Below are 144,179 nucleotides of genomic sequence, written 5' to 3' on the forward strand. Positions count from 1 at the left end.
CTCCACAAGAAGAAATCACCCAACCCCATCAAAAAATGGGGTGAGGAAATGAACAGAAACTTTCGCAAAGAAGAAATTCGAATGGCAAAAAGGCACATGAGAAAATGCTCTACATCACTAATCATCAGAGAGATGCAGATCAAAACCACAATGAGATATCACTTCACACCACAGAGACTGGCCCACATCCACAAGAACAAAAGCAACCGGTGCTGGCGCGGATGTGGCGAGAAAGGGACACTCCTTCACTGCTGGTGGGAATGCCGGTTGGTCCAACCCTTTTGGAAAACAGTATGGACGACTCTCAAAAAATTAGAATTTGATCTGCCATTTGACCCAGCTATAGCACTCCTGGGAATATATCCCAGAGAGGCAAAAAGGTATAGTCGAAGTGACATCTGCAATTGTTTGTTCATTGCAGCACTCTTTACAATAGCCAGAATCTGGAAAAAACCTGAGTGCCCAAGAACAGATGACTGGTTAAAGAAACTTTGGTACATTTACACAATGGAGTACTATGTAGCTGTTAGAAAAGATGAAGTTATGAAATTTACATACAAGTGGTAGTACATGGAAAGTATCATGTTAAGCGAAATGAGTCAGAAAGAGCGGGATAGACACAGAAATATTGCATTCATCTGGGGAACATAAAGCAACAAAAAGGGAGAGTGACACACAGGAATGGCTGAGATTAGTACCAGGAATTTTGCTCCATGAATGGAAGGCCAGCCACAGGCTCTAGGTGAAAAGTAAGCTCAGATAGAGAAGAGAGTACCAAATGAAGGGTGTTGTGAGGGCCCTCCCAGGGTGGGAGAAGCATGCTAAAAGTAGTCGATAGACCAAACATGATTGCCACTCAAAGCCTCTCTTGCAAAACACAGTACCCAAAAGAAGAGAGAGAGAACAAGGGGGAATACCCTGCCACAGAGGCAGGATGGGACGGGGGGGGGATGAGGGTGGGGGGGATGCTGGGACCCATGGGGATGGATGACGGGCACTGGTGGAGGTATGGGGACTTGATCATTGTATAACTGAAACCCAAGCACAAAATTTGTAAGCCTATAACTGTACCTCATGGTTTTTCACTAATAAAAAAAAGAAAAAAAATATCACCAAAGTATTTCTATAGCTCCTTTGCCGAAGAAGTATTTCTGAACCAATACTTCCCTGTGCAATAGTGGTGCTGTGCTGATTATTCTACATTTGTTCCTACTCATGATAAATTATTTCTCTTTCACTTCCAGCTCTGAGTTGCAGAAAACTAGTCTCCTCAAAACACACTGCACACCCACCTACATCCTTTGACTTTCAATAGGGGTTGGACAATGGCAGGAGTGTAAATAAATCTGAGGATAGATTTTTTAAAAAAGCTATAAAATATTCTAATTAATCATTTATTTTTAATATATCACTAATACCACTACCTACACAGTTTTGTAATATAAGCTTAATTCGTTAAAAAGAAACTTCTACTGGTTACTCAAGTAATTTATGCTTTCTAAAGACTAAGAAAAAAATCAAGCTCTTTGAAAACCTCAGTGTGAAGATGATAATAATAGATTTTATTTTACCCTCTAATAACTATTGTAAACATTTTGATCTCAAGCCAGAAAACAATTCATATAGTGACAGTGATGATAGAAGAGACATCTGATTTAAAATGCACTACCATAACCCACTATAGCAGTCTTAGACGAATTGATTGGTAGTATAACTTTAGTGAAGCTTCAGAAAAGTTCTAAGATTTCCTCTTTATCCCCCAGGCTGTGCTGTTCTCCTCCACACCCCAGGTCAATTTATCTGCCGGTACTCGAACACAGGACTTAGATTTCTCCCTGAATACCCCCCAGACATCCTATCGGATCCTGGGAGAAAAGCAGCCCTGAGTCTCTGCCTGTTCCTCTTCATCCCCCAAGCTGTAATGATCTCTCTGTCACCCAGTCTTTACCCACCCCACACACCAGGTTTCCGAGGGGGAGTGGTCACTTGAAAAGTGGGCGTGGCTTCTACAGAAGTGGGCGTGGCCTAATTGTCAGCACCCAATGCTCATGTGGCCGCAGGCAATTTACCTATACCAAGAAACCTAGTCCCCAAACCTACACACAAACTTGAAGAAACAACACAAATCCCCACCACGTGGGGACGACGATAAAAAGACCACAGAAGCGTCACTAGGTGCTACTCATCTGAAGAACCGCTCTGAGAAAGAATTCAGATATGAAGTTATAAAGATGTTCAATGCACTCAATGAAACAGTCAGACAGATATCCAGTAAAATGACAGAAAAAAATCATTGCATGACCGGCAAAAATGAGAGCAGAAATGTCACCAATGAAAGAGTCCACAGATGAAATTAAAAAACTCAGTCTGTGCCCTCAACAATAGGATGACTATAGGTTAAAACAGACTCTGTGAGCTAGAAGATAAGGTGCACCAAGCAAACAGGCAGCAAAAAACAATAGCAAGAGACCTCAATATAGTTCTACAGAGAATCAGAGTCCTAGGAGATGATTCCAGAGGAAAAACATTAGAATCATGGGAGTACCAGAGTGTCAGGGAAAAAAATCCCAATTAAAAAACCATGGTTACCTAGAAAGCCGTTTTTCTCACCTGATCTGCACGGGACAGGCAAGAGGCCCAGCTCTGGGCAACAAAGCTGAACATCTCCAATTCTTAACAGGTACAGCCCGCCCCCAAGGGCGTGGGACCCTCTCTGGGCATGCGCAGCTAGATCCAGCTCCTAGAAAGCTGTTTTTCTCCCCTGATCTGCGCGGGACGGGCACGGAGGCACAGCTCTGGGCAACAAAGCTGAACGGCTCCTCATTCCAAGCAGGAGACGTTCCCAACTCCTCGCCCAGTGCCAGGGACTCTTTCTGGAGCCGCGGCCACTAATGCAGCCGCGAAATATTTTCCCACTGTGTATGCCATAAGAACCATAAGCTACCATCTTAGATGGAAACTTCTCTAGTTTAGCTCAGCCACTAGAAACACAGTAGCCAATAACTCATAAGCCTATCTTAACTCACACTGCATATCAAGCAGAATAGTAACAGTGAACGTGAAGGACTAAACCACACCTCTCACAATGGTAAAGCAACGCAAAAGCCCACCAAACTTTATTATTGAAGAGTAGCCCAGATGACACCAACAGTACTGTAGTGTTAGACAACCTCTCTGACAAGGAATTCAGAAGGGAGCTACTTAGGATGCTTAGGGAATTAAAAGAAACAATGGAAAGCAATACCAATAGAAGACAAGAGGATTTGAAGGCAGAAATGAGAAAAATGCAATCAGAAATGTCAGACCTGAAAAATCTCATAGGCGAGTTGAAAAACTCAGGGGAAGGCCTCAGCAGCAGAGTAAGAGCTGCTGAGAACAGAATCAGTGAGCTCGAAGATGAAGTTCAGAGACTCTCCCGAAAAGAGCAGAAAATGGAAAAGAGACTCACAATTCGAGAAGAGATGGCAAGAGAAAACCGTGATGAAGCCAAGAGGGTATCATAAGAATTATTGGAGTCCCAGAGGTACAGGAAGAAAACCTTGATGAAGAAGAAACTGTCAAAGACATCATTGCTACAACATTGCCAGAGCTGAAGAAAACTTGTGACCACATTCAGGAGGCCCGAAGGGTACCAGCTAGAAGAAATCCGAATAGAAATACCCCAAGACACATTCTGAGCAAAATAACCAAAACCTTTGAAAAAGACAAAATTCTGAAAGCAGCAAGATCGAAGAAAGAAATCTCTTACAAAGGAGCATCCTTAAAATTCACAGCTGATTTTTCTGATGAAACCCTCAGGGCCCGAAAACAGTGGTGGGACATAGTGAAAAAACTCAATGAAATAAATGCCTTCCCAAAAGTACTTTTCCCAGCAAGACTCTCATTCATAATAGAAGGAACAACACACAATTTCACAGACAAACAACAGCTCAGGAACTTCATAGACTCAAAACCATCGTTACAAGAACAACTAAATGGGCTACTTTAAGGAAAGAAAGGCCCCTCACATACATCAAATTTTAACAGAACAATGGGACAAAATCCCATAACAATAATCTCTCTCATTGTCAATGGGTTAAACGCACCAATTAAAAGACATAGAGTGGCAGGATGGATTAGAAAATTGAACCCAACATTCTGCTGCCTGCAAGAAACGCATCTCAATAGTCAAAGCAAACACAGACTGAGAGTCAAAGGCTGGAATACAATCCTACAGGCAAACAGCTCCCATAAAAGAAATGGGGTAGCCATCCTTATATCAGACCACATCGATTTCAGAGTGAGGAACGTCATAAGAGAGAGTGAAGGCCATTTCTTATTGATCAAAGGATCTGTACAACAGGAAGAACTTACAATAATAAATGTATATGCACCTAATGAGAGACCAGCAAAGTACTTAAAACAACTACTCATAGATTTGGAAAAAGACATCAATAACAACACAATACTAGTGGGAGAATTCAACACTGCTTTGTCACCTCTTGATAGATCAACCAGACTCAAGCTTAGCAAGGACATACTTCATTTGAGGGAAAAAATGGAAGATAGGGACTTAGTAGATATATACAGGACACTTCATCCAAAAAAGCTGAATACACATTCTTCTCAATCGTACATGGAACATTCTCCAAGATAGACCACATGCTGAGCCACAAACATGCCTCCATAAAATTAAGAAGATAGAGATTGTTTCAACAATCTTCTCAGACCATAATGCGCTGAAATTAGAAGTAAATCACACACAAAAAGAGAAAAATAAATCAAACTCCTGGAAATTAAACAGTGCACTATTGAACAACGAGTGGATTAGACAGGAAATCAAAGAGGAAATCAAAAGATTCCTAGAAACGAATGAAAATGAGGACACGAGTTACCAAAACTTATGCGACACAGCAAAAGCTGTCTTAAGAGGAAAGTTTATAGCTCTACAAGCATTCCTCAGGAAGGAGGAGCGAGCACACATAAGTAACCTAACCTCACAGCTTAAGAGCTTGGAGAAGGACCAAAAAAAGGAGCACAACCCGAACAGGAGAAAGGAAATAATAAAACTCAGAGCAGAGATTAACGAGATGGAAACCCAAAAAACAATCCGAAATATCAATGAAACCAAAAGCTGGTTCTTTGAGAAAATTAACAAGATCGATTAGCCTCTAGCAAAACTCACAAAGAAAGGGAGAGAGAAAACCCTAATAAACCGAATCAGAAATGAATACGGGGTCATTACAACAGAAACTACAGAAATTCTCAGAGGATCCTCAGAGAATACTTTGAAAAGCTTTATGCCACGGAACATCAAAACCTCGAGGAAATGGATAAATTCCTAGACTCCTACAGACTCCCAAGGCTGAACCAAGAAGACCTGGAATACCTGAACAGACGTATCACCATGAAGGAAATTGAAATGGTAATAAAAAGTCTCCCCATGCAAAAAAGTCCTGGCCCGGATGGATTCACTAGTGAATTCTTCCAAATCTTTAAAGAGAACTTACTCCCAATGCTCTTTAAGCTTTTCCACGAAATTGAAATATCAAAAACACTCCCAGACAGTTTCTATGAAGCAAATATCACACTGATACCAAAAGCAGACAGAGATACCACAAAGAAAGAGAATTACAGACCGATATCCCTGATGAACACAGATGCAAAGATCCTCAACAATCTACTAGCAAATATAATCCAACTACTCATCAAAAAGATCATACACCATGACCAAGTAGGATTCATCCCAGGGATGCAAGTATGGTTTAACATTCGAAAATCAATCAACATAATCCATCATATCAACAAAAGAAAAGATAAAAAGCATATGATTATATCAATAGATGCAGAGAAAGCATTTGACAAGATCCAGCACCCCTTTATGATGAAAACCCTAGCCAAAATGGGTATAGAGGGGACCTTCCTCAACATAATGAAAGCCATCTACCACAAGCCTACAGCAAGCATCAACCTCAATGGGGAAAAACTGAGAGCCTTCCCTCTAAGATCAGGGACGAGACAGGGATGCCCACTATCTCCACTGCTGTTCAATATAGTACTGGAAGTACTTGCCATAGCGATTAGGCAAGAAAAAGATATTAAGGGCATTCAGGTAGGAAAGGAAGAAATCAAGCTCTCACTATTCACAGATGATATGATACTATACTTAGAGAACCCAATAACCTCCACCAAAAACTAATAGAAACAATACACTCGTTTAGTAAAGTTGCAAGTTATAAAATCAATACCCAAAAGTCCATGGCTTTCCTATACGCAAACAGTGAGAGAGAAGAAAGCAACATGAAAAAAAAATCCCGTTCACAATTGTGCCCCAGAAAACCAAGTACCTAGGAATCAGCTTAATTAAGAAAGTAAAGGACCTGTACAAAGAAAACTACAAAACGCTACTTCAGGAAATAAAAGAGAACATGAGGAAATGGAAAGATATCCCCTGCTCATGGGTCGGGAGACTTAACATTGTCAAAAGGGCAATACTACCGAAAGCATTGTATAAATTAAATGCAATCCCTATAAGGATACCCATGACATTCTTCAAAGAAATGGAGCAGACTCTCCTGAAATTTTTATGGAACAATAAGCCCCCACGAATAGCTAAAGCAATTCTTGGGAAAAAGAATATGGGAGGAATCAACCTCCCTAACGTCAAACTGTACTGCAAAGCAGTAATAATTTAAACAGCATGGTACTGGAACAAAGGCAGAACTGCAGATCAATGGAACAGGGTTGAATACACTGACATCTCCCCTCAATCATATGATCATCTAATCTTTGATAAAGGTGGAAGAAATGTGAAGTGGAGTAAGGAAAGCCTCTTTAATAAATTGTGTTGGCATCACTGGACGGCTACATGCAAAATATATGCTCAGAACTCTGCCTAACACCATGTACAAAAGTAAGATCAAAAGTAAGATCAAAATGGATTAAAGACCTCAACATCAGACAAGAAACCAAACGGTACATTGAAGATAAAGCTGGCAAAACCCTCCATGACATTGAAGCTAATGGTATCTTCAAAGATGCCATGCCACTGGCCGAGCAAGTGAAAACAGAGATAGATAAATGTGACTATCTTAAACTAAGAAGCTTCTGCACCTCCAAAGAAACAGTGACCAAAATACAAAGACAGTCTACAGAATGGGAAAGGATATTCACCGAATACACATCTGACAAGGGGTTGATATCCAGGATATACAAAATACTGGTTAAACTCCACAAGAAGAAAACATCCAACCCCATCCAAAAATGGGGCAATGAAATGAACAGAAACTTTCTCAAAGAATAAATCCGAATGGCAAAAAAGCACATGAGAAAATGCTCTACATCATTAATCAGAGAGATGCAGATCAAAACCACAATGAGATACCATCTCACACTTCAGAGACTGGCCCACATTCAAAAGAGCAAAAGCAACCGATGCTGGCGTGGATGTGGCGAGAAAGGGACACTCCTTCACTGTTGGTGGGAATGTCGACTGGTTCAGCCCTTCTGGAAAACAGTATGGACGATTCTCAAAAAATTAGAAATTGAGCTTCCATTTGACCCAGCTATAGAACTCCTGGAAATATATCCCAGAGAGGCAAAAATGTGTAGCCAATGTGACATCTGCACTTGTTTGTTCATTGCAGCACTCTTTACAATAGCCAGAAACTGGAAGAAACCTGAATGCCCAAGAACAGATGACTGGTTAAAGAAACTTTGGTACATCTACACAATGGAGTACTATGTAGCTGTTAGAAAAGATGAAGTCATGAAATTTACATACAAGTGGTACAATATGGAAAGTATCATGCTAAGCGAAATGAGTCAGAAAGAGAGGCATAGACATAGAAACATTGCATTCATCTGGGGGATATAAAGTAACAAAATATGAGATTAATACCCAAGAATAGCTGAGATCAGCACCAGGAGGATTACTCCATAACTTAGAGGCCAGCCGGGTATTCTAGAGGAAAGGGCAGTTCAGATAGAGAAGGGAGCACCAAATAAAGGTTGTTTGGAGGATTCTCCCAGGAGGGTAGATGCATTTTGAAAGTAGACTATGGACTGAACATGTTTGCCACTCAATGCCTCTTTTGCAGACCACAACACCCAAAAGGAGAGAGAGAACACAGGGGATTGCCCTGCCACAGAGATAGGGGGGATAGGGGGATGGGGGTGGGGGGGATATTATCCATGGTGGTGGAAAATGGGCACTGGTGGAGGGATGGATATCTGATCATTGTATAATCGAAACCCAAGCACAAAAAATTGTAAATCTACAACTCTACCTCATGGTGTTTCACTAAAAAAAAAAAAAAAAAAAAAAAAAAAAAAAAAAAAAACACGGTTAAACAAATCAATGCTGAAAAATTCCCAGACCTTGCCAATGCAGCCACTCAGTTCAAAGGATGCCAGCTAAAAGAGACCCTAACAAAACTTTCCAAGACATATCATAGTTAGAATTTGAGAAGCTGCGGATAGAGACACAATACTGCAAGGTCAAAGAAGGAAATCACATACAAAGGAGCACCCCTTCTATCACAGCAGACTTATCAGGGGAAACCCTCCTAAGCCTGAAGGCAGTGACGGGATACAGAGAAAAAACCCACTGAAATGAAAGCTACACCAAGAATACTCTATCCCGCTAAACGCCCATTCAAAATAGAAGGAATAAAACAGTATTTTCTAGAAAAACAGCAGCTTAGGAACTTCCTAGAATCAAAACCAAACCATAAAGAAGGACTAATGGGGATACTATAGGACAAGAAAAACGCCACAAGCACAACAGACCCTTACAGAAAGATGAAACAGAACCTCATAAAAATAATCTCTCTCAAGGTCAACGGTCTAAATTCATCAATTAAGAGACACAGAATGGCAAAATGGGTTCAGAGACAGAATCCAACATTCTGCTGCCTACAAGAAACTCATCTCAACAGTCAGAGCAAACACAGACTCAAAGTCAAAGGATGGGAAAAAAATCCTGCAAGCAAACAGCTCCTTCAAAAAAGTGAGGTGGCCATACTAATATCTGACAACATTAACTTTAGGTTGAAAAGGATTAGAAGAAACAGTGAAGGCTATTTTCTCTTCATCTAGTGATTTGTACAACAGGAAGAAATCGCACTCTTAAATGTATACGCACCTAATGATGCAACAGCTAAATATTTAAAACAAGTGCTAACAGATTTTAAGGAGTACATGTCTAGCAACAAAATAGTAGTTGGAGACTTCAATATCGCATTATCACCTCTGGATAGATCAAAAAGAACAAAACTCAGCAAGGAATCATTGGCTTTGAAAGAAGAAATAGAAGAGAAAGGACTTATATACCTATACAGGGCTTTACACCCCCAAAAGAAAGAATACACATTCTTCTCCAGTGAGCATGGAACATTTTCCAAAATAGACCATGTCCTAGGCCACAAAACATACCTCAATAGAATCAGGAAGATAGAAACAGTATCAACAATCATTTCAAAACGTGATGCTCTGAGAATAGAAGTGAATCACACACAGACACGGAGAACCAAATCAAACACCTGGAAGTTAAACAACTCAATGCTGAACAACGAGTGGATAAGGAAGGAAGTCAAGGACGAAATAAATAGATACTTGGAAACAAATTAAAATGAAGACACAAGCTACCAGAACTAACGGGATGCAGCTAAAGCCGTATTAACGGGAAAATTTATAGCTCTGCAAGTATATTTTAGGACTGTAGAAAGGATGCACATAAACAACTTGACTTCACAGCTCAAGATCATAGAAAAGGATCAAAATAAGGAGTCCAAATAAGGCAGAAGGAAAGATATAAAACATATAGCAGAAATAAACGACATGGAAACAAAAGAAACAATCTGAAAGATCAATGAAATAAAAAGGTGGTTCTCGAGAAAATAAATAAGATAGATAAACCACTAGTAACACTCACAAAGAATCAGAGAGAGAGAGAGAACCCTAATAAACCGAATCAGAAATTAGAATGGGGATATCACAACAGAAACCAAAGACATTCAAAAGATCATCAGAGACTACTTTGAAAGCCTGTGTGCCACAAAACGAGAGAACGTAGAATAAATGGATAAATCCCTGGATGCCTATAATCTCCCAAAGATAAGCCAAGAAGATATGGAATACCTGAATAGACCTATTAACATCAAGGAAATTGAAACTGTAATCAAAAGTATTCCCAAAAACAAAAGCCCAACTCCAAATGGATTCACTAGCAAATTTTTCCAAACATTTAAAGAGGACCTATTGACACTTCTCCTCAAGCTTTACAAGGAAATTGAAAAAAGGGAAAATCTCCTAAACAGTTTCTATGAAGCCCATATCTCTCTCATAAAGATAAAAGATAAAGGCCCTCCCGTTATTAATCGTCGATTTGCTCGAGCGGGCCCAGTAACGTCTCCATTGGAGACTTTGTTGTTACTGTGTCTGGCATATCGAATACTCTCGGTAGCTTGCCGGGCTCTCCGAGAGGGGCGGAGGAATCGAACTCAGGTCGTCCATCTTGGCCGCGTGTAAGGCGAATGCCCTACCCGCTGTGCTATCCAAAAGGAAACAAAGACACCACAAAAAAGGAAAACTACAGGCCAATATCCGTGATGAACACGGACGCGAAGATTCTCAACAAAATACTAGCCAATAGAACTCACCAACTCATCTAAAAGATCATACACCATGACCAAGTGGGATTCATTCTGGTGATGCAAGAATGGTTTGACATTAGGAAATCAATCAACAGAATCCATCATATCAACAAAACAAAAGATAAAGTCATATGATTATATCAACAGAGGCAGAGAAAGCATTTGACAAGATCCAGCACCCGTTTATGATGAAAACCCTCGAGAAAATGGGGACAGAGGGAACTTTCCTCAATATAGTTAAATCCATCTACCACAAGCCTACAGCAAGCATCAATCCTAAATTGGGAAAAAATTAAGAGACTTCTCCCTAAGATCAGGGCCTAGACAAGGATGCCCACTCCCTCCACTACTGTACAACATAGTACTAGAAGTACTTGCAATAGCGATTAGGCAATAAAAAGATATTAAGGGCATCCAGGTAGGAAAGGATGAAATAAAGCTCTCACTATTTGCAGGTGATATGATACTATACTTAGAGAACCATAAAACCTCTACCAGGAAACTCCTAGAAATAATTGACTTGTATAGCAAAGTTGCAGGCTATAAAATCAATACCCAAAATTCCATGGCTTTCCTATATACAAATAGTAGGAGAGAAGAAAGTGACATGAAGAAAACAATCCCATTCACAATTATGCCCCAGAAAAACAAGTACTTAGAAATCAGCATAACTAACAAAATAAAGGATCTGTACAAAAAAAAAACTAGAAAACGCTACTTCAGGAAATAAAAGAGGACATGAGGAAATGGAAAATTATCCCCTGTTCATGGATAGGGAGAATAAGATTGTCAAAATGTCAATAATTCCCAAAGCACTGTACAAATTGAATGTGATCCCTATTATGGTACTCATGACATTCTTCAAAGAAATGGAGCAAACACTCCTGAAATTTATATGGAACAATAAGCCCCCACAAATAGTTAAAGCAATCCTTGGGAAAAAGAAAATGGGAGGAATCAACCTCCCTAACTTCACACTCTACTGAAAAGCAGTAATAATTAAAAAAAGCATGGCACTGAAATAAAGGCAGAGTTGTAGACCTGTTTTAATGTTTTTATTAAGCAGGGTTGAATATACTGACATCTCCACCCAAGCATATCATCATCTAATCTTCGATAAGGGGGCAAAAAAAGTGAAGTGGAGCAGGGAAAGCCTCTTTAAGAAGTTGTGCTGGCAAAACTGGACGGCTACATGCAAAAAAAGTGGGCTCAAATCTCTTCCTAACGCCATGAACAAAAGTAAGATCAAAATGGATTAAATGTCTTGACATCAGACCGGAATCCATAAGGTTCATTGAAGACAAAGTGGGCAAAACAGTCCATGATATTGAAGCTAATGTTATCTTCAAAGATGTCACGCCACTGGCCAAGCAAGTGAAAACTGAGATAGACAAATGGGACTACATGTAACTAAGAAACTTCTGCACCGCTAAAGTAACAGTGACCAAAATACAAAGACAGTCTACAGAATGGGAAAGGATATTTGCCAAATACACATCTGACAAGGGGTTGATATCAAGGATATACAAGGTACTGGTTGAACTTCACAAGAAGAAATCATCCAGCCTCCTCAAAAATGGTTTGACGAAATGAACAGAAACTTTCTCAAAGAAGAAAGTCGAATGGCTGAAAGGCACATGAGAAAATGCTCTACATCATTAATCATCAGGGAGATGCACAACCAAACCACAAAGAGATATCATTTCACACCACAGAGACTGGCCCACATCCAAAAGAATAAAAGCAACTGTTGCTGGAGCGAATGTGGCGAGTAAGGTACCATCCTTTCTGTTTTAATTATTACTGTTTTGTAGTTTGAAGTTAGGCTGGAAAAGGGATCTCAGATAGAGAAGGGAGGACCAAATAAATGGTGTTGGGAGGATCCTCCCAGGATGGTAGAAGCATGCTGAAATTAGACTATAGACCAAACATGATTGCCACTCAATGCCTCTTTTGCAAACCACAACACTCAAAAGGAGAGAGAGATCTAAAGGGCATGCCCTGCCACAGAGGCAGGGTGGAATGGGGGGTATGGGGAGTGGGAGGGATACTGGGACCCGTGGTGGTGGAAAATGGGCACTGTTGGAGGGATGGATACTTGATCATTGTATAACTGAAACCCAAGCACAAAAATTTATAAGTCTACAACTGTAGAAATAAATAAAATTAAAAAAATCTGTTGAAAAAAAGAAAAACAAAAAATGTTCTGAGAGTTAAAATTGAACTATTAATTGCAGCAGTGCTAATAATAACAAGCCAGAGAATGTAAGAATATAAAAATATTTCTCATAATCCATCCAGGAGAAATGTAACTTGGATATTGCATAGGAACCACCAATTTTCAATCCCTTCCTTGAGAAAACAGTAAAATCTTAGAGCTGTGTGTTCTAAAGTATACAAGTTCAATATCCATAGTTTTTCCAAAGACTAACTAATTTTTGTAAATTAGCATAAATATTTGGGCACAAATTCTACAAGAAGGTTCAAACTTAATGACTTCATTAGCAATTATTTACTGATGCGCACACATGATTATTATCCCAGATTTTCCTTGCTGTTAAACTTTAAAGATTATGTACAAAGTGAATAACAGTGTTTTTTGTGCCCCATAATATGAACTTTCCCCTTCACTGGAGTAAAGGAACCATAAATTTTTTATATATACACAAGTGCATTAATGTCAGACTAGCCCTCATTTCTTTGTTAATTGGAGGCACCTAAATATGCAGTAGCTTTCTTTGATACTTATTTAGTGGAGCTTTCAGGTTATTGTGTAGTGTGTGACTAAGATATTGATCCATGTCTCTGTTTTCCAAAGTTTTCAAGTCCTTTCTGTCATTGCTTCTTTTGTGAGAGCATGTAGATGGCCCACACCTGACCACACTCTGAAACTATTTCTGATTTTGAACTTAGTGTGATCCCTCGTAATACAAGGTGGGGGGGGGGAGCATTATGTGGTGATGGGAAATTGACTCAGGGTTTTCCTCATGCAAAACAAACATCTTACTTTTTTCTACCCACTGATATTGTTTCTGATTTATTTGTTCATTCAATCACTAAACATTTATTGAGCACCATCAATGTGATAGACTCTAAGTTGAATGCTGTTGTGTTAGCTAATCAAATATGTTCTTCATGATTCATCTGATCAAGCTTTCATTATACTATGGGGGCTGCATGGATAATACAGCAAGTAAAATGCTTGCTTTGGGTTTGATCTGAGATATCTGAGATATCTGAGTGCTGACTCAAGATTATCACCTGATCATCGCTAGGTATGGCACCAAAACAAGACAGAAAAAGCATTTTCATATACTATTCAATTCATCTAGACTGTCTCCTTTCTCACATTCTACCATGTATATACTACAAAGCACTATCACTGCTTTTCAAGTAATAGAGTTTTCAATAAAATTATTTAAACATAGAAAAATTAAATAAAACTAAAGAGCATTTGAAACTCAGAAATTAAAATGGCTAGAATAAATGTTTAATTGCATTTCTGGGAGCTAGTGTTTATGTCTTCTTCCTATTTCTCTGATTTTCTGAGGCTGGTAAACTGATATGGAATCAAAGGGATGGTTATTAGTTCTGTTTTAGGGATGCTAATTCCACTGCTCTCCATCAATGTGAAGAACCCTGTACTGACACTGCACTCAGAGTCAGAAGACCAAGTAGCAGTAAGCATGATTATGAGTTATTCATTTATTATTAGGAATAAATCATCTCATTATTTTGCTTTATGCGACATGCATCTGAGATTGAGTCCAAGTATCAACCGTTTATCTTTTCAATGACCCTTATCTGACTTTGAGTTTATTATAACAATACTTTATATTTATTGATGGCATTTTAAAGCAAATTAGTTTCGATTAAGAGAGATACTGTCATAATTTTTTAAAAAAATTGTAAGATAGTGATTTTGTCCTTGAAATATATGAGAAAATATATGTCTTTGAAATGAATGTTTTGGTACAGATTTTTCACAGTAATACTATATTTTTCACTTAAATAGTAGATGTTTTTAAGTATATATTTAAATATTTGTAGTTTTATCTGAGTATATCCTAGAGTATGTGTATGTTTAATACATATGAGCTGATCTAAATTTATGTTCATTAAGTTATAAAATTTTTCAAAAATTATTCTTTACATAGAATTTTACCTACAGTGATAGAATCTCTAAATGAACGTTCACTGTTTCTAAACAGAAATATGGGAAAGGAATCAGGTGCTGAAATAAGAATAGTGATCTTGTATCCACAGACTTGTCCCTATAATTTGTCCCTAAGATTCTGCATTGAGAACCCTATATTCTGTATATATTAGACCTGAAGTTGGCTCGAGTTTTATTAAGTTTAGGTAAAATTCTCTGACAAGTTTTAGAATATAAGCTAGTGTTTTTATGATGAAAAAAGAAGTCCCAAAAACATAGGAGAGAGGAAAGTGGTTAGGAAGCAAATGAATAGAATAAATACATTTATTAAAGATAATATGATAAATTATGGAACAAAACAGTTTGTGTTTTCGTTAAAACAAAAGCAGGCATTGTGAGGCACAGTGAAAAAATAGCATCAACATTACAACTGGAACTCCATTACATATTATAGCACTATAAAACTTAATTTAATGTATGGATGTAATACCAACTCAGAGAGTGGTAGACAACTTTTGACTCCTGCCTAAATAGCGTGTAAGTAAGATGATACAATAATCTTAGAGATTAGTGACTGACACCAAAAGTTCCAAGTATCAGATATTAGATATTATTGCTACTTCTTTCTCATTACTATTAGTATTACTAGTATTGGTTTGGGAAAAGGTAACATTCTGGATCTGGAGCAATAGTATAGCAGATAGGGTGCTTGCCTGGCATGTGACAGACATGGGTTAAATCCCCTGAACTCGCCAGGAGTGCAAAGCCAGGAGTAACCCTGGACCACTGCCAGGTGTGGCCTACAAAAAAAGAAGAAAGAAAAGGGAAATAGAAAAATATAAATGTAAATCTCAGAAAATATGGTGTCTCTGAAAGAAGCTCAGTTAGATTCTGATGAATGACAGATCCACAGAAGTAAATCTTAACTAATTTGGTAGTTATTAAAGTAGTTAAAATCATCAAAAATACAATCAATTTAGAAAACTGTTTCGGTACAAAAAAAGAAAATTTTATATTGCTGTTTATCCAATTGACTCATTTTATTTGAAGGTTATATTTTTCCACTGTGTTCTTTCTTTCAGATTCCACTTTGGAAAAATTCTGAGAAAAATAATACACTATCAAATAATGCAACACTATCCTACATTTATGTACTCCAATCATGTATTCAAATAAGTAGTGCATGACAACCCTTCAAATAGTCACATTAAAAACTGAGATCTCAATTGTTCTATGTGGAGCATCTGCAAACTGAGACTCAACTAGGTTGCCTGTTTTGATGAACAAAAACAATAGAGCTGAGGCGGCTGAGACTAAAACCAAAATCCTAACATAATAAGCCCAAATCCTTAGTGAACAAGAGATTTTTGTTCCTTGTTGCTATTGTTTTGTTTTGGGGCATCACCCAGCTGTTCTCAGGATTTATTCTTGACTCTGCAGTATGAATCACTCCTATAGATGGTCAGTGGATCATCTGGGATGTCAGGGAACAAACCGTTGTTGGCCACATGCCAGGCAAGCATCCTATCTGGTGTACTATCACTCTGACCCTAGGTTAGTGTTCTTTCTTAGTAAGCAATAGGCATTCAGAAAATCTACCCTATGGAATTTAATTTCTTTTGAGAAATGCTTTATTTGATATTTATTTTTCTTCACTTTTTCCATAAGATGAAGGTCCTTGATTTTAAAAAAAAAACACAATCCTGATTTTTTGATAACACAGAATTATACCAAAGTTACACACGGCGCCAGGGGGCCAGGTGGTGGGTTTGACCCCCGCCTACTGGAATTTGGAGGATCTGGGTGGAAGATGCTCGACTCCAATTCGAGTAGGCTTGGAGGTCTCGGCCCCAGAACCCGCGTGGCTTTGTCCCTCTGCCAGTACCTTCATGTGTGCGGAGAGTGGTCTCAGCATGGTGGTGGCTGGTCCTGGAGGTCTTCGGCTGCCGTAGCCCTGGTCGGGGCGGGGAGGAAAGCTCAACCCGCTCCCCTCCAAGGGACTCCGGGAAGGAACACCCAGGCGCGGGGGCAGAGACTGCACTGCTCTCGTCCGAGATCTGGATTTTATAGTCTCTGAGTCTTGGCCGCTGATGGGATTACACGGCGCCAGGGGGCCAGGTGGTGGGTGTGACCCCCGCCTACTGGAATTTGGAGGATCTGGGTGGAAGATGCTCGACTCCAATTCGAGTAGGCTTGGAGGTCTCGGCCCCGGAACCCGCATGGCTTTGTCCCTCTGCCAGTACCTTCATGTGTGCGGAGAGTGGTCTCAGCATGGTGGTGGCTGGTCCTGGAGGTCTTCGGCTGCCGTAGCCCTGGTCGGGGCGGGGAGGAAAGCTCAACCTGCTCCCCTCCAAGGGACTCCAGGAAGGAACACCCAGGCGCGGGGGCAGAGACTGCACTGCTCTCGTCCGGGATCTGGATTTTATAGTCTCTGATTCTAAATAAATCCAACTGGAAAGATGGAAAGAGACCCAAAGCCTGAAAATTTAAAAATCCCTTCCTAAATATAAAATCTTGTTTAACTTAAATCAAAGAACAAAGATATATTTGCCATTTTTTACTCTAAACTTGTTGACTGCTGTATATCATTATTACTCTTGAGATCTTTCTATTATTTCAAAATTGTGAGCTATATGAAGTTAAAATTAGTAAGGGGATTTGAGTCTCTGTATTTCCCAGCTGGGTTTCTTTTAACCTGTATAATTTGCATGCAACACTGAGTTTTGATTCTATCATTTTAATGCCTGTTACAAAACCATCAGATTATAGATCTAAGTTAATAAGTAGAGACCACAATAGTATTACAATAGAGCCTTGTTGCCACACCAAATAAAGAAAAGGCAAAGGCAATAAAGTTTTGTTAGATTTTAACTATGTGACTATTTAGAGTGAGTTCATTATATATTCTTTGTCTGAGGCCAGTCCAAATGTCTTCCTATTTGTGTATTCCTGATCGGTACCTTACAGTCAAAATTAGCTCTATTCTACTCTATACATTTACTTTTTGCTCTTTCTTAAAACTGCTACTTTACATTTAAGTTTCTTAGAGCTGATTTTACACAAATAAATTTTAAAAATCATCCATGTGAATTATACAGAGCAATACGGACCAAAAATACATGTATTTTTTTTGAGGGAAGGAGGTTAATAAAGCTGGAAAAAAAACTCATTTTGTATTCTTTTTTTATTCTTGTTTATGTTTTATTTTTTTTATTAATGAAACACCATGAGGTACAGTTGTAGACTTACAAATTTTCGTGCTTACGTTTCACTTATACAACGACTGAGCACCCATCCCTCCACCAGTGCCCATTCCCCACCTCCACTGCTCCCAGCATCCCTCCCACCCCTCATCCCGCATCCCACCCAAACCCTATGTCAGGGCATTCCCTTTTGTCCTCTCTTTCCTTTTGGGTGCTGTGGTTTGCAAAAAAGGAATTGAGTGGCAATCAAGTTCGGTTTCCCGAAAGCGTTATACAGATTCAACACGATCCCTATAAGGATACCCACGAAATTCTTCAAAGAAGTAGATCAAGCACTCCTGAAATTCATATGGAACAACAAATGCCCACAAATAGCTAATGCAATTATTGGGAAAAGACATGGGGAGGCATTACCCTTCACAACCTCAAACTCTACTACGAAGTGGTAATAATTAAAACAGCATGGTATTGGAACAAAGCTAGGGCCACAGACCAATGGAACAGGGTGGAATACCCGTACACACAACCCCAAATGTATGAACATCTATTCTTTGATAAGGGAGCAAGAAATGTGAAGTGGAACAAGGAAAGCCTCGTTTTATCTACTTACCCAAACTTCTACTCCAATATTTTTCTCATTAGTCAGGTACCTGGGGTTTTCTTTGTTTGCTTTAGGGGGGCCACACTTAACTGTACTCAGAACTTACTCCTGGCTCTGCACCCAGGGATCACATTCAGATATTGAATGCAGTCAGCCACATGCAAGGCAATTGACTTACCTGCTATCCTGTCCCACTATCTGAGTTATCTGTTGTTTCTGCGCCACCTGAATAAAGAAGAATAAAGTACTAAAAAAGCAATTTTTGATGATGATGATGATGATGATGATGAAGAAATTTATTTCTGTCACTTGCTATTCCTTGCTGAAGATGAACGTGCATACTTTTACATTTTCACTTTTATATTTTAATATGCATCTTTCTTTTATTATCACATTCACAAAGAATGAAGGAATTCTGGCTTGTTTTTCATTAAGAAATAAAGTGAAGTGGAAATTTGTAATAGAGAGTGTGTAACTAAGCCCGGTTCAATCTATGATACTACATATTATCCCCCTGAGTATTACCAGGAGAGACTCCTGAGCACTGTCAGGAGTGATTCCTGAACACATAGCCAGGAGTAATACCTTAACACTACTGGGTCTTGCACAACCATCGACAGTTTCATGGAAGTGTACACACATTTTTTCTATTATAAATGATGGCAGTTATACAGATATTCATTTACTCAAAAATTTTCAGTGTCTACCTGAACCAGATATTTTTGTCATAAAACTATTAATAAGCTAAGATAAACTATTGAAATCCCATCTAAACTTTCTTTTGGGGCACACCCAGTGAACAGGGATTACTCCTGGCTGATTTTGGGGGACCATGTGGGATTCTGGGGATCAATCCCTGTAGGTTGCTTGCAGTTCTAGAACCTCACCTGTTGTATATGTGTGGATATATATAGAGACATATATATATGTATATATACACATACACATATATATAAATTCCCAAATTTCTTCAAATAAATATTTATATTTATGTAGAATTGTGTAAACATTTAAATATTAAAATAAACAGTTTTGTAAAAATTCTTTGTCTTCAAATGGTAATGTTTCCATCGTCTTTGCAGTCAGACAACTCTGAGATACAATGTCATATCTTTTATAAGATCTATTGAAAAAAATTGCTCAATTGTCTTAAACCTCCATAATATCATCAATATAACAAAATTATAGAAACTGACTTAGTGTTGGGAAAGCATGGCACATAATAAATGAACCAATTATTGTAAATGAACAGTATGTTTTTGCCTTTTGGGTCACAACCAGCAATGCTCAGGGGTCACTCCTGGCTCTGCACTCAGGAACCACTCCTGGTGGTGCTCGGGGCACCATATGGGATGCCGGGGATCGAACCCGGGTTGGCCATGTGCAAGGCAAATGCACTACCCACTGTGCTATCGCTCCGGCCCCAATGAACAGTATTTTTAGATAAAGTTATTTTTTCTCAATTTGGTAACAGGTTTGAAGTATTATAAGAAATAGCTTCTTGTTGACATCTCTAAGTTACAAATTGGGAAAAGATAGTTTACTCTAATATCCATACATCTTTATCTCTATAAGTTCAGTGCTGAGTATTTCATAATTAAATACATATATGGGGGTAGTCTTCCACTAATGAGGACCAGGTTTGGTTTCTCTCAGCAACCCCAATGGGATTATATAAGGGTTATATAAGAAAATATTAAACAAATGTGAGAAGATTTTTTTCATTGAAAAATTAATAATTTAAATTAATTTAATAAAATAATTTAAATTAATTTAAAAATTAATAATAACAAACCTAGCTGAAATTAGCTTGCTTTTAAAGTGGTGAACTCTTGACTATTTCTCTGCCTTCTTGTTCTTACAATAACAAAACAGGCTGGAACGGAATACCATTAAATGCAGAGGTAACCCATAGTCAATTAGATCCCAGTCACATAGATCACTTAGATTTTTATTGTTTCACAAGGAGAGCTGTCAGTCAACTGATCTTAAAGGGTTCTAATCACTTTGAAATGTTTGTTTAAACTTTATAAGACCTGTTTGAGGCAGATATTGGCACTCTATTGTGATCAAAATTTAGACTATTTTTCTAAGAAAGTTTGACTCCTGGGGATTTGAGAATATCATGGCATTTGGATTAGTCATTTGTTTAAATTTTAACCTTTTTTTATAATCTATTCATTTGCCATAGGTTTGGAAATGTGATTATAGTATTGTTATCCTTTATGATACAATGCTACTCCACCCCACCAATACCAAAGTGCCCAAGACTCTTCAAAACTTCATGTCACCTCTATTCCACCTCTTTATTTCTGTGCATGGTAATCTCAGTTTTATAACACATGGCCAAGGATTTTTCATTGTTTGATACTGTATAATCACCTGTTTTGTCTCTATGTCACAGATTAGTGAGATCCTTCAGTCTTTGTTCATCCTCCAGATTTTTTCACTTAATATGATATCCTCCAGTTCCATTCATGTGGCAGAAAATTGCAATATTTCATCTTTTTCTTTTAAGGCTGAGTAGAATTTAATTATTTATAGACTATAATCTTCATTGTGGGATTATTTATACTAGTGCTTGGGATTTACTCCAAGTTCTGCTCTTGGAGGTCACTCCAGGCAGCACTTTGGGAATTACATGTTGTATCAAGGATCCAACCAGGACAGTTGAATGCAAGGCAAACACTTTAACCTTGTGCCATCTTTTCAGACTCTAGAAATTAATCTTCTGTTCCATATCTTTATACAGCTCAATTTTATCAATGTAACTTATATGAAAAATTTGAAACACTGACACCACCACTGTTGTGCATATTAGATCAATCTTTTCTTTCTAGGCTTGGTATCAGATCCAGAACTTCACACACACATATCAAGTACTCCACTGTTGAACTATATAAGCATCCGATGCTTTTCTCTAGATGTGGTTTCAGAGGCTTTCCTTTTTATCTTTCTTTAATTTCCTTTTTGTATCCAAGATCTCTATCCCTTTACTTTTATACTTGTTCACCTCACAGTTCCAAGCCATATTTATCATGACATGGTATATTTTGTTTGCAATATGATATAATGAAAAATGATGTTCCAAAATTCTGAATCAATATACAGTACCTAGACTTGTTTTTTAAACCTGGATTAGATACCAAGACAAAATTTTTATCTAGTTTGATAATATAAATAAAAGTTTCAATGAATACTAATGTTGCCAGATAACAAAAGTGTTTCTCAAGATTCTTTTGGTATTTGTTTACTTATTATGGACAAATACCAAGATATTGGTTACTGTCACTGTCATTGTTCATCGATTTTCGAGCAGGCGCAGTAACATTGTGAAACTTGTTACTGTGTTTGGCATATCGAATACGTCATGGCTAGCTTACCAGGCTTTGCCGTGTGGGTGAGATACTCTTGGTAGCTTGCTGTGCTCTCTTAAAGGGACGGAGGAATCGATCTCAGGTTGGCCATATTGGTTGCATGCAAGGCAAACGCCCTACCCACTGTGCTATTGCTCCAGCCCAAGATATTGGTAATAACATTATTTCATATATGCCCTAGTACTGTAGTGGTCTATATACTTATACTACCTGAGTAGACATTAACATATACAACTTTATAGTATTGTGTTTATTAAGGAAATAATTGATATAATTATTAAAATTTTGGGAAAACACATTTCCAACTTTAAAAGTAAAAATTACAGAGAAAATTGTTATATAAATATACAATATATTTTTATGCATTGCACACTCTAGCTATAATGAAAAGGTAATTCTGTTTCAAATCTATCCTAATACACATATATCAAGAAATTTGGAATACCACCTAGAAATTGCAGACAAAATTTATGCATTTCTCCATTACACCTGGAAGCTCTTTCTCATTGTAACTTATATAAAACTATTTCTTATAGCAAATCTTCAGTTTGAATTAATAACATAGTGTGAGAAAATATTGAGAAAATAAGATTGTATTAAATTAAAAGAAGTTTCAGTTATCGATGAATATAAAATAATGTGATAATGATAGTAACACAGTGACTGAAACATATTCTAGATTCAATGCACGTACACTGGTATCAGATGCATTCATCAAAGACCTGATGGTGCAAGCACGAAAGATCAAGTACGACATCATTGGTCTGACCCAGACAAGAAAGCATCAATCACATTACGCCATTTTCGACATTGGGGAAGAACTCTTCCTCGGGACATGTGACAAAAGAGGTGAAGGTGGTGTTGGTGTCCTTGTCAACACCAACTTGGACATAAACATTGATTCATTTGAATGTCTAACACCAAAAACAGACGATTAAACTTGAATAGATGTAGCTCACTGCCGGCAGTTTCTATCTTCATTGTCTATGCACCAACATCTAATTATGATGAAGGAGAAGTTGAGAAGTTCTGCCTGGAGCTGGAGAAGTTCTATAAAGAAGACCACACCTTATACAAAATCATTGTCGGTGATTTTAAGGTCAAGATAGGACTGAGAAGATCAGTCGAAGAACTCCACATCAGGACCCATGGCCTAGAATGGAACGAACAGGGTGAGCGACTGTCTGAGTTTATCATGTCGACCAAGACCATTCATGGTAACTCACAGTTCCAGAAGGCTGAATCTAAACATTGGACATGAGAGTCTCCCAGTGGACGGTTCCACAATGAAATAGACCACATCATATTAAATTGATGGTTTTGCCTAACCGATGTCACTGTTGTGCCAAAGTTCCAAATGGGATCGGACCACCTTCTCCTTCATGCAAAATTCTACTTCACAGAGTGGGGAGAAAGGGCTGCAAAGTTTAAGAAGAGAACTCCCAGAATGACCACCAACTGGGAGCTCTTTGGCACTATTGCGGCAACATGGGAAGATGACATCATTGACAACATTGACGACTGGTTCAGCACCACCGTGATTGTGCGAAGAATGTTGAGAGAAAGATAGCCAGAAAAAGACGCCTGTCTTCGAAAACTCTAGAGCTCATTCATCAACCTGTCTTGGCGCAAGCCTCAGGCAACTGCAAGCAAACATCCGTGCTCACAAAGCAGTGAAGAGAAGCGATAAAGGAAGACCTCAAAGAGAGAAAAGTAGCAGTTCTGGCAGATGTGGTAGAAGCTGGGAAAATCATTCACAAAGTATTCCTATCCTTCGCCAACTACAAAAACAAGTCATCTGACTGCCCTCCTCTGTCCTGGTGGATCTATCACATCTTCCAGCAGGGCAATGGAGAAGATTATCCATGACTTCTACTCAGATATCTTTGATAGCCATGTCCACCTGCGCACATACCAACTTCTGCAGGATGGATATGTCATTCCCAAAGTTCTCCCTTCTGAAATCTGACACACCATTTCATCGCTAAAGAAGTGAACAAAAGACAAGATCAGACTGGAACACCTGAAGAACTTGCCATCAGTACTTATCAATACACTCACTTGGCTCTTCACACGCTACCTGTCTGAATGCAAGGTTCAGTCCCAATGGAAAACCAGCAGGACTGTACTACTGTACAAAAAGGGAGGCATCCACAACATTGGCAACTACCACTAGATCTGCCTGTTGTCTGTCATCTACAAGCTGTTCACGTGAGTCATCCTGAATAGGATTGGCAGAACACTAGATGAAGTATAACCATACAAGCAAGCCAGTTTCCAAAAAGGATTTAGCACAATCGACCATATCCACATGATAACCAAGCTCATTGAGTTTCCTCAGGAGTTCAAGATGCTGCTCTGTCTAACGTTCATTGATTTAAAGAAGGCCTTTGATTCTGTTGAGACTGAAGCGATCATTGAGGTCCTAGCCACACAGGGCATTCAATGTCAATACATCAGGATCCTCTGTGTGCTGTATTGAGGATTCATTATCAGAATCTCACCATTCTACAAAGAAGTAATCATTGATGTCAAGAGAGGGGTTTGGAAGGGTGATACCATTTCACCGAAACTCTTCAGTACCACCATCAAGAACAACATACGATGACTGGAATGGAAAGGAATGGGAGTGAAGATAGATGGTCGGCAACTATACAACCTCCTCTTCGCTGATGACATCATTCTTATAACACTAAACATCAGCCAAGTGGCACAAATGCTGGCTGACTTTGAACGTGAGTGTGGAAAGGTCAGACTACATCTGAATCCCACAAAGACAATGTTTATGAGAAATGGTCTTGTTCCTGATGATCCATTTATCTCAGCGTGGCGGACATCTCTGAATATAACAGTTATGTATACATAGGTTGAGAAGTCAACATGGCAAATTACCTGGCACCTGAGTTGCACAGGAGGAAGAGAGAAGCTTAGAAAGCCTTCAAGAACATCGAGGACATATCTAAGAGGATGAAGAACCTTCGGCTCCAGGCACATCTCTTCAATTACACTGTTCTTCCTGCATTAACATACTCCTCAGAGACCTGGACCCTATGAAAACAGGATGAGAACGCTATTCAGATCTCGCAAAGAGGAATCGAAAGAGCTATGCTTGGAGTATCGTGCTTCAATCAAATGAGAGAAAGAATCCGGAGTACTGACCTTCATCAAAGGTCAAGAATCAGGGACGCTGTCTCATTTGCCAAGGCAAATTGAAAATCATATGGGCTGGACACATAATTAGATTTGGAGATGACCACTGGATTAGAGCCATTACTGACTAGATTCCACTGGAGGTCAAAAGATCCCGTGGCTGCCCACCTATGAGATAGTCATCCTTTTTCATCAAGACCCTGAATGATCTCTTTGAGGATTTTCATGTTCCTAGAATGGTTAGATGCCTTTGGGCTACATTAGCACATGACAGGGATGAATGGAGCTGTTGTTGGTGCCCGCTCAAGCAAGTCGATGAATAATGGGATGTCAAGTGATCAAGTGATCATATATTATATAGTGATATATATATTATATATATGTACACACACATATATATATATATATAGTGGTCTGATTTTTGAGCAGAAATTTCAGTGGCTAAACATGACACCAAATGCAAATTTTAGCTGAGACTATAGCGTAATAGTACCTTTCATGTGTGAATCCCTGTTGTCAACCCCAACACCACATATATACCTATAAAACTAGTTTCATAGAGAGTCTGGAGAGATAGCTCAGTGGGTAAGGCATTTGCCTTGCATGCAGCCAACCCAGGTTCGATTCCAAACATCCCGTATGATCTCCCATACACCAGCAGGAATGATTTCTGAGTGCACAGCCTGGAGTGACCCCTGTTCATTGCTGGGTGTGACCCAAAAAGTAAAAAAAAATACTAGCTTCATAGAATGTGTACAGGAAAGTCAACAGGCAAGCAATAGCAACAGCAACAAAAAGATGCACTGAATATCTTAGGATGATGAAGTTCCAGGATTGTTATATTATTCTAATTGTCCAAGTTTCAACAAGAAAAAAAAGGCACATCAAAGTATAGTCTATAATAAGATAAAAAGCATTAAAAATTACAAGACATTGATATAACAGAGAAACATTTCAAAGTAGCCACCAAATCATTGAAATACCTGAAGGTTGGAAGCAGAACAATAGAAAATTCTTAGCTTGAGGGATTCAAGATATAATAGAGGCGGTAAGGTACTTGCCTTGCATGTGGCTGACTACTGTTTGACCTCTGGCACTGCACATGGTCCCCTGAGAACCTCTAGGAGTGATTCCTGAGGACATTGCCTCCAAGAGTGAGCCCTGAACAGTGCAGTGTATGATTCCCGCAAGTAAAAGAAATCTTAATAAATTATTAAAAAATTATCTATCATGAAAGACATGAAAAAACAAGATAACACTTATTCACTAATTCTCAAGTGGAAAAATGATGGAAGAACTGCAAAACTCATTTCAGAAAACATGAAGTAAAAAAAAAGATTAAAATATAAAAATGTCTATTTGAAAGAGTTATGGACCCTTGGGTGGATGGCCAGTAGTGGAATTGCTGAGTTATATGGAAGCTCAATTCTATGTTTTGAAAGGATCTATATTTTTTCCAAAATGACTGAATCAGTCAGCATTCTCACCAGCCATGATTGAGAGTTCCTTTAACTCCAAATCCCTACCTCCCCTCGTTGTTTTGTTCTGAAACAACTCAAGTGACAAGAACAGATGGCTGTTTTTTTTCAGTATGATTTCTATACTATATATATGTATATATATGTGCTGATAAGTTATAAGAAAAAACAAAATCATGCAATTTGCCACTGCATGGATAAAACTAAATGGCATCATACTGAGCGATGTCAGCCAGAAAAGGAACAGACACAATGTTCTCTCTCACATATGGAATATACAGAAGCAAAGAGATCAAAGGCAATGGAACTTGACAACTGAAATACAGAGCTGTGTATATCATGGGAGAGGAAGAGGGAAAGAGTAAAGGAGGTTTTGAGGTAGGAGCCCTGAGACAATACTAGAGGGAGACAGTCATTTGATGGGAGTGGGGTTAAAACATTTAATTCATGAAACTGTCATTAAAAGCACTGTAAATAACATCAGTGTGACTGAACTTTGGGATTAAAGTGTGGGGAAGGAGCTTGGTCCACACTCAGCAATGCGCAGAGGTTGCTTCTGGCTCTGAACTCAGTAATCATTCCTGATAGGTTCGGCGAACCATATGGGATACCTAAGATTGAACTCAGATATACTGAATTCAAGGCAAACACCATAACCACTGTACATTCTCTCTGGTCTACTAACAATGTTTTTCAAGTTAAAAAAGATCAATTCATACCTGTAGACCAGTTAAAATATCTATTAGGAATTGATAGAATTAACAAGATTTCTCAGAAAGTAATGATGAATTTATTTATTCATTAATTTTGGTTTTGGGAACCATATTCCATGGTGCTCATGCCTTAGTCCTGACTCCTGGCAGTGCTTGAGGGACCGTGTATTAAGTAGGGATCAAACCCAGACAGACTTCATGCAAGTCGAGAACCATATCCTACGTACTAATTATTTGGTAAGAAACCCTCAGAGGCTGTGGTAAGAGGAGCGTGCAAGCAATGGTTACAGGTCTGCCAGGGGACCTGGAGAAGGAAGAATAGTTTGTGTTGAGGCACAAAGCATTGACTGAGCTGAATTCCAAGTTGAAAAAGCAAGGGTGAGCCACACAAAATTAACAATTTAAAGATTCTTGGAAAGTTTTGAATGAAAAACAAAGCACAGTAAGGAAAAATATAAGTAAGGAAACTAGTTTTTCTTTATTCATCTTTCCAATTAGTTTGGCAGTTGATTAAGTTACAACGCAGTTTAGAAATGCAGTTCAACATGTGCGTATAAAGCAGATATTACAAACATGGGAGGAAAAGGCACCTAAAGGGGAGTAAATATTTTATTTTATTTATTTATTATTTATTTATTTATTTATTGAATCACCATGGGAAAGGTTACAAAGCTTTCAGGTTTAGGTCTCAGTCATGCAAATATCAAACACATTTCCCTTTACCAATACTTATTTTTTACCATGAAGAACCCCAATAAAACCCCATCCCCCACCCCTCCCAGTCCCTGTGGGGAAGATGAATTCTAGTTAACACTCTATCTGCTTTGATTAGATTCATTTTTTCAATAAAAGATTCACCACTATTATTTAGAGTTTACCCCCACCCCCAAATCAGACATGCTGAAAAAGCATTGTGAAGTGATTTGCTTTCTACAGCTGGGTTCAAGAATTAAATGTTGGTTTTGGATTTCTGCTATTTTACTTATTGACCCTGGAAGTATTTCTACTGAAAGTCAGATAGTTAAGAAATTGGTTTCTGTGCTCTGGAGTCGTGGCTGTGCTGGAGAGCCACTAGTGGGGGGCAACTGGTGGCCTCGGTAGGGCGTGAAGGGCGGACCGAAACGCCCCCCTTCCCATGAGGTTTTAGTCGCCCCCACTCCCTTGGCTCATACCTGCTGTCCACAAGGCTCCCATGCGGCCGCCATCTTTCTTTCCAGAGAGGAGATGGCGACTGGGGCAACACCCTTTCCCCTCCGGACAGACATGATGGCCTGGATTAACGCATAGTCCTTTCACTTTTCTGCTCCAAGCTGCCGGGTTCTGCATTAAGTCCTTATGCTTCTGGGGCCGTGACCGTGCTGGAGAGCCGCTTGCGGGGGGCAACTGGTGACCTCGGTAGGGCATGAAGGACGGACCGGAACGCCCCCCTTCCCATGAGGTTTTAGTCGCCCCCACACCCCCGGCTCATGCCTACTGTCCACAAGGCTCCCATGTGGCCGCCATCCTTCTTTCCAGAGAGGAGAGGGCGAATGGGGCAACACCCTTTCCCCTCCAGCAGACTTGATGGCCTGGATTAACGCATAGTCCATTCACTTTTCTGCTCCAAGCTGCCGGGTTCTGCATTAAATCCTTGTGTTTCTGTGGCTGTGGCTGTGCTCCAAACTTAACTATGATTTTCAGAGAGAAACGTTGGGTGGTTTACTTCCCATGGTTCACTTTGTATATAGAGAGATGGTTTTGAGGAAAAGTCCTAGTTCCCGCATACTCGAGCTGTGCTTGTAGAGGCTTCTGGTCACCGGGGTTCCAACTGGGGGAGGCGGGATGCAATACCTACCCTATCTGGGACTTCCTGATGATCTCCGCTCTTTTTGGAACCTTTTTTTTTCCCTTCGGCATCTGTGGATCCCACCCTCCATGTAGTCCTTCTCTTCAGCTGAATGCTGTGAAGATGGCCGGAGTAAATATTTTAAATTAACACTAGTCACTGTAGTACCTAAAGAAATTAAATGAATTATATAGAGAAATATACTCAAATCAGTCACCAAAATGATTATGGGTGATATACCTGAGTTAACTCCAAAAAGAAACAATTAAGAACAGATAACCCTTAGAGGATACCACAACATGGTGTAAGACTGAAACATCCCCTGCATCCAGAGAACAACACACAGTGCCCCAATATGGATGTAGGGGAGATCCACACACTGGTGTGACTGAATGCTGGAGGAAGAAACTTACATAGGCTGTGGTTAGAGGAGCGTGCAAGGAATGGTTACATGTTGGCCAGGGGATCTGGAGGAGGAACAATAGTTTGGGTTGAGGCACAAACCACTGACAGCTGAATTCCAAGGTGAAGGAGCTGGGATGAGCCACAGAAGCCCCAAATGTGGGGATAATTGAGCAAGTACTTTAGAATAGTGATACTGGTGACAATAACAGTGAACATGTTTTGTGAACTTTCTGAATCAGCCCAGGATGAATGGGTCTGAAGCAGGAGTGCCTCAAGGATTAAGAAAACAAGCAGACACAAGAGCATAAAAAAAAAGCTCTTGTGGGGCCAAAGCGTGCAGCCTCATGGGCTGGGCCCCAATTCTCCATTACATTCCTTATTTATTGCCTCAGTTAAACATAGAAAGAGCAAGGATAACTGTTTATAAATATCTGCTTGTTTATATATCCTAACCAGGCTAAGCTAATACTCGTGAACAGGAACTACATAACTAATGGGTAGAAGGGACTATGTGGCTGAGGGGACAGAGGAAACATGTGACTGAGGTTTCTCTAAAGTGAGTTTATCTCTAAGAAATCTCCTCTTGAGATAAAAGTGTTTATAGTGCTCCCATCAGACCCACATTGTTGACGTTTTCGTCCCAGTAATGTGACATAGAGCTCCCATAAATCAGTATATCCAGCCCCTCTCTTCAGTATATTCTCTATTCACAGTGAATGGAGAAGTGAAAACAGATAATACGAATATTTATGTACTGAGATTCATCTCTCAATATTTGCACTAGCACTACTATATGACTCAAGTATACAAATAATTAAGTGGTGATATCAACTCTTGTTTTGGAGCTTACAATGGAAAGCTGTTACTTTAGAATATTCTTTCTCTCCACCCATCAGGACCTATGAAGATGTTATGATGTTCACTGACAGTGAATAGGATATTGAGATTCACATGTGAAGATCTTTACAGAAGAGGTATTGCCAGCTCTGTTAATGAGAACCAGGTGTCTTCCCAGAATTTTCATGACAGTAATGGTCAGATTTTTCCACACTTTGCCAGTACCACACTGACACAGTATCTTCTAATACACACAAAAAACAAACAAACAAAAACCCAATCCTATGGAAGACTACCAAGTAAAAACTAAAAACATAAAATTTAAAAAAATAAAATAAAAATCAATTAAATAAATTAAATTACCTGGGTAATTCATAACTTCGTGAATTTGGACTATGAGCTTAGCGGAATCTGGGAGCAGAGGTTCTCTGCCTGCTTCCCTCGGTCTCCAAAGACCCAGGGGTCACACCCACAAACCACCTCCTGCTGGCACCAGATAATCTACTCATCAGTCACCATCCAGAATTCACGGTTGCTTCTCCCAGAAGGAGCATAAAAATGAGGCCCCGATAACCATGCCACCAGACTTCACACCAGGCTGTTTTTACTTGGAGCACTCCAGAGGGGGGCATATGAGACCCCTCCCTGCCCCAAGGGACTCAGCCCCGGCAGCCGACTTCCACAACCCAACTACTGCCATGCTCCAGGATGCTTTCAACACACTCAGGCCAAGCCTCACATACAAGTGGACATATTCCTGGATACATAATAAGACACTCCCTACCCATTTTCCATAATTACCATACCATATTTGATGGTGTTCAGACAGTAGGCAATAAATCATAGAGGGAAATATATATATACCTCTCTGAGAGCCCGGCAAGATACCGAGAGTATCCCAACCACACGGCAGAGCCTGACATGCAAAAAAAATATTAACAATAATGGGTCTTATTCCCCTGACCCTGAAAGAACCTCCAATTTTGCAGCATTGGAAAAGACAACTAAGGAGAGTCTGCTAAAATCTCTGGGCTGGGTTGAATGGAAACATTACTGCACCCACTCAAGTAAATCGATGAACAACGGGATGACAGTGATACAGTGAAAGTCACAGTGCCACCTATTTAAAAAAAAGTTCCTTAGCTATATGATACAGGTCACATATAAAATTTAAAGCAGCAAAAGAGAAATAAGATAGTATTTTAACTAGAGACTCAAATATAACATGAAAAGGAGAACATGACTTCAAAATAATATTTCAAAGACATTAAAGGTTGTATCTTCATTTTGGAAAGAGAATTAAATTTGGAAAGGGGTATGAAAGAGACAGAAGGACTCAGATTAACAAATAAATTAATTATTTCTAAATAAAATTTAGAAACTGTAACTTTAAATAAGAAAATAGGTTTCAGTGTATATATAACTGATGTTTCTATAGAAATGTTGAAAAGAGTGAAAAATGGGAAAATGTACCAGGGAGACAGTACAAGGGTTAAAATGCTTGAATTTCATGAGGCTAACTTGGTTCTTGACACTGAATATGGTCCACTGAGGCTCACCAAAAGTGATCTCTGAGTGCAGAGCCAGGAGTCAGGCTCTAGCACTGCCTCATCAGGTATGGTCCCCAAAAGAAGCAAACAAAAAAAATTTAAAAGCCTGCAATATCAGTGGATGAGGAAGTTAAAAAGGTGAAATGTCAGGAAAAGACAAACACTGTAACTTCACTCATATGTGCTAGACAGATTAAAAACTAATAGGATGGACTAAATAAAAGAAAACTTAACTTTTTACTTTAAGATTGAAATGTTTATTCTTAGAACAGGACAAATAAGAAGAGTTGATTGCACTAAAAGAATCAATTGTACTCTGAAGAGTGGGATTGGGTATTTAGTACTGAACCTAATTCTGTAAGTAGCTAGATATGTGTTTGATATTAATTGATGTATACCTGGAAATTATATAATTTATAATGCCATGTTATTTCAATAAAAACTGAAAACCAGGGCAAGAAATATGGTACAGAGGTTTACCTTTTTGCTTTGTACTTTCTATGCTGGTTCCATCTCTAATATCTCGTATGGTCCTCTGAGAACCACTAGAGCTAATAATTCCTTAGCATATAGAGTCAAAATTAGCTAAACACAGCTGTCTGGTATTCAACCTCCCAACTTCTCCAAAACAAAACCCATAAAAAAATCACTAAAACTACTGCAGAACTGCTGAATACAATTTTAGAAATCATCACATAGCATCCAGGAAAAGCAAAGAATATGTTATATAAGTTTGGAAGGACGGTTATAAAATAAAGTGAAGTTATGAAAACAAAGTGAAGCACAGCCTTAACATACTAATATTGATTGTAATGAAAATTTATTGCAATAAAATATAAACTTTACTTTTGTAAATTAAGCAACACTTTTTAATCAATTGGTTAAGCAGGATGTTTCAGAAAATTTCTATAAAATAAATTATAAAATAAAAATAAAAATTTAATAAGAGTAATTCAATCAACAAATCACTGTCACTGTCATTGTCCTCCTGTTATTCATTGATTTGCTTGAGCGGGCCTAGTAACATTGTGAGACTTGTTACTGAGTTTGGCATATCGAATACATCACAGGTAGCTTGCCAGACTTTGCCATGTGGGAAAGATACTATCAGTAGCTTGCCGGGATCTCCGAGAGGGGTAGAGGAATCAAACTCCGGTTGGCCGTGTTGGCTGCATGCAGGACAAACGCCCTATCTGCTGTCCTATAGATCCAATAATCAGTTATATTATATCAATAATAAAAAGGCTACACCATAATAAAATTAAAATTTCACAAAGAAAATCCTGGGCTCTGATAATTTCATAATGAATACTGACAGGGATTTAAAGAAAAAAAGTACCAAACCTTCATAAAATTTCCTGTGCTTTATTGACTACCTGTGCCAGGAGATTTTTTCCATCACCAGATTCTTTACAGAACTTATTGTTTCTGTTTTTTTTTTTTAATATATTCTCACTTTTGTGACATTAAATAGAAAATTTTAACTGAGTTTAGAAGCATCCCAGTAAGGCAATTGAAGTCAGCCAAACCATCCCAAAATATAGTAATATCTGAAAGAATAGGACTTTTATAGATTAACTGGTAATTATACCAAATTTTCAAGGAAGAATTAATACATGTCCTTCTCAAACACTTCAAAAACTTGAGAGAAAATTTACAGATTTATTCCAACAAACATTTTCTGATTATATAACAAGAGAAGAATATCACAAAATATGAAATCAACAAATATTATGTCATATCAGTCACTGTCACTATCACTGTCCTCCCGTTGTTCATCGATTTGCTCAAGCAGATCCAGTAACGTCTCCATTGTGACAATTGTTACTGTGTTTGGCATATCAATTATGTCACGGGTAGCTTGCTAGGCTTTGCCATGTGGGCGAGATACTCTCAGTAGCTTGCCAGGCTCTCCGAGAGGGGTGGAGGAATCGAACTCGGGTCAGCCATGTTGGCTGCTTGCAAGGCAAACACTCTACCCGCTGTGCTATTGCTCCAGCCCATCATATTAGTAAAATAATAATAATAATAATAATAATATTTCAATTAATTAAAAAAGAATAATTAGACCAGAAAATAAAACAAAATTGGAAAAATGAAGTTTAAATAATCACTGTATATTGCATGATAATATACAAAAAACACACCAAAAACACCAGTGGAATAACACTATTAGAATTAATACATACAGCAAGGTGACAGTCTACAAAGTTAATACTTAAGCATCTTTTATGTTTTAATTTGAAAATTTTGCACAGAGAGGCATAAATTAGGAAAAACATTTTAAGTTTAAATCTCATCAAACTAATTTAACTTATTATAATCAATTTAAACAAAGGGATCAAAGATGTGAACATTGAAACCTATAAGAGATTGTTGAATAAAATAAAACCACATGAATGAAAATATATTCCATGATCATGAAACTGAGAAATCTGCGTTGTATAATATAAATGAATATACAGAACCAGTTTTAAAAACTGTATCAAACTGGCATTCTTAACACAAGTAGAACCAAAACTCATTAAGTGTGATATAGCCAAGTAGAAGGAAATGTTGACAACATCTGTCATGAGTGTAGCAAAATGTAACACAAAACTTGGATTCATTACAGAATCTTGCTTAAGAACCTATCCAATAGGACAAGTGATTTGAATTAGGGATTTTCTGTCTGAGAAAAATTTCACCTCTCTTTGGAACAATACGATGCAATCCAGAAGAAAAATTTCAAGCATGGATCCAGGCCTAGGAAGCCAGCTGCAATTGGGAAGATACTTCCTGGATAATGAATATTGCTCTGGGAAATATGAAGCAGAGGATGACTATTACACCAGCTTCTATCACCCTAAATATCTATTCTTAGATTACTTTTCCATAAAACTATTCTTAGAAAACAAGGCAAGACACTGTATGTATATACTGGTCAGAATGCATTAAGTAGCAGGGATCATCTCAGAAGTCTGCCCCAATTTTGCTAAAACATACTTTTTCATAGCTGTATCTTAGAAAGAGATCCTGAGAACAAATTCGCTGTATCACTGTCATCCTGTTGTTCAGCAATTTCCTCGAGCAGGCGCCAGTAACGTTTCCTTCATCCTAGCCCTGAGATTTTAGAAAGTGCCACATTCAAGGCTCTTTCAAGGTCAGGGGAATGAAAACCATCATTGTTACTGGGTTTTGGCATATCAAATACACCACGGGGAGTTTGCCAGACTCTGCCATGTGGGAAGGATACTCTTGGTAACCTGCCGGGTTCTCCAAGAGTAACTAGATAATAAGATGTTTTGCGACCGTGCGCTTCCGGGAGTTGGCACAAAATACGCAACCTCCAGAGACAGAGCAATAGTACAGCATTCCATATGGTCCCCAGAGCACATCCAGGAGTAATTCCTAAATGCAGAACCAGGAGTAGCCCCTGAGCATTGCTAGGTGTAACTCAAAAAGACAGAAAAAAAAAGGATACACCACCTCCATGTCAGAAGTAGAGCAATAAGTAGAAAGGAGTGAGGAAAAAAGAAACAAGATGAGAAGCAACAGGGGACAAGAGTCATTGTACATTGTACATCTGGATAAAGCTAAATATCCAGAACACAGAGCTAACAGCACTGAAATCATGGGAGCCAAAGTTTAATAAACTTTAAGAGGTGCCTATACAGCTGAGGTGGGGGAGGGGGAGAAGGAGCCTGTGAACCATGGTGGAGGGAATGGTCGAGGGAAGATGAAATTGGTGTGGACGGTGGCAGTGAGGGGCGGGGATGGTTGATCCATGATGGAACATTGTATATCTAAAACCTAACTGTGAATAACTTTGTGCATCATGGTGCTTTCATGTAATAAAATTCTGAGGATATAAAATAAACAACTTTGGGACTGATTAGCATGTGCTTAGCCTGGTGATATAGACCTAGTTCCTTCCAGCTCATATTTGGCTGCTAACAAGCAGGCCAGGTCTCCCAAAGCATATCTGTTATTAAGGGTTTTTCCATTTAGCAACAGAAAGCATTCTTTGTGATTGAAGACTTACATTGTAAGTCCTTCCCAGCTGTTCTCCGAATACAAAGATTAATAACACACATACAGATTCATGCCTACATAGCAGAGCAGTTTAGGAACTTCCAGGCATCTAAGTGGGTTCACTCAGGTTCTACAAATGTTGATGTAAAAGCACCTACTGGATACTGTCTTTGTATTTTGGTCACTACTTCTTTTGAGGTGCAGAACCTACCAAGTTTAAGATAGTCCCATTTTTCTTCTCGGTTTTCACTTGCTTGGCCAGTGTTATGACATCTTTGAAGATAACATTAGCTTCAACATCATGGAGGGTTTTGCCAACTTTGTCTTCAATGTATCTTTATGGATTCCGGTCTGATGTTGAGATCTTTAACCCATTTTGATCTTACTTTTGTACATGGTGTTAGGCAGAGATTTGAGCCGATTTATTTGCATGTAGCTGTCCAGTTTTGCCAGCACAATTTGTTAAAGAGGCTTTTCTTGTTCGACTTCACATTTCTTGCCCCCTTATCAAAGATTAGATAATCATATGATTGGGGGGAGATGTCAGAACATTCAACAATGTTCCATTGGTCTACAGCTTTGCCTTTGTTCTAGTACAATGCCGTTTTAATTATTACTGGTTTGTAGTAGAGTTTGAAGTTAGGGAGCTTGATTCCTTCCATTTTCTTTTTCTCAAGAACTGTTTTAGCTATTCGTAGGTGCTTATTGTTCCATAGGAATTTCAGGAGTGTTTGCTCCATTTCTTTGAAGAATGTCATGGGTATCCTTATAGGGATTGCATTGAATTTCTACAATGCTTTGGAAAGTATTGCCATTTTGACAATGTTAATTCTCCCCATCCATGACAGGGGATATCTTTCCATTTTCTCGTTGTGTCCACTTTTATTTCCTGAAGTAGTGTTTTGTATTTTTTTTTGTACAGGTCCTTTCACTTCCTTAGTTAAGCTGATTCTTAGGTACTTGATTTCTTGGGGCAAAATTGTGAATGGGATTGTTTTATTCCTGTCACTTTCTTTTCTCTTATTATTTGCTTATAGGAAAGCCATGGACTTTTGGATATTGATTTTATAGCCTGCATCTTTACTATACAAGTCCATTGTTTCTAGGAGTTTCTTGGTAGAGGTTTTAGGGTTCTCTAAGTATAGTATCATTATCTGCGAATAGTGTGAACTTGATTTGCTCCTTTCTTACCTGGATGCCCTTAATATCTTTTTTCTTGACTAATCAATATAACAAGTACTTCCAGTACTATATTGAACAGCAGTGGAGTAGTGGGCATCCTTTTCCCATCCCTGATATTAGGGGGAAGGTTCTCAGTTGTTTCCCCATTGAAGATTGATGCTTGCTGTAGGCTTATGGTAGATGGCTTTAACTGTATTGAGGAAAGTCCCCTCTATCCCCATTTTGGCTAGGGTTTTCATCATAAATAGGTGCTGGAGCTTGTCAAATGCTTTCTCTGCATCTATTGATATTATCATATGCTTTTTATCTTTTTTTTGTTGACATGGCGTTTCACTAATAAAAATTTGAAAAAAAATCACCTACTGGAACTCATGATCTTGAAGGACATGTAGGAATTATTGAAAGACTACGAGTGTGGGACAAAATAATTTCTGGGTACACATAACCCCATATTCTGGTCACTGCAGTCCCATATGTTGGAACTAGTGCAGAGGTACCCTTGAGCACTCCAAATTTTGTAATGTACACTGTTTACTTTTACTGGAGACATACCTGCCATTTGAGAGTTGTGACTATGAACCCTTGATTAATATTCAAATATCCTTAAATCTGAAGCAAAAAATATACTTGAAATCTGGAATTTTGAACATTGGCTATATATGGGCCTAGACAGACTTGATGCCAGAGCCCTTGCGAAACTTAGGGCCAATTCCTAGGGACTACAGTAACTGTCAGATTCTGCAAACACAAATTATTCTGTAGTTTCACATTTCACATCAGTGCTAAAGACACTGGGAACTTGTGAATTCAACTTCTGATTGCTGCTGAACTTGCTGGATTTTGAAATCACAATCACTATCTAGTAGAAGTAATGATAAATCCTGGCCTACCAGACCTTGTGCTGCAACTGTCACAAAACTTTTAAGACTAGAAGTTCTCAATGATCTCTCGGTCCCACACAATCTCACAAACATAGTTCCTGTCTGAAATTTGACATTATGAATCTCCAATCTTAATTCAGGCTAGCCTATACCTGACGCTTCATTCCTCAGAAGGCACCAGATATAAAGAAGAAATGGAGGAATTTACCCACAATTAATGGTAAGACAAATGCCTTGGAAGGACTGTAGGCACTTCACAGCTGTCTTAATTTCTTTATGAAAACTTCAGAGCAACAATATTTACATTGCTTACTGATATCAGAAAATCAATGGAAGAGAACTTCGAAAATTACAAAATGTGGCAAAATATTTTAATAAAAAAATGAGCAGAAGATGAATAAGATTGAAGGTAAGATTTTTCTTCAAAAAGAATAAAAATAATTGAATAAAGAACATATCAGATTTATCAGACATTTTCATCATAAAGACTCCAGCAGTAGCCAAAATAGAAAATGCTAAAAGATTTTTGGCAAACAAATGATAAACAAAATATCCAAGGGCAGAGAGATAGTACAGTAGACTGAGTAAATATTGATTTGCATTCAGAGGTTAGGTTTGATATCTGGCACTGAAACCAGTATAGAAGCAGCCCACAAGCACATTAATATGAATCCAGATCAAAGAAAATTAAAAAATTCCAAATAAAACAAAGTCAAGCAGTTTATATTGAGGTCTACTGTAATTAAAATAGAGATAAATTCCTGAAATTAGCATAGGAAAAGTGAAAAATTCATATTTAAGAGACCCCTCATAAGAATCATGCCAGATCTGTGAAAAGAAATCCCATAGACCAAAAGGGAATGATATTATATAACCAAAGTCACAATACAACAAACTTTCAAGCTTGAGTATTCTACCCTGCTGCATTATTACTCAGATTCAAAGAACTGATAAAAAAAACAATTCAGGCAAAATTTTTAAAAAAAAAATATTGAATCACCTTGAGATAACAACAAGCTTTCATGTTTGGGTTACAATCACACAATGATCAAACACCTATCCCTCCACCAGTGCACATTCCCCACCACCAATATACACGGTGTACCCCCCCTTTCCCTCCCTCTCCCTGCCTCCATGGCAGACATGATTTGCCATAATCTCTATTTTCAGGCATTATGGTTTGCAGTACAGACACTGAAAGGTTATCATGTTTGGTCCTTTATCCACTTTCTGCACACATCTCCCATCCTGACCGACTCCTCCAGCCATCTTTTTCTTAGCGATCCTTTCTCTATTCCAGTTGCCTTCTCCCCCTTGCTCATGAGGCACGCTTCCAGCTATGGAGCAATCTATCTTTCTCGTGTATCTACTATCCTTAGGTGTCAGCCTCAGGTTATGTGTTTTATACTCCATAAATGAGAGGAAAACTTGTTTAAATAAATTCTTGGCTATTAAATTGTTCCATTCGAAATACTAAATGTTCTAAAAAGGCAAAGAAATCCCACTAAAATCAGTAGCATGTAGATAATCTCTCTCCACATGTATATACATATACATATATATATATATATAACATACACATATATATGTTAAATGTGGGAAAGAAATGTAATATGGAGTTTTCTATAATGATATTGAGATTTGCTTGGTGTAAATGTAAAATAGGATGTAAACATAAAAGCAAACTTCATGGTAATGTTAAGACAAATTTACATAGATGACATAAACAAAGAATGTGACGATGAATCCCACTTATTTTAATATAAAAACAAATGAAACAAGAAAATGAACACTATTCAATGAAAATATACCATTTTCTATCCCAACAGAACTGAGGTTACTGATTGGGAGTGTTAACATAGGAAATATAGAACAATAGTTGAAGGTCTTTGACACTTTGATGATATTGGAATAGGTGCATGTAACCTCGATAACAATTAAATATAAAGAGTTAAATACACTAAAAGTAAAATACTAAAATATGGAATCTGGTTCCTATACAACAGACTTATCAAATTACAAAAGAAGAAAATAAGAGATAACCAAAAAAATAAATTGGAAAATAGTCAAATATTATATATGACAATAAATTTATTTATATCAATAATTTTCTAAAAGTCGGTGACCTGAACTCAATAAAAGCTGTAGAATAAATTGATGGACCAGGAAAGAGAATGCAACCTTCTGTTGCTACAAAAGTTAAATGGCATAAAAGAATCAAAATAAGGAGGTCTGGTGCTACCAGCCGGTCAATCTGTACCAGTGAGGTGAGTGCATCAGCAGCCTCCTGGCGCCTTAAGATTTCTAGATAACCCAAAATTTCTGCTGTGCCTTTGGCCAGAACCCAAAACCTTGGGGCAAAGTTTACCAAGAAAGTAAACGGCCAAAAGTTAGGTATGTGGGAGACATACCCACAAACCACCTCTGGCTCAGCTATATAATTGGAGGCATGGCCTCTATGGTTCCTGATTGAACTGCTTAAAAGCCATGATCCCAGAGACTCAGAAACAAATCTCGAAACCCAACGGATTTTGGTAGAAATGTGTCTGGTCCCTGCAGTAGGCTACCGGTGCTGGGCTACCCCAGGTGGGAATAGGGTTTGTGCCTTGGCCTGTTCCCCCTTGGTGGCTCAGTGGCTGCCATCCATCAGAGGTCACTGGACAGTCTGGTTTGGGCCCACAGTGATGGGACACGTGGGACCTCACGGGACGGGGGTAGAACTGGCCCTATCCTCCCCGTGCCAACGAGACCGCGAGTCGCTGCCCACAAATGGCCTCTCTGGCTCCTGATCAAGCTGCTTAATGGCCATGATCCCATGGACTCAGAAACAAATCTTGAAACCCAGTGGCTTTTGGCAGAAATGCATCTGGACCACACAATAGGTTACTGTCACCAGGCCACCCCAGGGGGAAAAGGCTGTTGTCACTCTGCCTGCTCCCCCTGGGTGACTCAGTGGCCACCATCTTCCAGAGGCCATTGGACAGTGAGGTTTGGGCCCGCAGTGATAAGACACATGGGGCCTCATGGGATGGGGTGGAGCCGACCTCTTCCTCCCTGTTCCAACGAGACCATGAGTCGCCACCCACAAAAGGCCTCTCTGGCTCCTGACCAAGCTACTTAACAGCCACGATACCAGAGTCTAAGAAACAAATCTCGTAACCCAACGGCTTTTGGCAGAAATGTGTGTGGACCACGCAGTAGCTTACTGGCTCTGGGCCACCCCAGGTGGGTATAGGTTTTGAGCCTTGTCCTGCTCTCCCTTGGTGGCTCGGTGGCTGCCATCCATCAGAGGCCATTGGACAGTCAGATTTGGGCCCGCAGTGATGAGACTCGTGCAGCCTCATGGGATGGGGGTGAAGTCGGCCCTTTCCTCCCCACCCCAACAAGACCACAAGTCGCTGCACATGAACGGCCTCTCTGGCTTCTGATCAAGCTGCTTAACAGTCAAGATCCCAGGGACTCAGAAACAAATCTTGAAACCCAGCGGCTTTTGGCAGAAATGCATGTGGGCCAGGCAGTATGTTACTGTCACCGGGCTAACCCAGGAGGGAAAGGGTGCTGTCCCTCTGCCTGCTCCCCCTTTTGGCAGTCTGGTGGCTGCCATCTTCCAGAGGCCATTGGACAGTGAGGTTGGGCCAGCAGTGACGGACGAAACATGCGGGGCCTCATGGGATGGGGTGAAGCCGGCCTTTTCCTCCCCATCCCAAAGAGACCCTGAGTCGCTGTCCACAAACGGCCTCTCTGGCTCCTGACCAAGCTACTTAACAGCTATTATCCCAGAGTCTCAGAAACAAATCTTGAAAGCCAACAACTTTTGGCAAAAATTCGTGTGGGCCACACAGTAGGTTACTGGCTCTGGGCCACCCCAGGTAGGAATAGGGGAATAGGTTTTATGCCTTGACCTGCTCCCCCTTGGCAGCTCGGTGGCCGTCATCTGGCAGAGACCATTGGACAGTCAGATTTGGCAGTGATGAGACACATGGGGCCTCATGGGATGAGGGTGGAGCCTGCCCTTTCCTCCCCTCCCCAACAAGACTGTGAGTCTCCGCCCATGAACGGCCTCTGGCTCCTGATCAAGCTGCTTAATGACCATGATCCCAGGGACTCAGAAACAAATCTCAAAACCCAGCGGCTTGTGACAGAAATGCGTCTGGACTGCACAGTAGGTTACTTTGCCAGGCCACCCGAGGGGCGGAAAGGGTACTGTCCTTCCACCTGCTCCCCATTGGTGGCCTGGTGGCCACCATCTTCCAGAGGCCATTGGACAGTGAGGTTTGGGCCCGCAGTGATGAGACAAATGGGGCCTCACGGGATGGGGGTGAAGCCAGTCCTGTCCTCTCCACCCCAACGAGACCCCAAGTCATTGCCCACGAAGGGCCTCTCTGGCTCCTGATCAAGCTACTTAATGGCCATGATCCCAGAGACCCAGGAACAGATCTCAGAACCCAGCAGGTTTTGGCAGGAAATCTCTCCAAATTTAATTGTCAAAATTTCGGAATTTCAAATTTGCACAGCCACTACTGCAACTGCACGGCATCATATAATATTCATGACCAGCAATAGAAAACAAATTATCTACTGTTGCCTTTTTGGCAGATCTGAGTGTTGGGGTAAAATAATGATGGGTATGGTGTCGAAATGTTGAATGTGATCAAAGTATAGAGAGAGTGATTGGGCAATTATCTGCCCCTCAGGTAGGGGGGAGGGTGTGGGACGGGGGCATACTGGTGTTTTTGGTAGTGGAGAATGGGCACTGGTGAAGGTACGGGTGTTTCATTTTATGACTGAGACTTAAACCTGAAAGCTTTGTAACTGCTCTCATGATGATTCAATAAATAAAATTATTAAAAAAATGGGAAAAAAGAAAAGTAAGGTGGAGTTCATGCAAAATTCAATCAGCATGATCGGTGGCTGAATAAATACCAGTACTCCTACATTAAAAAAAAAAAGAATCAAAATAAGCCTGAGAAAAAGTTATACAGGAAAATGGTAGCCTAAAAAAGAAAACAAAATAATACTTATTTCCGAAAAAAACTAAACTATGATACTAATAATAAATAGATATGTAAATTATACAAAATAGATATGTAAATTATACAATGATTAATATGTAAATTTTGCATTCCATTATGAGAACTTAATATTTATTAATTTGCACCACAGGAAGAGGCATTACATTTTACATAATAGCTAAAAAAAGGCTTAAAGAGAAGCATCCTCAGCAACAAAGTAATAGGAGGAAGCTTTAAAAACTCACTCTAGCCAATGAACAGGTCAAGTAGATACAGAAATAATTAGGCAACAGCAGCAATAAATGAGGAATTGGAATATGAGTTTAATACTAATTTACAATGTTCTCTATCTCCCCACGTTCTTCTCTAGTGAACATGGATATTCTTCAGGATAAGTATATGCTGAGATACAAGTCTGTGCCAATTGTTAAAAAGATTTAAATAATGTCAAATATATTTTATGTTACAATCGTAGAAAAGTAGAAATTACTGACCAAAATGCAAGCTGCAAACTTTAAACATTTGGAGACCAAGCATGCTATGGAATAAATATTAAACTGAGGAGGAAAAATTTGGTTCTCAACAAATTTGATGAAGAAAAGTTGAGAAAATGAGTCAAAATGAGCCATTCCATAGTTCTTAATTCTGATGAATATGGTCTGCTTCCATAGAATTTAATTAATACTGTATACCGGAGAGATAAAGAGGTTTCTAGGAGGACACCAGTGATTTGGTGAGTACCCAGTGCCTAAACTTTCTTAAAACTTATTGGAAAGAAATGTGAAAAATAAAACTTTATCTTAGTCTTAAGGATTATTCAGAGTCAAATAATATGTCAGCGAATCTATTATTGGACTGCAAAGGGTCTCCCAGGCTAAATCCAGTGGATGAGGTGATACACATTTGGAACAATATCAGTGGGACCACATTTCACCAATTTTCTGATTTGTGCCTGTGAAGTCCAATGAATTCTTTTTCACTTTTTCTGATGATTGAAGCATCCAGGCCTACTGTAAATAACATTAACTTCCTGATATGTGGCCACCTGTGAGGTTTCCTATGTAGTAAAATAGAGGCTATTGTCACATTGAAGTTATAGAAGAGGTAGCCCAAATCTGTAGATTATTTTTTAGACAAGTTCCCTAATCACAATCACTTCCTGTACCCTCTCAGTTCTTACAGGGACTGTTTTTATCTGACTGTTGATGGTATCTATTAGGATTAGCAAGTATTTTAATCAAACTTGTGGGAGTAATTGAGTGAAGTGACTCAAAAAAAAAAACTGATGGATGAAGTAACTAAGAGTATGAAAGTCAAATAAATAAACATTTTCAAAACAAAAAAATCCTTTCAGAAATATATTCTATACCTTATGTACTAGTGATTAACTTGTAAAAGTGATCTCCCTGAAGATTATTGCAAGCACAAATTTCAGAACACTTCCATACCTATTCCTGAACATTTAGAATATTTTTCCAGTATTGCAGATGAGGCAGAAGTGGCAGCTGCAAGTCTATGTGTTTGTTTGTGATTCCCAGGTTCTTCAATATTGACAAGACTGTAAAGGGTCTCCCAGAGAAGATAGTGAGTAATAAAGATGCTCAGACTCAGAGTTGGAAAGTAAAAAAAAAATTATTGGAAAGTAAAAGAGAAAAGAAAAGGAGCTCCCCAAGTGGGGAGGAGCTTAGAATAAGACTAAGTTAAAAGGAAGATGAGCACCCATTTAAAGGCTCTTAGCATTTTTTATCAGTTGACAAGGATTTACAAAAGATGTCAGAAAATTGCAAGAATGTCTAGCTGATCTAAATCTTTCTGGGCATTTTCATTCCTTATCTTAGTCTCCTTACCGGCCTAGGCTCCAGGACAAAGTTTTATGGTCCTGAAAATCTCAAACAACTGGGACAGGACTTTGGGAATGAAATGTCAGGTCAATAGGGCCAAGGTGGCAAGGAGTCTCCTTCTTTATTGGCAAGGAGAAGAAGTCTTCCAGGTTTAATTGTCAGTTATATCAGTTTCCCCATGAGCCTATATTCCATAATTGTTCCCATTACCTTAATTTCCCTGTCAGCCTAAAGTCCAGGGCAGAGTTTTATGTTCCTGGGAAGTGAACGCTGAGACAGAACCTTGGGGGGTGGAATGTGTGTCAGATTGATGAGGGAGAGATGGAACACCTGGAGAGAGAAAACTGGCTTCTTCTCTCACTGGCAAGGGGAAACTGAGGCTTTATTTTTCACCAGCAAAGTAACCAGTAAGGTAGAATGACACCAGTAAGGTAGAATGACCAGTAACGTAGAGGGTATGAAGATTGTCCCTCCATGAATAGCTTGAATTATATAGACCATTGATAAACTTCTACAGGAGAGGTCAAGGTTCATGCAAAAGTAGAACTACTCATCCATTTCCTTGAAATTCAAATTCACTCCTCTGCCTAGGAGGAGTGAATTATTATGTTCCCTATAATGTTTGAGAACTAAAGTCATGACTGCATTAGCTCTCTTTTTCCTTTTTCTGGCTTTTGGGCTTCCTCATCTGCTCTTTTATTTCCTAGTCTCACCTCACTATCCTGTTGTTAAATGGCTTCCTGGAAACATAATTGTTACCCTTGTGGACAGATAAATAACTTTGAGTAATTTCAGTACCTGAGAGTAATAGTTAATTAGACTATCCTTGGACGTCAGCAATCCTTTTTCCTTTCATTTGGCAGTGTGGACTTACAGTAGCAAGAAAGTATACTTTGTGATATTATCTGAATAGCCTTCACTTAGCTCCAGGACCCTGGCCAGAACTACATGTTTCTCTATCTGTTCTGGAAATCCTGTAGAGCATCAATTTCTATCATGGCAGTGGAGGTGACTATTGCATACCAGGATTTGTGTGTGTCCTGTTCCATGAAGGAGTTGCCATGTATAAACAAAATGGTATCCCAGTTTTCCAATGAGCTGTCAGATCAGTCCTGTTGACACATGTATTCCAAGATTGGGAAACAAGAATGCTGTGAGAGGAGGGTGGTTGTTCAGCAATCAGGTAGCAAGGTTTAGAGTTCAAAGTCAGGTCAGAATTATCTAAAAGAAGAGCACTGATATCTGAGGAGGCGGCTTTATCCTTAGTTTCAAGGAGTAGTGTACCTAGATGAAGATTATAGATTGTCAAAGGTACTTCTACACTTAGTTTGCATGTCCTTTGTGCTAACACAACTGTGGCTATTATTTCTTTCAGATGACTCAGTCAATTGTGTTGAAGCTGAATCTACCTTCTTGCTCATGTATCCTCCATAACACTTTTCTATGCTAATGAGATGAATCTAGTCAATCACTTTATTTATTACAAGACAAAATTTTAATGAAAATTCAATATTGGATAGGTAATTATCCACAAAGCTAAATATAATTACATAACATTATTATGTAATTTAAAAGGTGCTGAAGTGACATTATTGTTATCTGATTCATCTTCTTTCAAAAGATTCCTTAGAAATTTTTCTTCTTCTTCCCTTATATCTTTTGGGAGAATCTCCTGTCTCCCTTTAATTAATTCACCAATTCAGCTGAGCTCTAATTCAAAAGCTTTATTCTTAACTTCATTGTGTACTAAATAAATTATTTTTTCAACCTCTTTAACAACAGCCCAACAGGTCATTTCCTTCATTTGGAGCTTTTCTATTTCTGTTTTTGCAACTCACCTGGCTTTGCCAATGGCACAAACCCAATAACCATATGAAAAAAATTAATGGGTTAATAATATAAAGTTTTCCATCATCATTAACACTGTAAGAATAGAGCAGGAAGCTGCAGCCAAAAGGTCGAACAGCATTGTAGAATGAGTATGCATGAATGTATATGGCGACTCTGTCTGCAAGATGTTTTAGTGGAATGTTACAGTCAAAGTTAGATCTAAAGTTGGAAGCTTCTTTTCTTACAGTGTTTAAAGAACATGCATCTGCCAACAAACTTCCTACTGCTATTCCAACATGTTGATCAGCATTAAAAAGTTGTTTATTTGAATCTTTTAGCAGTAGGGCATTTGCCTTGCACGCAGCCAACATGGCTGACCCGAGTTCGATTTCTCCGCCCCTCTTTGAGAGCCTGGCAAGCTGCTGAGAGTATCTTGCCTGCACCGCAGAGCCTGGCAAGCTCCCCGTGACATATTCGATATGCCAAACATAGTAACAACAAAGTCTCCAATGGAGACGTTACTGGGCACGCTCGAGCAAATCGACGAACAACGGGAGGGCCTTTACCTTTTTTACCTTCATAAAGTTTAGAAACAATTTTTCAACCACCCAAACAACTGCCTCTTTACATCAAATTCCAATAGCTACTATGTTCTGCAACTTTCCTGGGATATTCAAGTTAAAAAATCTTCCATCAGAAAATAAAAAAAAACTCTTCCATCAGGAGAAAATGCAGAAGCTCTTAAGTCATACCCAGTGTGGATGAAATTTATCATGCTAAATCCACTGAGAATCAGGAGGGTTTCAAGGCCTGAGGCACTTTTCCAACTTTGCAAAGCTTCTAGTCAATCACTTTAAATCTCACCCATGGAACAGGTAGAGGCCTGTGTATTTGGGGAAGACCTGTATCCATCTACTAAAACTGGATACTCTACCTTTCAACTATCTGAGTTTTTATGCGAATCTTTTGTAGAATTCTCTAGAACCCACCAGTGCGAGAAAATTCCCTTCTATGATAAGACTTTAAAGGGATATAAAGGGGCTGGAGAGATAGCACAGTGGGTAGGGCGTCTTCCTTGCTCGCTACCAACCCTGGCTCGATTCTCAGCATCCCATATGGTCCCCAGAGCACCATCAGGAGTGATTCCTGAAGGGCAGAGCCAGGAGTAACCCCTGAGCATTGCCAGGTGTGACCCAAAATCAAAGAAAAAAATAAAGGGATATAAAGCCATAAGAAATTAGATCCAGCTTATTCAACAAAAAAGTTAAGTATCTGCTCGTAATTCTATTCCCAGAAACCAGAACCATAGGGCCAGAAAGAATACAGTCTGATCTCTACATGCTTTCTCTCTCTACAATCCCAAAGGCATCTCCTAATTTTTATGAGTTTCTATGAGGAAATAGATAAATTCTCTATATGAGTACAAGAAACACAGAGAACATTCTTTTCTGGAGCTACCAGAGCATAAACTTACCTTTCCAGATCTAAAATGAGCTTTCAAAGAAATTTTAGCTTTAGGTTCACTACAACCTGACAAGTCCTTTGATCAATGTGCCTCTGAGAAGTTATGTGTAGCTTTGAGTGTACACTTTGGAGACATAAAAAAAAGTATCTCTCTATTAAGACCTTTAGTTGATTAGATTAGGCCCATTCACAGTATGGCTGCTATTGATTAAAATATTTATTTTATTTTAAAGAACCCTCAGAAAAGTATCTAAAATATTTGAAGAGATGTCAAATTGTTATCATCAGAATCATGTGGTGTTTGTACACTCCTGAGAGAATTCAAGAGAATATCAGTCAGAAAACAAATCAAACATTTATTAGGGAAAATGAAGCTAGAAAGTGAAAATAAGAGGGAAAATAGAAAGAGGAAGTCAAAGGAAAGTGAAAGCAAAAGTCATTTCCTGGAGTGAGAGAAAGTGGGGTGTCCAAGAGAGGAGCAACCAATCTATTTTTATCCAATGGGCTGTGTTTCCTCACACCTCTGATTCTACTATTTTTCTCTGCCTCTTTCTTTTTCGGGACTGGGTTTAGTTTTCCAGGATAGTGAAAATCATGTCTGTATCTTCTCAGTCATAGGGCGGGAGCTTTTGGGTTATTCTAGGTCAAAATCAGATTTTAGTATCAGTGGTTAGTTGAAACCAGTTTTCTCCATAGTTTTATTCACTAATCCTTGCTTCTTTTACTCCTAGGAGGAAGTTCCTTCCTCTTTTTTTTTTCCTGTCATCCACCTAGTGTGGAATAAAGTCAATGGCCATGAATTTAATCATCTCTGATGATATTAAGGGAAACCCCTATATAGAGATCCTCACCTCATTTTTCAACTTGGAATGGTATCTATCAAAAATTTTAAGAGATTTTTATAGAGATTTCAGCTTTTGTTTGCACATAAACTCATAAAGTTACAACATAAAGTTATAACTTCAATATTTAATTGAATCATATACTGTTCAATTTTCCAAAATACGTAAAATATTTTATGTGTTGTTTTCATCACTTTGACTTAAACAAAGTCTTTATTATCACCATAGCCTGGTTGTAAGAGAAATAAATTGCCTAAGACATATTGTTCAACCTAGGGTAGGGACTTCAAAGTTGTTATGTGAGCTGTCAACAATGCTTCCAAGATTCAATATATTCTGTAATGTTTCGTAGTGGCTTTATGTTCGGATATGCAGGAGGATAAATACTAAAGTTCTCAGTACCTACTTTTGAGGAAAAAAGGATGAGCATTCTTTTCTGTTAGTCTCATTTAGCAGAATCTCCTGTCCCTATGCCAGGGTGTCTTCACTGGGGCTCTTCGTGGGGGGTGGGTTGAGTCTCCCTCCCCACCCCAAGCATAACCCCGGCAGCTGAAAACCTCCAGCCACAGGCATGCTCAAGGCCGCTCTCCACACACTAGGACGAGCCTCACCCATGAAGGAACCGACAGAGGGACCCAGGTATGAGGGACCCGTGGCTGAGACCTCCAAGCCTGATCGGATGGGAGGGGCTGGGCACCTCCTCCACCCAGACTCACAGTTTTCTCCTTGGCAGTCACATACACAAACTGCTCCTGATACCATGTAATCTCATCAAAAGCCAAGATCCAGAGACTATAAAGCAAAGTTCCTGGAAGAGAGCGACACATTATTTCCTGGAGTATCCAGTTTGAAAGTTATACAAAATAACTTTTCTTATACCTTATGCCCTATCTACACTTCAGATAGCCCTGCAAGCTACTGAGGGTATCCGGCCCGCACAGCAGAGCCTGGCAAGCTACTCGTGATGTATTCGATACGTCCAAAAATATAACAATAATGGGCCTAATTCTCCTGACCCTCAAAGAACCTCCAATAGGGCAGCATTAGAAAGAATTAGTAAGGAGAGACTGCTAAAATGTCAGCTGGACAAGTGGATATGTTACTGGCATCTGCTCAAGCAAATCAATGAACAATGGGATGACAGTGATACAGTGCTACACTCACTTATAAAAGAAAACTTTTTTCAGATAATTCAAATACTTTTATTTATTTCAATTTTAATCCTCACAGGTCACACACACACACATATAAATATATATATATGCATTGGAAAGAATAACAAAAACAACAACAACAAATTGGCATTATTCGTTCTGAAAAAAATGTAGAATGGGATAAATGTTATTGAGTGAACTTAGAATGTTCATTACAGTGACTTTATAAAAATAGCACTGCACTGTCCTGTGATCATTGTTCATCGATTTGCTCGAGCGGGCACCAGTAACATCTCACAAAAAATTGTGAGATTTGTTGTTACTGTGTTTGGCATATCAAATACGTCATGGGTAGCTTGCCAGGCTTTGCTGTGCGGGCAAGATACTCTTGGTAGATTGCCGGGCTCTCTGAGAGGGGCGGAGGAATCGAACTCGGGTCAGCCATGTTGGCTGCGTGCAAGGCAAACACCCTACCTGCTGTGCTATTGTTCCAGCCCTTATAAAAATAAATGAATAAAATTACACTTAAGTGTATTTATAAATTTATTTTACTCATATATTTTCTATTTTAGAAATCTCTGTTAAGAACAAATTTGATTTAGAGTATTTATTTACCTCTGGTTAGTGATAATCAAATCACAAAGAATTCTCTTTGAGAAGCTCATTTATGTCTTATTAGAGTCTTGCTGGGTAATTTTTTTCCAATGTAAATTAATTTGAAAGCAATTCAGCCATAAAGTATTAAAAAAAGAAGTAATAGATTAAACTAACTTTTGTAATATATTCAAGGTATTAAAATTATCTAGAGACATACAATAATAGATGGGACATCATTTATATTTAAAATGTAGACCACAAGCAAACCAATTAAATTCTGCGTGATAAAACTCAAGCTCACTTGTATTTTAGTAAGATTCTATAAACTTTTTTTGTTTTGGATAATAATAATAATACATTATTTCTTTTATGTTTATTAAAGTCCATTCATTTGAAATAGTTAAAAATTCATTTAAGTTCCTTGAGTCTATATTTCATAAATTTTGTTCCAGTTTCAGGATAGATATTAAAATTATTCATTAGATTTAGTGTTATAAATTGACCATTAAATTTATTGCATTCAAATAACAATATATTGCTGTTCATTTGTGGGGGGAACAAAATAAAAATTATTGATATGTCAAAAAAGTAATTTCCCACTTTTAAAGTGAATATTTATTATAATTATCTAATATTATTGAGATACCATATATCTTTATTTTTGTATATAATGTTCATAAAATAATTAAGTAGGCCTAACTTTGAATAACATGCTATTTAGACTAAACATAAGTTGCAACTTCTGTCTGAGCTATATTTAATTATATCTGCTTTGAGTATTGTAAACAAGGAAGTGCTAAAAATAGAAAGTACATGACTCCTAAGGAATCAGTTACGTATGTTTTACATTTTAAATCTATACATATATTGAAAATGAGGATATGGATAATATGTCTTGAATGATAGTACAATTTTAAGTACTTTTTATAGCTTCTCATGTATTTTATACAGATTTAGAAGATAAATGTATAGGAAATTTTTAAATCCGTGATACAGTCTACCAAGTAGTCATCTCAAATGTAATGCCCTGTCTTTAAAAATCGGTCTCTTTCCCACATAACTCTTTGTAATGTATTCAAAATTGCTTTGATACACATGAAAAATCAGTTAGCATTTTAAATTCATATATTTTCTCAACAAATATAATATTTATTTTAACTGTGGCACAGTGACTTAGAGTATTGTTAAGGCTAGAGTTTCATGAAAACAGCATTCTGGCCCCACATACCCCTCTAGTGTCCATTTCCCTCCACTACTGTTTAATTATTAAATTTGGATTCAAGTGGCATTTAGACACTTAAAAAAACAGATGAAATACATTATCAATAGATGTGAGTGTGCTCATCTTGTTATCACATTGAAAATAAAATAACCATTTTATGTTATAATATTGAAATTTGTAGGGAAATTACTCTCAAATAGTTAATCATAGGATCATCTTAAAGTCAACACAGAATATTTGAAGTAATATTCTCCTCAAATTAAGAGAAATGCTCACAAGAAAAAAAAAGCCCCTCAGTAAATATTATATCACCAAAATATTTTTAAAATTCTTCTATTTTAGAAAAGATAAATCATGCTGGTAACTTAGATGTATTTAGGAACGATTTCAAGTACTAAAACCATACCTGACAAGAATAGTAAGATTGAATTCCCACTACCTTGGACAGCTTTCTCATGTTCATTGTCAGCCTCTTCAGGGAACAGTATTTTCTTTTTCCTTTTAACTGTTGTTTATATTTGTAGCAAGGACAGTGGCATAAATAAAATGAGGGCTTTAAAGATTGAAGTTTTCACTCTGGATTTTGTTTCTTGAGAATATAATGAACAAGATCTGAAAAAATGAGCATTTTTATTTTCAGACTGTTAAAATTTCCAACAAAGACTGCCTTCTTGTTTTACAATAAGACCATCTATGGAGAATTTAGAGAACATTAGCTGCCTCTCATTTGGTTTCTCACTCACTTTAAATTTAAAGTATAGAAGAAACAGCACTGGAGATCAGATTTTTCCAGAGGACGTTAACAAATGGGCTGTCAGTTCCATACTACCATCATTAAAAAAAGTAGTGGCATGTAAATATCATTTTAAAATTCCAAAGAACCCTTTACTTGGTGCTCCCCTCTCTATCTGAGCTGCCTTCTCCCTCAGAATGTGCGGCTGGCCTCCAAGCCCCGGAGTGAACCTTCTATACTTGTCTTGGTTATTTTTTGGTGTTTGTCTACCAGTTTGTTACTTTATATTCCCCAGATGGCAAAACTTTTCCTTTTAAAACTGGAGAATAGGAAAACCATGGAGAAGGACATGAACTGTAGAAGCCAAAATAAAAGTGATAAGAAGACAGTTCCACTAGTATCTCTCTGGCCCTGAGTCCAGGTACCCTCTCTTCAACTCACTTACAAACATCTCAACATATTTTAGGTTAGGGAGAGTTGGGTCACCGGGATTCAACCTAATACTGGCAGGAGTCTGGTACCAGATATTGTGGAGGGGATTGAACCAGGGTCTGCTTCATGCAAGACAAGCACCTTACCTGCTCTACTATCTCTCCGGTTCCATTGCAACTTTTATAAGCAAGTAAGATAAGAACTCACTTCTGAGCCTTTGAACAGAAAACATTCTCTCTCACCCTCCAAGTATCTGCTTTAATCCCAGCACTTTAAAGAAAGAGTACCATACTTTTTTGATATCACTTTTTCTTTTCCACCTCATTTATTAGATAGGTGAATATAATGACCTGCACCACCTTCCATGGGTTCCTTGCATTTTGCATTGCCTTGTTTTTGTTTTGCTTTCCCATGCAATTTATTATCCTAGGAGCAATTTACTAATTTATTTTTTATTGTCTCTTTCTTCCTCTAGAATAAGTGTTGATCAGAGATTTTGTTTATTTTCTATATCAAGCATCTGAAATATTATTTGAACCATGTTTTGTTTGGTTTAGTTTTGTGTTAACCTGGCAATGTTCAGGGCTTACTCCTGGCTCTAAGCTTACAAATCACTTCTGGTGGTTCTCAGGCGTGCTGGAGAATGAACCTGGATTGAGAGCATGCAAGGCAAGATAGCACTCACTGTACTATCATACCTGCCATAGAATGTGTGTATCATGTATTAGTAAACAGGCTACTGAATATTTACACTTATTGATTACTTTATGCTGAATACTAACATAAAAAATATTATTGAATTCTAATATACCGGAGATATCACATATAACTTTGACTTTCTGATGTATGTTTTGTTTTTGCTCATCTTTGCTTGCTCAACTTTCAAAATCACTTCAGAAGGGCACCTTCTTAAGTTCATAATTTACCTCACCAGAACTAACTGAATTTCAGAAATAGAATACCTTTATTTCCCCTAATACCAATATTGTCAACATCGGTCTGTATTCTGATAGTCTCTGACAAAATCAAATAACATGAAAGAGATATTAATTTTATAACACATTGTCAACATATCTTAAGAATTTTTCATGATGATAATTGTTTAGGCCATACATATACATTTCAACAAAAAGATTGTTTTCCATCCCAGTGAATTTTGATATAAGAGTAAATTCTAGTATTTATGAGGTTATTACTCAAAATTTGCATATATAGTTCTAATTCTACTTTGAAAATTAAAGTACAGGCAAGAATCAATATTACATGTAATGTATGATAGCTGATTTTGCATAAAACTCGAAAATAGATACGTGCATGAAATTGCTATAAAATAAATTTAGTTTGTTTTAAATGTGAAATTCATAATATTTGATCCTATAATGAAAGATTTGCAGAAAAAGTATTCAATATTATTCCCATGTGGATCCATTTAGTGAAAATTAACTTGTCGCCATCTGTAAGAAATGCTAACAAGTCACATTTTTCAAAAACTTAGACTGGTTCTTTATTTTGTTTGGGATTTTAAGATAAGTTTGAATAAGCAATGTAATGTAACCAGGGATAATGAATGATGCATTCGTGAAATAATGACCCCAGAACAGCACATTTCTCTTAAAGGAATCAATTTACACACCATTGCTGCTTAAATTTTATTAGCAATTATGTATCTGTGTTTCCTAGATATGTGATAGAAAATCTATTTTAATCAACATTTATTTCCATGAAATCATAATTTGTTTGTTGCCCATTAACAAAGATAAACTAGATATGGAAAATAGTTTTAAGAAAATAAAGATTGAGGGGAGGTACTCCAAAAGTGTATTTTTTTCTTCAAAAGATAAGTATTTCAAAAACAACAAAATTCCCTCAGCAGTGTGTCTGCAATATAAAAAAATTAGCAATAATGGAAGAATTTCCAAATATAGGAACATTTGAACATACTGTGGTGAATTAGAGGATTCTTGTATTACTTCCCCATTAAGAATATACTGTTCTGTAACAAGTAACCGGTGTTTAGTATTTTTGTTCTTTCTTGTTAATTTATTGTCTAGTTTCAATATTAGAAAGCAAGATTTGATGCACTATTAGCACTTTTTTTCTCAAATAGTAACCCATAAAATTCCGTTGACTGTATTAGAGGCAGATAAAATGTAGGTACAAGCTACTACACTCTAGATTTGCTAGTTCTTGGCAAATATTCTGAACTTTAACAAAACAAAACAAAAGCCAATGACCTTTAGTCTTGAATATCTATTACACAAATATCTATTTCCATAGATCTATATTCCTACAGTGTGTTATGAAAAAAATTAAATTACAAAAGAGATTTTCATTAATACAACTTATTCTTGAGTATTTACCACCATATAAAAACCCCATCACGCTTCTTTGAGTTTACTCTCCTAAAGTCTCTAACCACATTTCATATATAATATATATGAATATATTATATATGATATAATATATAATATATACTATAACATATATAGCATATAATATTTTTAGGCACAACTGGTGGTGCTCAGCACTTACTATGTGCAACTGTGATGACTCCTGGTGGCGTTCAGGGGAATATATGAGGTCCCAGGGATTGAACCTTGGTCGACCACATGCAAAGCAAATATCTTACAGTATTTTCCAGCCCAAACACAATTCATGTTTCTTAATGTTCCTTTTTCTATTTCACCACCACCACCCATTTGGTGAAGAGAGCATGAAAATAACAATTTAAACTAAAACCATTATCATGATTGCCTCCAACTCATGCGAAATAAAGTAAATTGAAGGAAAACGACAATCACCAAATGATCACATCACTGCATCACTGTATCACTGTCATCCCATTGCTCATCGATTTACTTGAGTGCGTGCCAGTAACGTCTCCGTTCATCCCATCCCTGAGATTTTAGCAGCCTCTCCTTACTTGTCTTTCCTAACGCTGCCATATTCGAGGCTTTTTCAGGGTCAGGGGAATGAAACCCATTATTGCTACTGTTTTTGGCATATTGAATATGCCATGGTTAGCTTGCCAGGTTCTGCTGTGAAATGTTCACGCATCTGTGAATTTTTTTAAAAAGTCCTCCCTGCCTCCCCCCAAAAAACTTCTCCAAAATAGTACCTATGGGGCTTTTACCTACAATGACAAAGAGGGTATGAGGGAATGAGGGCATACTGGGACAGCAGCAGCAGTGACGTTCTGATACTATGGTGGTGCTTGTAGTGAAGTAGCATAGCAAGTATGGAGTAACAATGTAATAACTGTTACAAACCACACTACCACATAAAATAATTCAAAAATATGATATTTATGTGTGAATAAATATTTTAATTTATGTAATATTGCTTATATAGGTACATATAGTTACAAGTTTTACAGGCACAATGTTACTATACCTTACCCAACACAAATCATAAGACTTCCAACATGGACCTGCTCACCACGCTATAACCTCAGTTCTGTCGATAGAGCTTAAAAGTTTGTTTCTAGTGGACATTGTTTGTTCCCCTGTTTTTTTCTTTATGTCCTACAAAAGAGGGAAATTACTGGTATTTGTCATTCTCCTTCAGACTTAGGTCACTTGACACAGCACCACTGAAGTCAATTTACTCATGTAGCTAAAGGCAAGGTTTCATCTTCTATGTGAAGTAAGTAGTATTCCATAAGCTACAGATATATCTTTTTAACCACATATTGGGCACTTGAGTTGTTTCCAAACTTTAGATATTGTATATAGAAAAAATTGAAAACATTGCACTTCACTGTACTGCACTGTCCTCCCGTTGTTCATTGATTTGCTCGAGTGGGCCCAGTAACTTCTCCATTGTGAGACTTTGTTGTTATTGTGTTTGGCATGTTGGATACATCATGGGTAGCTTGCCAGGCTTTGCCATGAGGACGAGGTACTCTTGGTACCTTGCCGGGCTCTCCGAGAGGGGCAGAGGAATCAAACTCGAGTCGTCAGGTCGGCCAAATGCAAGGCAAACGCCCTAGCTGCTGTGCTGTCACTCCAGCCCTTCCTAATGAATATTGGTATGGATATAGCTTTGTAAATTTCTGATATATATGTGGGAATCTATATATAAATGTGTATAAATAAATAAATGTATAAAGAAATATATGTAAATATATGCATATACAATTCATATACATGTATGAATTATATATACATATATTTACATTATATATGAATATACAAATTCATATACATATATATTAGAAAATATATTGGTAGATTATGCAATAGTTCTATTTTTCACCCTTTTAAAAATCATAACATTTCCGTAGATCATTTGGGCTGGAGCGATAGCACAGCGGGTAGGGTGTTCGCCTTACAAGCGGCCAACATGGCCGACCCGAGTTCGATTCCTCCACCCCTCTCGGAGAGCCCGGCAAGCTACCGAGAGTATTCGATATGCCAGACACAGTAACAACAAAGTCTCCAATGGAGACGTTACTGGGCCCGCTCGAGCAAATCGACGATCAACGGGAGGGCCTTTACCTTTACCTTTACCATTAAACAATTTATATTCCATTTCTAGTGATATCAAAATCCTTGCCTACAATGGTTTCTGGTCCATTTGATATAGGATATTCTCATGGTTGTGTGATGATAGTTCATTGGCATTTTAATTTTCTTTTCCCAAATTTTCAGTGATAGGGAACACTTTTTCATGTGCCTTTTGGACATCTTTTTGTTTTTTATGATTCAGCCTGTATAGCTTTCCTCCCCATTTTTGATAGGATTGTTCTCTTGGTGGGTTCTGTGAGTTCTTGGTCCTTTAAATATAGTTTTATAGATATAGTTTTCAAATATTTTCTCACATTCAGTAACATGTTTTCTATTATAATGCTAGATTTTTTTGACAATTTTCTGTCTAGAAACTTTAGTTTGATATAATTTCACTTTTTAATTTTTTTCTCTCTTGCCAATGGAGTCAATTCAGTAAAAACACCTCAGAAGGCATAGGTGTTTTGTTTCTATTTTTATTCAATGAACTTTATGAATTTGAATCTCATATCTAAGTTTTTCTATTACTTTAAGTTAACTTTTATGAAAAGTGATCCAAGATTAATTGGTGGCTAACCAGTTTTGTCAAAACTATTAAAGAGACTTTCCTTTTTCTATTTCATGCTGTCCCCTCCTCTGCCTTGAATTTATTATCGAATTATCTCAGGGTTTACTTATAGAATCCAATTCTGTTTCACTGGTCTGTACATCTGGATTTACTATAGCCACAAACATTTTTTATTATCATAGGGGTTTTTTTGTTTGTTTGGTTGGTTTGTTTCTTTGGACTGTACCTGTTGTTCAGGGCTTATTCCTGACTCTGTGCTCAGGAATCACTCCTATTAGAGCTCTATCGGCTAACTGAGGTGTTGTGGATTGAACTTGTTACATACAAAACAAGCACCCAATTTGCTGTACATTCTTTCCAGTCCCTGATTACTTTAGCTTTATAATGCAAATTCAGAAAACATGATGCATCTATTCTTTTATTTTTCCTTTTATTCTGAATATCTTGGGGGTATATTTTGGTTGCATACAAATTTAGGTAGTATTACATACGTATGACTCTAGTCATAGAATTGCATTGTACTCTATGCTTTGGTAGCACTGTCCGCCCCTTGTTCATTGATTTACTCGAGCAGGCACTAGTAAACATCTCCATTGTGAGACTTGTTGTTACTGTTTTTGGCATATCTAATATGTCATAGGGAGCTTGTCAAGCTCTGCCGTGCGGGCAGGATACTCTCAGTAGCTTTCTGACTCTCTGAGAGGGAGAGAGGAATCAAACCCAGGTCGACTGAATGCAAGGCAAACTCCCTACTTGCTGTGCTATTACATGCTCTGGGTAAAATGGTTATTCCAACAATATTTTTCTAGTAAACCATGAAAAGTCCTTTTCCATTCACTTGAGCATTTTCATATTTATTGTAATATTTAATCATCACTTTAATGTCTAAATTTATCCATTTTATTGTTAAATTGATTTCTAGAAGGTTGAATTTTTCCTCACAAAATTGCAAGTAGGTTTTTTTTTTTGGGGGGGGCCCACAAACAGCTATGCTCAGAGGTTGCTCCAGGATCAGAAATTAGGAATTACTCCTGGGAGTGCTCAGGGATCATATGTAATCTGGGGGATCTAACCTTGGTAGGCCCTGTGCAGTGCAAGTGTCCTACCAGCTATATTATCCCTCTGGCCCTGTATAAGATTTTTGTAATAATTTTCCTCCAACTTTACCAAGTAAGTGACATAAATATGTTAATGTACATAAATTAGCAATCGCTTTACTTATTTGGGTGTCTGTTTTAACTTCTCTTTTATTTCTGATCCTATTTACGACGCTACTTCCACTACCCAGCCGTCGCCACACTCCAAGACGCTTTCCGGACCCGACACAACATAAGACACTAAATACCCATCTTCCGGAATTGTCGTACCATATTTGATAGGGTTCAAATATGGTAACACCTACAAGGGTGATGAGAGGTCGCCCCAAAAGCCTCTATCCCTCTTGGAAAGACTGGCAAGCTACAGAGAGTATTCCGCCCGCACGGAAGAGCCTTGCAAGCTATCGGTTGTGTATTCGATATGCCAAAACCAGTAACTACAACTGGTCTCATTCACCTGACCCTGAAGGCTTCACCGAGATGGCAGCACTGAGAAGGATGAGAAAGGAGAGGCTGACAAAATCTCAAGGCCGACCTAGGCTGCCACAACGAAGGAAGACAAAAATGATCTTCTGTACTTTCAATACACGTACGGTAGCATCAGATGCGTCCATCGAGGACCTGATGGTACAAGCGCGAATGATCAAGTACGACATCATTGGTCTGACCGAGACAAGAAGGCATGAATCTCACCATGCCCTGTTCGACACAGGAGAAGAATTTTTCCTCGGAACATGCGATAAAAGAGGTGTTGGAGGCGTTGGTGTCCTTGTCAACACAAACTTGGCCAAGAGCATTGATTCATTCGAATGCCTAACAACCCGAATCGGACGTTTACATTTGAATAGATGTGGCTCACTGCCTGCAGTTTCTATCTTCGTTGTCTACGCACCAATATCTCATTATGATGAAAGAGAAATCGCGAAGTTCTACGTGGAGCTAGAGAAGTTCTATAAAGAAGACCACACCTTCTACAAGATCATTGTGGGTGATTTTAATGCCAAGATAGGACGGAGAAGATCAGCTGAAGAACTTCACATCAGAACCCATGGCCTAGAATGGAACGAACCAGGTGAGAGACTGTCTGAGTTCATCATGTCGACCAAGACCATTCATGGTAACTCACAGTTCCAGAAGGCAGAATCTAAACGATGGACATGGGAGTCTCCCGATGGACGATTCCACAATGAAATAGACCACATCATATTCAATCGACGATTTTGCCTGACTGATGTCGCTGTTGTCCCAAAATTTTGAATGGGATCGGACCACCGTATCCTTCGTGCAAAATTCTACTTCACAGAGCTGGGAGAAAGGGCTGCAAAGTTCAAAAAGAGAACTCCCAGAATGACCACCAACTGGGAACTCTTTGATACTATTGCGGCAACATGGGAAGATGCCATTGTTGACAACATTGACGAGGAATACGATCGACAGGTACAGCACCTCCATGAATGTGCGAGGAACGCCAAGAGAGAGATAGCCACAAAAAAACGCCTGTCTTCGAAAACTGTTCAGCTAATTCGCCAGCTTGGTTTGGCGTATGCCTCAGGCAACCGCAAGCTAACGTCCAAGCTCACAAAGCAGTGCAGAGATGCGATCAAGGAAGACCTCAAAGAGAGAAGAGCAGAAGTACTGGTAGATGCGGCAGAAGCCGGGAAAAGTATTCGTAACGCCTGCCTGTCCTTCGCCAACTATAAGACCAAGATGACTGCCCTCCGACGTCCTGATGGATCCATCACATCCTCCAGAACGGCAATGGAGAAGATTATCCATGACTTCTACTCAAATCTCTTCGATAGCCATGTCCAATTGCCGACATACCAAATTCCACAGGATGGATATGTCGTTCCCAATGTTCTCCCTTCCAAAATCTGACACGCAATTTTGTAGGTAAAGAAACAAACAGCACCCGGCCCAGACAAGGTCAGACCTGAACACCTGAAGAACCTGCCGTCAGTACTCATCAACACACTGGCTCGGCTCTTCACTCGCTACTTGTCTGAATGTAAGGTTCTGTCCCAATGGAAAACCAGCAGGACCGTACTACTGTTCAAGAAGGGAGACATCCATGACATTGGCAACTATCGCCTGATCTGCCTATTGTCTGTCATCTACAAGTTGTTCACTCGAGTCATCCTAAATAGGATTGGCAGAACATTAGATGAAGGACAACCATGCGAGCAAGCAGGGTTCCGCAAACGATTCAGCACCATCGACCATATCTACACGATAACCAAGCTCATTGAGGTTTCTCGGGAGTTCAAGATGCTGCTCTGTTTAATGTTCATTGATTTAAAGAAGGCCTTTGATTCTGTTGAGACGGAAGCGGTCATTGAAGCCCTAGCCAATCAGGGCATTCAAGCCCAATACATCAGGATCCTCCGTGGCTGTATTGCAGATTCACTACCAGGATCTCACCATTCTACAAAGAAGTGATCGTTGATGTCAAGAGAGGGGTCCGGCAGGGTGATACCATTTCACCAAAACTCTTCAGTGCCACCCTCGAGAACATCATGCGACAACTGGAATGGGAAGGAATGGAAGTGAAGATAGTGGTCGGCAACTACACCACCTCTGCTTTGCTGATGACATTGTTTTAATAACACCAAACATCAGCCAAGCGGCACAAATGCTGGCCCACTTTGACTGTGAGTGTGTAAAGGTAGGACTAGAGCTGAATCTTATGAAGACAATGTTTATGAGAAACAGCCTCGTTCCTGAAGCCCCATTTGCTCTCAACGGAATGACCATCTCCGAATGCAACAGCTATGTGTACCTAGGTCGAGAGGTCAACATGACAAATGACCTGGCACCCAAGCTGCACAGGAGGAAGAGAGCGGCTTGGAACGCCTTCAAGAACGTCGAAGAAATAGCTAAGAGGACGAAGAACCTCCAGCTCCGGGCACATCTCTTTGATTCCACTGTTCTTCCTGCATTAACATATGCCTCAGAGACCTGGGCCCTAAGCAAACAAGATGAGAACACTATTCAGGTCTCCCAAAGAAGAATAGAAAGAGCTATGCTTGGAATATCACGTTTCACTCAAATGAGAGAAAGAATCCTGAGTTCTGACATCCATCGATGATCAAGAATCAGGAACACTGTCTCATTTGCCAAGGTGTCGAAAATCAGATGGGCTGGTCATGTAATGAGATTTAAAGATGACCGCTGGACTAGAGTTGTTACCGACTGGATTCCACGGGATGTCAAAAGACCGCGTGGCCGCCCACCTACCAGATGGTCAGACTTCTTCGTCAAGATCATGAACGATCGGTTTGAGGCCCTTCATGTTTCCGGAGCGAACAGATGCCATTGGGCTACACTAGCACGCAACAGGGACAAATGGAGACGTTACTGGCGCCCGCTCGAGCAAATCGACAACTAACGGGAAGTTAAGTGATTAAGTGATTAAGTGATTTATTTAGTGTTTCTCTTTTTTTCTTTGATTAGCTAAGGGATTTGTCAGTATTTACTATTGTTTAAATGGCATAGCTTTGGTGTCCTTGAGTTTTAGTGTTTTTTTAATTTCTACTTTATTCTTATTCTAACTTTAAATATGTTTTCCCTTTAGACTTTGAGTTTAATTTGGTCTTTTTCTCATTTCTTAAAATTTGAGATTTGATTGTCCATCGAATATTATTTCTTAATATAAAAACCATCTTGTTATAAAAATACACTGTTTTTGTTTTGTTGTATATTATAGAGGGTTGGAGTGATAGCACAGTGGGTAGGGCATTTGCCTTGCAGGCAGCCAACATGGCCAACCCGAGTTCGATTCCTCCGCCCCTCTCGGAGAGCCTGGCAAGCTACCAAGAGTATCTCACCCGCACGGCAAAGCCTGGCAAGCTACCCGTGATGTATTTGATATGCCAAACATGGTAACAATTGTCACAATGGAGATGTTACTGGGCCCGCTCGAGCTAATCGATGAACAATGGGAGGACAGTCACAGTGAATATAAAACCATGTTTTTATATAAAAAAAAGACACTGTTTTTGTTTTCTTGTATGCTATAGAGGGCTGGAGCGATAACACAGTGTGTAGGGCATTTGCCTTGCACGCAGCAAAGTTGGCTGACCCGAATTTGACTCCTCTGCCCCTCTTGGAGTGCCCAGCAAGCTACCGAGAGTATCTCGCCCGCAAGGCAAAGCTTTGCAAGCTCCCTGTGATGTATTTGATATGTGGCATATTCGATATGCCAAACACAGTAATAACAAAGTCTCACAATGGAGACATTACTGGGCCCACTCGAGCAAATCGATGAACGATGGGAGGACAGTATATTATAGAAGTCCATGTTTTCTATTCTGGAGAGACACTGATGAATTTTTGGTCCTAGAGTAGTTCTGTGCTCTTATTATAGTGTCTTAATGAAGATTCTGTGATTAAACCACATTCTGACAAATATGTAGCTATTAGACAACTTAGTACACTTCTTTGAAAATAAATGGAGAGTATAAAGTTAGGTTTATGTTTCAGTTGATGACTTTACCTTAGAAGACATTAAGGAGGTCAGATCAAATAGATGAGTTACCCATCTTTTTACCAGCCTCATTAGTATAGTATGGATTTTAAGACATTGATTTATAAGTCATATAAATTGATTTATACATTTATTTCTATGATGCTGATTCTATCCTCAGCACTGCATAGGGACAACTAACAGGAATTATTTCTGAGCACAATTTTCCTACAAGTTTACTTATTTATTTATTATTGAAAAGTATTTTTCATGTAGGCAAGCATCAAAATCAATGCTATTCTGGTCTTTTCCAGGTTTATTAAGCAAGTCTGATGTACTTGAAAATATTCCCATACCTATTTCACCCTCAGTTGAGATTGAGTTACTTCAGTTTTTTTCTTTGTTTTTGGTGCTGTGTTGCTTGTGGGGTGGGATATTAGCCAATCACTGCTCATGGGTTTCTCTCATCAGTGAGTTTGGTTTGACTTGCTTTCCCAAAGTCCTTGCTGTCTGTGCAATTTTAAGCACTGGAGAGGGGCTTCCATGTGTGTGGCATGCTGAACCAGAGGTACTTACCCTTAGGATGCTTTTGATGTTATCCTGAGTGTCAAATGGAATAGGAAAAGTGATCCATAGTGGGTACAGGGTAAACTGAGGTAAACTGATGCTCACCCTCAGAATTGTTGCTGCTCGTAGGTCATTGGCACATGAAACCTAGAACGATCTTTTAAAATGTAAAAAGCAGTTATTCTATATGTTTTAATACAGAATTACCAATAATTTTTCATTTTAATATCATATATATGATATTTTACATTAGATCATACAACATAGACCTTATCTTCTGTGATGGTTATAGTACTTTTATTTCCTGAAGTAAAAAATTTTCCCTAACTCCTATCTTGTTCATATTATAGTATCTTTACCTGAAAATCTTTTCCTTTCAGTATTTACTTTGGTAATCTCTCTCATATTTCATGTATTAGCACAAATGTCACTTTTCTGAATGGCTCCCTTTTGAGTTCTAATCTAAATTAGATTTCTTCTGTATGTTTGCTCCTTCTCAAACTAGCTCTTATCACAAATTATGTTATAGGTCAACTGCCTTTGCTTTTACAATAGTTTTTATACTCCCATAAATAAGACAGAAAGCATGCTTTGTTCAAATTTATACCTAATTCTCAGTAGTCATTTAGTGTAGGATTATATGTAAACATATTATGTATAAACAAATGTTTATAGCACATTTTTATACATTTTTGTGTCTCAACTGTGAAATTCGCATTAAAATTTTACCTTGAGAGTTTAATTATCAAAAGAACAAGTGTGTATTATTTAACATATGTTTACTTCAAAGATGAGTGGTCTTCTGTTCCTCTGTCCAGTATGTACATGCCAGAGACTTGAAATAACAGAAAGGACTTTAAATTTTGACACAAATAATACTTTTTCTATTTACTATATGTGGAACTCTTAAAATTTCCATTAGCTATCTGTGAAATCCTTTATACATCATTGATCCTACTTTCTTATCTATAAAACTCATTTAATAATAATGATAAAATAATATTGCCATATGATTTTGGTTACAATTATATGAAATAGTATCTGTAAAGGAGCAAGCATGTATGCATTCCATAGATCAAAGTTCCCAGTTCTTAAAAACAAAACAATAACATGCATAGTCAAATTTTCCAATATTTTCATCTAAAATCAGATCTGGTTTTCACATATTGAAGCAAAAATGTCATTTTGAGGGCAAATAAATCTGAAAAGTATGCCAAAACTCTATCTTCAGATAGCTTATGAAGCACCTGAGGAGCTTAATCCAAATACAAATTCCAGGGCTCCAACTCATTAATTCAGTAGATATGGCATGAACTCAAGAATTAGCATTTTGTTAAAACCAACAGGGAGAATCAGATGTTCCATTTACCTTCATTCTAATGAAAAGTTTTTTTGTACAAACTAAGTTTGGGTCACAGAAGTCTTCATAGCCTTCTGTGTTATAGATTTGTGTAATCTATAAGCAACATATGTACCTATGTTTTCTAAATGTTGCATTTACTTCATTAAGAATTGTTCTATTTGATTCTGCTCTATGAATTTGGTGTTGAGCTGAGAAGATATAAGAACAACTGTTTTCCCAAAGAATTGTATTTGTTTACTCAAGTATAAATTTGTCTTCAAATCTGTTTGACAAAACTTAGTTCTGATATCTGTTTAAGAATTCTCTCCACCACCCCTAATCACAGTATCCCTCCCACTGCCCATCCCCCATCCCACCCTGTGGAGAATGGGTACTGGTGGAGGCATGGGTACTTGATCATTGTATAACTGAAACCCAAGCACGAAAATTTGTAAGTCTACAACTGTACATCATGGTGTTTCTCTAATTAAAAAAAAGAAAGCTGGTTTACAAAAGAACAAAAAATAATGCCATATTTTATGTACATAGTCTTACTTTCAGAAAAAGCATTTGAAACAATACAGAAATTTCTGTTTTAGAGAAAAAAAATTAAAGCACATTTAAACTTAAAATAATTCTCTCAAATCAATGGGCCATGTGATATTATATATTTACATGGTTTTAAAAAGTGCATATTCTATCAGTATCTGTATTTCAAACCATAATGCCCAAATATAAGAGAGAGAGGTAGAGAGAGAGAGAGAGAGAGAGAAGCGAAGTGCCTTATGGCAGGAAATGTACAAAGTTGAAGGGATGGGTGTTGGAATATTGTATGACTGAAACTTTATCATGAAAGCTTTGTAACTGTATCTCACAGTGATTGAATTTAAAAAAAAAGAAAAGGAAAAAGTGCATATCTTTTTTAAAAGAAATCACTATTTTATGGACTGACATATAAAGACATACATCAGGACAAACATAATAACTTTCATGAAATACTGAAAGGTCAGAAAAAGATACATCAGTAGCTTTATGTGATTTCAAAAGATCATGGAGGTCTCAGTTTTCTATAACTCAGTGTCAATATTGACATATTTATATTTTTAAATGACTGATAGTAAGTATTTTAAGCAGCAACAATTTATATGTAAAGACAATCTTTTGTCCCTTTTAGTAACTTGATCACTTGAATTCCGTTAATCATTGATTTGCTCGAGCGGGCGCCAGTAACGTCTCCATTTGTCCCTGTCGTAGGCTAGTATAGCCCAATGGCGTCGCTTCATTCGAGGAACATGAAGAGCCTCAAACCGATCGATCGTTCCGGATCTTAATAAAGAAGTCTGACCATCTGGTAGGTGGGCGGCCACATGATCTTTTGACATCCCCTGGAATCCAGTCGTAAAGGCTCTAGTCCAGCGGTCGTCTCCAAATCTCATTACATGTCCAACCCATCTGACTTTTGACACCTTGGCAAATGAGACAGTGTCCCTGATTCTTGATCGTCGATGGAGCTCAGAACTCCGGATTCTTTCTCTCATTTGAGCAAAATGTGATACTCCAAGCATAGCTCTTTCATTCATATTTGGGAGACACAAATAGCGTTCTCATCCTGTTTGCATAGGGCCCAGGTCTCTGAGGCGTATGTTAATGCCGGAAGAACAGTGTAATCAAAGAGATGTGCCCAGAGCCGGAGGTTCTTCATCCTCTTAGCCATTTCTTTGTTGCTCCTGAAGGCGTTCCAAGCTGCTCTCTTCCTCCTGCGCAACTCAGGTGCCAGGTCATTTGTCATGTTGACTTCTTGACCTAGGTACACATAACTTGCATTCTGAGATGGTTGTTCTGTTGGAGCGTCAGGAACGAGGCTGTTTCTCATAAATATTGTCTTCGTAAGATTCAGCTGTAGTCCGACATTTCCACACTCATGGTCGAAGTCAGCCAGCATTTGTGCCACTTGGCTAATGCTTGGTGTTTCTTAGAACAATGTCATCAGTGATGTGGAGGTGGTGTCGTTGCCGACCATCTATTTTCAATCCCATTCCTTCCCATCCCAGTCATTGCATGACATTCTCGAGGGTGGCACTGAAGAGTTTCAGTGAAATGGTATTACCCTGCCGAACCCCTCTCTTTATATCCATGATTACTTCGTTGTAGAATGGTGGTAGTGAATCCTGGTAGTGAATCCATAATACCGCTGAAGGAGGATCCTGATGTATTGAGTTTCAGTGCCCTGAATGGCTAGGGCTTCAATGACCCCTTCCATCTCAACAGAATCAAAGGCCTTCTTTAAATCAATGAACATTAGACAGAGCAGTATCTTGAATTCTGGAGAAACCTCAATGAGCTTGGTTATCATGTGGATATGGTCGATGGTGCTGAATCCGGAACCCAGCTTGCTCACATGGTTGTCCTTCATCTAGTGTACTACCAATCCTATTCAGGACAACTTGAGTGAACAGCTTGTAGATGACAGACAATAAGAAGATTGGGCAATAGTTGCCAATGTCGTGGATGTTTCCCTTCTTGTGCAGTAGTACAGTCCTGCTGGTTTTCCATTGGGACAGAGCCTTGCATTCAGACAGGTTGCTTGTGAAGAGCCGAGCCAACGTATTGATGAGTGCTGGCGACAGGTTCTTCAGGTGTTCAGGTCTGACCTTGTCTGGGCCGGGTGCTGTTCGTTTCTTAACCGACAAAATGGCATGTCAGATTTCGAAAGGGAGAACATTGGAAAAGGTATATCCATCCTGTGAAATTTGGTATGTGGGCAGGTGGACATGGCTATCAAAGAGATCTGAGTATAATTCATGGATAATCTTCTCCACTGCCCTTCTGGATGATGTGATATATCCATCAGGATGTCAGAGGACAATCGTCTTGGACTTGTAGTTGGCGAAGGACAAGCGGGCATTAGGAATGTTTTTACCGGCTTCTGCCTCATCTACCAGCACTTCTGCTCTTCTCTCTTTGAAGTCTACTTGATCACATCTCTGCACTGCTTTGCGAGCTGGGACGTTTTCTTGCGGTTGCCTGAGGCATGCGTTTTCAAAGACATGAGTTTTTTTGTGACTCTCTCTTGGCGTTCCTCACACAATCATGGAGGTGTTTAATCAGTCGATCGTATTCTTCATCAATGTTGTCCAGAACAGCATCTTCCCATGTTTCTGCAATAGTCCCAAAGAGCTCCCAGTTGGTGGTCATTCTGGGAGTTCTCTTCTTAAACTTTGCAGCCCTTTCTCCCTGCTCTGTGAAGTAGAATTTTGCATGAAGGAGACAGTGGTCCGATCCCATTTGGAATTTTGCACAACAGCGACATTGGTTAGGCAAAACCGTTGATTGAATGTGATCTGATCTATTTCATTGTGGAACCGTTCACTGGGAGACTCCCATGTCCAACGTTTAGATTCAGCCTTCTGGAACTGTGAGTTACCATGGATGGTCTTGGTCGACATGATGAACTCAGACAGTCTCTCATCTACTTTGTTCCATTCTAGGCCATGGGTTCTGATGTGAAGTTCTTCAGCTGATCTTCTCGGTCCTATCTTGGCATTAAAATCACCGACAATGATCTTGTAGAAGGTGTGGTCTTCTTTATAGAACTTCTCCAGCTCCATGTAGAACTTCTCAATTTCTCTTTCACCGTAATTGGATGTTGTTGCGTAGACAACAAAGATAGAAACTGCTGACAGTGAGCTACATCTATTCAAGTGTAAACATCTGATTGGCATTGTTAGGCATTCGAATGAATCAACGCTCATTGCCAAGTTCCTGTTGACAAGGACACTGACGCCTCTGATGCCTCTTTTATCGCATGTTCTGAGGAACAATTGTTCTCCAGTGTTGAAAACGGCGTGATGTGATTGATGCCTTCTTGTCTCAGTCAGACCAATGATGTTGTACTTGATCTTTCGTGCTTGCACCATCAGGTCCTCGAAGGATGCATCCTATGCTAGCATACGTGCATTGAAAGTACAGACAAACATTTTTGCCTTCCTTTGTTTTGGCAGCCTAGTTCGGCCTTGAGATTTTATCAGCCTCTCCTTCCTCATCCTTCTCAACGCTGCCATATTGGTGGCTTTTTCACGATCAGGGGAATGAGACCCATTGTAATTACTGGTTTTGGCATATTGATACACAACGGACAGCTTGCGAGACTCTGCCGTGTGAGCGGAATACTCTTTAGTAACTGTAACAAAAAATGTAAAGTAAAGTAAAGGCCCTCTCATTGATCATCGATTTGCTCAAACGGGCCCAGTAATGTCTCCATTGGAGACTTTGTTGTTACTGTGTTTGGCATATCGAATACGTCACAGGGAGCTTGCCAGGCTCTGCCGTGCAGGCGAGATACTCTCGGTAGCTTGCCAGGCTCTCTGAGAGGGGCGGAGGAATCGAACTCGGGTCGGCCATGTTTGCTGCGTGCAAGGCAAACACCCTACCGCTGTGCTATCGCTCTAGTCCAACAAAAAATGATCTAACATTAATTTACTTAGATACCCAAGCATAAGATCCTATAATGTCTATAAGATACAAGGCCTTATATAATACATGTATACATATGCATATATATCCATATGTAAGTCCTATATATATTTTACAAACATCTAGAATTTTATTTTTGTAGAATGAAGTTTTCTCCAATAAATATATTCATAATTTGATTAAAATACATATGTGAATTGTTCGCTGATAAGCAAAGATTTAGATATAGATACAGAGATAATAATTATATATGTTGCTCTTAATAAAGAGATGTTTCCCTCCAGATGGTGAAAATAATATCCTGAGATTAGAATTGGGACTAGGATGATTCAAAGATACCTTGTCTTTGTTGTTGCAATGTTTGAACAAATAATTGAAATTTTAAATTTAAACATCACTGTCACTATCACTGTCCTCCCATTGTTCATCGCTTTGCTCAAGCGGGCCCAGAAACGTCTCCATTGTGAGACTTGGTTGTTACTGTGTTTGGCATATCTAATACGTCATGGGTAGCTTGCCAGGCTTTTCTGTGTGGTCAAAATACTCTCGGTAGCTTTTTGGACTCTCTGAGAGGGGCGGAGGAATCAAACTCGGGTCGACCATGTCAGCCGGGTGCAAGGCAAACAGCCTACCCACTGTGCTATCGCTCCATACTCTACATAATTCAGAGGAACTGAAAAGCAGAGCTATAAGAAATCACAGTCTTAGGACCAGTATGATAGAAGAGTAAACAGGGTGCTTGCCTTGATTAGGCCCACTGGCTTGGACACTGGCACCATATAAGACTCCTGCCAAGAGTGATCCCTGAGATCAGAGCACTTGAGTAAGTGTTGAGCACTGCTGGGTGTAGCCCCCAAATCACTTGTATCACTTGTCATCCCATTGCTCATGGATTTGCTCTTGCGGGTGTCAGTAAGGTCTCCATCCATCCCTGTCACTTGCTAGTGAAGCCCAATGGCTTCTGCTTGCTCCAGGAACATGATAGTATAAAATCATTTGTTCAGGGTCTTGAAGAAGTCCGATCATCTCGTAGGTGGGCAGCCAGACTCTTTTTGACGTCCTGTGGAATCCAGTTGGTAATGGTTCTAGTTTTCAGTGGTCATCTCCAAATTGTATTATGTGACTGGCCTATCTGATTTTTGACACCTTGGCAAACGAGACAGCGTCCCTGATCCGTGATTGTCGACAGAGGTTGGAACTCGGGATTCCTTCTCTCACTTCAATGAAGCATGATACTCCAAGCATAGCTCTTTTGATTCCTCTTTTGGAGACCCAAATAGCGTTCTCATCCTATTTTATTAGGGCCCAGGTCTCTGAGGCATATGTTAGTGCAGGAAGAACGGTGGAGTCGAAAAGATGTTCCCAGAGCCAGAGGTTCTTTGTCAGCATGCAGATTGTGGCCCAAAATACAAACAAAAAAGGTCACAGTTCCTGAAGTCTCAAGTGCCTGTTTTACTCTACAAAATCTAACTGTAGAATTTCATCTGTCCTTTAAGATCTATGTAAAAGCTTCTTTTACCAGCCGGTCAAAATTATCCCTGAGCATGCAGTACAGATACTAAAAGGTTATCATGCATATCCCTTTACCTACTTTTAACTCATAGTTCCTGTCCAGAGTTATAATTTTCAACTGTTATTATATACTGGTACATTTTCTATCCTAACCTAAAATAAATTAATAAATACATTTGCTAAATATCAATATTAAACCTGTAGCCTGTAGCACTGTCCTCCCATTGTTCATTGATTTGCTCAAGTGGGCCCAGTATTGTCTCCTTTGTGAAACTTGTTGTTACTGTGTTTAGCATATGAAATACGTCATGGTTAGCTTGCCAGGCTCTTTGAGAGGGGCGGAGGAATATAAACTGGGTTGCCTGGGTTGGCCTCATGCAAGGCAAATGCCCTACTCGCTAATCTCTAATAATCCCAAGGATTATTATGTGGTCATACATTATTTGTCACTCTCACTGTCACTGTTCTCCTGTTGTTCATCAATTTGTTCAAGCAGGCACCAGTAACGTCTCACAACAAACTTTGAGACGTGTTATTGTTTTTGGCACATTGAATACATCACGGGTAGCTTATCAGGCTTTGTTGTGCAGGCAAGATACTCTCGATAGCTTGCTGGGCTCTCCGAGAGGGGCAGAGGAATCAAATCTGGGTCAGCCATATGCAAGGTAGATGCCCTACCCACTGTGCTATTGCTCCAGCCCATATTATCTGTAACTAAATCAATTTCTGCCTTCATAGAACATATTTGTCTAATGGAAAGAAGACTTTAAATAATATCAGCCATAAATGAACTAACCTGAACAAAGATAATGTACACATGTTAATTTAAAAAATCAAACTAATGGGGTATGGTGCCGCCAGTAGGTCTATCTGTACCTGTGAGGTGAGTGTATCAGCAGCCTGATGGTTCCTTCAGACTTCAAGATACCCCAAAATTGCTCCTGTTCCTTTGGTAAACTTTGGGCCAAGTTTACCAAGAATGTAAATGGCCAAAAGTTAGATATCTAGGAGTCACACCCACAAACCACCTCAGGCTCAGCTATATAATTGAAGGCAAGGCCTCTCTGGTTCCTGATCAAACTGCTTAGTGGCTATGATCCCAGAGACTCAGAACCAAATCTTGGAACCCAGGGCTTTTGGCAGAAATGCATCCGGTCTCTGCAGTAGGTTACCCGGTGCTGGACCAACCCTGGGGAATAAGGGTGCTGTCCTTCCACCTGATCCCCCTTCGTGGCTTGGTGGACGCCATCTTCCAGAGGCCATTGGACAGTCAGATTTGGACCCTCTGTGACGAGACATGAGGGCCTCATGGGATGGGGGTGGAGCCAGCCCTTTCTCACCCACTCCAACGAGACAAGGAGTCACTGCCCATGAACAGCCTGTCTGGCTCATGATCAAACTGCTTAACAGCCGTGATCCAAGAGACTCAAAAACAAATCTCGGAACCCAGTGGCTTTTGGTAGAAATAGGTCTGGTCCCTGCAGTAGGTTACCAGTGCCGGGCCACCCCAGGTGGGAATAGCTTTCGTGCCTTGGCCTGTTCCCCCTGGCTGTTCAGTGGCCACCATTCTCCATAGGCCACTGGACAGTCAGGTGTGGGCCCACAGTGATGAGACACGTGGGGCATCCCGGGATGGGGAAGGATCCAGCCCTTTCTTCCTCGCCCCAATGAGACCCTGAGTCACCAGCCACAAATGGCCTCTTTGGCCCCTGATCAAGCTGCTTAATGGCCATGATCCCAGAGACTCAGAAACAAATCTCAAAACTCAGCGGCTTTTGGCAGAAATGCGTCTGGACCCCACTGTAGATTTCTGGTGCCGGGCCACCTTAGGGGGGAAATGGTGTTGTTCTTCTGCCTGCTCCCCCTTGGTGGTTCAGTGGCCACCATCCCCCAGAGGCCATTGGACAGTAAGGTCTGGCCCGCAGTGACGAGACACGCAGGGACCCATAGGGTGGATGTGGAACTGGCCCTTTCCTCCCCACCCAATGAGACCCTGAGTCACCACCCAAGAACAGTCTTTCTGGCTCCTGATCAAGCTGCTTAATGGCCATGATCCTAGAGACAAATCTTGGAACCCAGCAGGTTTTGGCAGAAATCCCTCCAAATTTAATTGTTAAAATTTTGGAATTCCAAAATTGCGTGGTTAGTGCGTTGGTGGTATAATGGTGAGCATAGCTGCCTTCCAAAATTGCGTGGTCATTACTGCAGCTGCAAGACATCATATATTATTCATAATCAGTAATAGAAAACGAATCATCTACTGTTGCCTTTTCGGCAGACTAAGTGCTGGGGTAAAATCCCAGATAATAATGGTGGGTCTTGTGTTGAAATATTGAATGTAATCAAAGTAGAGAGAGAGAGTAATGTGGAAATCATCTGCCCCACAGGTAGGGAGAGGGTGTGGGATGTGGCATAGACTGGAGTTTTTGGTGGTGGAAAATTGGCACTGGTGAAGGCATGGGTGTTTCATCATTGTATGACTGAGACTTAAACCTGAAAGCTTTTTAATCGCTCTCACAGTGATTCAATAAATAAAATTTTTAATAAGAAAAAAAGAAATCAAACTAGGTAGAGATCACTTTTCATCCTGTTGCTCATCAATATGGTTGAGCAGGCACCAGTAATGTCTTCATTCGTCCCTGTCCCATGTTAGTGTAGCCCAATGTCATCTACTCACTCCAGGAACACAAAGAACATCAAACCGTTCATTCATAGTCTTGAAGAAGAGGTCAGATATCTTGTATTTGGGCAGCCAGGCATTCTTCTGATATTCAGTGGAATCCAGTCGGTTCTAGTGATTGTCTCCAAATAACATTACGTGTCTGTCCCATCTGATTTTCGATGCCTAGGAAAATGAGACAGCGTCCCTGATTCTCGATCACTGACAGAGGTGAGAACTCCTTATTACTTCTCTCACTTGAGTGAAGCGTGATACTCCAAGCATAGCTCCTTAGATTTCTCTTCGGGAGACCCGAACAGCTTTCTCATCCTGTTTTCATAGGACCAAGGTAACTGAGGCATATTTTAGTGCAGGGAGAAAGGTGGAATTATAAAGATGTGCCTGTAACATGGAACATTTTCCAAAATAGATCATGTGCTAAGACAAAAAACCTACCTCAATAGAATCAGGAGGATAGAAATAGTATCAACAATCTTTCCAGACCATGATGAACTGAGAATAGAAGTGAATCACACACAGACACGGAGAACCAAGTCAAAAACCTGGAAATTACACAACGGAGGACTATGTAGCTATTAGAAAGATGAAGTCATGAAATTTATATACAAGTGGTACCACATGGAAAATATCATTGTAAGCGAAATGAGTCAGAAAGAGAGGGACAGACATAGAAAGATTGCACTCATCTGGGGAACATAAAGTAACAAAATAGGAGACTGACAACCAAGAATAGCAGAGATAAGTACCAGGAGGTTTACTCCATGGCTTGAAGGCTAGCAGCACACTCTAGGGGAAAAGGCAGCTCAGATAGAGAAGGGAGTACCAAATAAAGGGTGTTGGGAGGATCCTCCCAGGATGAGAGATCTGTGCTGAGAGTGGACTGTTGTCCGAACATGATTGCCACTCAATGACTCTTTTCCAAACCACAGCACCCAAAAGGAGAGAGAGAACAAAAGGGAATGCCCTTCCACAGAGTCAGGGTGGGATGGAGGGTATGGGGGGGTGGGAGGGATACTGGGATCAGTGGTGGTGGAGGATGGGCACTGGTGGAGGGGTGGGTGTTCGATCATTGTATAACTGAAGCCCAAGCACAAAAATTTGTAAGTATACAACTGTACCTCATGGTGTTTAACTAATAAATTTTTTTTAAAAAAAGAAAGAAAAGATGTGCCTGCAGCTAAATTTTCTTCATCGTCTTAACAACTTCTTCAATGCTGCTGAAGGTCTTCCATGCCGCTGTTTACCTCCTGTACAGTTCTGGCGCCAAGTCGTTCTTCATGTTGAATTTTTGACCCAGGTTCACATAACTGCTGCATTCAGAGATGTTTGTTCCATTGAGAGCAAATTGAGCACCAGGGTCTAGTTCGTTTCTCATGAACATTGTCTTCCTAAGATTCAGCTGCAATCTGGACTTTCCACACTCACGGCCGAAGTCAGCCAGCATTCGTTCTGCTTGTCTAATGTTTGGTGTTATTACAACGATATCATCAGCAAAGTAGAGGTGGTATAGATGCCAATCCTTTATCTTCACTCCTATTCCTTCCCAATTTAGTTGTCCTATGACATTCTTGAGGGTGGCACTGAAGAGTTTCGGTGAAATGGTATCACCCTGCCAAATTCCTCTCTTTACATAGATGATCAATTTCTTGTAGAATAGTGATATCCTGGAGATGAATTAATAATACAGCTTGTGAGGGATCCTGATGTAGTGAGTTTAAATGCTCTTTTTGGATAGGACTTCAATGACCACCTCAGTTTCAACAGAATCAAAGCCCTTATTTAAATCGATGAATGTTAGACACAGTCAGTGGCATCTTGGTCTCTCGCAAAACCTCAGTGAGCTCGGTCACTATGGTTGATCATGCTGAATCCTTTATGGAACCCAGCTTGCTTGCATGGTTGTCCTTCATCTAGTTTTCTGCCAATCCTATTCAAGAGAACTCAAGTAAACAATTTGTAGATGACGGACAACAGGAAGATTGGACGATAGTTGTCGATGTCATAGATATCTCCCATCTAGTACAAAAGAATGGTCCTGCTAGTTTTCCATTGGAACAGAACCTTGCATTCAGACAGGTAGCATGTGAAGGGCCAAGCCAGTGTATTGACGAGTACTGGCTGCAGATTCTTCAGGTTTGGGTCTGACCTTGTCTGGACCAGGTGCTGTACACTTATTTATTGATGAAATGGCGTGTTAAAATTTCAGAAGTGAGAATGCTGGGAATGACATATCTGTCCTGCGGAATTTGATATGCTGGAAGTTGGATATGGTTATTGAAGAGATCTGAGTAGAAGTGGTGGACAACCTTTTCCATTGCCCTCTGGAAGATGTGATAGGTCCATCAGGACGTCAAAGGGCAGTCATCTTAGTCTTATAGTTGGCAAAGGACAGGTGGGCTTTGCAAATACCTTTCCCGGCTTCTAACGCATCAGGCAACACTGCTGCTCTTCTCTCGTTGAGATCTTCCTTTATTGCTTCTCTGAAGTTTTGTAAGCTTGGACGTTAGATTGTGATTCCATGAGGCTCATACAAAACCACTTTGGCAAATGAGCTCAAGAGTTTCTGAAGACAGGCATCTTTTTGTGGTTTTCTATCTCTCAGCATTCCTCACACAGTCATAGAGGTGCTGAGCCATTCGAACGTATTCCTTGTTGATGTTGTCAATGACAGCATCTTCCCATATTGCCACAACAGTGCCAAGAGCTCCCAGCTGGTGGTTGTTCTGGGAGTTCTTTAGTTCGGAGAGTATCTCTAGGTATTGATACTCATTAAAAAAGTACAAAAATGGCACATGATTTGTAGAAAATAATTCTTGAGATATTCTTAAACCAGGCACTTTAGTATGTATCACTTGACATCCTATTACTAATCGATTTGCTTGAGCGGGTGTGAGTAATGTCTCCATTTGTCCCTGTCACATGCTAGTGTAGCCCAATGGTGTCTGCTCATTCTAGGAACACAAACGGCCTCAAACCGCCATACAGGGTCTTGACGAAGAAGTCGGACCATCTCATAGGTGGGCAACCACGCGATCTTTTAACGTCCTGTGGAATCCAGTCAGTAATGACTCTAGTACACTGGTCATCTACAAATCTTATTGTGTGTCCATCCTACCTGATTTTCCACACCTTGACAAATGAGACAGAAATTCTTGATCAAGATCCCTGATTCTTGATCATTGGTCGACACCGGGACTCCAGATTCGTTCTCTCATTTGAGTGAAGTGTGATACTCGAAGCATAGCTCTTTTGATTCCTCTTTTGGAGACCCAAGTAGCGTTCTCATCCTGTTTTCGTAGGGTCCAGGTCTCTGGCAAGAAGAACAGTGAGATCGAGGAGATGTGCCTGGAGCCAGAGGTTCTTAATCCTCTTAGGTATTTCTTCAATGCTCTTGAAGGCATTCCAAGCCACTCACTTCCTCCTGCGCAACTCAAGTGCCAGGTCATTCATCATGTTGTCTTCTCAACCTAGGTATACATAACTGTTACGTTCAGAGATGTTTCTCCCTTTGAGAGAGAATGGAACAAGACCATCAGGAACAAGACCATTTCTTAGAAACATTGTCTTTGTGAAATTTAGCTGTAGTTCGACCTTTCCACACTCATGGTTGAAGTCGGCCAGCATTTTTGCCACTTGGCTAATGTTTGGTGTTATTAGAACAATGTCATCAGTGAAGCAGTGGTGGTGTAGTTGCCGACCATCTATCTGTACTCCCATTCCTTCCCATTCCAGCCATCGCATGATGTTCTTGAGGGTGGCACTGAGGAGTTTCGACTAAATGGTATCACTCTGTCGAACCCCTCTCTTGACATCAATGATCACTTCCCCATAGAATGATGAGATCCTGGTAGTGAATCTACAATATAGCTCACGTAGGATCCTGATGTATTGAGTTTGAACGCCCTGTTTGGCTAGGGCTTCAATGACTCCTTCTGTCTCAACAGAATCAAAGGCCTTCTTTAAATCAATGAACGTTAGACAGAGCAGCGTTTGGAACTCCCGAGAAACCTCAATGAGCTTGGTTAACATGTGGATATTGTCAATTGCACTGAATTTTTTTTGGAAACTGGATTGCTCGCATGGTTGTCCTTCATCTAGTGTTCTGCCACTCCTACTCAGGATGACTCGAGTGAGCAGCTTGTAGACGACAGACAAGAAGAAGATTGGGTGATAGTGGCCAATTTCGTGAATGTCTCCCTTCTTTTACAGTAGAATAGTCCTGCTAGTTTTCCCTTGGGACAGAACCTTGCATTCAGACAGGTAGCATGTGAAGAGCCAAGCCAGTGTATTTATGAGTACTGACGGCAGTTATTCAGGTTTTCAGGTCTGACCTTGTCTTGTCCGTGTGCTGTTTGCTTCTTTATTGACAAAATATCGTGTCAAATTTCGAAAGGGGGAACATTGGGAAAGACATATTCATCCTGCAGAATTTGGTATGTGGGCAGGTGGACATGGCTATCGAAGATATCTAAATAGAAATCATGAATAATCTTCTTCATTGCCTGTAAGGAAGATGTGATAGATCCATCAGAACATCTGAGGGCAGTCATCTTGGTCTTGTAGTTGGCGAAGGACAGGCAGGGGTTGCAAATGCTTTTCTCAGCTTCTGCCACATCTACCAGCACTGCTTCTCTTCTCTATTGGAGATCTTCCTTTATCACTTCTCTTCACTGCTTTGAGAGCTCAGACATTCGCTTGCAGTTGCTTGAGGCTTGCACCAAGCCACATTGGCGAATGAGCTTGAGAGTTTTCGAAGACAGGCATCTTTGCAACTATCTCTCCCTTGGTGTTCTTTGCACAATCATGGAGGTGCTGAACCAGTTGATCGTATTCCATGTCAATGTTGTCAATGATAGCATCTCGTCATGTTGCCGTACTAGTGCCAAAGAGCTCACATTTGATGGTCATTCTGCGAGGTCTCTTCTTAAACTTTGCAGCCCTTTCTCCCCGCACTGTGAAGTAGAATTTTGCATCAAGGAGACAGTGGTCCGATCCCTTTTGAAATTTTGGGATAACAACGATATCGGTCAGGCAAGACCGTAGATTGAATATGATGTGGTCAGTTTTGTTGTGGAACCATACACCAGGAGACTCCCATGTCCAATGTTTAGTTTCAGCCTTCTAGAACTGTGAGTTACCATGGTTGGTCTTGGTTGACATGATGAACTCAGGCAGTCTCTCACCCTGTTCATTCCATTCTAGGCCATGGGTCCTGATGTGGAGTTCTTCCATGGGTCCGATGTGGGTGATCTTCTCGGTCCTATCTTGTCATTAAAATAAGCAACAATAATCTTGTTGAAGGTGTGATCTTCTTTACAGAACTTCTCCAGCTCCATGTAGACCTTCTCCATTTCTCCTTCATCATAATTGGATGTTGGTGCATAGACAACAAAGATAGAAACTGCTGGCCATGAGCGCATCTATTTAAGTGTAATTGTCTGATTTGGGTTGTTACGCTTTCAAATGAATCAATGTTCATGGCCAAGTTTGTGATGAAAAGGACACCGAAACCACTGATGCCTCTTTTGTCACATGTTCCGAGGAACAGTTCTCCAGTGTCGAAAATGGCGGGATGTGATTGATTCCTTCTCATCTCTGTCAGACCAATGATGTCGTACTTGATCTTTCATGCTTGCACCATCAGGTCCTCAATGGATGCATTCTATGCCAGCGTACATGCATTTAAAGTACAGATAGTCATTTTTGTCCTTCTTAGTTTTCGCAGCCTAGTTTGGCCCTGAGATTTTATCAGCCTCTCCTTCTTAATGCTGCCATATTGGTGACTCTTTCAGGGTCAGGGGAATGAGACCCATTGTATTTACTGGTTTTTCATTTTTCATTTCATCATCCTGTTATTTGTCGATTGCCTCGAGCAGGCCCCAGTAACGTCTCTTTCATCCTAGCCCTGAGATTATATTCAAGGCTCTTTAGGAGAATGAGACCCATCATTGTTACTGGTATTTGGCATATTTGGTACGTCACGGGGAGTTTGCCAGACTCTGCCCTGTGGGCAGGCTACATTCGATAGCCTGCAAGTTTATCCAAAGTAGGAATGAGACAATAAGATGTCATAAAAAAAAAAAAAGTTCTGATAAGATGTCACGCGGCCGCAAATGCGGCCGCATGGTTCCGGGATCTGGATTTTATAGTCTCTGAGTCTTGGCCGCTGATGGGATTACACGGCGCCAGGGGGCCAGGTGGTGGGTGTGACCCCCGGCTACTGGAATTTGGAGGATCTGGGTGGAAGATGCTCGACTCCAATCCGAGTAGGCTTGGAGGTCTCGGCCCTGGAACCCGCGTGGCTTTGTCCCTCTGCCTGTACCTTCATGTGTGCGGAGAGTGGTCTCAGCATGGTGGTGGCTGGTCCTGGAGGTCTTCGGCTGCCGGAGCCCTGGTCAGGGCGGGGAGGAAAGCTCAACCCGCTCCCCTCCAAGGGGCCCCGGGAAGGAACACCCAGGCATGGGGGCAGAAGACTGCACTGTTCGAGAACAGTGCTGATCTGATTTTTGCATATCTAATATACCACAGAGATCTTTCCAGGCTCTTCTGTGCGGGTGGGACACTCTCAGTAGCTTGTCAGTCTCCCCGAGAGGGATAGAGGCTTTTAAGGCAGCCTCTAACCGTCCATGCAGGTGGTCCCATGGTTCTAAACATGTTTGAACTGTTTGGACATAAAATATGGTACAAAATCTTGTATTAAGTGTTTATGATGTGTTGCATGGCCGCTTTGCTGTCGCATAGTCCAGAAAGCATCCTGGATCATGGCAGTGGCTGTGTAGTGGAGGTAGTGGAGGTAGTGGAGGTCTGTTGCACTGCTGGGAGCAGGCAGAGCATCTCTGTTCCCTGGTCCATTGAGCCTGGAGTCCAAGGTCACAGAGTGCCACTTCCCTGGTTCTGTGGGGTCACAGAGTGCCACTTCCCTGGTTCTGTGGGGCTTCACTCTTGAGTGAGTCTCGGCCCGAGTGTCCTGGAGCATGGCGGTGGCTGATAGTGGAGGTAGTGGAGGTCTACCATTGTATATATAGTGAATATTTTGTAAAATATAAATACCAAGAAGCCAAACTAGTGACAGATGAAAATGTAAGTTCAACATTTTTGCTAGTAGGCATAAATATCCTTGAAAAATTGTGCCTTCATGAGTTGGTGTCTTCAAAAATATAAAAATAAATCTGGTGAAGTGAAGTTGATTGAACAGAATATAAGCACAGCAGGGAGAGTGGAGACAAAATTACATTTGAAGGGGAAACATATGAAAAAAGTAGTAGAAAAAGTTACAAAAAGATGAAGTAAATTTTGATTGTGATTAATATGTTTCTTTTTTATTTTTGTGTATTTTTTGGAAGGTGCAGTTTTAGGTACCATTTTGGTGATGCTCAAAGCTTCCTCCTGTTTCTGTGGTTCAATGTTGGTTCAATGTTGGGGAGAATCGTGTGATGCCAGGATAAAACTTGGGGCTCTTACGTGTTAAGCAAGAACTCAGTCTTAGACATCATCTCCACATGCCATTTTACTTTTCTTAAATATAGTATTAATTTAGTGGTTGCATACAAATAAAATATTTAACTGTACACTCTGTTTTATATCAATATAAGGAAATAATTGAGATATCCAAAATTTGCACACAAAACTTTAAAGGATTTTAAAAATGGGCAAGAAAATAAATATTCACTTCTAAAGTTAAATTTTTCATTCACTCAATAAGAAGAAACAAAATAATGGGCAAAACTTTATCAAAATACCTATAAAATATTTCCTAGAAATATCTCATGCTTCTAAATATTTGCTTTCATAATTTCAACCTCAAGTGCTATTAATCACAGAGCAGAAAGATATAGTTCGTATAATGATTTTTTTTGTGTGTAAAAATAATGCAAACGCCTGTCAAGTTTTTTAACCAGGTCCTAAGCCAGGAGAAGGAAAGTGTTGTGCGTGCACACAAACACACACAGTATATATACACAAAATTTGTAATTTTCTTTCTTCTTGTTTTAATAATGGCAAAACTACAAAGGCATAACAATGTGGTATAGTTCCAGAGAATTCACACATATAAAAAATAAGTAAGAAGTATTACATACTTATAATAATAAATATATTTTATTTACAATCATAGAATATATTATTTTACTCAAGAATATAGAATTCTAGTTTCTGAATTTTTCAATAGAAAACATGACTAAAACTGTCTACATTTTGAGCCCACAGAATTAGTGTAGTGGGTTTAGGTGCTTGTCTTGCACAGAGTCAACTGAGGTTTGATCCTAGACACTCCATACTGTCCTCTGAACCCCACCAGGAATGATCTCTGAACACAAAGACAGAAGAGCTCAGAACATAGAGCCTGAGCTTTGCCAGAAGTGGGTCAAAAACCAAAGCAAGAAATAAAAAGACTGTCCACTTTTCATAGATTTTATATTTTCATTACAACATTATGGGAGTTTTGCTCTGTTACAAATATCATTTGAGAATTTGAAAAATACATTAATTTGATAACTCAAAGGTCCTTATATATTATATTTTTGGATGACTCTCTATTGACCTTCTGAAAAATACACTATTTTGTTTCTAATGTCTTATCTGATCTCAAAAATAACATGAATGAAAGTCAAAAAGCCTTTTGTGCTCTGAAACTCAAGGTGACATTTAAGACTGGAATCTAGCTAGCAGAAGAAGATCTCAAATTTTATTCTTCTCTCATGGGGATAAGCAAATCATTAATATAAGAAGGCATCAGGCCATTAAGTGCTTTAAACGTCCACAATAAAACTTTAAAATCAATTCAAACCCTGACAGGGAGTCAATATGAAAACTGGAGGACAAAAGTGATATACTTTAAACAGGTAAGGAGCCTCACACTGTGAAAGAACTGAACCTTGGAGATTGATTTATCAAGAAATCGAAACATGAAGATGTTGAACCAGTCAAGATTCAGTGATTATCACATTCAGGTAGTTTCAGTACGACTCACGCTTACTTTCCTCTACTTCAATGATATATTGTACAAGATATCTTGTTCTTAACAAGTCATTTTATACTGACACCAGTAACTAAATTAAAATTAACAGTAATGCTAATTTTCTTATTTTTCAGAGTTTACAATAAATATTTATCAAAATCAAATTGAACATGATCCAAAAGGTTTGCAATTGAGAGAATATACTGAAAAGTTTACTTTGTGCCATTTCTAATCCAATAAAATGAATACAGATATTAGGAACTTAGTTATAAATCTTACTCCGAAAGTGCAAAATTTCCAATGTAGGGAAAACAGTTCAAATTCTTCTAATAAGTCTATTTTATACAACATACATATCTATTAGTATAGTTCACAATATCAGTTAAAAAAGCAAACACAAACTCGTCCTTTTTTATGAAAAATTTATGAATTAATTTAAACTACTAATAATAGCCACACTATTCGAATGAGACATATCATAAACAAAAATGAGTAAGATTCTAGACTTCTAGGTACTAGAGACAGTAGAGCATTAGATGTCTGCCTTACATACAGCCAACCAGTCAATTCAGGTTTGATCTCCAGCATCTACGTGGTTCCCAAGCTCCATCAGGAGCGATCTCTGAGCACAAAGCAGGGTAATCCCTGAGCACTATCTGGTGTGCCCTTCCCCACCCCATGCCAGGAAAAAAAAATTCTGTATGGTTAAAGTTAGAATGGGGATGTTTATCCCATATGTATGTATATTACATATACAATACACATATATGTATGCATATTATATATACAATACACAAACCGTTTTAATGCATATGTTGTTATACAAATGTGTTTGTGACTTTAGCAAAATCATGAAAATTGTTATATTGCAATATATATAAATACAAAAGAGAGGTAAATATATTCTGCAAATAATGTTACCCCTTTATTCATGGAAAATATTTGAATGGCATTATTCATATACAACTATTTTGAGTGTCAGTGATTGAAAGAGTCATTTTTGTCTGCTTTTATTTTCTCAGAACTCTAAAAAGTGTTTACATTGATTATACAAGAAGGATAACTGAAAGACGCATAAAAACCCTCACCATGTACTCACGTAAGCCTTTGCTAAATTTATATAGTAAAAGAGGAGAAATAAAATGCAGGCAATCATAGAGGGATTACAATCCCCTGAAATCTTCTCAGTCACAAGGATTTTGTTTTGTTATCTGATTAAAACTCACCAAGATAAATATAAGTTACTTGTTTTTAAGGTAATCCATGCAACATCCCTTAGTGGGGTAATTTTCAAATCTGCAACCCATGTATGCAAAGCTGTTCTATAAAATCAATTATAAAACTAGTTTCAAAATATATATATGTTTATATTTATAAACATAGGCAAATTTCTTCCTGTTACCTCCCCAGAAGTTTTTACTCTTAACATTTACATTACAAATCATTAAGAAATATGTTTCTCTGCATTTGCAATCTTCTGTTTATCCCAAGAAAAGTTTCAAATGGACCCCATAACAGAGAGTGCAAGAAGGACCTAGGTAAGAGGTAAGCCACTCCAGATTTGTGCAGTGCAACTTTAATATGCAAGGGAAATGATTTATCATCTTGAGGAACAGAAAAAGCGAGAGAGGTCTCTGTGTCTGTCCACCTGATTTTAAGAGTTCATATAAACTCTTGTGATACAACTTGTATTTCGTTCAGGTGATATTAATGACACATTTCTTTCCAAGGCTGCTTTCTTTTTTTAAAATTTTTATTAGTGAAACACCATAAGGTACAGTTGTAGACCTACAAATTTTTGTGCTTGGGTTTCAGTTATACAATGATCTAGTACCCATCCCTCCACCAGTGCCAATTTTCAACCACCACAGGTCCCAGTATCCCGCCCACCACCCCATACTTCCCATCCCACACTGACTCTGTGGCAAGGCATTCCCTTTTGTTGTCTCTCTCTCCTTTTGGGTCTAGTGGTTCGCAAAAGAGGCATTGAGTGGCAATAATGTTTGGTCTATAGTCTACTTTCAGCATGCTTCTCCCATCCTGGGAGGATCCTCCCAACACCCTTTATTTGGTGCTCTATTCTCTATCTGAGCTCCCTTTTCCCCTAGATGTGTGGCTGGCCTCAAAGCAATGAAGCAAAATCCCTGGTACTAATATCGACCACTCTTGGGTGTTAGTCTCCTATTTTGTTACTTTATGTTCCCCAGATAAATGCAATCTTTCTATGTCTATCCCTCTCTTTCTGACTCATTTCGCTTAACATGACACTTTCCATGTAGTACCGCTTGTATGTAAATTTCATGACTTCATCTTTTCTAACAGCTACATAGTAATCTATTGTGCAAATGTACCAAAGTTTCTTTAACCAGTCATCTGTTCTAGGTCACTCATGCTTTTTTCCAGATTCTGGCTATTGTAAAGAGTACCGCAATGAACAACCGAGTGCAGATGTCACTTAGATTATACTATTTTGCCTCTCTGGGATAAATTCCCTGGAGTGGTATTGCTGGGTCAAATGGGAGCTCAATTTCTAATTTTTTGAGAATTGTCCATACTGTTTTCCAAAAGGGCTGAACCAGTCGGCATTTCCACAGGCAGGGGGGATATCGCAGCAGAAACCAATGAAATTCAAAAGATCATCGGAGACTACTTTGAAAGTCCGTATGCCATAAAACAAGAGAACCTAGAAGAAATGGACAAATTCCTGGATTTATATTGTCTCCAAAATGAATCAAGAAGATATAGAGTACCTGAATAGACCTATTCACATCAAGGAAATTGAAAGTGTAATCAAAAGCCTTCCCAACAAGTAAAGCCTAGGTCCAGATGGATTCAATAGCGAATTTTTCCAAACATTCAAAGAGGACATATTGCCAGTTCTGTTCAAGCTTTTCAAGGAAATTGAAAAAACAGAAACTCTTCCAAATAGTTTCTATGAAGGCTATATCTAATAGCAAAAGGAAACAAAGACACCACAAGAAAAAAAAAAACTACAGGCCGATATCCCTGATGAACACAGCAGATGCGAGGATTCTCAACAAAATACTAGCAAATAGAATTCAACAACTCATCAAAAAGATCTTACACCATGGCCAAGTGGGATTCATCCTGGGGATGCAAGGATGCTTTAAAATTCGAAAATCAATCAACATAATCCATTATATCAACAAAAGAAAAGATAAAATCATATGATCATATCAATAGATGCAGAGAAAGCATTTGCCAAGATCTAGCACCCGTTTATGATGAAAACCCTCACCAAAATTGGGATAGAGGGGACTTTCCTCAATATATTTATAGCCATCTATCACAAGCCTACAACATGCATCATCCTCAATGGGGAAAAACTGAGAGCCTTCCCCCTAAGATCATAGAAGAGACAAGGATGCCCACTGTCTCCATTACTGTTCGATATAGTACTTGAAGTACTTGCAATAGCGATTAGGCAAGAAAAACCCATTAAGGGCATCCAGGTAGGAAAGGAAGAAATGAAGCTCTCACTATTTGCAGATGATATGATACTATACTTAGGGAACCCTAAAACCTCTACCAAGAAACTCCTAGAAACAATAGACTTGTATAGTAAAGTTGCAGGCTATAAAATCAATATCAAAAAGTCCATGGCTTTCCTAGACGAAATATAAGAGAAGAGAAAGAAAGAGAAAGAGAAGAAAGTGAAAGAGAAGAAAGTGACATGAAGAAAACAATCCCGTTCACAATTGTGCCCCAAAAAATCAAGTACCTAGGAATCATCTTAACTAACGAAGTAAAGGACTGGTACAAAGATAAAACGCTACTTCAGGAAATAAAAGAGAATAGGAGGAAATGGAAAAATATCCCCCGTCATGGATAGGGAGAATTAATATTGTCAAAATGGCAGTACTTCCCAAAGCACTGTATAAATTTAATGTGATTCCTATCGGGATACCCATGACATTCTTCAAAGAAATGGAGCGAACTCTCTTGAAATTTATATGAAACAATAAGCCCCCACAAATAGCTAAAGCAATTCTTGGGAAAAAAGAAAATGGGAGGAATCAACCTCCCTAACTTCAAACTCTACTACAAAGCAGTAATAATTAAAACAGCATGGTACTGGAACAAAGGTAGAGTTTTAGACCAATGGAATAGGGTTAAATATACTGACATTCCCCCCCCCCCCAGCATATAATCATCTAATATTCGATAGGGGGCAAGAAAATTGAAGTGGAGCAGGGAAAGCCTCTTTTACAAATTGTGCTGGCAAAACTGGACGGCTACATTCGAAAAAGTGGGTTCAGATCTCTGCCTAACTCCATGTTCAAAAGTAAGATCAAAATTGATTAAAGACCTCAAAATCAGACTGGAATCCATAAAGTTCATTGGAGACAAAGTTGTCAAGGCTGCTTTCTTGAAGAGGCATCGGAGGTATGGAAATGTTAGGTGCAATGTACTGGATGTGAGGGAGGTAAGGATCTCCCGATGACCTGGGAGGAGCTTACAATAAATTAGAGATCATGTCTTCCCAAAGACCTCATCCAACGATGTTATACTCATTCTTATTTTTGCCAAAAATTAGTTTCAGATTTCTAGGTATCCACAAACCTAAGCTTTAAACTTACCTAGTCCAGTTGCTCTAGCAAGTATTATTAAACTCTCTGATACTCAGTTGAAACTTGACACTTCTTTTACTGTTGATACCAAAACCTATTATAAATATACCTAGCTGCTCTGGAGAGAATGGTAGAAAAATTAAGAAGTTTCTTTACTATACATCTTAGCAAAATTCCATAGTTCCTTAAAACATGATACAATTGAATAAAAAGAGGAAAAATAGAAAACATGAGAGATTCTACTCTAAGATCAGATGATACGATTTTAGTACATCTGTTTCTTAGCTTCTTCAGTAGACAATCATCAAACTGGGAAATAGGGATGTCAGTATGTAGAGACAAAGAATTACACAATTTACTTGAGGAAGTTGGAAACAAAATATTAACCTATTGCTCAGAATATTAATGCATAATTCATGTGCCTCTCTTTTGACTGGTACCGAGCTAAGTTTAAGAATGCAATTCAGAAATATAATTTTTCTGGGTTGCAGAAGAGGAGTTGCAAATAATAATTCCTCATGGTCACTTTTTCTCCTGCATGGCATATAATAAATCATGTTGTAGCTACCATAATCTCTGTATCATAATGCTGAGTATACAATGAGTTATTCCTAATCTGTTGTTGTATTTTCACATTGTACATGTGAGAAAAGTATAGTATTCAAATATATGTAATAGAAAATCCAAAGATATTGAAAGTTTTTACCTAATCTTTAGTGATGGATGGAAGTACATAAGCATTCAAAGATATGGGCTATGTAGTTATGTTGAAGGTGAAAATTTATAGAAATTATACATGGGAAAATTAAGACAGACACATGAACATATAAACTAGCATGAGATATTTTTGGTGGGATAATTTAATAGTTGGTAGTATGGATATGGATTACAACATATATTTTTTAAGAAGTGTGAAATTATGTCCCTAAAATATATCTTGTAAATCAATGTTGCCTCAAAAATCATAAAAATAAACAACTCGAGAAGACTGTACAATAAGACTATCATTTACTGTTATTTATATGCAAGACATAGCTTTTTTAAGTAATGTCTCCTAAGAAATGCATTATATATCTAAAAGAAAGTTAAAATGTTAATATCAAAACTAAAACTGACCAAGACAGATAGAAGCTGCAAATTATCTTTACTGCTAACAATAAAATTTCCACATCCCCTTTCAGTTCCAACCTGAATGTGAAACAGCAGGACTTCAAATTACTTTAGCTTTCCTGTAGCCACACATGTGTAGTTTCTGGAAAAGCTTGAATACTGATAATGCTACAGGGAATGTGCAAAAAAATTATAAAACAGTGCTTATAATCAGTGAACTAGATCTTTAACTCTCATCTGTTCATGCTGATATCTCCTTGCTAGACAATTTTCTATTCTTCCCCCTAGAGAAAATCAATTTTGTTCATTGTTCCAGTAACGAATATGCCCTCATTTCAATTCAAATGCAGATTGACCCCAAAATTGTATACATGCGTTTTACTATTTTTGTTGCATATTACATAATGCTTATAAGTCAATATTTATGGTCTTGATTTACAGTTACTGTACCTCACTACCAATGAAATATTCAATATCCTCCACCAAAATACAATGAAATATAATTTTATAATGCTTATTAACAAAGAAGTAAACCAGAAATTGTTTTGTAAAATTCATTTATATTATATTGGTAGATTGATGAATCTTAGACTTTTGATAGGATAATTATAGTCCTATAGAATGATACTGCTATTCATTAACAGTAACAAATAATTTTTGTTGTTGAAATCTGATAATGAGCATAGTGTTTATGGATATATTAAAGATACTCTCACCATCTCACTATTTTATTTTTTTAAAATTTTTATTAGTGAAACACCATGAGGTGTTTCAGTTGTAGACTTACAAATTTTTGTGCTTGGGTTTTATTATGCAATGATAGAGTGCCCATCCCTCCACCAGTGCCCATTCTCCACGACCGCTGATCCCAGTATCACTCCCACCCGCCAACCCCCCACCCTGCCCTGCCTCTGTGCCAGCGCATTCCCTTTTTTTCTCTCTCTCTCATTTTGGGTGCTGTAGTTTGGAAAAGAGGTATTGAGTGGCAATCATGTTCAATCTATAGTCTACTTTCAGCATGCATCTCCGATCCTGGGATCATCCTCTCAGCCCCCTTTATTTGGTGCTTCCTTCTCTGTCTGAGCTGCCTTATCCCCTAGTGTGTGCGGCTGGTCTCAAGCCATGGAGTAAACCTCCTGTTACTTATCTCAGCTAGCTGTTCTTGGGTGTTAGTCTCCTATTTTGTTACTTTATGTTCCCCAGATGAATGCAATCTTTCTATGTCTGTCCCTTTATTTCTGATTCATTTCACTTAGCATGATACTTTCCATGCAGTACCACTTGTATGTAAATTTCATGACTTCATCTTTTCTAACAACTACATAGTACTCCATTGTGTAGATGTACCAAATTTTCTTTAACCGTCATCTGTTCTTGGGCACTCAGGTTTTTTTTCCAGATTCTACATATTGTAGATTTTTTCCAGATTCTACATATTGTCGGAGAGCCCGGCAAGCTACCGAGAGTATTCGATATGCCAGACACAGTAACAACAAAGTCTCCAATTGAGACGTTACTGGGCCCGCTCGAGCAAATCGACGATCAACGGGAGGGCCTTTACCTTTACCTTACATATTGTAAACAGTGCTGCAATGAACAAACAAGTACAGATGTCACTTCGACTATACTTTTTTGCCTCCTGGGATATATTCCCAGGAGTGGTATTGCTGGGTCAAATGGGAGCTCAATTTCTAATTTTTTGAGAATTGTCCATACTGCTTTCCAAAAGGGCTGAACCATTTGGCATCCCCACCAGCAATGAAGGAGGGTCCCTTTCTTGCCACATCCTCGCCAGCACCGATTGCTTTTGTTCTTTTTGATGTGGGTCAGTCTCTGTGGTGTGCAATGGTATCTCATTGTTGTTTTGATCTGCATCTCCCTTGTGATTAATGATGTAGAGTATTTTCTCTTGTGCCTTTTAGCCATTCGGATTTCTTCTTTGAGAAAGTTTTTGTTCATTCCATCACCCAATTTTTGATGGGGTTGGATGTTTTTTTCTTGCAGATTTCTACCAGTGCTTTGTATATCCTTGATTGATATCAACCCCTTGTGTATTGGGAGAATATCCTTTCCCATTCTGTAGACTGTCTTTGTATTTTGGTCACTGTTTCTTTTGAGGTGCAGAAGCTTCTTAGTTTAAGATAGTCCCATTTGTCTATCTCTGTTTTCACTTGCTTGGCCAGTGGTGTGAGATCTTTGAAGATACCATTAGCTTCAATGTCATAGAGGGTTTTGCCAACTTTGTCTTCAATGTACCTTATGGATTCTGGTCTGATATTGAGGCCTTTAATCCATTTTGATCTTACTTTTGTACATGGTATTGTACATGGTATTAGGCAGAGATCTGAGCCTATATTTTTTTTTGCATGTAGCGGTCCGGTTTTGCCAGCACAATTTGTTAAAGAGGCTTTCCTTGCTCTACTTCACATTTCTTGCTCCCTTATCAAAGATTAGATGATCATATGTTTTACGGAGGACGTCGGTATATAAAAGTATGGAACGATTCACAAATTTGCATGTTATCCTTGAGCAGGGACCATGCTAATCTTCTCTGTATAGTTCTAATTTTAGTATATGTGCTGCCAAAGCAAGCACAGAAGTGATAATTTTTAAGTATTCTTGAGAAAAGACCCTCCTTGGAAGCTGAGGAAAGTATAACTTACTTCAGTTCCAGAACCACCTTTGTAGAGATGATAGATAACTAGTTTTCAATAGCATGACTCTTTGGTAGAAAAAAGTTGAGGAGGTATTAATTGGAATAGACTGACAAAATAGGAAACTGATCAAAATTTGGGAATGCAAACCTATTGACTCTTCATTTTTATTAAATTGTTCCATGAGTTACATACATAATGTACAATATTTCTGTTTTTCAAATCTCAGTCTTCTGAATTTCTATGCTACAGTAACTTCTCTTGTAATGGAATGTAAGTGGGGGGAATATCTAGAAAATTATACTTCTGAGAATAACAAGAAAATTAATTTTTCTTCCTTTATAAAAACTAATGTTAGAGCATGAAGTTGGTATGGGAATATAAAGAAATAACTAATGAAAGGGGAATTAGAATATTCATATCATTTAATGATAAATGCAAATCAGAAATAATAAAAGAATTGTGTTTTTGTAATTAAGTAGTTTCTGGAGGTAAAAATCTCAAACCGCAAATGGGCTGCCAAAAGCTAGTTAGAGAAATTAAAGCACATTAAATAAATTAAGTCAGAGAAGTTAAAACACATTAAATAAATTACAAAGACACACTATCAAATGAAATAACAACTTTGTATATCATATACAGCTAGAGCATAGAATTAAATCAAATTTTGGTGGGGTTTAATAATGAGAAAATATTTAAAAAGTCATCATGATATTAATTCTCATAATAAAATTGTGAACATAAGTAATAAGGAAAGAAGAAAAGAGTTAAGGATTGTGCAAAGCAAATAATATTCTCAAAGAAAAGTCATTTTTACTAAACTCTCTATCATCATAAAATGACTTATAGTTAAGGCTCTTCCAGAAACAAAATCTTTTAATCAAGAACATTTAATCAGGGTTCACCTTATCAGTTAGGTAATCTTTCTGGTAGACTCCCTGAAAGAGTATTTAGGATAATAAGTGAAATAAGTTCAATATTTGCAATAATTTTACAACCAGTTCTTATTTTTGGCCTGTGATAGAGTTTCCTTTTTCCCTTGCCCCTTTGCACCAGCAAGGATGATTCCTGAGTGCAGAGCCAGATGTAACCACAAAAGTCAAAACAAAACAAAACAAAACCTTCCTTGTGTATAGGTCCTCAAAATTAGAGCTATTCATTAGATACTAGTATGGCTCATTAAATTATGAAAAATAAGTTATTAATTACTTTTATTCAGATGAAATTTTAATATGAAATCAAAGTAAAGTGTCTTTATATCTTAAGAGATCTATTTCCTTCATGAGATTTTCCCTGTTTAAGGGAATTATGTTTCTCTGATACTCCTCAAATGTGCACCTTTTCCATAGTTGTGTCCTTGAATTTCTGTTCGTTCTCTATCTATTTGTTCTCTGTCCCTAGTATTTGTCCTTTTTATTAATCCTTTTTAGTGACTAAAACCCCTCTATTTGATTCTTAGTCACTATCTAAATTAATTTCTGTTTATCCAAATTTCTTTTGGAACTTTTTACTCAATATTTCAATTTTCCATTTTAAATAACAATTTTTTAGGATAAAACCCTTATGTAAATATTTATTCCCTACCGTACTTTGTCAAACAGTGTAATTCTCCATGTCATTATATAAGTAAATATTTAGAAATTTTCCGTATTCTCCCCAGTAACATTTTCATCCCTCTTCTTTATGTAAAGAGATGTCATCATCAATACTGTCATCACTATTATATTATCACAGAAATTATTTTCCCCCATAATATTTTCGAATGCTTTCTTTCACTTTTGATTTTATGTCTACTTTTTACATTTTTGTCTATACCATTATTTTGAAAACTCTGCTAGAGTGAATCATAAACTACAATTCTCAAAACAATCAATGTAAAATATACTGAATATTTGCTCGAGCGGGCCCAGTAACGTCTCGATTGGAGACTTTGTTGTTACTGTGTTTGGCATATCGAATACGTCATGGGGAGCTTGCCAGGCTCTGCCATGCGGGCGAGATACTCTCGGTAGCTTGCCAGGCTCTCCGAGAGGGGCGGAGGAATCGAACTCAGGTCGGACATGTTGGCTGCGTGCAAGGCAAACGCTCTACCGCTGTGCTATTTATGCAATAAAAATTTCCTATGCTCTCTGCAATTGCTGTAAATTGAGCATACTCTAAAACAAAATAATTTACGTAAATATTTAGAGTCTCTTGAGACATATACATGAAACTTATGAGTCAGCAAATCTGGATCAAAATATCTATAACTAATTTTTTGTTAAATTTTTAAGTTTGCAATGTATTAAAACTATAGCCCAGCTCTATCTACAAATACAGCATTATTTTCACTAGAAAAGAAAATAGTACCTTTAACTTTGACAGTAATTAATAGAGATATATTTTCATTGGCATGCACTGTTGCATATATATTATAAAATTTTAAGCCCATGAGTACATTTGAATATGAAAACAATTAATGCCATGCTAAATTATTAAATCTATTATGTCAAAATCATGAACATGTATTACTGGATTATAATTTTAATTATTTGATTATATTTTAACAAGTACATGGTATACAGTAAAGCTATGCATCTTTTTTTATTAATTTAAATTGATAAAGAAAAGGTTCATAGACTTCAGCAGTTATAGTGTTTTATAATATGTTTTATAGCACCCATACTGTTAGGACTTATTGTTTTAAAATTTAAAAGAGTAGGACATATTATTGGGAACTTTTGTTATAAGTCTTCCATTGGCTAAACATTCCTTTCTGCTTTGCAAGAACTCACCAGAATAATCAGAGAAGAAAAACGAAAGACCAACACATAATATGAATTTCAGAAATATAAGTAAAAAGAAAGGGAATTGAGAAAATTAAAATTAGCAATTGAACAAGAAGACAAAAAGCTTGTAGAAAAAATTAACGTATAAAATTAAATTTGAATTTTCAGTTGAGGGGGGAGTGGGCATTAGTGGGATTGGAGAGATTTTACAGGGTTAAGGCTTTTGCCTTATATGTGTTAGACCTTGGTTCAAAACCCAGGTAACAAACATGATTCCCCAAATGTTGGATAACATTTTTTCTGCTCTGGCAGGGAGCTTAAGGTTTATTGAGTCACTCCTACAAAAGAGCAGCTAAATCACAACTAATAATCCTATATTGCTTTTTTCTTTTCTTTATGTCATTTATATGGTTTAACTACCAATGTCCTTTTTGTATAGACACAGGAAGACAATTGATGCTATGCTGTATCACATAGGAGTTAATTGACCAAACTAATATTTACTCCTTGCCATCCAAATTTACTTGACTTAAGCCTCAGTTGCCCTTAGTTCCTAGCACTCCAAGAGCAGGGTCCCAATGAGGGACTGGTGGACCCAGGATAAGCTGTGAGCTACCCTGGCATAGAAATAGGCCAGGCCTAGCGCCATAATACTTAACTCTAAGTTAAAAGCACAGTCATGGACAAATTCTGTCAGGACCCAGAAGAGATAACTGAATAAGAACTCTGCTGGGGTTAGGAAGACTAATCTGGCCTGTGGACTGTGGTCTTAAATACATAGTGAGATGTCCTCAGGAAGAACCAAACTTTAAGCTTGATCTCTTACTGTGCTCATACAAAATGACATTTCTAGAAATATAAGAAGTACATTTACTATAACTATTTAAGTGGATTATTAGCTGAGGAAAGAACAAAGCAACACACCCTCGATGGATCTCCTAGAAATCTGGAGTAATCTCCTTAGATGAGATTTTGTCCTTGAGTTAATCTCCTGGAGGAGTAGCCTTATCTCTTTTTGTTGATTTGTTAATGTTCAACCCCAGTTTTTAACCCCACACTGTATGATTACTATAAAAACTATGTTTGAAGGGGCTGGAGAAATCACACTGGGCAGTCGCCAAAGTCATGTCAGAAGGCATCAGAAGGAGGAGAGAGAAGACTTACAAAACAGAGCACAATGTAATGGATAGAAAACAGAGACAGAAAAGAGCACAAAGGAAGAAGATAGAAAGAGAGCACAGCAACAAAGAGAAGATAACAAGAAGACGAGGAGGAAAACTGAGACTTTGTAGACTTTGAGGTCTGCGAGGAGGAGACTTGGATGATGGAATTCTGATGACTAAGACTATGACCATAATGCTGACTACAACTGAGCCTTAAAGGGAGAGATCGGACAACACAGGAGAGTCTGCCCGTCACCCATCCTTCACCCGTCCTTCCAGATGAGACTGGGGAGGCCACACCCTGTCCGCCGAACACCTCCCTTGCATCCCGCCTTCATCCAGCCTTCATGTGGACCTGTCTTTGCCACAACCTACCATTCCATTTCTTAGTTCTTATGTATCATATTGCGTGCTGAGTTGAGTGAGACATGAAAAAACTCAACATCTAAGTACTACTAGCGTTCATTCATAAGTAGTAGCCCTTGGGCACTACCAGGTGTAACCCTAATGCTCCTTACTTCAAATAAATAAATAATTGAGGTAAATAATTATAACAAAATAGTTTTAATGATCAAAATAAGTGGAAATTCAGCTATTTGATTAGAATCTCCAAATCTCCTAGAAAATGCGTGGGGAAGAACAAATAAAAAAAAATAAGTACAACCAATGGTCGAGTTGTTTAACTTACAAAGATAATTAAGATTTGAAGAACTTGAAAAGAATTCAGGTGAAGACCAAAATACAAAGTAAAATACATGCAAGTAAATGAACTATTATAAATTCCACATGGAAGAAGAATTGATTGCAAAATTCTGTCTTCTGTTTTAACACCTTATCAAGTTCAATTAGATGTTATTAATTTACTGCTTAACTTGATCCCAGTCGCCAAGATTTATATGCCATAGCACAGTGGTAGGGCATTTGCCTTGCACACAGCCAGCCAGGCCAAGCTAGGTTCGATTCCTCTGCCCCTCTTGGAGAGCCTGGCAAGTTACCGAGAGTATTCAATATGCCAAACACAGTAACAAGAAGTCTCACAATGGAGATGTTACTGGGCCTGCTCTAGCAAATCGATGAACAACGGGAGGACAGTGACAGTGACAGATATAATTTATCAGTCTTAATACATAGTGAAAACACATAAATATCTTTCCATTTTCCAATTTCATTACATATTCATTCATGAATACTTTTTTACTTGATCACTTGACATCCTGTTACTCAGCAATTTGCTCGAGCGGGTGCCAGTAGCATCTACATTCATCCTTGTCACGTGCTAATGTAGCCCAATGGTGTCTGCTCCTTCTAGGAAAACGAACAGCCTCACTCAAATTGATCATTCAGGGTATTGACGAAGACGTCTGACCATCTCATAGTTGGGCAGCCGCGCAATCTTTTGACGTCCCACAGAATCCAGTCGATAACGGCTCTAGTCTAGCAGTTGTCTCCAAATCTCATTATGTGTCCAACCCATCTGATTTTCGACACCTTGGCAAATGAGCCAGCATCCCTGATGCTTGCCCATTGACGGAGGTCAGAACTCCAGATTTTTTCTCTCATTTGAGTGAAGCGGGGTACACCAAGCATAGCTCTTTCTATTCCTCTTTGGGAGACCCAAATAGAGTTCTCATCCTGTTTTCATAGGGCCCAAGTCTCTGAGGCATATGTTAATGCTGGAAGAACAGTGGAATCAAAGAGATGTGCCTGGAACCATAGGTTTTTTGTCCTTTTAGCTATTTCTTCGACGTTCTTGAAGGCATTCCAAGCTGCTCTCTTCCTCCTGTGCAACTCAGGTGCCAGGTCGTTCATCATATTGACTTATTGACCTAGGTACACTACTGCATTCAGAGATGTTCTTCCTGTTGAGAGTAAATGCAACATCAGGAACGAGACCATTTCTCATAAACACTGTCTTTGTGAAATTCAGCTGTAGTCCGACCTTTCCACACTCATGGTCGAAGTTGGCTAGCATTTGTGCCACTTGGCTGATGTTTGGTGTTATAAGAACGATGTTATCAGCAAAGCGGAGGTGGTGTAGTTGCCAGCCATCTATCTTCACTCCCATTCCTTCCCATTCCAGTCATCTCATGACATTCTCGAAGTCGGTGCTGAAGAGTTTCGGTGAAATGGTATCACCTTGCCAAACCTCTCTCTTGACGTCAATGATCACCTCCCTGTAGAATGGTGAGATCCTGGTAGTGAATCCGCAATATAGCTCACAGTGGATCCTGATGTACTGGTGTATTTAAATACTTATTAAATTATTATTTTAATTATTATTATTATTTTAGATGACATATTGATTAGGCTGGTTTTACTTGTGCACATGCACACATATGAGAGATCTTATCTAGTCATTTAAGTGTCTAATGTATTGCAGTCAATTAAAATCAAGTATTTCTTCTTTCAGACATATGAGTGATCATCAATTCAAGTTTTAACTTGTTAGGAACAGCTGTCAATTACTGCAGTTTATTTTTATGTACATAAAAATGATGTTCATATGATAATAACTGATAGAGAAGACTTAGTGGCTATTTCATTTGAAAATTTACCCAGAATATTGCAATATAGCCATCTATAAAATATTTGTAATTCAGGAAATAAAATATTCAGGATAATTATGAAAATTAAAGAAAGATTTTAAAGGAATGTTGTTTATGAGCTCTTTATTGTTCTAAATACAACAAGAAAGCCAGATGTTTTCTGAGAAATAGGTAGCAGATAATCATTTTCATTCCACTCTGAATTATAGACTTTTAGATTAACCTCCTTTGATTCTCAAGTGGAAACACTTAATGAAGGATGTTATGATTCAATAAGGGAAACAGTATTGCATACTTGAATCTCTTCTCTGACTGCTGAGATGACAAAAGTACACGAATTCCAAACCTCCAAAACACCCTCTCATATTATATTTATTTCTACTGGATGAAATAAATGTGATATAACTACATGTTTTTACTATAATAGGAATGGAAGCATTGTATGCTTATATTTCTTTCTTGGTACGGCTTCCCCAAAAGTGACTATTAAATTGAATATGAAAAAATGTACAATTATTTTTTTGTTTGTTTCTTTGTTTTGTTTTAGGGAGTCACACTCACTGGTCTCAGAACTTATTTCTGGCTCTTTGCTTAAGATTCATACCTGGAGGACTCAGGACACTGTATGAGGTATCAGCGATTGAGTTTGGGTTGGCCCCATGTAAAACAATTGCCATGCCTGCTATCCTATCTCTCTAGTCCCTGAAAATAGCTGTTTTCTTTTCACGAATTATTCAATTTTATTGAAATATTTTAATGAAAGGTAGATAGTACTGATGCCCTGCAAAGTACAATATACTAAATGATGCAGTTAGAGAAAAGGAAGGGAAATAATTTAGAAGGATATTTTTAATCATTCAGGTATAACATGATGGAGGTTACATTATAATTAATTTCTGTTACCTAAAACTAAATTTTTTATCTTTTATGATAAAATTTAATAACATAATAATATAATTTTTAGTTCAAGTTCTTGTAGCAAGGCTGTTTCTCATTAAATAGACTTAGAATCTAATGAAGCAATAAGCCATTTAAATTTAAAACTTGGAGAAAGTAGGTGATATCCTCAGCGTTCATAGAGTTGAAACATAAATTCATTTGATTTCATGAGTCCTGGACCCTCAGTGAGATTTCTCAGTTTAAGTGGGAAATCTTTGAGAACCTTAAAGCAATGAACTCTAAGAAAGAAGGCGCTAGCTTGGCTGATTGAAAAAGGAAGAAGATAAAGCCCTACAGGTAGGTTATATGGAAGCTGAATTAACACCTCATGTCATGCAGCAGTAGAAATTCTCCTCAGGTGAGCATAAGAAGTTCCAGTAGATACAAGTAACCTATTTCCTGTGGGGTTATACTGTCACTAAATTGAAGCCAAATTAAAATATCAGGCATGAATTGTTATGGGGTGAAAAGTATCAAGATAAGAAAAATAAGTTTCAAAGTAAAATAAAATATAGCAAAAGCAAAGCAAAAGCAGTTAAAGAGTAAAACAAAATCCCAAGAGTGAGGAGTATAAAGATGCATTAACTGCTTGATTCTGAATTTTCCTAGAGATAAATTATACTTCACTAAGCCTAAATAAAAATTATGAAAACTAAGTATGAATAATTAAGATGAGTATGTTCATAGTATTTAATTAATTAATTCAAAAGTATAAAATTACAATGTCTCAAACAAGGATGACTATATATTATAAAGAGGGTATTACTTCATATTATAAAAAATGTTTATTTCATGAACACACTAATCTTATTTGTTTAAAATTCTTGGGTAATGACACTGCTTTACGTGCAGATATTTCACATATCTCAGTGTTTGGAATGTGGGAGATTTAGTGTGGATGACCTTCTAAACTGATGTATTATTAGTTGGGTCCTCCAAACTCAAACAGTTGGAGTATAATTTAGAAGTCAAGAAGCTTATTAGAAAATGGAAAGGGGAGTAAAGTAGACTAGGCATAAGGAAAATACAAATGTGATATGAACCCTGAAAACCTAGATTTACTCAGCATGGAGCTCTGAAGAGAATTCAGGAGAAACACTTTGAACACCTATTGACTCTATCCTAACTATTTATGAGTATGTTTTGTCAACACTTTTGGTGGAACAGCATTCTGGTGAACCTATCTTTCACAGGTCAATGATACAAATGATAGCCCCTGTCATGCAAGTTGTACCAGAAGTCACAATTGATTTGATCTCATTGAAGATCTCCCTCCTCCTCTCTTCACCATTTTCACAATCCTCAGTTACCTCTTTGCTTACATTAGTGACTTACCTGGTGGTGTGTACCAGGACCTTATTGATAAAGGGCCCAAGCACCTGAATACCACGCCCTTCACAATATGAAAATATTTTTTGTCTTGGTCTGGAAAAGAATTAACAACCGATTCTATTATAGTTCACCTGTGTTCTACACGTTTTCTTTCTGTTTCTGGCTTAGAGTAGCAGCTATATTACCTTATGATAATCTGATCATTTACCTCTGTCGAGCAAGTCAATCCTCTTCTTCCTGTAGAGTCCTAGAAATTAAAGAACTAGGATAAAAACAATTTTTTAATCCATACTTGGCTTGTTTTGTAAAAAGTTTCTCCTACTTCTGGAGCTGGAACGATAGCACAGTGGGTAGGGCGTCTGTGTTGCACGCGGCCAACATGGCCGACCTGAGTTCGATTCCTCCGCCCCTCTCGGAGAGCCAGGCAAGCTACCGAGAGTACCTCGCCCACACAGCAGAGCCTGTGTCGTATTCGATATGCCAGACACAGTAACAACAAAGTCTCCAATGGAGACGTTACTGGGCCTGCTCGAGCAAATCGATGATCAACGGGAGGGCAATTACCTTTACCTTTACTTCTGGACTAAGATCTTTACTACCAAAGAGCTCAGAGTTGTAGGAAAATAGCAGAGTCTTCAGGTGGTCCTTTGCTAAAAAACAAGTTTATTTTTATGTGATATGTTATAGGCTTTATATGCTGAGTATTAAAATACCTCCAATTTTTCATATAATGCTGATGGCCAAGGAGCTATGCAAGAGATACTATACCCATGTTTTTAATATGTGCCAATTTCTATTATAATAAAGTTTTAGGGTTTTGGTGATTGAAGGACCCAAATGCACTTAACTTTCCACATTATTGTTAGATGCCATTTCTGGACCTACTATAAGCTTTTAAGTATGACATATCAAAAACCTCACAGAAGTTTTACCTAGGTTGTCACTGATAAGTCAGGGTCAATGTTTTGAGTTCAAACATAGTCCACATATCTGTTTCATGGACCTTGTGTTTTTATAGCCATAATTGTACTTGAGGGGACAATAATAGCTGGAATTATCCTACTAGTCTCTAGGAGCACTTGATTTTTCAGTGATTTTTCAGTGGTGAGTGTTCCCTATGGGCATTATCATATACTGTGCTCAAAATGTTCATAGATTATGACTAGTCTCCTATGTCCATGAATATACCTATACTCCAGACTTTAATTTCCAATTTTCTAATTAATTTTATTCCAGTCCTCGGACCAGAAGCTCAGACATTTGAAAATGCCTATGTGTGTGTGTAAATTGTCTAAAACTAGATTCTGACCATGTGATTCAACATCCATGTCTCCTCTTATTTTCTCCATTTGCAAGATTTTCCCCCAACACTCTCCTAAAGGAGACTGCAACATTACTGTGTATATTGAGATGATATATTCATAAACCAACTTTTACTTTTAATATCCTTCTTATGTAACTATATGGGAATCTCTCATGCAGCTGTAGGTGCTGCAAGAGGTATATGTGCTGAGGCAGCAAATGTAGGTGCTATGGGAGTACAGGGTCACTGCTCCTATCATTTACTTGAACATTTGGGTAGTATTTATGCTGACGCCAGATGCTCATTGCCATTTTATAGTAGATTATTTCTGCGTCTTTTCCTTATGGCTTGGAGTGCTGATAGAGCTGATGACTGTAACTCCATCTGTGTTGTCATTTGATATCCTATGAATAGGCATTCTAACTTTATCAGTGCTCCATAGCCAGGAGCTGTTTTTCAAAATGTATGATAGGCATAGTATTCTATACGACAGATAGCATGATCTTCTTCCAAAACTCCAGATACCATCAATATTATTCTCTCACTAGAAATTGCCACCAACCCCACATGTTATGTTCCCACCCACTGATATCACCAATGTAATTGTGGCTGTTAAATTGTGTTTCTCATAAAACAAGGACTTTTCTTCATCACCCATGCAAAGATAGCAGCTGTTGACATCCCACAGTAAGGGCCAGTGAATTTTCTCCCTGTAGTTGTAAATATGTTGCATCCAAACCCAAAGAGGCAAACAGATGGCATGTTTTCCTTTTCATAGCAAGAGGTATAGCGTATAATAATTCACTTTGGAGGAGTTATCCAGGCATATAATGGAACACTAGATTCACAAATTTTATTTATTTTTTGGTGTTGTGGGTGAGCCTCCCACTCAAGTACTGAAAGTCTACTCCTGGCTCTATCTTCTGTAGTTACTCCTGAAGCTGCCTGGCCACCATATGTGGTTCCAGGGGTTTGAACTGAGGTCAACTGTATCCAAGTAACTTACCCCTACCCTATCTCTTTAGTCCTAGACTCACAAATATTACAAAAGTGGAAGTGTCCTGAATGCCATCTCTGATTTTATCTCCTATTTAATGGAGTTATATATTTAGAAAGGCCTCCCAGTTAGTGCAAGGATAACCCAAGGTGTACACTTGGTGATAGCACCATCAGTTCAATGTTATCAAAACTGGTGGTTCAATATTAGGGCCCAAGGATGCAGTGCTGCTCCACTTGCGTAAAATTTGTAAGCCAAGGACCTAAGAGATAGTACCAGAGATAAAGAACTTGCCTTTCATGCAACTGATTTCAAATTACCATAAGTAGTGTCCCCCAAATCCCTTATACTATCACCACAGTGTTAATAGAACCAGTGGCTCAATGTTAGGGCCCAAGAATGCAATGCTATTTGGTGTCCTATGGTGCCAGAGACCAGTAGATACACCATGACACTGGTTGAGGATTATTACAGGGTCATAAATAGTGATTCTGGGAGAACATAAGGTACCATAAATGGAATCCAAGTTTGGCGCAACTCCTGTACTATCTCTGGACCTGCAGTGATGTGTTATGTATAGAAAAAAAAAGTTTCGACACAATCAGTAATCCATACCATCAAGTTCAAACTTCATTGAATTAATCTGTTCTAGCAAAGGATGTGGTAGCAGAAATTGTGGATACTAAATGATTGAGCTCATGGTAGTTTATAACAAAAATGATTTATTTTTTCTAAAGATGTGTCCAGTGAATTAAATGAAAATCTGCCATCATCCCTCATTTCTGATTCTTTTGTGCTATTAAGAGCAGTACTTATTTCCTTAGCTATTCCCATCCTCCCCTATATGTGATATTATTACTTACTAAATATACTTTATAAAGGAATGATATTTTCTATAGCCTCCACTTGATTTTCCCACTATCCTTTAATAACCTAGGTTCCAATGTGTCAGTTGTTCTTACTATATGGTAATAGATTCTGGTTAGGAAACATTAATGGAATGAACCTATTGAATAAGTGAGATTATTGTAATCTGGGTTTTTCTATTAATCCATTTATTATCTGGAGATCTAGGTCCAAGATCTAAGAAAAATGATACTTTAGTTTTTATATGTCCATTTGCATTCTTTTTTCCCCTAAGCTTTCATACTCATAGTCTATGGATAACTCTTTTTCCAATACAATGAATAAAGTTTCCTTTAGGGAAAGACCAAGAAAAGTATTAAATATTATTGGTGCTGTATAATTATTTTTCTAGAAATGATTCACATCTATATATAAGCTTTAACTTTCTCAGGTCAGGGATTGTGATTCTTTGTGGGGTGACATTCATGTGCAAACTTTTCCTGATCCAACTTTGATTTCATCTGCTATTCTTAAATTAGTAATTTGTCAGTATATTTGTAATCTGTCTGTTTATTATGCCTATTTGTGTGTCATCTTCTATTCATCATTTAATAACTGTCCATTAATGAATGCTTATGCCCAAGGATGCTAGACAAAATTTATAATAATTATAATATCCTGATATCTTGTATTTAAACACTATTGTCAGATTATTCAGATAATAATTTTTTGAGAACCTTTTCTTAGATCTAGGAAACACCCAATATTGCTCAGGGACTTTTCCTAACTTTGTTCTTAGGAATGAGTTCTTAAGTTAGAGGATTATATGTGGTGCCAGGGATCAAATTAAGTCAAATGCAAGGAAAGAAATTAGTTCCTGTACTCTCTCTCAGACAGCTTGCTTTGAAACTGTTTCAGTTTAGCCTCATTGCTATCATTCAACCCACTTTTGTTACTTCCCCGCCCAGTTTTGTAAAATTCACAATAGAATATTCCAGAGATATGAGGGCCCCTCTTATCAGCACATTCTTTTATCAGCACATTTTATACAACCATGTCAAAGCTGTGAATATTGGCATCCCTATAGAATATAATCATATGTATGTTGTCCATAACATAAACATTGTTGAGTTACTTATCTTTTCAAACTTTATGTGCTTGATAAAAGACATTTTTCCATGGAAATAATGGCATATCAACATTGCTCATTGATATGCTTACTTTTTTTGTTTGTTCTGGGGACAGACTTGACAGTGCTCAGGACTTGTTCCTGACTCTGCTCTCAGGTATCACTCCAGGTCAACTAGGGGCATCATCTATGATGCTGCGGATTGAAGCTGGGTCAGCTGTTTGCAAGACACACACCCTACTACGTTCTATACTATTGCTCCAGCCTGAAGATATTTATATTTGCATATAAGTTTTGCTAAGTTATTGTAGGTAATTGCTGAAAAATAACTTAGACATTTTTGTGAAAACAATATATTTAATTTCATAAAGATTTAGATCAATAGATTCCTTAAAATAAATACTTTTCAGGATCAAGTAATAATGCAGTGAGTAAGGTGCTTGCATTGCTTTAGCCGACCCAAATTCAGTTCCTGTCACACCAGATTTCTGAGCCCTTCTTAGACTGACCTACATGCAGAGACAGGATAGGACCCTAACACTGCAGGATGTGGCACAAAAATCTAAAAATCAAATGAAAACTAAATACTTCTCAGTAGATTTATGTAAGATGATAGAGGATAGATAGTTCCTATTGATGCTGCTTCTCCGGACAACCTGACTAATAAACTAATCAAGATCCAATGTTCTTTTCATTTTTTTTGGATACTTTCAGGTAAAACGTTCACACCTGACATAGTTTCTAATCTGTCAAGTTTTATTTCCCTTAAAGACACTGCCTCAAGACAGGGCTGGAGTGATAAGGACAGTGGTAGGGCATTTGCCTTGCACGAAGCCAACATGGCCGACCCGAGTTCGATTCTTCCACCCCTCTTGGAGAGCCCGGCAAGCTACCGAGAGTATCTCGCCCGCACGGCAGAGTCTGGCAAGCTACCTGTGATGTATTCGATATGCCAAACACAGTAACAACAAAGTCTCCAATGGAGACATTACTGGGCCCGCTCGAGCAAAATCGATGAACAACGGGAGGACAGTGACAGTGACAAAGACACTGCCACAGGTCAACTTCCTCCTATCAAATTTTTTATGCCTGATTTTTTTAATAGCCCTTTAATTCAGTCACAAAAGTACTTTCTCAACTTCATTGGCTAATTCTTATGTTTCCAGGATCATATGTAGTGCCAGGGATCAAATGGAGTCGAATATAAGGCATTAATTTAGTACCTGTACTCTCTCTCTCAGAGACCTTGTTTTGAAACTGTCTGCTTATATTAGATAATTCTCCTTGCTCTCCTTTTACATACCATTTGCTAAATGCCTCTAAGTAATCTGATCCATTTTACTGGTATGCCCCACAACACTGCTGCAAAGACTTAACAAGTCTTTACACCCTCCAATTACTGCAGAATGTTTATGTCAGTGAGGTGATGAATAATGCTTCTCTAAATGACTGTCTTTCCACCTGATATTTTTCAGACCCCTTGGGTTTAATTGGAAAAAACAAAACAGAAAATTTCCTAAGAAGTTTAGAGTATGAGGTATTTTTTATAAATCAAATACTAATAAGATAAAGGAGAGCTGGGATAGCAAAAGCAAAATTTTTGATTTACATAAACCATTATCTTTGAAAAATGGTGGAAAATACCAAAAGAATATTTGAGAGAGAATAAAGAAAAAGAGAGAGAGCAAGAGAGAGAAGAAAAGCATCTGCCATACAGGCAGACTGGGGGGTAAGGGTGATGGGAGGGAAACTGGAGGGACACTGGTGCTGGAAAATATGCACTGATGGATGGGTGTTGGAACACTATATGGCTGAAACCCAATTACAAACAGCTTTGTAATGGTCTATCTAACAGTGAATCAATCAAAAAAACGTGGCACCATAATCTTCCATCTCACATGTTCTCTTATGGTGTGCGCTTGTCCATTTTCTCCCAATAGGTAGAGTATGATTTCTCTTCTCTTTGGTGAAAGTTGTGTTTATAAATATGGCCACATTCTATGGCTATATTCCATAAATTCTGTGAATATTACACTAGAGGGTCGGAGGAATTTTGCATGTATAACTAATGTTATGAATTTTAAAATAGAGAGTTATTCAGATGGATCTTTTCTAATCAACGAATGTTTACATATAAAGGACATTCTCCAAAGGATGTAGAAAAGATATAGTGTAGGGGGATATAGTGATATACAGTGATATAGTGATATATAAACACACAGAGATCTATTGCAGAAGAGATATAGTGTAGGGGCATTCAGAGATAGACCAAACACAATATATTCTAATCATTGTTTCTTTTTGATAATGGGGTTTTTGTAGAACTTGGGCTTATTTGTCCAAAAATGACCATACAATCATGAGAATTTCTAGCAGCAGCAAGGAACTATTTTTTGATTTTAATAATATGAACCAGCCAAACCCAGGGGAGAGCATCCTTCCATCTGGATGTAGCACACAGAAAGAATGAGGCTTTTATAGCCTGTCAATCCCAATAAAAACTAGTGGGCATGGTTACAGGGTTGGGAGATTTTCATGTGGGTACATAAGAGAGGGCAAAGTACAAAACCTTTGATATTTTCCCTAGATAAGGAACATTGGTTACATTATTGGGAACTACAACATTAGGAAACATTATTAGTTTTCTGCAGTTACAGTTTTCTGTCTAAGTGCTCAGCTTTGGTCTCTCACCCAGGTGAGCCTAACATCTTTGACAGAACTTTGAGAAAGCAAGAACTAGATCAGCTCTCTAGCAGAATCACTTGGGGAAATTGGAACCAGGTCTGGCACGGGTTTCTGCAGCTCACCTGCCACCTTCAGGGCAATATGATGAGGAATAAAGGTGACCTAAAGGACACGAAGAGATCCTATCTGTCCAGTGAAATGAATTTGAGGACTTAAGGCACGAAGGGCTGGAGCGATAGCACAGCGGTAGGGCGTTCGCCTTACAAGCGGCCAACATGGCCGACCCGAGTTCGATTCCTCCGCCCCTCTCGGAGAGCCCGGCAAGCTACCGAGAGTATTCAATATGCCAGACACAGTAAGGACACGAAGAGATCCTATCTGTCCAATGAAATGACACCAGCCCTAAATGTGAAGGGATCTGAATTCTCTGAGAAACTTCAAGGAACTTAGAAACAGATTTTCCTTTAAAAGGTGAGATCCAAAGCATAGTGAACAGTCAAAGTAATAAAACACACCCTAGATTTGTGTTGTTTTCAACCACTGTATTTAAATAATTTATTACAGCAGCAACTGACTATTGTTATGCTACTAAGAGATCTTAATGGAGAAACATTAAGTGACTTCTGATTTTAAGTGATCTTCAACTGATTTTAAGTCATCTGACTTTAAGTCATCTTCAAGTCACAGGGAGAAGGCATCTTTAGTTTTTCCAAATAGTAAACCCAGGTGAGGCTAGCCTTTGAGTCATTCTAGCCCAGAATTGAAGAAGTCACTAAGGATTAATGGAATCTGTTATTCCAGTCTTTCCAGTCAAGGCACCCGTGCAGACAATCATCCCTGCTGTACAAACAGAACCAATGAGCGTAATGAAAGTGTTGTCAATTTATATTTCAAATTAAACATTTTTTATGCACAAATAGTAATTGAAGCAAAAAGGAAAAAAAATAAATGGCATTCAGATAAGAAGGATAATCTTAAAACACTTATATTGCAAAAGATAAAATTCTCTCTAGAATAGACATAAGAGGGACTTTTATTCTCAAGTTATAATTTGGCAGAATAATCGAGAAAGATAATGTCTCTCTATGCACTGTTCTACAATTGGTCTACAATTCCTATGTGATAATTTTTCTCATAGTTAATCAAATAGTGTCTAAACTTAATTGAACATGGCATTTATATATGGGTGCCAATGACATGATTAATTTTTCTACATGGAACTATTTTTTGATTTTGTAACTGTTCTATTATGTCTTAAAAATTGAAAAGATACAGTTCGTTAAATTTACATTTTCCTATTCAAGTGATTTTAAATCAGTTTTTCTATGCTATTTTTTCCTGAAGTCCTATTTCCTAAAAACTACTTATTTTATGTATGATAAGAACGCCTTTGATTTCTATTTAACTTTATAATTTAGAAGTCAGTTACATTTAGATTGTCAGTCTGACACTTATTAATCAAATCATCTTTTAATAACATAAAGAGTAAAATTTGCCAAGGCAGTCCAGTATTAAGTGTACATACAGCTAGGAAAATATTCAGTTACTTAGATATCTAGTATCTGTCATACTCATTTTAGATATTGCATTGCTCCTTTTTTTTTTTGCTGGGGATGTGTATGAAGACATCCACATTTGTGCTAGGGTCAACCACCAATTTTGGCTATAGTTGGCCTGACTGTTTGGGTCTGATAGTTTTGTTGCTCAAATGGAATCGTGCAGGTGGCCACCAGGGTTAATCCAGTAGTGATGGGATCACCAGGGCTATATCAAAGGGTGTTGTGATGCTAGGGGTAGAATTTAGCATGTGTTACAACTTTTCAAACATCTCCCCCATCCGTGCTCTCCTTTTGTACTAGGAATTTAAATATATATGTAAATTTTAATTTAATATTTTAATGCATGTCCAAATAAACATTTTATCTATACTCATATACTCATATAAATACTCCTATAAATAAATAATAAATTTAATCTAAATATTAAGAGCATGGATTGGTCAAGACTTTGCGGCATTTTTACTATACAGAATAATAACATACATTAAAGAACAAAGTACTGATAAGCACTGATGAATACACAGAACACATAGAGTAATTAATAAACATATAGAACAAAAGACTTCAAACACAAAAATGAGTGTATTACATAGCTATGCTTATAGAAAATTTTAGAGTAGGGAAAACCAATTAGTAAATGAAAATTAAAAAAAGATAAGTAATTTCCAGAGGATTAGAGAGGACTGAGTAAAAATTACATGAAGTAAGTTTTTTTTTATTTTTATACATTTTATTTTCATAAAGTAGTTCACAATATTATTACAGATAATATTCAAACACCCACCCCAGCAGCACGCATCTTCCCACCACAAGAGGGAAGTGTGTAAAGGTTGTTGTATTTCATTCTGAAACCATTTAAGCCCATATATAAGAAAATACAAGCGAGTATGTTAAAACCAAACAAATGTGTGCTACTTTAGGTACATCAGTGGGCTAGAGTATACGAGGTCATGTGGCCACAAATAAATACGGTTTAGAGAGATAGTACAGGAATCAAGGAACTTACTTGTCTTGCATGTTAGCAGCCGTGGTTCATATCCACAGTACTGCATATGTTCCCCCAAGCAGTGATATCTCTGCGCACAAAGCTAGGAGTAAGTCTTCAGCACTGACTGATTTGGCTCAAAAGCAACAACAACAAACTCCAGTAACTTACAAATAATGCCATTTAAAAGCTTGTTATCCCAATATTTACTTCCCCGTGTGTCCCTGTGCAAGAGTAATTATTTGTTGCTTGTAATCACATCATTAGAACCATAATTTAAAAAGTAAAGAGATTATAAATGGGGCTAAGAGACAGTACAGCAGGTAGGAGGCTTGGGTTGCACGTGGCCAACCATGGTTTGATTCATAGCACTCCATACGGTCTTCTTTCCCTGCCAGGAGTGATTCCTGAGTGCAGGGCCAGAAGTAAGCCCTGAGCACTGCCAAACATGCCCTGGACCCTGCCAAAAAGAAACAAATAGTATATGATCTGTTTGAGAGAACTTTACCTTATAATCTAGAACTTTATCACTATGTCTGCTGGCCTGTAATGTTACTTATAAACATGTAAATTAAACAGAGCTCATAAAATATATATTTCACAATCATAGTTGAATTCCATGACTTTGGATCTGCATTATAAAACAAGATTCAGGCTGACCAAGTAAAAATAGAATATCAGTAAACCTCTCAACACTTTTAAACTTCAACCCAAAATTCAGAGTTGATGAACAGAGGCAAATTTTATTCAAAGTCATAGATCTAAAACATTTGTTACATTTATGTAAAAGATAGCATTGTTACTTATTGGGGAAGTTTTTATAAAAAGTTATACTTTAAAATATAAACAAACAAACTCACATTAAATTTAACTAACATTAAGGCATTAACTAGCATTATACTGTAAAGCACCACAAAACAATTTTGGTAAATTATTGAGAGATGGAAAACAAAAGAAAGGCTTGAAATGAAAAACATAAGGATTATATTACTTCAGCTTTAGACAGTGAAACAAAGACAGCTGTAAACTTGCTTACTGAGACCCCAGATGCTGAGAGCGCTTCCATTAAACTCTTGACTATCCCCTCTTAGACATAATAAAAATATAAACAGTGACCAACCAGTTAAGGTCATTCTGGGGCACATGGAAAGTTAGAAAAGTATACAAAAGCTAAGCAAGACATTTTATATTGCATATTACAAAGCTTCATCATTAATTTGTTTTACAAAATGTGATAAAAAATATTTATTTGTGACTACTTTAAATATTCTTCATTTTCTAGTATATACATAAAATTTGTATATCTTTCTACCATGGAAGTGTTTGGAAGTAAAATAGAGTCTTAGAAAGTGAAGGGCATATGCTGCCCGAGTCCATACACCGCTTGTGCCCACGTGACCAAGCACATGTGGTGCCCAAGCATGTGTCCCCCACATCTCCCCTCTTGAGATGTGTACTTTTATACTTCCATGTCTAATGCTGGGATGTTCCGGGGCTCTCTCTGTCCTTGGAGAAGCCAGGTTCTCTCTTGAGCATGTTATTCTGTCTCTGTCTCTTTCTCTGTCTCTGTCTCTGTCTGTTTTTCTGTCTGACTGTCTGACTGTCTCTCTCTCTCTCTCTCTCTCTCTCTCTCTCTCTCTCTCTCCCTCTCCCTCCCTCCCTCCCTCTCTCCCTCCCTCCCTCCCTCCCTCCCTCCACACCTTCAAAGCCCTCCAAATAAAATCTATTTTCTTAAAAAAAAATGAAAGTGAAGGTAAGATTAACAAACACTGTTACTTTGGACCATATCTGTTCATTCTGGATTCATTTAACAAATATTTAATACTTAATGGTCATTGTTTTCAAGACCAGTGAAAAAATAGTTTATGATCTGTTACAAAGACTTCTAATTAAATGTTTAGTTTATATGAAATCAGAAGCCAAAAAATTAGATGGAAATAAGATATAGTTATAATACATTATTTTATGAAAAGTATTAAGCAAAAGGTAAAATTAGAAAAGTACCAATGATCAAAGCCAAACATATCAAGACAAATTTTGTTTGCTTGGGGGTCTCATACAGAAGTGCATAGTGCTTATTCCTGGCTCTTTGTTCAGGGATCACTCTTGGATGAGTTTGGCACCATATGTGGTGCCAAGAATCAAACCCACGTCTGGTACATGCAAGGTGAGACCCTTATCTACTCTACTATCTCTCCAGCTCTTATCAAGAAAAAAATTGGAGCCCCAAAGGAGACAATTTATTTTGACAAAATACTTCTCTGGTTTGGCTATTATACAGTGATAGACAAACAATGTGGACTATAGTCATTTCCTCATTTTAGTTCTTTGTAAAATAGGACTAGATTTGTGTTCTCTATAATTCAATGGAAGGCTTCCAGAGAAGATATGTCCAAGTAGCTTCTGGTATGTACTCGTGTAGGAGTGAGTTATACGGGATCATTATTTCCTTTGCCCAGAAATGACGTATGTCATTTTCATTCATACTCAGTCAAAATTTGTGATTTGACTCCAAAACTGTTAGAAAATTTAGGAATGTACCATAATGCAAATTACAGTTACTGTGGGAACCAAGAGCTTCTACCACATATTTGTTGACTAAAGTCACACTATCATCTTTCCTTCAGTTGATATGCATTATTGATTACTTCTGTCTGTAATAATTTGTACTGAATGTTGAAAAACTTTAGAGATAAATAAAATATTATTGCTGCTCTTCAACTGTCTGATGGATTGAGGATACAAAAATAAAAAATGACACAGGTATGGTGTGAAGCTTACTGTTCCCAATAGATACATATTGATGTTATAAAGTAAAGAAAACCAGAGAAGATAGATTTAATTTTTACTGAAGGAATTCTTGAAATATTACAGAGCATGCATATTTTCTCTATTTTAAAAGGAAAAAAATCATGCAAGTATTAATGCAAAAAGGGTGGGGAATTAGAAAGGAAAGAAAAAAATTAAAAAGAGCATTGTTGAGGAATAAAAAAAGCCAGAGAAATTGGACTATGAGAATATATGCAAATAAAGAAAGATGCCAGGTTTGATGTATTTATATTTTGCGGGTATTCAGTACTAATTCATGTAACATGAGTTTCTAGGATAAGTATTAAGTTTCTCTTTGTTCCTTTGCTTATTTTTATTCCTATTGTTGGAATAACAATAGGAGAAACAAAGAACCATATGAAATAAAAAAAATTTAGACAAATGATTCAAATTTGTATCATATTGGTAACTTTGCCCTTAGAGTACACCTTTTTGTTTTAATTTATGAAAAGTATTAAAACTTTAGGGCCGGAGCGATAGCACAGTGGGTAGGGGTTTACCTTGCATGCAGCCAACATGGCCGACCGGAGTTCGATTCCTCAGCCCCTCTCGAGAGCCCGGCGAGCTACCGAGAGTATCTCACCTGCACAACAAAGCCTGGCCAGCTCCCCGTGAATTATTCAATATGCCAAACACAGTAACAACAAATCTCACAATTTGTTGTAAGACGCTATTGGTGCCCGCTTAGCAAATCGATGAACAATGGGAGGACAGTGCAGTGCTACAGTGCTATTAAAACTTTAATTATGGGAAAAATGGGTAATTTATTTTCACCTTATTCTTCTTTCAGGTACCATGCTAATTTAATTTAAAGCATGCTTAGATATAGCAGCAATGCAATTTAGAAATAAATCCAAAACATTAAAACTCTAGTAGTCAGCACATTGGATCCAGGTTTTAATTAGAAAAATATAATATAAAAAGAAACCTCGGGTAGGGAAATTGTTCAAGGGTTGGAGCACAGAGGGAAGGTCCTGGAATCATATTTGATTGGCACAAACTGGTCCTCCCTCACCAAGCTAGAAACAGCCTCAAGCACCCCTTATTGTGGTCCCAGATAAAACAAAGGAAAAACAAATATTAACATATTTATGATATAATGCATAATAGTGATATTTATGCTGTTTTAGCAATGGTTTAAATAGGCCAATATTATGAAATATAGAAAGAGGAGAAAAGAACAATAAAAATCAAAGGGAAGGAATTATGTGGTTTTTTCTTTAAAAAGAAACAAAAGTAATGAATAGGTAAGAAATACCTAAATAGCATACATTAGAGAACATGACTTAAAATTTTTGTCTTCATGTGTTTCTTGTCAAAACAAGGCATTTTTCTAAGAAAAATGTAGTGGGATAGTTAGTTCAAGATATTATTCATTAACAGATGCCTATGAGAAAATAAATAATTTACACATTTTTTTAACAAAATTGTAAGTTGCTTGCTCTTCAAGTCCAGTGTTCTCTCTTTTACACAAACCAGCACCCCTCCTCACATATTTCTAATTAGCTCCATTCAATAAAAACTATCTTGCTTCACACACACACAAAATTGGAAGTCCTTTTTAGATTGTCTGCAATAGCTTTCAAATTAGTCTTTTCTGTGATATTTTCAAAATTTCAGAACTTAATAACAGCCACTGTTTATCATCATATATTATCTACATTTCAAATATCTCACTCAAATGTCTTGTTTTGTGTTTTGAACTACACTCTGCAGTGCTCAGGGATTATTCCTAGTAGGGCCCAGGGGACATAACAATGCTAGAGATAGAAACACTGAAACCTCCTCCAAGACAAATGCCAGGTTCACTGTATCATGGCTCCTGCTTCTCACTTAAATCTTATGATAGACACTTAAGATTGGTTTTATTAATACTCTGTATCTCCCAAACTAAAATTCATGTTTTTTTCAAGCCCACAAAAACAAAGAAAAAAAAACTATGACAAAGACAATGGAATGTAATTTAACCAAGTAAACTCATTTGTTTTCAAGTTTGTGAATAAAATGCGTATAATCTTAGTACTCATATAACAGGGTTATTTTAATAATTGAAGTAACTCATGTAAGCACTTAGAGTCCAATAAATACCTAATGCATAAATATAATTGTTATTATATGAAAGCATATGAAATATAATATATTATATTATATGAAAGCATCAGCAAATTGGCAGAACAATTGGAATAAAAATTTCCATATACAACCCTATTCTTCTGCATACTTACTTTTACTCTAAATAGTAATTCAACTTTAAAGACACATGCATATTTAGTATTATATAAATATTTTATTATAATATTTAATATTGTCTAAATATTTACTTCCAGTTCATACTCTTTCTCAAGAATTATGCTCCAGGAGTAAAAAAGAAAAAGAGGAAGAAATCAAATCACAGAAAAATAATCATTATCCCTAGCATTCCTAACATAAATTTTATTTTGAAAAATTGAATAGTTTGAGAAACCACAAATTGAAATATCAAATAATTTGTTTGTGTTTTTCCCCTCCTGTTTTCAAATTCTTCCATTTCATCATATCCTCCTGGAGAAAATTTTATTTTTCTTTTAGAGTGAATTGATTGTGAGTCTAGTTTCTTACATTGCCGAACTCTTCCCTCTAAAACAAGCTTTTGTGAGAAACCAACTGCATGCTTTGGTGGGAGTTTGTGTTCTATTCAGGAACATCAGGAACTAGCCAGGCAGGCTTGGCTCCTGAGCAAGTCCACCAAATGCCACCAAACAATTTCTCTTCCAGACTCAACTGAGTTCCCTAACCACATTTAAGGGTTGATTTTAAGGAGCTTGTCTTGCAAAAACCAACATGGTTGGAGCTCTAACAGTGCTGAAGTTTCCCTGCCCTGAAGCTCCCCCCTTACTTCCTGAAATGACCTCAGAGTAAACCTGAAGTACCAGTTTATGTAAAGTTTATATAAATTGTTTTCATATACCCCATATCTCATTCACCCCCTAAATGTCTCCATTGCAAAATAACCTAATGCTTTACCCCTGTACTAGATGACACTCTTTCATTTTTTTTATTAAATTATCATGACATACAAAGCTTTCATGTTTGAGTTTCAATCACATAATGACTGAACACCCGTCCCTCCACCAGTATACATTTTCCAGTATTTTATGGGCTGGAGTGACAGCACAGTGGGCAGGATGTTTGCCTTGCACTCTGTGGACCTGGGTTTGATTCCTTTGTCCCTCTCAGAGAGCAAGGCAAGCTACCCAGAGTATCCTGCCTGCACAGCAGAGCCTGCATGCTCCCTGTGGCATATTCAATATGTCAAAAACAGTAACAACATGTCTTACAATGGAGATGTTACTGGTGCCCACTAGAGCAAATCAATGAACAACGGAAAGACAGTGGGCAGTGCTACAATGTCCTGATATCCCTGGCCCCCATCCCACCCCTCATCCTACCTCTATGGTAGACAATTTCCCTCTTACTCTCTCTCCACTTTGGGGCATTACGGTTTGCAAAAAACACTGAGAGACCATCATGTTTGGTCCTTTATCTACTTTCAGCACACATCTCCCATTCTAAGTGATGCCTCCAGCCAACATTGATTTAGCGATCCCTTCTTTATCCCAGCTGCCTTCTTTCCCAGATCATGAGGCAGGTTTCCAGGCCCTTATCTCTACCGTCCTTGGGTGTTAGTCTCATATTATCTTATTTTATATTCCACAAATAAGTGTAAACTACTCTCCTCTTGCAAGCTTCCCTCTTTTACAAGTTGTCCAGCTCCTAGAGGTATCTAAACAGCGAGGAGGACATGCCTGGCACCATAGACACTGAAACGCCAATTCTCTCAAGTGGCCTTGAAGGGGTCTCACTTAACTCAAGTTGGTGAGTACTGATCTCCCAGGTGGCCACAGCTTTGTCCTGGATCATGCTCAGGCCTCCTAGAGTCCCAGGGCGGCGGCTGCTACGGGGCCCGCCCTCGCCCTGCCGGGCCACACCCGCCAAGGCCACCGCTGACGCGACCTTCGGGGGACCGCGCCTCCTCCTCCTCCCGCTGCAGCAGGCCAAGACTCATCAGGGACCGGGAATAAATAAATCAACCCACTCTCCGGGGCACAGCCCGGCGGATCCGCAGCGGCTCGGGCTGGCATGGGAGCGCCGTGGCGCCCACCGGGTGCCCGCGATCAGGTGGAGTAAGTACTCCGAGGGGAGGTGGGGGGGGGGGGGCGAGATCCTGGCCCCGGCGCTGCCCGCGAAGCCTCAGGCGGGTGTTAAAAACAACTTAACACCCAGCCACGCACAGATGCCGGCGGACGCGCCCCCGCGCTTTGCAGGCGAGCGTTTAATAGATCTAAGTCTGCGAAGTGGAGCTCCAGGGGGAGCGCGCAGACGCCGGCCTCGGGGGCCTCGGGGGCTCTTCTCTGTGCCCGCATGCGGTAGGCTCGAAGGGGTCCCCCGCACGCTAACCAAAATTCACTCTGGGACTCACGCGGACTTTCCGTCTGCGCCGTCTTTCCCGCCGTCCCCTTGGCCTACGAGGCTCCCGGTTCTTAACTCCACGCGTTCCCCGTGCGCGGCTCCCCGGCGGCCCCCCACCCCCAAAGCCCGCGGGCGCCCTGGAGTGCCCTGTTGCAGCCCCAGGTGGAGTGGGGGAGGTGTGGTGTATGGGCAGTGGATCGGGGCTAGGAGAAACTGAGAGGTGGGGGCCAAAGAGCTGAGGTGGGGATCGTCTTTCTTCTTTCTAGGTTTGCAGGTAACTTGGCGGGAGCCAATGGAAAGGTGCGGGGCCAGTCCCGCGCCAGAGCTGCTGCCAGCGGGACCCTGTCTGGGCTCGGGGGACCTTCCCCGCATGGCGTGGCGCTGAGTTTAGAACCGGTGGCGCGTCCAGCCGGGTAGTTCAGGCGGCCTGAGGAGCGACTGGTGTGTCAGCCACCTGCTCCGTAGGGAGTGGCTGCTCAGGGACTGTGCACTTCTCCAGCTCTTCTCCTTTACTTACATACACACACACACACATACATACACACACACACACACACACACACACGAAAAAAGAAAGAAAAAAACCGGTTTGCATGCAGGCTGCTCAGGCAGGGCAGTTGGGACCTAGTGGGACTAGGGAGGGAGTTTTGAAGTCTCCACCACGGATATTAAAATAACACACACGTACCCCCCCCCCCCCCCCGAAAATGAGTTCTACGTGGCCTGATTAAGAGGCAGGGCGGGAACTGGTAAATAAACAAAATAAACATTTCTCGCCCACTTCCTTTCCGGGATCCAATTAGAGCGCCTCAGAGGAATATAGTCTCCTACAATGAGGATTGAAAAAGACATGCTGGAGAAATTAGTGAACCCTGTCCAGACAGCGCGTGCTTTACGGCTAAATTCAGCCTGAGAGCTCAACAGCTGCCAACTTAGGCGTGTGAACTTGCCTCTTCTGTATTTGGAAGCACACGTATGAATTACAGCTCCACTTTCTGTTCCTGGGCAAATTGCATTTAGAAGAGTCTAAGTGAGAAGAAAACTGAAAGATACTGCATTATTCTGACAAAAAGCAAAGATGACCTTAAGTAACTCCATGTGTTGGCTAGCAGTTCTTAGAGTTACCCATCCCCCTCAACTCACATCACCATTTTGCACAATACACTAGCTTATTTCTCTTCCAAAGAATGTTTTATTAATGGTAAGTGCTATTGAAATTTTAATATACCTTTCCTAATCTCCACATTAGTACATTTCCCTATAAATGTTTATTTGTAGACATGCATTATTCCTTTTACAATGGAATATACACTTTGGCTTTGAGCCCTCCTTATGGGAGGGCAAAGGGACTAAATAAGGACTGCTGTTTGTTCAGAGTCTTATTCCTGAGTTGTGAACCTGAAATACAAAAAGGTCTTTTGTGGTTGCTTTCACTTCCACTTTTATTCACAATTTTTTTTTTCTGGAGACATCCACATGAAAATAGCTAATTTCTGAGTTTGTCCTAGACTATGAGCTCAGTTGCGCACTTTTTATTGGTCTTGGGTTTTTGCATGGCTGTGCTCAGGGATCATGCCTGGTAGTGCTCTAGAGACTTATGTGGTGACTGATACCTATTTCACGCTGGTGGCAAACACTCTATCCCCTCTACTGTCTCTCTGGCCCCAAACATTTCTCTTTTTAAATAATACATTATTGTCTAATAAAATCATTCTTGGCTTTCTGTATCTACAAAATAAACTGGAAGTTTCTACTGTAAAGACAGTAATACTGTAATAGAAGTTAAGATGTATGGAAGAAAACAATAATATAGACTAGCTATTTTTGAGTAACTGAAATTATTCCCGACACTGTACTGTGGTTATCAACATGATATAACATGTGGTTAGCAACATGGTGGTTGCTTTTCTACTCTCAACAAGTTCACATCTGCTTACCTATCATAATCTTCCTCTTCTTGTGTTCGTCTTCAGTCTATTTTCTTCTTACTTGAAGAGTTATATATTTGCATCCCAAATATCTTCAAAGATACTTAGCAATTGTGAGGAATGTTTATAATACCTAAATTTGCTAAAAGGCAAATTTTAGAAAGATATCTAGCCACAGAAACTTGTGTAGTCAGCCATATCTTTACTCACTGAGCTGAGGATGACTCTATATAAAGTAAAAGTAAAGTAAAGTAAAGTAAAGGCCCTCCCGTTGATCGTTGATTTGCTCGAGCGGGCCCAGTAACGTCTCCACTGGAGACTTTGTTGTTATTGTGTCTGGCATATCAAATACATCACAGGGAGCTTGCCAGGCTCTGTCGTGTGGGCGAGATACTCTCGGTAGCTTGCCGGGCTCTCCGAGAGGGGCGGAGGAATCGAACTCGGGTCGGCCATGTTGGCCGCTTGTAAGGCGAATGCCCTACCCGCTGTGCTATCGCTCCAGCCAAGTTAGAGAATTCTGAAGGATTTTCTGCTTGCTCTGAGGGGAGGATATCTTTCCTAAAGATTATCTTTGCCAATTAATTCCTTTATTTTTATTTTTGAAAGGTAAGTCAGTGCTGCACTTTCTTCACTTTAGAAAGAAAATATAAACTACAAGTATATAAAATACAATAACTATTATAATTCACTCACATTTCAGGGTCTGTGCAACAACTTTATTATTTCCTTTTATCCCCTTAACCAGGGCTGGAGCGATAGCACAGCGGTAGGGCGTTTACCTTGCACGCAGTCAACATGGCCGACCCGAGTTCGATTCCTCCGCCCCTCTCGGAGAGCCCGGCAAGCTACCGAGAGTACCTCGCCCGCACGGCAGAGCCTGGCAAGCTCCCCGTGATGTATTCAATATGCCAAACACAGTAACAACAAAGTCTCCAATGGAGACGTTACTGGGCCCGCTTGAGCAAATCGATGATCTACGGGAGGGCCTTTACTTTTTTATCCCCTTAACCTGTTGTGGTGTTTCTGTCATTGTTCACATCTGGAGAAATGAAACTTACACACACAAAAAATAAAACAAATTGCTCATATTTCACAACTAGTAAGTGGCTGAGCTGAGGAAGAACTCAGGCTTACTGAAATGGGAGAAGGCAGCTGTAATAGAGAAGGGATCACTAAGAAAAAGATGGCTGGAGGAATCAGTCAGGATGGGAGATGTGTGCAGAAAGTAGATAAGGGACCAAACATGATAACTTCTCAGGGTCTGTATTGCAAAACATAATGCCCAAAAGTAGAGAGAGATTATGGGGAATCATATCTGTAATGGAGACAGAGGGAGGGTGGGAAATGGGGTTTATACTGGGTATATTGGTGGTGGGGAATGTGCACTGGTGGAGGGATGAGTGTTTGATCATTGTGTAATTGTAACCCAAACACGAAAGTTTATAACTACCTCACAGTAATTCAATAAAATTAAAAAAAAAAACTCAGGCTTACTGGACTAGCCTCCTTAATTCACTACAACAGTTTCTGCCTTGCATGAAACAAAATGATAATAAACATTTAATTATACTCTCCTTTCCCAACTTGGTTATCTAGCATAGGAAAGTTCTGAATAATTAGAGTAAAAAACAAAGGTAAGATAATGGAGGTGTGTAGGGAAGAAGGAATAAAGAGAAATTTAAAAAAATGGAAGTTTCTTCTTCTGCTTGAAATTGAAGTTTTGCAAGACATACTTCTTGGACTGTACCAGAAACAGGAAAGTTTGGATTCTATTGATTCCTTTTCTCTGTTCCTTATTTGCTTAACAAGTCAGTAAGACTTCTTTGTGTGAGAATTGTTCTCCCTTTGAAAAATTAAGAGGAAATTAAGCAACATACCTTGCCTCTGTCCCCCTGACATCAAAAAGAAACTTAGTCATATGACTCAATAATAAGGAACAAGTCTTACATGCATGAGGCTGGGGTTTGGCTTCTAGTAACAAACACACCTATTTAAGGTAGATTAAAAAATAAGACAGGTTATCATTCAGGGATTCTGGATTAAAATTTGAGTTAAGCCAACTGGTTGACTTGGTTTTGTGCAATGATGGAGTAATACTTGTATAGTTATTATGAATACCAAGGAAGATAACCAAGATAATGTGTCTTTTACTATGTGTATGAATATATAGAAAACATAATAGTAGCTATTATATTCCTATACTACTTACCATTCACTTCTTTACAGTCTATTCCAAAGAGATAGGTTTGTTCCTGGTTCCCTCATCTTAAAGCAAGCTATATTTACATGAACTTTCCTTTCACTTGATTTGGGCTTACTATACACCAAATTTTCTTTTACTTTAAAGTATAATTATTTGGGTAGGAAGCCTATTTCTCTTCCTAGAGAACAGAGACCTTATCTGATAACTAAGGTCTAGGTACCAGGATGGGATGTAGGAGCCCTGAAGTCTGGTTGTTTGATTTGGATCCTACTAGTTAGTAAGTAGGGAAAGGTTTTAAACCTTTCTTGGTTTTGTTCCTTCAAATAAAAAAAAAATCTCTCTCAGTCTTAGTTTCCTCTTATGTAGAGATAGAATAATACTCAACTTAATATGTTGGATGTAAAAATTAAGTGAGACACCATCTGTTAAATACTTAGCACTGCGTTGAGAACATGTACAGAAATAACTCAGTATATGGCAACTAAAGGTAGGTGTTAAATATTTTAAGACTGTTAAGTTGTTATAAATATAACTGGCTTATTCGTCTAAAAGTATTCTGAGGGACTCAAATATATGAGTTTCCAATTAGATGACATATTAATGTGGGGTGCATAGATACCATTAAATGGATTTTCATGGCCTTAAATATGATTGTGGATTATAAAAGGATTTATCCGAAGTGTTCGGATGAAAGTAATCTGTAAATATGTTGGTAAATAATGTTGGGAAATAAATCTCAGTAATAAACTTAAAAAAAGAACTTTGAGATTTCATTAGCTTATATTGCTGTGTTTAAGAACACATTTACGCTTCTTTAAAGACTGTTACCATACTATAAGCATGGACAAAGCACCAGTATGTACCACAGTTCAATGGGTTCCATGACCTCTTATAGATCTCCTCCTCTGCTTCTTCTCTTCTACTAATCTCAATTCTGCTATATGTGTTCATGAGATTTTATTTGACTTTTGTCTATTTTTCGGTCTGGATTCTCTATATCCAAAGAATCATCTGAGGATATATGAGTCAGGTCGTCTGATATTTGTCTTTCTCCTTTGACTTATTTGATTTATCATGTACTCCTCCAGGTCCAACCACTTTGTGACAAAAGACTGATTTCATTTTGCTCATGGCTAGGTAGTATTGCTTGTGTTTGGGTTGTTTCCATAACTTGGCTTTTGTAAATAGTGTTGCAGTATATCTAGGTGTGCGTATGATTTTTAATTAACATTTTATATATTGGAATTCCTGGATCATATGTTTGATCCACTTTTAATATTTTGATAATTATAGAACATTTTTCCCATTTACACAGTTAGCTGGACCAAATTACGTTGAAAGTAACAGTTTAAAAATTAATATTTTTTTGTTATCCTCACCTCTAACAAACACTTGTTCCTGGTATGTTTTAATGTCTCTACTTTCTCATTGAGTTATTTCTCATTATTGTCTAAATTTCATTTCCTTGATAATACATGACAGAGCACTATTTCCATGTCCCTCTTCATAATTTGTATGGCTTCTTTGGTGAAGTTTTGTTCATCCTTTAAATAAATACTTTTATTAAGTTGTTCACGATTATATATTACATTTAGTATTCCAACACCAATCCTACCACCATTGCACCTTTCCACCACTAGCATTCTCTTAATTACCTTCATCAGAGGAATGGCAATGCAATGTCAGTTCCCTTTATTCAAAATTGCAAAAAGTGGTGAATACATAAAAAAGTGCATCACTAATGAGTATGACAGATAATAAGTATATAGAAAAGATGTGTATTCCTAAGAAACCTAAGGGAGTATAAAAATGCAAATACTTCCCACATGGGCCACATTAATGTCTCTGGAGAGTATCCTGGCCATTTATACCATGGGGAAAATATTAATTATACCAGAGTAATAACTTTGTGCTGGATAATTTATAGATATATGATCTAAGTCTCATCTAAACGTTATTTCTTTTTCTCATTAATATGCGTTGTAGTTTAACTATAAAAATATTTTGGGACTAATACCCAAAGACAGTAGAAACCATGGCCAGAAAGACTGATTCAGGGTGAAGTCAGGATGATGTCCAGTTAGGAAAGAGAAGGGACTATTATGAAAATTATAATTGGAAATGATCATTCTGAACAAGAACTGAGTGCTGAAGGATAAAATGATATATATGATAACGTTTCAGTATCAGTATTGCAAACCTCAATGCAAGGATGGAGGAAGGGAGGGAGGGAGACAGAGAGGGAGAAAGAGAAGGAAAGGAGGAGGGAGAGAAAGAAGGAAGAGAGAGAAGAGAGAGAGGAAGGAGAGAGAAGGAAAGTGTCTGCAACAGAGGCAAGTTTGGAGAGGGAATGGCAAGAGTGAAACTGGGGACATTGCTGGTAGGAAATGTACACTGGTAAAGGAATAGGTGTTGTAACATTATATGACTGAAACCAAGTTATAAACTATTTTGTAGCTGTGTATATCCCAGTGATTCAGTAAGAGAAGGGGGACAATAAAATTTAAAAATTTAAAAATCACTTACAGATCTGTTACCCTCTTTCAGAAGGAAACCTGGCATCATCATTTTCAGTCTTTTTAAATGTTCCCCCAAAAGGAAGAGATTATTTAAACATAGGTTTACAGAAATATCAACAGTTAAATAAATAAACAACTTATTTTTATTTTTAGAAACTGAATTATTACTTTTTATTTTTTATTTTTTTTATTAGTAAAACACCATGAGGTACAGTTGTAGACTTAAAAACATTTGTGCACTGGTGGAGGGATGGGTACTTGATCATTGTATAACTGAAACCCAAGCACAAAATTTGTAAGTCTATAACTGTACCTCATGGTGTTTCACTAATAAAAAAAGGAAAAAAAATAAAGTTATTTCCAAAGAGGCAAAAAAAAAACATTTGTGCTTGGGATTCAGTTATACAATGATTGAGTACCCATCCCTTCACCAGTGGACAGTTTCCACACCAATGATCCTAGTAGCCTTCCCAACACCACCCCATCCCCCCAAACCACACTGCCTCTGTGGCAAGGATTTCCCTTTTTCTCACTCTTTCCTTTAGGGTCTTATAGTTGGCATTAGAGGTATTGAGTGTCTATCGTATTCAGTATATAGTCTATATTCAGTACGCATCTCGCAATCTGAGCAAGTCCTCCAACATCATTTACTTGGTGTTCCCTTCTCTATCTGAGATGCCTTTTCCCCAAGCATGTGAGACTGGCTTCCAAACTCTAGAGCAGAACTCCGGGTATTTATCTCAACTAGTCTTGGGTGTTCGACACCCATTCTGTTATTTTATATTCCCCAGATGAGTGCAGTCCCTCTTTTTCTGGCTCATTTCACTTAGCATGATACTATCCATGTAGAACCACTTGTATGTAAATTTTATGACTTCATCTTTTCTTTTCTTTTTTTTAAATTTTTTTATTTATTTTTTATTTTTTTATTTAATCTTTTTTTTTATTAGTGAAACACCATGAAGTACATTTATAGACTTATAAATTTTTGTGCTTGGGTTTCAGTTATACAATGATCAAGTACCCATCCCTCCACCAGTGCCCATCCTCCCCCACCACGGGTCCTAGCATCCCTCCCACCCCCCATCCCCCTCACCCCCGTCCCACCCTGTCGCTGTGGCAGGGCATTCCCCCTTGTTCTCTCTCTCTTCTTTTGGGTACTGTGTTTTGCCAGAGAGGCATTGAGTGGCAATCATGTTTGGTCTATAGACTACTTTTAGCATGTCTCTCCCACCCTGGGAGGGTCTTCAAAACACCCTTTATTTGGTGCTCTCTTCTCTATCTGAGCTTCCTTTTCACCTAACACATGTGGCTGGCCTTCAAGTCATGGAGCAAAATTCCTGGTACTAATCTGAGCCATTCCTGGGTGTTAGTCTCCCGTTTTGTTGCTTTATGTTCCCCAGATGAATGCAATATTTCTGTGTCTATCCCACTCTTTCTGACTCATTTCGCTTAACATGATACTTTCCATGTAGTACCACTTGTATGTAAATGTCATAACTTCATCTTTTCTAAAAGCTACATAGTACTCCATTGTGTAAATGTACCAAAGTTTCTTTAACCAGTCATCTGTTCTCGGGCACTGACGTTTTTTCCAGATTCTGGCTATTGTAAAGAGTGCTGCAATGAACAAACAATTGCAGATGTCACTTTGACTATACCTTTTTGCCTCTCTGGGATATATTCCCAGGAGTGCTATAGCTGGGTTAAATGGGAGATCAAATTCTAATTTTTTGAGAATCGTCCATACTGTTTTCCAAAAGGGTTGGACCAGCCTGCATTCCCACCAGCAGTGAAGGAGGATCCCTTTCTCACCACATTCGCGCCAGCACCTGTTGCTTTTGTTCTTGTGGATGTGGGCCAGTCTCTGTGGTGTGAAATGATATCTCATTGTTGTTTTGATCTGCATCTCTCTGATGATTAGTGATGTAGAGAATTTTCTCATGTGCCTTTTTGCCATTCAGATTTCTTCTTTGCGAAAGTTTCTGTTCATTTCCTCGCCCCATTTTTTGATGGGGTTGGGTGATTTCTTCTTGTGTATTTTAACCAGTACCTTGTATATCCTTGATATCAACCCCTTGTCGGATGTGTATTTCGTGAATATTCTTTCCCATTCTGTAGGCTGTCTTTGTATTTTGGTCACTTTTTCTTTTGAGGTGCAGAAGCTTCTTAGTTTAAGATAGTCCCACTTGTCTATCTCTGTTTTCACTTGCTCGGCCAGTGGCGTGACATCTTTGAAGATACCACTAACTTCAATATCGTGGAGAATTTTGCCAACTTTGTCTTCAATAAACATTATGGATTCCGGTCTGATGTTGAGGTCATAAATCCATTTTGATCTTACTTTTGTGCATGGCGTTAGGCAGAGATCTGAGCCCACTTTTTTGCATGTAGCCATCCAGTTTTGCCAGCACAATTTATTAAAGAGGCTTTCCCTGCTCCATTTCACTTTTCTTGCCCCCTTATCGAAGATTAGATGATTATATTTTTGGGAGGAGATGTCAGTATATTCAACTCTGTTCCATTGGTCTGCAACTCTGCCTTTGTTCCAGTACCATGCTCTTTTGATTATTACTGCTTGGTAGTAGAGCTTGAAGTTAGGTAGGTTGATTCCTCCCATTTTCTTTTTCCCAAGAATTGCTTTAGCTATTCGTGGGGGCTTATTGTTCCATATAAATTTCAGGATTGTTTGCTCCATTTCTTTGAAGAATGTCGTGGGTATCCTTATAGGGATTGCATTGAATTTGTACAGTGCCTTGGGAAATATTGCCATTTTGACAATGTTGATTCTCCCCATCCATGAACAGGGGATATTTTTCCATTTCCTCGTGTCCTCTTTTATTTCCCGAATTAGTGTTTTGTAGTTATCTTTGTACAGTTCCTTTACTTCCTTAGTTAAGACGATTCCTAGGTACTTGATTTTCTGGGGCACAATTTTGAATGGAATTGTTTTCTTCATGTCACTTTCTTCTCTTTCACTATTTGCATATAGGAAAGCCATGGATTTTTGGGTATTGATTTTATAGCCTGCCACTTTACTATACAAGCCTATTGTTTCTAGGAGTTTCTTGGTAGAGGTTTTAGGGTTCTCTAAGTATAGTATCATGTCATCTGCGAATAGTGAGAGCTTAATTTCTTCTTTCCCTATCTGGATGCTCTTAATATCTTTTTCTTGCCTAATCGCTATTGCAAGTATTTCCAGTACTATATTGAACAGCAGTGGAGAGAGTGGGCATCCTTGTCTCGTCCCTGACCTTAGGGGGAAGGGTCTCAGTTTTTCCCCATTGAGGATGATGTTTGCTGTAGGTTTGTGGTAGATGGCTTTAACTATATTGAGGAAAGTCCCCTCTATCCCCATTTAGGCAAGGGTTTTCATCATGAATGGGTGCTGGATCTTGTCAAATGCTTTCTCTGCATCTATTGATATGATCATATGATTTTTATCTTTTCTTTTGTTGATATGATGGATTATGTTGATTGATTTCCGAATGCTGAACCATCCTTGATCCCTGGGATGAATCCTACTTGGTCATGATGTATGATCTTTTTGATGAGTTGTTGAATTCTATTGGCTAGTATTTTGTTGAGAATTTTCACATCCTTGTTCATCAGGGATATCGGCCTGTAGTTTTCTTTTCTTGTGGTGTCTTTGTTTCCTTTTGGTGTTAGAGAGATATGGGCTTCATAGAAACTGTTTGGGAGAGTTTCTGTTTTTTCAATTTCCTGAAAAAGCTTGAGAAGAATTGGCAATAGGTCCTCTTTAAATGTTTGGAAAAATTCGCTAGTAAATCCATCTGGATCTGGGCTTTTGGTTTTGGGAAGACTTTTGATTACAGTTTTAATTTCCTTGATGTGAATAGGTCTATTCAGGTACTCTATATCTTCTTGCTTCAGCTTTGGGAGATGATAGGAATCCAGGAATTTATCCATTTCTTCTAGGTTCTCTTGTTTCGTGGCATACAGCCTTTCAAAGTAGTCTCTGATGATCTCTTGAATTTCTTTAGTTTCTGTTGTGATATCCCCATTCTTATTTCTGATTCGATTTATTAAGTCTCTCTCTCTGTTTCTTTGTGAGTGTTGCTAGTGGTTTATCTATCTTATTTATTTTCTCGAAGAACCAGCACTTGGTTTTATTGATCTTTCGGATTGTTTCTTTGTTTTCCATGTCGTTGATTTCTGCTCTAAGTTTTATGATCTCTTTCCTTCTGCCTGATTTAGGCTCGTTCTGTTGATCCTTTTGTAAGGTCTTGAGCTGTGAGGTCAAGTTGTTTATGTGCATCATTTCTACAGTCCTAAGATATGCTTGCAGAGCTATAAATTTTCCCCTTAATACAGCTTTCACTGCATCCCATAAGTTCTGGTAGTTTGTGTCTTCATTTTCATTTGTTTCCAGGTATCTTTTGATTTCATCCTTGACTTCGTTCTTGACCCACTCATTGTTCAGCATCGAGTTGTTTAATTTCCAGGTGTTTGATTTTGTTCTCCGTGTCAGTGTATGACTCACTTTTATCCTCAGTGCATCATGGTCTGAAAAGATGGCTGATACTATTTCTATCTTCCTGATTCTGTTGAGGTATGTTTTGTGTCCTAGGACATGGTCTATTTAGGAAAATGTTCCATGCGCACTGGAGAAGAATGTGTATTCTTTCTTTTGGGGGTGTAAAGCCCTGTATATATCTATAAGCCCTTTCTCTTCTATTTCTTCTTTCAAAGCCAATAATTCCTTGCTGGGTTTTGTTCTTGTTGATCTATCCAGAGTTGATAAGGCGATGTTGAAGTCTCCAAGTACTATTGTGTTGGTAGCGATGTCTTCCTTAAAATCTGTTAGCAGTTGTTTTAGATATTTAGCTGTTCCCTCATTAGGTGCGTATACATTTAAGAGTGTGATTTCTTCCTGCTGTATGTATCCCTTGATGTAGAGAAAATAGCCTTCACTGTCCCTTCTAATATTTATCAATATGAAGTTAATGTTGTCGGATACTAGTATGGCCATCCCAGCTTTTTTAAAGGAGCTGTTTGCTTGCAGGATTGTTTTCCATCCTTTGACTTTGAGTCTGTGTTTGTTCTGGCTGTTGAGATGAGTTTCTTGTAGGCAGCAGAATGTTGGGTTCTGTCTCTGTATCCATTTTGCCACTCTGTGTCTCCTAAATGGTGAATTTAGACCATTGACATTGAGAGAGAGTATTATTATGGGGTTTTGTGTCATTTTCTGTAGGGTGTGTTGTGGTTTAGGGTTTGTCTTGTCTTATAGTAGCCCCTTTAGGCCTTGCTTTAGGTTTGGTTTTGAGTCTATGAAGTTCCTGAGCTGCTGTTTATCTAGAAAATAGTGTACTGTTCCTTTGATTTTGAGGGAGAGTTTAGCCGGATAGAGTTTTCTTGGTGAAGCATTCATTTCAGTGAGTTTTTTTGACTATATCTTGCCACTGCCTTCGGTCTTGCAGGGTTTCCTCTGATAGGTCTGCTGTGAATCTAAGGGGTGCTCCTTTGTATGTGATTTCCTTCTTTGCCCTTGCTGCTTGCAGTATTGTGTCTCTATCGGCAGCATCAATCACTCTAACTATGATATGCCTTGGAGTGTTTCTGTTGGGGTCTCTTTTAGCTGGCACCCTTCGGGCTTCTTGAACCTGAATGGCTGCATTGCGGAGCTCTGGGAATTTTTCAGCAATGATTTGTTTGACAGTGTTTTTTTCGTTGAGATTGTTTCCCTGAGCTTCAGGTAGTCCCATGATTCTAATGTTGTTCCTCTTGGAATCATCTGCTAGGACTCTGATTCTCTGAAAAGCTATTTTGAGGTCCCTTGCCACTGTTTGTGGTTCCGTGTTGGCTTGGCGCAGCTGATCTTCCAGCTCACTGATTCTCTCTTCAGCTGCGGTCATTATATTTTTAAGAGAAGAATCTGAGTTTCTCATTTCATCTGCGGAGTCTTTTAATCGTGACATTTCTGCTCTCATTTCTTCGCGTAATTTGTCGATATTTTCTGTGGTGTTACTGGCTGTCTGTCTGACCGTTTCATTGAGTTGATTGAACATCTTGATGACTTCGTATCTGAATTCTGTGTCAGAGAGGTCCCTTAGGTGAGCTGTATCGACAGAATGTTCTGGATTGTTTTTGTTGTCCTCCACTTGTGGTGGGGATTTCCTTTGTTTCTTCATATTGCTGAGTAGGTTGGGGATTAAATTCCTTGGGAACTAGGTTCCATAGAATGGGTAAACAACCGGAAAATAGACCACGCCCACTCTGAAGCCACGCCCGCTTCTGAAGAGGCCACACCTCTACGGAAAACTGGGTTTGAGATGAGATGAGCGCCGTGTGAGGAGTGAAGAGGGGACGGCAGACGCTCACAGCTGCATCTCTCCAGGCATCTGCCGGGCCGCCTGAGGTCCCGAAGGGTGAGATGGAAGTCCCGGGGCCACACACCAGGGGCTAGGCTGACCTGGGTTTGAGATGAGATGAGCGCCGCGTGAGGAGTGAAGAGGGGACGGCAGACGCTCACAGTTGCGTTTCTCCAGGCATCTGCCAGGACGCCTGAGGTCCCAAAGGGAGAGATGGAAGTCCCGGGGCCACACACCAGGGGCTAGACTGACCTGGGTTTGAGATGAGATGAGATGAGCGCCGCATGAGGAGTGAAGAGGGGATGGCAGATGCTCACAGCTGCGTTTCTCCAGGCGTCTGCCGGAACGCCTGAGGTCCTGAAGGGAGAGATGGAAGTTCCGGGGCCACACACCAGGGGCTAGGCTGACCTGGGTTTGAGATGAGATGAGATGAGCGCTGTGTGAGGAATGAAGAGGGGACGGCAGACGCTCACAGCTGCATTTCTCCAGGCGTCTGCCGGAACGCCTGAGGTCCCGAAGGGAGAGATGGAAGTTCCGGGGCCACACACCAGGGGCTAGGCTGACCTGGGTTTGAGATGAGATGAGATGAGCGCCGCGTGAGGAATAAAGAGGGGACGGCAGACGCTCACAGCTGAGTTTCTCCAGGCGTCTGCCAGGACGCCTGAGGTCGACTCCATCTTTTCTAACAACTGCATAGTATTCCATTTTGTAGATGTAACAAAGGTTCTTTAACCAGTCATCTGTTCTCAGGCACTTGGGTTTTTTCCAAATTCTGAATATTGTGAACAGTGCAGCAATGAACATAGAAGTGCAGATGTCATTTTGACTGTACTTTTTTGCCTCTCTCTGGATATATTCTAGGGAGTGGTATTGCAGTTCAAATGGGAGCTCAATTTCTAATTTTTTGATAATTGTACATACTGTTTTCCAAAAGGGATGAACCAGTCAATATTCCAACCATCAGTGAAGGAGGGTCCCTTTCTCACCTCATATGTGCCAATACCGTTTGCATTTGTTCTTTTGGATGTGGACCAGTCTCTGTGGTTTGAGATGGAATCTCATTGTTGTTTTTATCTGCATATCCCTGATGATTAATGATGTAGAGCATTTTCTCATGTGCCTTTTAACCATTTGGATTTTTTCTTTGGAAAGTTTCTGTTCAATTCATCACCCGGTTTTTGAAGGGGTTGGATGTTTTCTTCTTGTGGAGTTCAAAGAATGCTTTGTATATCCTTCATATCAACCCCTTGTTGGATGGGTATCAGGTGAATATTCTTTCCAATTCTATAGATTGACTTTTAATTTTGGTCACTGTTTCCTTTGAAGTGCAGAAGCTTCTTAGTTTAAGATAGTCCCATTTGTCTATCTTTGTTTTCATTTGTTTGGCCAGTGGTGTGTCATCTTTGAAGATACTGTTAGCTTCAATGTCGTTAAGGGTTTTGCCAACCTTGTCTTTAATATACCTTTATGTATTCTGGTCTGATGTTGAGGTCTTTAGTCCATTCTGATCTTACTTTTGTACATGGTATTAGGTAGAGATCTGAGCCCATTTTTTCAGGTAGCCATCCAATTTTGACAGCACAATTTGTTAAAGAAGATTTCCTTGATCCACTTCACATTTCTTGATTCCTCATGAAAGATTTGTTGATCATATGTTTGGGGGCGGGGGGATGTCAGTATATTCAACCCTGTTCCATTGTTCTTCAGCTCTGCCTTTGTTCCAGTACCATGCTGTTTTAATTATTACTGCTTGGTAGTAGAGTTTGAAGTTGGGAAGGTTGATTCTTCCCATTATATTTTCCCCAAGAATTGCTTTAGCTATTGTAGGTGCTTATCGTTCCATATGACTTTCAGGAGTGTTTTCTACATTTCTTTGAAGAATTTTATGGGTATTGTTATAGGGATCACTTTGAATTTGAACAATGCTATGGGGAGTATTGCTATTTTGACATTGTTAATTCTTCAGATCCATGCGTAGGGGATATCTTTCCATTTCCTCGTCTCCTTTTTTATTTCCTGAGGTAGCGTTTTGTGGTTTTTTTTTTTTGTACAGGTTCTTTTAGGTCCATAATTAAGCTGATTCCTAGGTACTTGTTTTCTTGGGCACAATTGTGAACTGGATGTTTTTTGTCTCTCTTTTTTTTTTGTCTCTTTCTTCTCTCTAATTATTTAAGTGTAGGAGAGCCATGGACGTTTTGGTATTGATTTTATAGCCTGCAACTTTACTATACAAGTCTATTGTTTCTAGGAGTTTCTTGGTAGTGGTCTTAGGGTTCTCTGAGTATAGTATCATATCATCTGTGAATAGTGAGAACTTAATTTTTTCCTTTCCTACATGAATTCCCTCAATATCTTTTTCTTGCCTAAGTGATATTTCAAGTACTTCCAGTACTATATTGAAAAGCAGTGGAGAGAGTGAGCATCCGTGTCTCTTCCCTGATCTTAGAGGGAAGGCTCTTATTTTTTCCCCATTGAGGATGATACTTGCTATAGGCTTTTGGTAGATAGCTTTAACTATATTGAGGAAAGTCCCCTCTATTCCCATTTTGGCGAGGGTTTTCATTATAAATGGTGAAGGATATTGCCAAATTCTTTCTCTGCATCTATTGATATGATCATATGGTTTTTATCTTTTCTTTTGTTGATATGATGGATTATGCTGATTTATTTATGAATGTTAAACCATCCTTGCATTCTCAGAATGCATCCAACTTGGTCACGGTGTATAATCTTTTTGATGAGTTGTGCAATTCTATTTGCTAGTATTTTGTTAAGAATCGTCGCATTCCAGTTCATCAGGGATATCATCCTGTAGTTTTCTTTTCTTGTGTTGTCTTTGTTTCCTTTTGGTAGTAGAGAGATATGAGCTTCATAGAAACTGTTTGGGAGAGTTTCTTTTACATAAATTTTCTGAAAAATCTTGAGAAGGACTGGCAATAGGTCTTCGTTAAATGTTTGGAAAAATTCTCTAGTGAATCCATCTGGACCTGAGCTTTTGTTTTTGGGAAGATTTTGACTACAGTTTAAATTTCCTTGACGTTAATAGGACTATTCAGGTATTCTAGATCTTTTTGATTCAGCCTTGGGAGATTATAGGAATCCAGGAATTTATCTATTTGTTCTAGGTTCTCTTTTTTGTGGCATATAGACTTTCAAAGTACTTTCTGATGATATTTTGAATTTCGGTGGTTTCTGTTGAGATATACCCTTCTCATTTCTGATTTGGTTTATTACAATTCTCTCTCTTTTGGGGGAGTCTTGTTAGTAGTTTATCTATCCTGTTTATTTTCTCAAAGATCCAGCTCTTGGTTTTATTGATATTTTGGATTGTTTTTTGGGTTTTCATATCTTTTATTTGGCTGTCCTCACTGGGTTCCCTTTGAGGAGGGCAGATTGAGTTTCTCTCTCAGCCCTGAGCAGCTCCCCGACAGCTGAATACGTCCGGGACCCTGCCAAAGTCATGCTGAGACCACTCTCCACATGATTGGATAAGGAACCTGCAGAGAAACCCAGGTGTGCGGGACCCAGGGCTGAGATCTCCAAGCCTGCTCGGTTCAGGACTGGGCCTCCTCCACCCAGCTCCCCCACCTTCCAGGAGCTAGACAGTTAAACCCACAAACTGCTGTGTAACCACATCAATGGCCAGGATCCAGAGACTCTAAAACCAAGTTCCTGGAAGTGCTTATTCTTTACTTCTCACTCTCAGAGAACCTGGCAGGCTACTGAGAGTATCATACCCGCCTATGTGCCTGACTAGGAACACCTGTAAAGGTGATTAGAGACTGCCCCAAAAGCTTCCATCCCTCTCGGAGAGACTGGCAAGCTACCGAGAGTATCCCGCCCCATGGCAGAGCCTGACAGGCTAACCGTGGCATACTTGTATGTCAAAAACAGTAACAATAAATGGTCATCATTCCACTATCCTGAAGGAGCCCCCAATATGCCATCGGGCTACACTAGCACGTGACAGGGACAAATGGAGACATTACTGGGACTGCTCGAGCGAATCAGTGAACAACAGGGTGATAGTGATAGTCATTTACTTCTGCTCTAATTTTTATGACCTCTTTCCTTCTGCTTGGTTTGGACTACTTTTGTTGGTCCTTTTCTAATATCTTGAGCTGTGAAGTCAAGTAGTTTATGTGGGCCCTTTCTCCTTTCCTGAGAAATGCTTGCAGAGCTATAAATTTTCCCCTTAACATGGCTTTATCTGTGTCCCAAAGGTTCTGCTAGCTTGTCTCTTCATTCTCATTTGTTTCCAGGTATTTTTGATTTCACCCTTGACTTCCTTCCTAACCCACTCATTGTTCAACATTGAGTTGTTTTTTTCCAGGTATTTGACTTGGTTCTCTGTGTCTGTGTGTGATTATCTTCTATCTTCAGTGCATCATGGTCTGGAAAGATTGTTGATACTATTTCTATCTTCCTGATTCTATTGAGGTATGTTTTATGGCTTAGTACATGTTCTATTATGGAAAATGTTCCGTGTGCACTCTGGAGAAGAATGTGTAGTTTTTCTTTTGGGGGTTACTGCCCTGAAGAGGTCTGTTAGCCTTCTCTTTTCTATTTCTTGCTTCAAAGCCAATGTTTTCTTGCTGAATTTTGTTCTTCTTGATCTATCCATAGGTGATAAGGTGACGTTGAACTCTTTGGATACTATTTTGTTGCTAGCGATGTCCTCCTTAAAATCTGTTAGCAGTTGTTTTAAATATTTACTCTTCCCTCATTAGCTGCATATACATTTAAGAGTGTGATTTCTTCCTGTTGTACGTATCCCTTGAGGAATAGAAAATGGTCTTCTCTGTCCCTTCTATCTTTTTCAATCTGATATTTATGTTGTCAGATACTAGTTTGACCACCCCAGCTTTGTTGATGGAGCATTTGCTTGCCAGATTGTTTTCCATCCTTTAACTTTTAAGTCTGTGTTTTCTCTGACTGTTGAGATGAGTTTCTTGTAGGCAGCAGAATGTTAGGTTTTGTCTCTGAATCCATTTTGCCACTTTGTGTCTCTTTTTTGATGAATTTAGACATTGACCTTGAGAGAAATTGTTATGGGGTTTTGTGTCATCTTTCTGTAAGGGTTTGTTTTGCTTGTAGAGTTTGTCTTTTCTTATAATAGCCCCTTTAGCTCTTCTTTTAGGTTTGGTTTTGAGTCTATGATGTTCCTGAGCTGTTGTTTATCCAGAAAATAGTGTATCGTTCCTTCGATTCTGAGGGAGAGTTTAGCTGGATAGAGTATTCTTGTTGAAGCCTTCATTTCAGTGAGTTTTTTTCACTATATCCCACCATTGCCTTGGATTTCGAGGGTGTCCTCTGATAGGTCTGCTGAGAATCTAAGGGGTGCTCCTTTGTATGTGTTTTCCTTCTTTGACCTTGTTGCTTGCAGTATTGTGTCTCTATCTGCGGCATCCATCATTCTAACTATGATATGTCTTGAAGTGTTTTTGTTAGGATCTCTTTCAGCTGGTACCCTTTGAGTTCCTTGATTCTGAATGGCTGCATTGTCGAGCTCTGGGAGTTTTTCAGCGATGATTTGTTTAACCATGTCTTTTTCATTGGGATTGTTCCCCCGACCTTCTGATACTCCAATGATTCTAATGTTCTTCCACTTGGAATCATCTTCTAGGACTCTGATTTACTCTAGAGCTATTTTGAGGTCTCTTGCTATTGTTTGTTGTTGCCTGTAGGCTTCGTGCAGCTGATCTTCAAGCTCACTGATTCTGTCTTCAGCAGTAGCCATTCTACTGTTGAGGGTACATACTGAGTTTTTTTTTTTAATTTTATCTGCTGAATCCTTTATTTGTGACACTTATGTTCGTAGTTTTTCAAATTCTGCTCTCATTTCTTCCTGTAATTTCTCAATTGTCCAATCCATTGTTTCTTTCATGTCCTTCTTTAATTTATTGGATAACTGTGTCATTGTTTCTTTATATTCATTGAACATCGTCATTACTTCATATCTGAATTCTTTATCAGAGAGGTTCCCTAGGTGAGTAACACCTAATGAGGCTCTGAACTCTTTTCATCGTCCTCTCCTCGTGTCGGGGATTTTCATTGTTTCTTCATGTTGTTGTGATGATATAGAGACTGAGAGTTACACGAGATTGCTGTGTATGATTAATTTACATGCAGCCCCAAATTAGGCCACACCCACATCTGCAGAGGCCACACCCACTTCTGGAGAGACCACGCCCCCTACGGGTATCTGGTGTGTGTGGAGGGGTACTACTTGAGGGATGGAGAAGATTAGGGCAGCGTTGAGCACGAACAGAAAGATATTCAGGGATGGTGGGAGGCCTAGGTTCCAAGAGGACGCCTGGGGCATGTATGCAGCGAGAGCAAGGTCCCAAATTCGAATTAGAATTGACCTGATGGATGGAGAAGATTAGGTGCAGCGGTTGGGGATGAACAGGAAGAGGCTCACAGATGGTGGGTGGCCCAGGGTCCTAGAGGACACGTTGGGGCAAAACACAGGGACAGCGAGGCGGTTCCAGGTTCGAATAAAGACTGACCTCTGGATTGGGATATTACAATGTTTATATCATGTTTTATACTCTTTATTGGGATATTACAATGTTTATATCAAAACTTATATTATTTATGACCTATATTCTACTAAAAACTGGTTAGTTTATAAACAATGCAAATTACTTCTGTTCTGTAAGCTGGTCAGTATTTATGGTGAAGGAAAGAGGAAGCACAATGAGGTCACTTTTTTAAGAGTAATGATGCCATATTTAGGTTTTGCTCTCATGACCTCCCAAAGGATTTATCTCCTAAAACTATCTCCTTAGGAATTTGGATTTAAATGTATATAGTTTTATAGGGTCATAAGTATTGTGACCATTTATACATACATAATTCATTTAAAAATGTCAGTTCTATGTTCATATTGGGAGTGATGGTAGGACCAATAAACCAAATAGACGTAGAATATAATACTGAATTAGGGCTAGGTAAAGGTAAAGGTAAAGGCCCTCCCATTGATCCTCGATTTGCTCGAGCGGGCCCAGTAACGTCTCCATTGGAGACTTTGTTGTTACTGTGTCTGGCATATCGAATATTCTTGGTAGCTTGCTGGGCTCTCCGAGAGGGGCAGAGGAATCGAACTCGGGTCGGCCATGTTGGCTGCGTGTAAGGCGAACGCCCTACCCGCTGTGCTATCGCTCCTTTGACTATTGTTTTGTTCTTTTATTGAGTACTTGATTGCACCTTTTAAACAGTTCATTCAGTTACAATTATAACTTAATGAGAAAAATGGTTCACATTCACATCTAAAGAGAATCTCAGTAGTAATTGGTTCATAAAATACTAGAACTTTATTATGACTTAAAATTCAATGTGTGAAGAGACCTCCATAAACCTGATTTAGGAATTACCAAATTATAATTCATCAGAACCTTGAAGATGATGCTATAATAAAATTCCAGCATATACGTTTGAAACTTTTTTCATAGTAACACATACTTTATTTTTTAAAATTTTTTATTAGTGAAACACTATGAGGTACAGTTATAGACTTATAAATTTTTGTGCTTGGGTTTCAGTTGTACAATGATCAAGTACCCATCACTCCACCAATGCCCATCCTCCAACACCACGGGTCCCAGCATCCCTCCCACCCCCACAACCTCCCATCCCACCCTGCCTCTGTGGCAGTGAATTCCCCCTTGTTCTTTCTCTCTTCTTTTGGGTACTGTGTTTTGAAAGAGAGGCATTGAGTGGCAATCATGTTTGGTCTATAGTCTACTTTCAGCACGCTTCTCCCATCTTGGGAGGATCCTCCCAACACCCTTTATTTGGTGCTTTCTTCTCTAACTGAGCTTCCTTTTCCCCTAGCACATGTGGCTGGCCTCCAAGTCATGGAGCAAAATTCCTGGTACTAATCTAAGCCATTCCTGGGTGTTAGTCTCCCATTTTGTGGCTTTCTGTTCCCCAGATGAATGCAACCTTTCTGTGTCTATCCCGCTCTTTCTGGCTCATTTCGCTTAACATGATACTTTCCATGTAATACCACTTGTATGTAAATTTCATAACTTCCTCTTTTCTAACAGCTACATAGTACTCCATTGTGTAAATGTAACAAAGTTTCTTTAACCAGCCATCTGTTCTCGGGCACTCAGATATTTTCCAGATTCTGGCTATTGTAAAGAGTGCTGCAAATACTTTAAAATGCAATATTGAGATGGATAATTTTTCCTAAGGTGAAACGCTGAGTTAAATAAAAAATATGTCTATATTGGGGTTATTATATTGTAGTATATAATACTCATATAATACATATTACATAATACATGCATAATGCATAATATAATACATATGATATAAGATTATGCAATATTCATAATAAAAGTGTGAATAAACCTTTTTTACACTTAACAGGACAATAAGTTTGTGCATTTTAATAAAATATACACTCCTTTTTAATTTTTAATTTGTATTAGTAACCGTGAAATTGCAAAGCTATTTATGATTGGGTTTCAGGAACATTGTTTTAACACCAGTCCCTTCTACAGTGCCCCTATCCTTCCATCACTTTCCCCCTCTCTCCATCTTTGCATCCCACCCACCAGTCTGACGGTATGAGCGCATTTTTGAACTGTATATGCTTTTGCATTGCGGTTCGCTGTAATGTTGCTGTAATGTTCTTATATAACACTTTCACTCCTTTCTGTACCACCTCTTCCTCCCATTTGATCATCTCTCCACCGTACTCATTGCCCTCTCCCAGTCCTGCCTCCTAGCCCCCTCAGTTGGTATGTTTCCTACTGACCACCAGTTCTCATGTTCTTGGCTTCCATTGTCTTTTGTGCATTCAAAATATGCATCCCTTCCTGCCACAAATGTGAGGCGGGGTTAGGGGGATAGGGTGAGGATTCGGAGTGCTACTGGGATCATTGGTGGTAGAAAATATGCACTGGTGGAGGGATGTAGTACTGAAACCATCATTGTAGTACTGAAACCGAAGCACGAAAGTTTGTAAGTCTACAATTTTACCTCATGGTGTTACACTAATAAAAAATTCATTATTTAATTAATAAAATATAATAAAATATGCATCCCTTGACTTCAAATTTTGACAAACTGGCAGGCTACTGAATGTTACCTGCCCACATGGCAGAGTCTGCCAAACTCCCCGTAGCGTACCCAATATGCCAAATACCAGTAACAATGATGGGTCTCATTCTCCTAACCCTGAAAGAGGCTTGAATATGGCACTTTTTAAAAATATCTCAGGGATAGGACAAAGGAGATGTTACTGGGGCCTGCTCAAGGCAATCGACCAACAATAGGATGGTCGTGATCGTGATCATGACTTCAAAAAGAAAGCTAAGCAATGAGTTGTGGGGAAATGATGAAGTACCACTACTAACTGAATAGTGCTTTATAGGAGATATTGTTGGAAACATAGGAAGTTCACCATTGTTAAACATTTTTATAAACAGACTAAGAGAATAGACCATCCATTTTTCAGATGACCTAATATATATAGATTGTAGTTTTCCAGTGTCAGTATTTCAAACAAAATAATTATGCAGCTTGGATATTTATTTATATCTGACTTCCCTTACAAAATGGAATTAAAGATTCAAATTGACAAATATTAGGATAATTCTCTATAATTCTGTTATAATTATCTCAAGTTAGCCTATTGAAGTGAGTATATTCTTTAAATATAAAAATACGTAGCACTGTCTGTAGCACTGTGCTCCCATTGTTCATCGATTTGTTCAAGTGGGCCCAGTAACGTCTCCATTGTGAGACTTGTTATTATTGTGTTTGGCATATTAAATACATCACTGGGAGCTTGCCAGGCTTTACCGTGCAGGCAAGATACTCTCGGTAGCTTGCCGGGCTCTCCGAGAGGGGCAGTGGAATCAAATCCGGCTCAGCAGGGCTGTCGGCGCACAAGGCAAATGCCCTAATGCTGTGCTATGGCTCCACCCCCCCAATATATATAAATTATTTATAAAATATATATTTTTTAATTTTTATTAGTTATAAATCATGGGGTACAGTTGTACACTTACAAATTTTTGTGACTGGATTTCAATTATACCATGATAATTTCCCGTCCCTCCACCAGTGCCCATTTCCCACCACCACGGATCCCAGTATCCCTCCAAACCCCATCCCCCCATCCCCCCATCCCACCCTGCCTCTGTGGCAGGGCATTCCCTTTTGTTCTCTCTCTCGTTTTGGGTGTTGTGGTTTGCAAAAGAGGCAATGGGTGACAATCATGTTTGGTCTATCGTCTTGTTTCAGCATGCTTCTCCCATCCTGGGAGGATCCTCCCAACACCTTTATTTGGTGTTCCTTTCTCTATCGGAGCTCCCTTTTCCCCTAGAATGTGTTGTTGGCCTCCAAGCCATGGAGTAAAATCTCGGCCATTCTTGGGTGTTAGCCTCCTATTTTGTTACTTTATGTTCCCCAGATGAATGCAATCTTTCTATGCCTATCCCTTACTTTCTGAGTCATTTTGCTTAATATGATACTGTCCATGTAGTACCACTTGTATGTAAATTTCATGACTTCCTCTTTTATAACAGTTACATAGTACTCCATTGTGTAAATGTATCAAAGTTTCTTTAACTTGTCATCTGTCTCGGGCACTCAGTTTTTTTCCAGATTCTGGCTATTGAAAAGAGTACTGCAATGAACAAACAATTGCTTATGTCTCTTCGACTATACTTTTTTGACTCTCTGGGATATATTCCCAGGAGTGGTATTGCTGGGGCAAATAGGAGTTCATTTTCTGATTTTTTGAGAATCATCCTGTTTTCCAAAAGGGCTGAACCAGTCGGCATTCCCACCAACAGTGAAGGAGTGTCCCTTCCTCGCCACATCCGCGCCAGCACCAGTTGCTTTTGTTCTTGTGGATATGGGCCAGTGTCTGTGGTGTGAAATGATATCTCATTGTGGTTTTGATCTGCATCTCACTGGTCATTAATGATGTGGAGCATTTTCTCATGTGCCTTTTAGCCATTCGGATTTCTTCTTTGTGAAATTTTCTATTCATTTCATCTTCCCATTTTTTGATGGGGTTGGATTTTTTTTTTCTGGAGTTCAACCAGTATTTTGTATATCCTTGATATCAACCCCTTATCAGATGTGCATTTGGCGAAAATCCTTTCCCATTCTGTAGACTGTCTTTGTATTTTGGTCACTGTTTCTTTGGAGGTACAGACGCTTCTTAGTTTAAGATAGTCCCATCTGTCTACCTGTTTTCACTTGCTTGGCCAGCAGCATGACATCTTTGAAGATATCATTAGCTTCAATTTCATGGAGGGTTTTGCCAACTTTTTCTCAATGTACCTTATGGATTCTGGTCTGATGTTGATGTCTTTAATCTACTTTGATCTAACTTCTGTACATGGCGTTAGGCAGAGATCTGAGCCCTCTTTTTTGCATGCAACCTTTCAGTTTTTCCAGCACAATTTGTTAAAGAGGCTTTCCCTGATCCACTTCACTTTTCTTGCCTCCTTATTGAAAATTAGATACTCGTATACTTGGGGGGAGATGTCAGTATATCCAGCCCTGTTCCATTGGTCTACAGCTCGGCCTTTTTTCCAGTACCATGCTGTTTTAATTATTAATGCTTTGTAGTCGATTTTGAAGTTAGGGAGGTTGATTCCTCCCATTTTCTTTTTCCCAAGAATTGCTTTAGCTATTCATGGGGGATTATTGTTCCATATGAATTTCAAGAGTGTTTGCTCCATTTCTTTGAAGAATGTCATAGTATCATAAAAGGGATTGTGTTGAATTTATACAGTGCTTTGGGAAGTATTGCCATTTTGACAATGTTAATTCTCCCGAGCCATGAACCGGGGATATCTTCCCATATTCCCATGTCCTCTTTTATTTCCTGAAGTAGCATTTTGTAGTTTTCTTTGTACGGGCCCTTTACTTCCTTAGTTAAGGTGATTCCTAGGTACTTGCTTTTCTGGGGCACAATTGTAAATGGGATTGTTTTCTTCATGACACTTTCTTCTCTTTCACTATTTGCATTTAGGAAAGCAATGGACTTTTGGGTATTGATTTTATAGCCTGCCACGTTACTATGCAAGCCTATTGTATCTAGGAGTTTCTTGGTAGATGTTTTAGGGTCCTCTAAGTATAGTATCATATCTTCTGCGAATAGTGAGAGCTTGATTTCTTCCTTTCCTACCTGGATGCACTTAATATCTTTTTCTTGCCTAATCGCTATTGCAAGTACATCCAGTACTATATTGAACAGCAGTGGAGAGAGTGGACATTCTTGTCTCATCCCTGATCTTAGAGGTGAGGCTCTCAGTTTTTCCCCATTGAGGATGATTCTTGCTGTAGGCTTGTGGTAGATGGCTTTAACTATATTGAGGAAAGTCCCCTCTATCCTCATTTTGTCCAAGGTTTTCATCATAAATGGGTGCTGGATCTTGTCAAATGCTTTCTCTGCATCTATTGATATAATCATATGATTTTTATCTTTTCTTTTGTTGATATTATGGATTATGTTGATTGATATACAAGTGTTAAACCAGTATTGCATCCCTGGGATGAATCCTACTTGGTCATGGTGTATGATCTTTTTGATGAGTAGTTAAATGCTATTTACTAGTATTTTATTGAGAATCTTTGCATCCGTGTTCATCAGGGATATTGGCCTGTAGTTTTCTTTTCTCGTGGTGTCTTTGTTTTCTTTTGGTATTAGACAGATATGGGCTTCATACAAACTGTTTGGGAGAGTTTCTGTTTTTTCAGTTTCCTGGAAAAGCTTGACAAGGACTGGCAGTAGGTCCTCTTTAAATGTTTGAAAATATTTGTTAGTGAATCCATCTGGACATGGGCTTTTGTTTTTAGGAAGACTTTTAATTACAGTTTCAATTTCCTTGATGTTAATCGGTCTATTGAGATATTCTAGATCTTCTTGATTCAACTTTGAGAGATTAAAGGATTCCAGGAATTTATCCATTTCTTCTAGGTTCTCTTGTTTCGTGACATACAGTCTTTCAAAGTAGTCTCTGATGATCTTTTGGATTTCTTTGGTTTCTGTTGTGATATCCCCCTTCTCATTTCTGATTCCGTTTGTTAGGGGTCTCTCTCTCTCTCTCTCCCTCTCTCTGTTTCTTTGTGAATGTTCCTAATGGTTTATCTATCTTGTATATTTTCTCGAAGAACCAGCTCTTGGTTTCATTGATCTTTCAGATTGTTTCTTAGGTTTCCATGTCATTAATTTCTGCTCTATGTTTTGTGATATCTTTCCTTCTGCCTGATTTGGGCTCTTTCTGTTGATCCTTTTCTAAAAGGTCGTGAGCTGTGAGGTCAAGTTGTTTATGTGCATCCTTTCTAAAGACCTAAGATATGCTTACAGAGCTATAAATATTCCCCTTAATATGGCTTTCACTGCATCCCATAGGTTCTGGTAGCTCGTGTCTTCATTGTTATTTGTTTCCAGGTATCTTTTGATTTCATCCTTGACTTCCCTCCTGACCCACTCATTGTTCAGCACTGAGTTGTTTAATTTCCAGGTGTTTCATTTGGTTCTCCATGTCTCTGTGTAATTCACTTCTATCCTCCGTGCATCATGGTCTGAAAAGATGGTTGATACTATTTCTATCTCCCTGTTTCTGATGAGGTATATTTTGTGGTCTAGCACATGGTCTATTCTGGAAAATGTTCCGTGTGCACTGGAGAAGAATGTGTATTTTTTCTTTTGGTGGTGTAAAGCCCTGTATAGGTCTATAAGCCCTTTCTCTTCTATTACTTCTTTCAAAGCCAATGATTCCTTGAGTTTTTTTCTTGTTGATCTATCCAGAGGTGATAAGGCAATGTTGAAGTCTCCAAGTACTATTATGTTGCTAGCCATGTCCTCTTTAAAATCTGTTAGCAGTTGTTTAAATATTCAGCTGTTCCCTCATTAGGTGCATACACATTTAAGAGTGTGATTTCTTCCGGTTGTACGTACCCCTTAATGAAGAGAAAGTGGTCTTTGCTGTCCATTCTAATCTTTTTCAAGGTGAAATTAATGTT

General features: G+C 38.7%; 1 non-coding gene and 1 pseudogene across 1 annotated transcript; both read right to left on the minus strand.

The window, feature by feature from the left end:
• Positions 1-46,405: 46,405 nt before the first annotated feature.
• On the minus strand, positions 46,406-116,638 carry LOC130026835 (proteasome subunit alpha type-3-like; annotated as a pseudogene).
• On the minus strand, positions 91,492-91,598 carry LOC130027050 (U6 spliceosomal RNA). The gene has a single exon (XR_008792989.1). It is a non-coding gene; the product is annotated as a U6 spliceosomal RNA (small nuclear RNA).
• Positions 116,639-144,179: the final 27,541 nt, after the last annotated feature.

This window comes from Sorex fumeus, unplaced genomic scaffold (assembly GCF_029834395.1).
Source record: "Sorex fumeus unplaced genomic scaffold, SorFum_2.1 ptg000035l, whole genome shotgun sequence".
Classification (NCBI taxonomy): domain Eukaryota; kingdom Metazoa; phylum Chordata; class Mammalia; order Eulipotyphla; family Soricidae; genus Sorex; species Sorex fumeus.